At 35.0% G+C, this 123,322-nt stretch overlaps 3 protein-coding genes across 23 annotated transcripts in view; 2 read left to right on the top strand and 1 right to left on the bottom strand.

Moving 5' to 3' along the window:
* The window catches only part of LOC128227845 (C-Jun-amino-terminal kinase-interacting protein 4-like), a 95,677-nt gene extending 76,570 nt beyond the window's left edge, over positions 1-19,107 (top strand). For 13 of the 15 annotated variants that reach the window (XM_052938736.1, XM_052938741.1, XM_052938738.1 and 10 more), the window contains 3 exons: positions 10,925-11,056; positions 12,109-12,147; positions 14,033-19,107. In XM_052938736.1, coding sequence (XP_052794696.1) covers positions 10,925-11,056; positions 12,109-12,147; positions 14,033-14,154 — 293 coding nt within the window. In that variant the 3' untranslated portion in view covers positions 14,155-19,107. The remainder of the gene's footprint in view (positions 1-10,924; positions 11,057-12,108; positions 12,148-14,032) is intronic. The other 2 variants (XM_052938742.1, XM_052938732.1) reach the window with 1 other exon arrangement.
* Positions 19,108-42,701: 23,594 nt separating this feature from the next.
* Positions 42,702-111,336, top strand: LOC128227031 (adenylate cyclase type 9-like). 7 transcript variants are annotated; one of them, XM_052937202.1, is made up of 7 exons: positions 42,702-42,848; positions 52,665-54,486; positions 94,977-95,060; positions 96,246-96,406; positions 97,567-97,654; positions 101,985-102,059; positions 104,226-111,336. In XM_052937202.1, exons 2-7 carry the CDS (start codon positions 53,001-53,003, stop codon positions 105,914-105,916), a joined length of 3,585 nt encoding a protein of 1,194 aa, XP_052793162.1. In that variant the 5' UTR covers positions 42,702-42,848; positions 52,665-53,000; the 3' UTR covers positions 105,917-111,336. The 7 variants fall into 7 exon arrangements, 6 of the variants coding, with proteins under 6 accessions (XP_052793162.1, XP_052793163.1, XP_052793164.1 ...); XM_052937203.1 differs by lacking the exon at positions 42,702-42,848 and adding an exon at positions 52,306-52,338; XM_052937204.1 differs by lacking the exon at positions 42,702-42,848 and adding an exon at positions 52,375-52,395.
* A 4,786-nt stretch (positions 111,337-116,122) lies between these two features.
* On the bottom strand, positions 116,123-122,711 carry LOC128225756 (heat shock 70 kDa protein 12A-like). Its single transcript, XM_052935658.1, has 6 exons — positions 122,630-122,711; positions 120,705-120,848; positions 120,242-120,445; positions 119,190-119,411; positions 118,683-118,839; positions 116,123-118,295 (listed from the first exon to the last, which is right to left on the bottom strand). The coding sequence occupies exons 1-6, from the start codon at positions 122,660-122,662 to the stop codon at positions 117,340-117,342; spliced, it is 1,716 nt and encodes a 571-aa protein (XP_052791618.1). The 5' UTR covers positions 122,663-122,711; the 3' UTR covers positions 116,123-117,339.
* Between the last annotated feature and the right edge of the window lie 611 nt (positions 122,712-123,322).

Here is a 123,322-nt window from a genome sequence, read left to right as displayed (position 1 = left end):
ATGTCCTTATTGACCAGCTGCGATTAATGCCACTTCAACACAAGCGTTAGATTGACTTAAACCAGCCACGATTTATGTATCAGGTCTAGCGAACTGTAACATTGGCAATAGATTTACTTTGAAGTTGACTGATTTCTATCTTGTATAATTTTCCATGTAAATTAGAATATATCCCCGAGATGATTGCAATTGGTTAGAACGTATAGTATAAATTTTTGAGTGGTCATTATTTTTGCGAATTTTATATTCGACTCAGAAAGAAAAACAACAAATTTATGACAATAAAAGAAAAACGGAATGACTTCGACAGATGACTGTCTATTTTGGGATTAACATTGACTTATGGATGAGTAACCTTGGCATTCACCAATATGTCAGTCCTCCCAAATAAAAAAGAAAGTGTATAACTAAAACACGGAGAATCCACATTTGTTCATTATTCATATCTGTCTGGCCATCTTGCTCGGTCAATTCTGTTACAATCACGTATATTCTCAGAGGAAATCACATTTGCCATATTAATTTATTTATGGAATAAAAAAGCCTTTTTCATGCAAGAATCTTTCTCGTCATACTATGATGAAGTGTAAATTTGCTTGAGAATAAAAGAGATAGAAATATATCGTTGAAGACCTATAATAAAGTTAAAACAGGAAGTGGAAGTAGGAAGTTTGTCTTCCATTTTGAAATTTACAGAAATATATCACTCAATGTTAAAGAATGAGAAGATCTGAATTTTATGTATTATTTCCTGGTATTGATATGACTCTCTTATCACAATATTATCTCCATTGTTGCTATTGATTGCAATATTGATATTTGTATTAAACAAAATTTGAGAGCGTTTCCTTAAATTAATTGTTTCCAGCTATTAAATCAACTCCCATTTCGAAAGGTTAATATTATGTAGGCGGAGATTAAAAGTTAAAAAGCTAGCATGCAGATAAATTACAATGCTTTTCACCTGTACTGCCCTAGTTTTGAATGTCACTTTTGCCCACATGGTAAAAAACAGTCAATATCTTTTGTTGTGGGCAAAATAACTTTTACTTAGTAGTGTCTTGTTCGCAATTCATGCAAATATGGTCATTCATGCATGACTGTTTTTGCACACCAAAAAAAGTCATATTTTTGTCATGAACTTTATTTGGATGCATCTGCTTTCTGATTTAATAAAACTATACTCCACAGAAATACATAAAGCCATATAATCATGCAACAACAGCATATTTTCATCTGACGATTCTGTTAAACAAACAAACAAACATTTATTTACATTGTATTATAATTGTTTACAATAACCATTGCCATTTTCACGATCCATAAAAAAATCTGCACTGTAAACAAACAACGTGGCTTTCTGTTTTGACAATTTTCACTGCGTCCTATCTATGGTATTAGAGGTTTAAGTTGTTTTTTTTCCTTGATTGTTCACATATCTTTTGCTGGCTTCCTTGAAATGGACATTTATGTTGATAGAGTTGCAAGGCAACAAACATGACATGAATTTGACCCTTATTTGCTCCGCTCTGATTGGTCTTTAAAATTTGTCCTGGTTAACTGAATGGTTTAATAAATGACAGACAACCAACATTCTTTTGATTCTGAATATTTCTGAAAAACAATTGTAGGTGCCAAAATGTGATCTGAAATACACTTCCGTCTGGTATCGAGCCATTTCATTTTAAGTTCCTGGTACACATTGTATACGGAAAACGTAAATCAGAATTACTTATTTCGCGTGGGAACAATCCATAATGAAGTCTCTGTTCTAAAGTGGTCTGGTCAAAATATAATAAAGCATCGTTTCCCCTTTTAGAGCTCACAGAAGGAAATATAAAACAAAGAAAATAAGCCCAACAGCATTCTTCCGATGCAATTGTCCAAAATTCATTGCCCTCACTGTCTGGCCATTAAAGAAAACTGAATTATTTCATTTCAGAGATTGATCAAATCTGTCCGGAGATGGCTATAAGTAATTGGTGATGGACGCTATACATGATACACACTTTGCAGATAATGGGATCATGAGAAAATAAAATGGCCTTTTATGTCTTTATTGGCACTATATATGTCCTTTTTAATGCTCAAGTCTTCTTGAGAACCGTGCATACTTAAAAAGAACCATTTTTCCCCATTCAACAAGTATTTTAAAATCCGTTTAATTAGTGTTAAAACATGAAATAACGCATTCGGAACTCCTCGGCCATTTTTATCAAAAACAACCTCAGATGTATATTGAAGGTTTACAAAGTCAGAAATCTCTACACTTAGACTAAGCTGCAAGTAGATCGCGTAATATTTCCAATTTAGCAGTTATTTAACTTAAGGACTTGACTCTTGCGGAATCTTAATAATGTTTTCAATAATGCACTTCACTGGCAATCGATTTAAACTTGGATCTACAAATACAAGCTAAAACACTATATTTAATTAATAATATAATTTAAATTTTTACAAACTACTTTACTGATGTACCGGCACACATCCGAGGTTGTTTTCGATAAAAATGATCGATGAGCTCTGAATGGAAATAAAGATCAGTATCGGCTGCATCATCAGCAGTAAACATATCAATGGTCCATTGTATACATGGCTTTAATATATCACTACACAACTTCCTGCAATTTAATTGCGTCTGTCATTATGTACACCTAAGGGTATGGTTTTTCTGTGTATGCATGAAGTCAGCAAATGCCCGCAATAATGGTGGGTGTAGGAATTTATCGCTTTTTTTTGGAGCTTAATGTTAAGGGAAACATTATTCATGGCACAGATTCGGAAAAAAGACCCACACAAAGACCATGAGTGAGTCTATTAGGGTGTTCAGTTTTAATAGGACATATACAGTATTGCCCTGTAGATGTGCATGAATATTATTTCTAAACAATCCTCAACCTCACCTATAACCTGAAAGAGTTTTATTGACAACAAGGCATTAAGTATTATGCATGTGACAATTTTTTGGTAATGTGGTGTTGGTCACCATTTTGATAACAGAGCACCTGCTGCCAACATTAATATATAGCTTTTCCTTTGTGTAGAAGGTTACACAACACTATTTTCAACAAGTTATTTAAGGCGAGAATTCTCAGGTATTAAAATAAGTCTCTCCAAAAGCATTTTAATGACATTAATATGGAATGCACTTTTCCATAAACATGATAATGAGATAACAAAATAGCTCCTTTCTCTAAGAGTGCTGTGCAATTTAAAAAAAAAATGAGAGTCTGAAGAATTTAGTATATGACAGGAGCAGGAGCAGACATTGTACTTTAGATGTTTTTCCAGTTAGAGAAATATGATCCTTCGATTCACATCCAGGCCTGGCGGCAGCCCAGCCAACTCTGTTTCCCTATGCCTTATTATTTTTTTATATGACAAAATTCGACCCAAGCAAGAACGTTTTCAGACATCCAGGAATCTGAGTGCCAAATATTTATATATATATTTCAATCAGTCTCTCACATTGATGCTGTTTAATTTAAAAAAATAAAATCTGCCCATCCAAACCGTATTGAATTTTTATGCTCCCGGAAGAGAACAGCATTTCGTTGCTGGTTTGTCTGTCTGTCTGTCTTTCTGTATGCTCTTGCAGTACACAAGAACCATAACCCTGCCCTGCATTCATTTTTAAAAAATCTCCCCTTTACCTTCTGTAACCTGATATTTGTTTATAATGGCGCCTGTCTGTAGGTTCTAAATGGATTGAATTGAAACTTAAAAATGTAGTTAGATAGCATTAAGAAAAGGTGAATTACCCAAGAGTCATAATTCTATCCTGCATATTTATTTAGTTATCTCCCCTTTACCTGATAGTTTTCCATAATGGGTGCTTAAAAAAAGGTCTGGACCATATCTTGGAATGTTATAAATGGATACAAATGAAATTTGATGTATAGATAGATGGCAATGACAATGTTTGAAGATCCATATTGACATGCTATCACCCAATGTTTCTACTGATATTTGTGAATTTCAATTGCTGCTTTTTTTCTTTATTGCTTGAAGTTTACTTTACAATTTATTTCTCAAACGTGCCCATATCTTTGCTTATTATGATTTTTTTCAACTTGGTAAATTAATGCTGCATTTAACCATTTACACCTTCCTCCAGCACATTGTATTACAGCTTCTGTATTTTAAAACAAAATGGGCGTTATGGGAGCATCCATTGCTTCTAGCAATAGTCTTGTATTCTTAGTTCAAATTTGAATGAGAATTTAAGAATTATTTTTCTATTGCTTAATTGCACCGCATTAAAAGCAGCAAATTCGACTAAAATATGCAAAAAGGTCTGTAACATTTATATGGTTCATTTCACAGCAGAATGGACAATGAGGCTGGGAATCAACAATTCACATCCTGCAATATAAGAGCAAATTACCCATGATACCCCGTGGATCTTGTTCGTTCCTTCCACTTCCTTTTACAGGTCTTGTAGATTGACGATAACCCGCCGATCTTGTTCGTTTCTCGGAGTTCCTTTTAGAGACTTGGTTGATGAACAAGATATAGCAAACAATCACAACAATTCTCCATTAGGAACTCTGTGTATTCCTTTGCTGTGGTTTTGAATCACTGATGTTATGGTCATTACGGGGAAGAGCCAACATTATCCTCCATAATTGAGCCTGCGGTGTATGAGATAACAGTTATCAGAGATAAATTCCCTCAATTTCATTACATGAAAAAAAATCATCGACCATAGCGATATTGACGGATAGAACAAAAAATGTTCTATCTTCTTCTTTATTTACATCTCATAGAGCGTTATTGAATCTTCCGACGAAACTCTAACTCGTTATGTGACAGACCAGTCCTTTGATTGCCAAAATGATGGAATGATTCCTTGACTGTATTGGGCTTTTTGCTTCAGACTTCGCAAGATTTGTTTGAACAGAAATTACATTATTCCTTTGGGAAAACAAGTTACTTCAATATATAATGTTCAGATAGATAACGAGTCTTGATGTCAGCTGACTTTATCATCCAGAGGCATTTTAAGATGTTTTGCAGGAATGTTTCCACTGTAAATACATAAAGACACAACATTACAAAAATCAATTGAGAGATAAAACTTAATGTTTGCATTCATGACTTTATTTAGAAAAAAGTGATCACCAAAATGTTTTGTTTATTTCAGATTTAATTTGCTAGGCTGTTTTTCGCCTTTAATATTATTGTCATAGACTGGCATGTGTAGTGTCGTCAACTGTTGCTGCATTTATGCTGTCAGCTTAAGCATTTTCGTGGTGCAAAAATATTAAAAAATCTTTAAAGATATTCAAATGAAACTTGGTACACATTTTGCCTAAGAGCCAATACAAGCATGCATAACAAAGCCTATAATTGTTTTGTAACTGAAAAAATTAGACTACACTTTGCTGTTCACTCTGCGATTCTGCTGTTGAGTTTCGCAGATTGGGCATGCTCTTAATTGTATAGAGACTTAATTTGGAACCAACTCTGTGAACATACATATTCATTTTGGCATCACTTTACTATCGGCACTACTAGTTGGCAGCCAGGTTGTTTCCAGCTAATTACAACTTAACAGTTTAGTTAAGCAAATATAAATGCGAACTACTCCTTAGCGCTGTTTTTTTAATAATTGTTAATAAGAATTTCCATTCAAGAATTCTCTGGTATGTCTTTATTAAGACCATTTTATAGATCCCATTGGGACCAATCTGTCTTCCTAGCATTTTCACAAGTTATTTTACATTGTGTGGAATTTCTCATGATTACTTCAATAAATGGCCAATTTTTAGTTTTTTTAACTACATGTTGTACAAGATTGTTGTACACAGTTTCAAAGGTTGTTTCTTGTTTGTTTTATGAAGGCTGTTCTTTGTTTGTTTTATGAAGGCTGTTCTTTGTTTGTTTTATGAAGGCAGAGTGTGCCTTGTTTGTTTTATGAAGGTTATTTCTTGTTTGTTTTATGAAGGCTGTGCCTTGATTGTTTTTTGAAGGCTGTGCCTTGTTTATTTGTTTGTTTTATGAAGTCTGTTCCTTGTTTGTTTTATGAAGGCTGTTTTTTGTTTGTTTTATGAAGGACGTTCCTGGTTTGCACTTTTTACACCTTCTTTGAATGGCCCTCGTACATGCACATAGCTGTCTTTCTTGCAATTTTGCCCAGAAATCCAATGAAAGATGTCATTCGTCTAACAAAGTGTCTAGAGACAATAATAACTGACAAGGGCATTTCAGTGAATCTGAGAGTCAAACCAGTTTGTGAGGGGCCTGAAAGAAAATATATGCAAATTACTACCCAAATAGATGTTCCTAAAATGACACAGAATATCCTTTGGCTGTATTTTACTGTAATGAAATAAAATGGTTGAACTTAACTTCCCATATTGACGTACCCTCAAGTCATATTAATGATTCAATGAAAAATGTGGAGCGTTTGCATAGTGTTTCTTGACATTCACCTCACTATTTACAATGGTATGTACATTAAGGCCTGTTAACGCTTTTAGCCATAAAACTTAAATTTTATAAAAGAAATAAATTGCTATTATCCAGACATTTGCACAAAACAAAAAAGTTTTCAATTCTGTCAATCTGTGAGAGTGCAGCTTTAAAGTTATAGTGCTCTTGTCTAAATTCTTTGTAAACAATTACTGATTTAATTGAGCAATTCTAAGCCATTAGTTGAGAAATTGTACTGAACATTTTAAGTGGACATTGAGCAATTTTGCCTTTAATTAATTGAATACAGAACCAAAGTAGGCTGCAAATCATTTTCTATTTTTAATTGAATTTTGATATAGAAACTGCATGCTTTATTTAAAGGCTTTTTCGTTATTTGTTATATCCTTAATATCAATAATAAATCGAGATGGAACAAAGACAAAACATAATCTTGCAATTTACCGAGAAAATCCTTGACATTCAAAGCAAAATAACATGAATAAATCTGCTCATTTAAATAAACAAACCCCATTTATTTAAGCCAACAATTCTATTTGCTGATTTTCTGTAGATGTCAGACAAATGACCGCTAACTTAATATAGAACTGAAGGAACAAATAGCGTGACTTAATAATATAACTTTGGTAATTTTGTTCTTTAAATAGAATCTGTCATCTCTGGGTAAACATTATAAGTGTCCTAAAAAATCTTGCAAAGAGAAACATGCCAGCAGTGATCCTGTTGTCATATTAAGTGCAGCTGGGTCTGTTTTTAAGAAAAAACACTCCTTTCAAGCTATTTTGTCATCTTCAGGTTTTGTCATTTCATCTATAATCTTGGCAAGTACAATTGTGTTGGCAGCTGCGCTTGTCAATTTATATTATCTATATGAAGTTAAAGCTGCAACCATACCCATCAAATAAATATATTAGGGATGGCAATGAGTAGTAAAATTGGTACTCGAGTACTCGGATAATCTTCCGATCGAGTACTACATCAGAAAGATTAATAAAAAGAAAACAAAATGTTTCATTCTTTTAATTTGTGGTTTGTCCTTTATATTTCATTTACATACACAAATATATCTCACTACAAATACAGTGCATGCGAAATAATAAACATGTAAAAAATTATCACATCATGAAATCAGCATATTGTGCAACACTCAATGATAGTAAACTGAGCAAAACTTGACAGAAGCTTCCAATTTTAAAAATCTTTACTAGGGGCTACCTGGGCTGCTTTTTTGGAGTTGGTTGGAGATGGTTCTGCATGCTTGTAATGCCAATGTTGTAAATAAACTCTACACCACACTGCGGACATTTACACAGCTTACTGTCGGCTGCCCGTTTAAAGAAAAGTGATGACTTGACTTTATGAAATACCATTTGTAAATGAAATTTCTTCAAACTGTAATACTTTTTTTTACCTCATTGATATGGCGATTCTTAATTAAAGACATCCACCAATCAATAGTGATGATCAATGCAAAACTTTGCCCATGCATTAGCCAATCAAATTTCATAATTTGCGCGTCAACGTGTATTATTTGATGAAAAGTCTCTAATCTGTAAGAACAGAATCATGCTGAGGAAGTACCGCTATCAAAACTTTGCTAAATGACATTAGTGCAAAATGCAAATTGGGGCCCTTAGTTGACAGTTTGTATGACCTCACAACGATGTTAAATCCTTCATGATTATATTAGGATAAGAAGAATCTCGTATTGAACATCTATCATTTTAGACTACTGTTACTTCTATTCCAAATGGTCATTTCTCATCAGAAAAATAACAGTCCTTTTTCAGGATTTATGGAACTACTCTGATGAGCAGATCTGAAAGACATTGAAGTCTTTGAAAAACATTATCAAAGAATTGTACTCATCTTATTTCTTATTAATTATCACTACAAAGTCTTCAACATCTAAGACTGAATATTGACAATTATAGGCAAAAGCTGATTATTTATAAGACTTGTCTTAAGAAAGCAATATTTGTCCTTTAATAAGAAAGAAGCAACATAAATCCTTTTTTGCCGTCATCTCTGTGAAAAATTAAGTAACAGATTAGTGGGCAGCTCAGACAGAATAAGGATGCTGCTTCTTTATAATACTTCATTAACTGGAGCTATCAAAGAAACAACATTGGAAAAAATTGCTTCTTTTATGTTTTTAGCTCACCTGTCACTTTGTGACAAGGTGAGCTTTTGTGATCACCTTTTGTCCGTCGTGCGGCGTCCGTCAACAATTTACTTAAAAGACATCTCCTCCTTAACCGCTGGGCCAATATTAATAAAACTTCATAGGGATGTTCCTTGGGTGGTCTTCTATCAAAGTTGTTCAAAGAATTCAATTCCATGCAGAACTCTGGTTGCCATGGCAACCAAAAGGAAAAACTTTAAAAATCTTCTTCTCCCAAACCACAAGGCTTAGGCCGTTGATATATGGTAGGTAGGATCACCAAATGGTCCTCTACCAAGATTGTTCAAATTATGGCCCTTGGGTCAAAATTGGCCCCGCCCCGGGGGGTCATGGGTTTTCTCTATATGTTTATAGTGAAAACTTAAAAAATCTTTTCCTCTGGACTTACTTGGCCTAGAGCTTAGATATTTGGCATGATTCATCGTCTAGTGGACCTCTACAAAGATTGTTCAAATTATGGCCTTGGGGTCAAAATTGGCCCCACCCCGGGGGGTCATGGGTATACTTGATATGTTTATAGGTAAAACTTCAAAAATCTTCTCTTAACTTACCTGGACTGGAGCTTAGATATTTAGCATGATTCATCGTCTAGTGGACCTTTACAAAGATTGTTCAAATTATGGCCTTGGGGTCAAAATTAGCCCCGCCCCGGGGGGGTCATGGGTTTTCTCTATATGTTTATAGTAAAAAAAATCAAAAATCTCCTCTGAACTTACGAGGCTTAGAGCTTAGATATTTGGCATGATTCATCGTCTAGTGGACCTCTACAAAGATTGTTCAAATTATGGCCTTGGGGTCAAAATTGGCCCCGCCCCGGGGGGTTAGGGTATTCTCTATATGTTTATAGTTAAAACTTCAAAAATCTTCTCCTCTGAACTTACTTGGACTAGAGCTTAGATATTTGGCATGATTCTTCGTCTAGTGGACCTCTACAAAGATTGTTCAAATTATGGCCTTGGGGTCAAAATTGGCCCCGCCCCCTTGGGGGTCATGGGTTTTCTCTATATGTTTATAGTGAAAACTTCAAAAATCATCTCCTCTGAACTTACGTGGCTTAGAGCTTAGATATTTGGCATGATTCATCGTCTAGTGGACCTCTACAAAGTTTGTTCAAATTATGGCCCTGGGGTCAAAATTGGCCACACCCCGGGGCTGATGGGTTTTCTCTATATGTGTTATAGTGAAAACTTAAAAAAATCTTCTCCGCACTCACAAAGACAAGTAACGTCTTAATTTAAACTGGATAACATATTTAGTACACATACCAATTTTCAATATGGGCCACATACAACAATTAATAACAAATATACATATATAGATACACACGTAGAATCAAGTAGTGACAAGAGCTTAGATATTTGGCATGATATATCATCTAGTTGACTTGTACCAATATTGTTCAATCTTTGGCCCTGGGGTCAAAAAATGGCCCCACCCGGGCGGTCATGGGTTTCCTTATATATGTATATGATGAAAACTTAAAAAATCTTCTCCGAAACCAAAAGGCGAAGGCCTTAGATATTTGGTATGAAGCATTGTTTATCGGACCACTATTAAGATTGGTCAAACTTTAGCCCTTGGGTCAAAATTGGCCACGCCCCGTGTTCATAGGCTTAGGTTTTCAATATTTGTATATAATGGAAGAATGTGCAATATATGACAGGTGAGCGATTCAGGGCCATTTGGCCCTCTTGTTTACCCTTGTTTTTTGGATGAAAGAAGTTGAATAAAATGTTGTTTAGTTTTATAAAAGCTCTTAGAAATAGGATTCAGATTTTCATTTTGGTTTCATCTGAACTAGGCAGCTTTCTTTCCGGAAAAAGTTATTTTGACTATATTGAAAAAGTTATTTTAATTTCATTGCTCATCTAAGTCCATTAGTTTTATCATAATATCATGTTCTTAGTTAATTGATAAAATATTGTAGGCGGAGCTAGTGCCAAACATCTTGATTTCCTTATTAAAACTATGAATGATCAATGCAAGGGTGAGATTGGTCTAGTGGTATAGGTGTCTGCCTCTCACCCAGGTGGTTGTCGGTTCGAACCCCACCAGGGGTACTTTCTCATGGCCTCTCAAAAAGGACACGGTACCGGTTTCTGCCCAGGAAACAACTCAAAAGTAATCTTATAAGCTATCAGCTTTCAACACAATCAAGCTAAAATAAATTGGTATAAACAAATGATCAAGGGGTTGTACTAATATCAAAGACTAGTTTTCATTGTCTAGTGTACAGACGTAGGTTTAATATATTGCCAAAAAACAAACATGTTTAAATGTCACCTTTTATTTTATTTTCAGGCAAGAAGAGAAAGGGTCTGAGTCAAGCGTCATACAACGTGGACAGGCAGGCGGAGGAGATGGAGAGCCCTACCGACGATGGTTCCCGTCTGGTACTGTCCGGAGGCGAGGGATATGTAGACTTTAGAATAGGTATATGATCACTCTACTGTATAGTATATAAGTAGTTTTGAATTTTAACACTGGTTAGTTGGGATCTCTATGTGGTGTGTGGTTTAAAAATTGATTTGTGTGCAATTATATTGTATGTATATATCGTCTGTGGGGTTTTCGAAGAAAAAAAGTCAAGGTATTATCATGGGGTTGGTGTCCATGTCTGCTTCAGTGGCTGCCGTGTTGTCTTGGCCTCTGGGGTGATTCGACTTTTTCTCAGTTCACGATATTAACATGAAACTTGGCACATGTATTCACCATGACCACGAGCACATGTAAGGGGAGTAACTCTGGTTAACATATATGTTGAGTGATGCCCCAGCAGTAGATTGACCGAGAAAGAATGGAGGAGCATTGACATTTTATAATAGTTTTTTATAAAAGTGTGCCAAACTGCAAGCAAACAAAGTGTCATTTTGAAAATGATGTCGTTGAAAATATACGTATCCCAGCCCTGTGCTGATGTTTGATATGGACGTGAGATTTGGGTTAAATTTCAAAACAGTGAAAATATATTGATATTCTTACTGTTTGAAGCAGTGATAATATATCATTTGTTTGGAAATCGGCATGAAAGTCAGCTTAATAAAATAATCCTGCATTTGTCTAAATTGTGTGTGGAAAGTGAGGACAATAAGGCAATTTCTATTTATGGGGTAATCACTGGAATGAATGGACTTTGATTACAAAAATTAGTTAGGGTTTCAATTCTGCAAAATGAAAGCATTTTAAGTTTGTCATAATGCTGTTCACAGGTTTTAGATTGTGTCCTTGATATTATTTTTTAATGTTTATTTACCATGAGTCTTTTAAATTCGCTAAGATTAAAGTTTTAATTTAATTTTACTTTTAGTTCTGCCATCTTCCTTAAAGTACACAATATAACCCTGTTTTGTTGCGTAAACAAAACAGCAAAAACACCTAGAAATAGAAAAAATATGTTTGTTCTAGGAAAAGTCAAATTTGAAATCTTTCTATTTTGCAAATATGTTGTCGTCTCAAAATGGTCTCATAACGATACAATTTTGCAGTTTTCAATTTGCGGATTCCTAAAGCGAGACGGATATTAGGTATTTTATTCTGTGGAATATTCCCAGTCTGTTGAATAATAAATTTATCCATTATAGCAATTCCTTGCATAAAATAAAGACTATGAAGAATGCGGCTTGTGACTTTTGCATCAAAATGCCATACTTCATAGGAACTTCTGTCTTAATATAAATTGCAATGCATTTGAACATTCTCATTTATGAGAATTCTTCTCTTTTTTATTCCTTTTTTTTTTTGCTTTTTTAAGGGGAAATTTGAAACTGATTCAACTTAATGTATCCCCGTATGAATAAATAATTGATGTTAAAGCTTTTTTTTAAGAACAAGATCTGCATTGGAAATGACTTGAATGTTGGAGGAATAAATTATGTAAAACATCTGCAATTTGATCCAAGGTTGCATACATGTGTTTTCACTAGTGACCGCTTTTTCAAATATCTTCTTATAAGTGCTATCTCACGGTTTGACAGCTTTGACATTGTTTTTTTCTGTCTCAGAATCAGCTGAATTTGGTATCAATTCAATCATATAAGATAACTCACAATAGAACAAATTTCAAATATTTAGATGACTGCCGAAAAACTTACTTTAGTTAAAAACGCTTTTAGCCACAAAATAGCAATTTTTGAACGTAAATATGAATAACTCATTCCAAGACAAAAAATAAAAATGTTGTCAAACGGTCAATCTGAGAGTGCAGCTTTAAATAAAAAGTATACAGGGAATGAACAAAATTTTCAAAACTTCTTAAAAAAAGATAGTATTTTGTTATTAATTTAAAAAACACAACACAATTTCATTTAGGAACTCTGTTGCTTCAAATGCCGCATTTCAGTTTGTTTTATTTTATCCCAAGAAAAGTGATCATAACTACATATTTATTAATTAAGTGTACCATTAAATAAAGATTGTTGGTATCTTAAAGGTAATATTTGGGCTTGACATATTTACGCGTCAATGTTATTACATGATAAATGAGCATGTTTGTGTCAGAAACCCATAATATATTTCCAAGAACTCTCTTAGCCTCAAGTCATAAATACATAGGCAATTCTGAAACTGTCCATTTCAATGTAGTATGCAGATGGGTATGAGATCGCCAGTGACAACGGCCTGATGTTCCCTGGTCATATTTTTTCCGATCTCATGCATAATTCAGCCTTCTCAGTCTCCATTGTCTGCGAGCTTTCCTGTTCTGGAAACGGTCCTGTTTACGGGCTATGATGTATGCTGATGTCTAACCCTCATGTAATGAAGTGTTTCACTCTTTTCTCTGACATAACTTTCATTCTTCTCTTGCATAAGCTGTTATGGAAAATGGAATGAATGTATGAATATTGACATCCTATTGTTATACATTATTGTTCTTCTATAACAAGGGTTTTACGGTCAATTGCTTTTGAGCCAAGTTTGTCTATTGGCAATTTGGAGAATTGATATATCATAAATTATAGTATTTTCTTTCATATTTCTGTCCATAATAATTACATTTTGGAGTAAATTTTAAAAATAGCTATCATTATAAGACTTTATAAAGAATTAATAATTTCAACATAAAAGTGCAAAAAAAATTATCTCAATTTTATATTGTACATAAGATGTTCTGCAAAATAACCAAAACAATGAATAAAAAATTCATTGTTTTGGTTATTTTGCAGAACATCTTATTATTTCTGTCACCTCGACAAAAAGACATCATATTTAACTATGTCAATTATATGGTCTATAAATAGTGGTTAAGGTGTCCGCCTCTCAAATAAGAGGTTATGGGTTAAAGTACCTTTCTCTGGCACTTCCTAATGGCCTCTCAAAAATTATATAAGTACTTGTTTCTACCAAGGGGACAGACTTGAGAGTAAAGTTTATTTTCCCAGGAAAGGGACTAATGTGTCATTCTATTTTCAGGGGATGGAGATGATGATGCCATTCTTGGTGGTGATACAGGGGAGGAGAAGGAGGAGAAAACCTCGCTGAGCAAGGGGGAGCGAAGCCACTTGATAGTGTGGGAGGTGGGCTCTCCGGAGTGATAACAGGGGCCAAAGGGAGGCAACCCAGCACAGCCCATGGGAGGCTACTGTGTATAAAATGATGTCATAAAGGCTACCACATTCACTTGGGAATTGGTTTAGAGGGGTGGCAAGCATCTATATGCCCCCACTTTTTGGTTAGATCCATTCAGCCAGCAATCCATGTAGTAAAAGTTGAAGTAACTTATCATAAGTTTTGCTTTATTTTATTTTGTCTTTGTGAATAGGAAGAATTAGCAAGTTAGGGGTAGATACTTGATATTCATACAAACCTTGCTAAAAAGTCTCAAAGAGATTTAATAATGTTTTAATCGCATTTGAATAAGTGTTGTTTGCTATAATGGCATGTGTAATAAGCGCAACACCAAGGAACTTTTTTTTAGAAATCAGCTTTTCGTTCAGTATCGCATTTAGCGCTAATGGCAACAGTTGATGACATACATTTATGAAAATTGATATTATGGAGATCAACTATGATCATGATAATCTGAGGAATGGTTTTTAACTAGCCAGTTTTTCCTGCGTAGCATGACTAGTACATGGAGATTACTTTGTTGGTCGTCATCATCAGTCACTGTGTCATCGATGACGTCACACTTAACAATTCCGATCAATAGCTGTCAAACAACTTCAAAGTTGGTTTTCTTATTGGACAAGGTCAGTGGATGACCCCTTTTGATTTGTGGGTCAATAGGTTGATGGTCAAGGTCAGGGTGACCGTTACCACAGATTAGCCCAAATTGCGGAATTCTAGTTTGGGATACAATATACAATGTAACCTAGTCAAAATAGAGTTGTATATTGATACTCCGTTATTTTTCCCCATTTTTGTTGTAATTTCTGTAAAAGAACTCTAGTCTAAAGAGCTTGTTTTGAACATTGTAAATAGGCTTTCTGTAGATTTCAATGTCCATTTACTGAATCTCGCTTGAAAGTCCATTACAGTTTAAAGTTACTGCTATCATTTCATGCTGTTGATGATCAATATTTTTTCATCACATTTTTGGTATCAAATGCAAAAAAAGGCAACACATAAAAAAACAGTGAGGTAAACTAGGTGAAGTCATTATAGTAGCTGTCTTAATATCTATTTGACAAATAGTTTTTTGCCACGAATATTACATAAAATCTCTAAAATAACTTTTTTCATTAGATTTTATGGCATTTAATGTGGAATGGTGGGCTGATTCTGTGTCTGAACTGTAATTAAGATCTGAGATTGACAATAAATTATTGTGTGTGTCACATCTTTTAAAATAAGCACGACATTTTTGCCCACTTAGTTTTATTCTTATATGAGTTTGTTTGGAAAACGATTATGTAAATGTTTATGGTTTAAGGAAAACTTAGGTTAGTTTCCATTTCTGGAATAGTTCTGTACTTTTAGTCAAGAAATATACTATAATTCAATAAACGGCAACATGTTACATTTTTTTCAACCAAGAAGACGAAATAACTTTTATGCCATACTTATGAAAAATATTATAACCTCTTTGAATGGAAGATGCTTTCTTTGGGTTACTGTTCATGCTGTTAAATTTTTATTGTTGTATTCCATTACAATCTAACCTTGTTTAGAATAATGCATTTTTATTGCTGTATTCATTACAACCTAACCTCGATGTTTAGAATAATGCATCTGATTGCTGAACAGCCTTGCTTTCGTCGTGAACATTTGTGTGAACCTTCATGTGAACATTTATGTGCGAGGTTACATTGTCCTATGTTTTGTGTACTGTGTTTGAATGATTCAAAGAGCATTTTCATGTCCTAAAGCCATGCCGAGATGAACATATGAGGTCTCACAACAAAACTGACTTAACTTCATTTTAAAATAGACAAAGTAACAGCTGTCTTGCACTGACCTTGATAAATGAACTTCTTGTATGTGAGACGTTCTAAGAGTGCTGTATTAACTTTTAATGACCATACTTTAGTGATCAAGATGGGTTTCTATGAGTGTTTTACTATTGGTTCTATTTTAGTTCATGCTCTACAAAGCCTTGATTTGAGTTTATTGAGAAAATTTGCTGAGATGAAATAAATTTGTTATTGTCAACTGCAATTTTACGGAAACAGAGGTATTTTGTTCCTTCTTCAGGAAATGTAAGAAATTTGAATTGGGGCATATTTTTTTCAATTTTACCTATTTAACAAGAAAAGACAAGAAAATATCCCCCATTCCTTCTAAACTTGTCCCTGTTCAATTAATGTCTAGCTTGATACCTGAAAGAAATGCTTACTTACATGAAAAAATTATAAAAATTGTAGATAAATTATTTTATACTGAGCTAAATTTATTTTAAATGTTCAATACAAATGAAGCCAGTTTATTCCAGTATCAGAAATTTGTTATGTACTGGGATTATTTTTGTTTTCATAATTGTTTTAAATGGCTTTGATTACGTGCAATAATATAATTTCCGTTTATTTTTTGTACGGTCTATGTATATTCTTTTTTCAAATTTCTTTTGTCTGATGAAATTTAATATTAATTAATTTTGTAGACCATATGTAAACTTGAAACTGTTCTATTATTTATTGGTGTTTTCTCATTTTATATTAATTGTCACTCTGTCGAGTTGTATTATTTTTTTATTTATTTGTATTTTATCAACGACCCACCTTTTTATTAGCACTAAGCATTTGCACTACTGATATTAATATTCAACAGATACAAGGGCCATCCGTTCTGGAAGTTTGAGGAATTTAAACATAAAAAATATATGGTTGAATTGTTTGAAAATCATGTTAAAAGCAATCTACAAATAGCTTGGTATACTTGACACATCGATCAAAACTATCAAAAAGGAATAATGTAAATGGTATGATTACATCAATATAAATTGATTGGTTAATTTGGGGCTAAAATATGTGACACAAGTGTTACGTCTTGACGTCCTTTCAAATTTGTGTAAATATTCAATATGTTAATATCCTGTGAACTTTCTGAACAACCCTTGTATATGTTATGAATTTTTAATTGATAATTTTGCAGAAATTATATATTTTTTTCTTCTGAAATATCAAAAAGAAAAGAAGAAAAAATCTCTTTTACTTACCTGTCAATCACTTTGATGGAGCTGCATGTTTTAAATATATTTGATTTGAAGTAATTTTAAAACCTGATAAATGACTGTTTGAGTGTTGATGCAGAGAACAAATTTTGATTGGTCTGAGTTTGTATGTAAATTGCTTTAAATGTTATGTTAATCCTTGTGTAAAACTGTTTTACATGTCTGACAAGTTTGTAATACATGCATAGTGTACTTGTACAAGAAATAACTTATTTGTAAGCAGATTACTTAGAAATAAACATGTGCATACCATATGGTATCAAAGTCACAGAGTATGACATTTCCACATCATATTTCCGTTACATTGCAGATGTCAGTTATGGAAATTAGATTTTTATAATTCATCGAAAGGCCAGGCAAAACATATTTTTAGATTTTCATCTGAATGCAGATGGCTGATAGTTTTTCATAAATAAAAAAGACATGAGTTATATTTAAATTTTGGCACTGCTCCCTGAGTTCTGCATAACATAACATCGACATAGCATCAAAGCCAAATGTTTGTCTAATAAAAAATGTATTGATAAGAGGCTTAAGATTTTGGATAAGCGATAATGCAGCCATTATATGGTGCGGGCAGACTCAAAAATGAAAAAAGAAGGCTTTAAAGACGGGTTGGGTTGGGGATGAGATTCTGAAACAGATATTTTCTCTGGTCTGAAAATAGCTTTTTCATTGTATGAAATCAAATAGAGACATATTTCTGTATTTCCTGTGTTATATTGTATTGTTAAGAGATATTTCCAGCTTAATTGAAAAGAAAGGAAATGAAAATAATTGCTTTTTGGTATTGGTTGTCAACTGAACATTGGTGAAGATAATTAAATTGTCATGGAAGATATTACAAAAAAAAGTACAGCGTTTTCAAGTTTTAAGTAGTTCTAGAAAAACATGGATTATTTTTTTGTTATGCAGGGTAAAAAAGATAGCTTAATCTGCATAGATAATTTAAAGGAAAATAATAGCGCTAAGAAATGTTACGAAGATATTTGTTTCGGTATGTTTGTATGAAAGTTTTGCAGTGTTGCATAATATGTTACAAATGTTGTAGAAGTTGCTAGTTATGTTATATATCATAGTTGGCAGACTGTCATAGAAATACATTGACTTTCATGACTTTTAAAAAGTTCTTAGAATATATCCTGATTATTGTTCACCATCTCTTACTGAAACTGCCACCTTTGCCTGCTAGTGTATGATAAAAACCCTTATATTATGTTAAAGAGGGCAATAGTCTATAGAGTTCACCATAAATAAAGTTAGTTAGGCCCTTCCCAACCGATCCTTGGGAATAATGTAAGTAAAAAAACAACAAAAACAACCTACCTTATTTAAAGTGACACTCGTATTATAAATCAATACATATACATGTATAACGAATATAAATTTGGAGTGGTAAACCTTGGTTTTACTTACTTAATAATGCATTTATGGAAAATATTAATGACTGATAACAAGATTGTAATTGTGTATTTAATAGCTGAAAATGCACAAATATTAAATGACTGGTGGGTCCTAAAAGATTTGCAGTGATCAACTATCTTCTCATAAGGTAGGTATTTAAAACAATTGTATTAATTGTGGTACATCTTTTTGGGGAGTATGTGTGCATTTTTAAAAAAAATATGGGTAGGGAAATTCCAAACAAATAATATTTTTATTAGGTCCCTACTGAAACCTTTTGTGAGAGCTTTCTTTGTTTAGTGTATTCAAGATAATTTCCTTTAGGCATTTGTTTTACGCGAATGTTGTGAGTAAATGTCTGCATCCATGTTATTTATCAGTAAATGCCTATCATGTATTGTAAATATTGCTATATATATGTATATGCTGTTACAGTATGATATAACACAAATAAAGAAATGAAATCATTCAATTTTCTTGTTTTCAATTTATTTATGTTTTTTTACAAAATTGCATTTTAATAATGATTCAACTCAAATCTTGTCAATTGCAAATCTTTCTCTTACAAATATAATACTTTTAAAGATAGAAGCCCAAAACTTCAACATGAAAAAAACAATTGACATTTCAGGGACAAGCCCAGTGGCTATATGTTTAATGAAGACCCCTTTAGAAGCACAATGTTTAGACCTAATAGACATTTAACAGAGAGGGAGAGACACCCACATATCTCAAAACCAAAAGGACAAACTACACATACTTCAATGATGAAAGCATGGTGTCACTGAGGACATTTTCAATAAAACAGTATGCCCCTCAGCGCTACTTTGTCAGACCCAGATGATAGATGGAATTAAGGTAACCTCAAAAGAAAATCATTGGCAGTGGCTGACCCTGTCCTCGGACAAATTGACCCTCAAAACAAAGCCGGTTCTTTGTCCTTTTACAAATCATGTTTGAGTCTGTAATAACTTAAGATCCTGTTTTAATCAATTCTGACCATGACCTACTGACTCCAAAAGCAATAGGATTCATCTACTGGTTGCCATGCATAGCATTGAATTATAAGTTGTAAAATCAACTCCTCCTAAATACTTGTTCATACGAAGGTAATAACATAGCTTACCTTAACCTTTGACCCGAAAAGCAATAGGAGTAATCCACTGGTCAAGGGCATCCTACCACTAACGTGTCATGATCCAAACTGTACTCGAGACAATGTGTGGAAAAGATTTTCAAATCAGCATTAACTGTGACCACTGACCATGGAAACAATAGGGGTCATTTAGTAATCAAGTAAAACCTTCCACTGCAATTTTATTGTCCTGTGTCCTAATGTTTTTGAGTAATAGTGCAAACAGTTAGTTATAAACTATTTTCTGTGACCTTGACCTCTTAAGAGCCATCTATTGGCCTAAGTCGAAATTCCACCAGCTGCCGACTATAAAGTTAAGCGGGAATTTTTAACATTGACTAACGTTATTCTGGAAGTTTGAGGACTTCAAACATTTTAACAAAACAAAAAATGTTGAATTGATAAATTAAAAAGGCACAGGAAGTCCCACGTGCACTCTTCGTGTCGTGCATGGGCCAGTGGGCCGACAAAGGTACCTTGATTTATGAACCACAAATCAATTGGTGTCGTCTACAGGTCTAGTACACCTTCCATTGAAATTTCATTTTCCTGTTTAAACCGTTCTCCAGTTAAAAAAGATAACAAAATTTCTCGCGACAAAGCGCACGAACAACAGTACTTACCTAAACACCGAGAAGGGCCATGTAGGTACTAATAAAATATAACCTGAAACTGAAGTTGGATTATCATTCTCGAGATCTTGCGCTGATAGTGTGTTCCAAACAACATTGACAGTGAACGTGATCTTTGGCATCCTGATACGTAAACAACAGGGATTGTTTTCTGATTAGATACATGTACACCCAACCACTGACGTTTCAATTTCCGCATTCGAAGCATTCAACAGAAAGTGTATGAAAGTGTATGAACAAAGTTTATCTAAACACATAAAAGGCATATTAAGCACTATTTAAACAAATAACTTGACATTTGATTTTTGGTTGTCCTAACTAGAATAGAAGTCACCTCCTGGTCATGTGAAACCCACTAGTGAAGCTCCATAGTCCTAGATCAAACCGACCGAGCAAGATCGACGAACAGATCAGGGGATAACATAACAAATCAATGAAGAGACAGACCTGAGCATTAATAATACACTGAAAACTATAGGGACAAGCCCAATAGTGAAAACAGCAAATATAAATCCTGTTTAAAGGCACAATCAGGGCAGAATATCAATACCGATAAGTGATTGGATTGCCGCCTTGGAGCGGTGATGGGATTATCGCCTTTATCCTTTTTTCACGTTCGGTCTATTCACATTAGGTAACAAAAGTCTTAAATATGTGGTTGGCAATCAAATGCGAACAAGTAGAGAAGCTTGGTCACATATACCCGCACATGGGAATAGATAGAAAGGGTCTAAACTAGGTGGCAACACGTGATATGTCAAGCGCTTAGACAGGGCCTTTGAAACAAACGTAGTATTCTTCCATGCAGTTGCAACACAGCAGCACATAGAGTTGAATAGACAGCAGACACCGTAATCATGATGTCAATATGACATACCAACTGGTTACAATATATATTAAATGTTTTATATAAAAGAACTGCACCTGTATGTAATTTAGACATGCAACTCTTTTCTAATTATGAGTTGCACCACTATCTAATTGATATGCGTAGGTCTGAATATTGAGGTGCACCTTCAAGCAAAAAACAATAAAGTAAAATTTCAAAATATCAACCTTCAACTTTTGTGACCTTTAACTTTCAGGTACAGACCTCGGTCTTGAATGTGACACACAAACACATAATTGTTACCATGTGTGCTTAGTTACTTCACAATCAAGTAATACATGGTTAAGGTGTGGCCCGCATAAGTTACTGGCCTATGGAAACAGCTAATTTTGACCTGAAAGTGTGACCCTGACCTTTGAAATATAGGTCTGTGTCCGTTCCCAACACACTGCCTCACTATGGAGAAGATATGTATGATGCATGGCTAAGATGAAGATCGGACAAGGTACAGTCCTATTTATAGTACTTTGACATGAGTGGCATTGACCTTTCATGTAAAGAACTGGACTTTATGCGTGACATGACGGAGAAAGTACAGTCGTATCGACAACAGTTCATTTCAACATTTGCCTTCGTAGCGTGACCTTGACATTTGAGGTACAGACCTTGGTCTTGTGCGCGACGAGACACCTCATTATGGTGAGCATTCGTGGCAAATTTCTCGAACATCCTATAATGCATGGAAAAATCAGGTTTTACTCCGGACCCGAGTCCTATGAACAGTTCTTCTTTTGACATTTAGCTTCTTAATGTGACCATAACCCTTGAGGTAGAGGCATGGGACTTGTACGCGACACGCGGCCTTATATTGATTGAGCGTTCATGTCGAAATTCAAGGAAATTCTATAATTACTGGTTAAGAGGTGGCCCGGACTAGGTACAGTCCTATCAATAATAATCATTTCAACCTTCGACCTCTAATCGTGAGCTTGACCTTTAAAATACAGACCTACATGTGTTGTATTGTGTGCGACACGCCACTGCATCATGTTGAATCATCATGGCAAGGTTCTTTTGAAAATCCTACAAAATAGGCTACCATACATGGTCAAGATACAGTCTGTACAAGGATCAGTTCAACCTTTGACATTTAAGCGTGACCTTGAGATTTGATATACATACCTGGGTATTGTGCGCGACATACCACCTCATCATGCACATTCGTGGCATTTTTTTTCAAATCTTATAATGCATAATCAAGATTTAGACCGGACAATTTTCAATACGGACCAACGGATGCACGCATGCACATACACGGAACCGCCATTGAGAAACTTTATCTCGCTCACCGCACACGGGCTTAACAAAAATTATATAATGGTATGAATCCTGCCACTGAAGCTTGATATCCAATTACCATACGGTCATAGTACTTTCATTATATATGGTATAGTTAGTCCTGAAGACTAGACTTGCATGACCATTGCTATTAGTCTTATGTACAATAACTTAACTTGGATGATGCGGTATTGTAATAGTGTACGTCTTTGGTGTGTGTCTATTATGCCTAAAACAAGGTCATGATTACTTATTTATATAGTGAGCTGTCCCTTTATGTCAAATTGTATTTTAAACATAGAGACCAAGTTATTCAATAAGATTCAACCACAGCGGCATACAGTTTAGAGATTTCGTTAAAAAAGAACAAAGTTTCAGCCTAGTCGTTGATACTTTCGATGTTGTTTGGTAATCGATTGACCTCATCCGGACCAACCTTATTTGCAGCGAATTGACCCGGAAAGACCTTTATAGACTTTCGATGACACATCCACTCTTCTGCTAAAGTTGAAGAGGTTCAGCATTTAAATTGGCACTTATGTTGCAGTAAAGAGTGTCAGAGCTTATACAGATATATCTGGCAACTATGGTAAAGTAAAAACGCCGGTAGATATAGGCCTTGCCATTTGCGTTCGATCATGACCACTAAAGAAATAGACTGGTAGTTTGCGGTGTCGTTTAAAAAGAATTAGTGAATAAATAAAGCTTAAAAATCTACAAAAAATATCCAACGATGTTGGTAATGACCCGTAGCTATTTCCATTCCATAGAATAGTTAAAGGGTTAAACATGTAGACATAACCATTGATACTTGGAACCATTCCTTTGATGATTTAAAGATTGAGCATGAAGACCTAGCCATTGACACTTCCATTAGAGTGATTAGTTTAACCGTTTGCCATGCAGACCAAGTCATTGGTAGCCATTGACACTTCCATTTGAGTGAATAGTTTAACGGTTTTCCATGCAGACCAAGCCATTGGTAGTTCCATTCCACGGAATAGTTTAAAGGTTTATCATGAAGAACTAGCTGTTGATACTTCATTTCATGGACAAGTGTAAAGGTTTATCATGAAGAACTAGCTGTTTGTAGTACATTTCATGGACAAGTGTAAAGGTTTATCATGAAGAACTAGCTGTTTGTAGTACATTTCATGGACAAGTGTAAAGGTTTATCATGAAGAACAAGCTGTTGGTACTTCATTTCATGGACAAGTGTAAAGGTTTATCATGAAGAACTAGCTGTTTGTGCTTCATTTCATGGACAAGTGTAAAGGTTTATCATGAAGAACAAGCTGTTGGTAGTTCATTTCATGGACAAGTGTAAAGGTTTATCATGAAGAACAAGCTGTTGGTACTTCATTTCATGGACAAGTGTAAAGGTTTATCATGAAGAACTAGCTGTTGGTACTACATTTCACGGACAAGTGTAAAGGTTTATCACGAAGAACTAGCTGTTGGTACTACATTTCATGGACAAGTGTAAAGGTTTATCATGAACAACTAGCTGTTTGTACTACATTTCATGGACAAGTGTAAAGGTTCATCATGAAGAATTAGCTGTTTGTAGTACATTTCATGGACAAGTGTAAAGGTTTATCATGAAGAACAAGCTGTTGGTACTACATTTCATGGACAAGTGTAAAGGATTATCATGAAGAACAAGCTGTTGGTACTACATTTCATGGACAAGTGTAAAGGTTTATCATGAAGAACTAGCTGTTGGTACTACATTTCATGGACAAGTGTAAAGGTTTATCATGAAGAACTAGCTGTTTGTAGTACATTTCATGGACAAGTGTAAAGGTTTATCATGAAGAACTAGCTGTTGGTACTACATTTCATGGACAAGTGTAAAGGTTTATCATGAAGAACAAGCTGTTGGTACTACATTTCATGGACAAGTGTAAAGGTTTATCATGAAGAACTAGCTGTTGGTACTACATTTCATGGACAAGTGTAAAGGTTTATCATGAAGAACAAGCTGTTGGTACTACATTTCATGGACAAGTGTAAAGGTTTATCATGAAGAACTAGCTGTTGGTACTACATTTCATGGACAAGTGTAAAGGTTTATCATGAAGAACAAGCTGTTGGTACTACATTTCATGGACAAGTGTAAAGGTTTATCATGAAGAACAAGCTGTTGGTACTTCATTTCATGGACAAGTGTAAAAGTTTATCATGAAGAACTAGCTGTTTGTAGTACATTTCATGGACAAGTGTAAAGTGTTTATCATGAAGAACTAGCTGTTGGTACTTCATTTCATGGACAAGTGTAAAAGTTTATCATGAAGAACTAGCTGTTTGTAGTACATTTCATGGACAAGTGTAAAGGTTTATCATGAAGAACAAGCTGTTGGTACTTCATTTCATGGACAAGTGTAAAGGTTTATCATGAAGAACTAGCTGTTTGTAGTACATTTCATGGACAAGTGTAAAGGTTTATCATGAAGAACAAGCTGTTGGTACTTCATTTCATGGACAAGTGTAAAGGTTTATCATGAAGAACTAGCTGTTTGTAGTACATTTCATGGACAAGTGTAAAAGTTTATCATGAAGAACAAGCTGTTTGTAGTACATTTCATGGACAAGTGTAAAGGTTTATCATGAAGAACAAGCTGTTGGTACTTCATTTCATGGACAAGTGTAAAGGTTTATCATGAAGAACAAGCTGTTGGTACTACATTTCATGGACAAGTGTAAAGGTTTATCATGAAGAACTAGCTGTTGGTACTTCATTTCATGAACAAGTGTAAAGGTTTATCATGAAAAACAAGCTGTTGGTACTTCATTTCATGGACAAGTGTAAAGGTTTATCATGAAGAACAAGCTGTTGGTACTACATTTCATGGACAAGTGTAAAGGTTTATCATGAAGAACTAGCTGTTTGTAGTACATTTCATGGACAAGTGTAAAGATTTATCATGAAGAACTAGCTGTTGGTACTTCATTTCATGGACAAGTGTAAAGGTTTATCATGAAAAACTAACTGTTGGTACTTCACTTCATGGACAAGTGTAAAGGTTTATCATGAAGAACAAGCTGTTGGTACTACATTTCATGGACAAGTGTAAAGGTTTATCATGAAGAACTAGCTGTTGGTACTTCATTTCATGAACAAGTGTAAAGGTTTATCATGAAGAACAAGCTGTTGGTACTACATTTCATGGACAAGTGTAAAGGTTTATCATGAAGAACAAGCTGTTGGTACTTCATTTCATGGACAAGTGTAAAGGTTTATCATGAAGAACTAGCTGTTTGTAGTACATTTCATGGACAAGTGTAAAAGTTTATCATGAAGAACAAGCTGTTTGTAGTACATTTCATGGACAAGTGTAAAGGTTTATCATGAAGAACAAGCTGTTGGTACTTCATTTCATGGACAAGTGTAAAGGTTTATCATGAAGAACAAGCTGTTGGTACTACATTTCATGGACAAGTGTAAAGGTTTATCATGAAGAACTAGCTGTTGGTACTTCATTTCATGAACAAGTGTAAAGGTTTATCATGAAGAACAAGCTGTTGGTACTACATTTCATGGACAAGTGTAAAGGTTTATCATGAAGAACAAGCTGTTGGTACTTCATTTCATGGACAAGTGTAAAGGTTTATCATGAAGAACAAGCTGTTGGTACTACATTTCATGGACAAGTGTAAAGGTTTATCATGAAGAACAAGCTGTTGGTACTTCATTTCATGGACAAGTGTAAAGGTTTATCATGAAGAACAAGCTGTTGGTACTACATTTCATGGACAAGTGTAAAGGTTTATCATGAAGAACAAGCTGTTGGTACTACATTTCATGAACAAGTGTAAAGGTTTATCATGAAGAACAAGCTGTTGGTACTTCATTTCATGGACAAGTGTAAAGGTTTATCATGAAGAACTAACTGTTGGTACTTCATTTCATGGACAAGTGTAAAGGTTTATCATGAAGAACAAGCTGTTGGTACTACATTTCATGGACAAGTGTAAAGGTTTATCATGAAGAACAAGCTGTTGGTAGTTCATTTCATGGACAAGTGTAAAGGTTTATCATGAAGAACAAGCTGTTGGTACTTCATTTCATGGACAAGTGTAAAGGTTTATCATGAAGAACTAGCTGTTGGTACTACATTTCACGGACAAGTGTAAAGGTTTATCATGAAGAACTAGCTGTTGGTACTACATTTCATGGACAAGTGTAAAGGTTTATCATGAACAACTAGCTGTTTGTTCTACATTTCATGGACAAGTGTAAAGGTTCATCATGAAGAATTAGCTGTTTGTAGTACATTTCATGGACAAGTGTAAAGGTTTATCATGAAGAACAAGCTGTTGGTACTACATTTCATGGACAAGTGTAAAGGATTATCATGAAGAACAAGCTGTTGGTACTACATTTCATGGACAAGTGTAAAGGTTTATCATGAAGAACTAACTGTTGGTACTACATTTCATGGACAAGTGTAAAGGTTTATCATGAAGAACTAGCTGTTTGTAGTACATTTCATGGACAAGTGTAAAGGTTTATCATGAAGAACTAGCTGTTGGTACTACATTTCATGGACAAGTGTAAAGGTTTATCATGAAGAACAAGCTGTTGGTACTACATTTCATGGACAAGTGTAAAGGTTTATCATGAAGAACTAGCTGTTGGTACTACATTTCATGGACAAGTGTAAAGGTTTATCATGAAGAACAAGCTGTTGGTACTACATTTCATGGACAAGTGTAAAGGTTTATCATGAAGAACTAGCTGTTGGTACTACATTTCATGGACAAGTGTAAAGGTTTATCATGAAGAACAAGCTGTTGGTACTACATTTCATGGACAAGTGTAAAGGTTTATCATGAAGAACAAGCTGTTGGTACTTCATTTCATGGACAAGTGTAAAAGTTTATCATGAAGAACTAGCTGTTTGTAGTACATTTCATGGACAAGTGTAAAGTGTTTATCATGAAGAACTAGCTGTTGGTACTTCATTTCATGGACAAGTGTAAAAGTTTATCATGAAGAACTAGCTGTTTGTAGTACATTTCATGGACAAGTGTAAAGGTTTATCATGAAGAACAAGCTGTTGGTACTTCATTTCATGGACAAGTGTAAAGGTTTATCATGAAGAACAAGCTGTTGGTACTACATTTCATGGACAAGTGTAAAGGTTTATCATGAAGAACAAGCTGTTGGTACTACATTTCATGAACAAGTGTAAAGGTTTATCATGAAGAACAAGCTGTTGGTACTTCATTTCATGGACAAGTGTAAAGGTTTATCATGAAGAACTAACTGTTGGTACTTCATTTCATGGACAAGTGTAAAGGTTTATCATGAAGAACAAGCTGTTGGTACTACATTTCATGGACAAGTGTAAAGGTTTATCATGAAGAACAAGCTGTTGGTAGTTCATTTCATGGACAAGTGTAAAGGTTTATCATGAAGAACAAGCTGTTGGTACTTCATTTCATGGACAAGTGTAAAGTGTTTATCATGAAGTACTAGCTGTTGGTACTACATTTCATGGACAAGTGTAAAGGTTTATCATGAAGAACTAGCTGTTGGTACTACATTTCATGGACAAGTGTAAAGGTTTATCATGAACAACTAGCTGTTTGTACTACATTTCATGGACAAGTGTAAAGGTTCATCATGAAGAATTAGCTGTTTGTAGTACATTTCATGGACAAGTGTAAAGGTTTATCATGAAGAACAAGCTGTTGGTACTACATTTCATGGACAAGTGTAAAGGTTTATCATGAAGAACAAGCTGTTGGTACTACATTTCATGGACAAGTGTAAAGGTTTATCATGAAGAACTAGCTGTTGGTACTTCATTTCATGGACAAGTGTAAAGGTTTATCATGAAGAACTAGCTGTTTGTAGTACATTTCATGGACAAGTGTAAAGGTTTATCATGAAGAACTAGCTGTTGGTACTACATTTCATGGACAAGTGTAAAGGTTTATCATGAAGAACAAGCTGTTGGTACTACATTTCATGGACAAGTGTAAAGGTTTATCATGAAGAACTAGCTGTTGGTACTACATTTCATGGACAAGTGTAAAGGTTTATCATGAAGAACAAGCTGTTGGTACTACATTTCATGGACAAGTGTAAAGGTTTATCATGAAGAACTAGCTGTTGGTACTACATTTCATGGACAAGTGTAAAGGTTTATCATGAAGAACTAACTGTTGGTACTTCATTTCATGGACAAGTGTAAAGGTTTATCATGAAGAACAAGCTGTTGGTGCTTCATTTCATGGACAAGTGTAAAAGTTTATCATGAAGAACTAGCTGTTTGTAGTACATTTCATGGACAAGTGTAAAGTGTTTATCATGAAGAACTAGCTGTTGGTACTTCATTTCATGGACAAGTGTAAAAGTTTATCATGAAGAACTAGCTGTTTGTAGTACATTTCATGGACAAGTGTAAAGGTTTATCATGAAGAACAAGCTGTTGGTACTTCATTTCATGGACAAGTGTAAAGGTTTATCATGAAGAACTAGCTGTTTGTAGTACATTTCATGGACAAGTGTAAAGGTTTATCATGAAGAACTAGCTGTTGGTACTTCATTTCATGGACAAGTGTAAAGGTTTATCATGAAGAACTAGCTGTTTGTAGTACATTTCATGGACAAGTGTAAAAGTTTATCATGAAGAACAAGCTGTTTGTAGTACATTTCATGGACAAGTGTAAAGGTTTATCATGAAGAACTAGCTGTTGGTACTTCATTTCATGGACAAGTGTAAAGGTTTATCATGAAGAACAAGCTGTTGGTACTACATTTCATGGACAAGTGTAAAGGTTTATCATGAAGAACTAGCTGTTGGTACTTCATTTCATGAACAAGTGTAAAGGTTTATCATGAAAAACAAGCTGTTGGTACTTCATTTCATGGACAAGTGTAAAGGTTTATCATGAAGAACAAGCTGTTGGTACTACATTTCATGGACAAGTGTAAAGGTTTATCATGAAGAACTAGCTGTTTGTAGTACATTTCATGGACAAGTGTAAAGATTTATCATGAAGAACTAGCTGTTGGTACTTCATTTCATGGACAAGTGTAAAGGTTTATCATGAAAAACTAACTGTTGGTACTTCACTTCATGGACAAGTGTAAAGGTTTATCATGAAGAACAAGCTGTTGGTACTACATTTCATGGACAAGTGTAAAGGTTTATCATGAAGAACTAGCTGTTGGTACTTCATTTCATGAACAAGTGTAAAGGTTTATCATGAAGAACAAGCTGTTGGTACTACATTTCATGGACAAGTGTAAAGGTTTATCATGAAGAACAAGCTGTTGGTACTTCATTTCATGGACAAGTGTAAAGGTTTATCATGAAGAACAAGCTGTTTGTAGTACATTTCATGGACAAGTGTAAAAGTTTATCATGAAGAACAAGCTGTTTGTAGTACATTTCATGGACAAGTGTAAAGGTTTATCATGAAGAACAAGCTGTTGGTACTTCATTTCATGGACAAGTGTAAAGGTTTATCATGAAGAACTAGCTGTTGGTACTACATTTCATGGACAAGTGTAAAGGTTTATCATGAAGAACTAGCTGTTGGTACTTCATTTCATGAACAAGTGTAAAGGTTTATCATGAAGAACAAGCTGTTGGTACTACATTTCATGGACAAGTGTAAAGGTTTATCATGAAGAACAAGCTGTTGGTACTTCATTTCATGGACAAGTGTAAAGGTTTATCATGAAGAACAAGCTGTTGGTACTACATTTCATGGACAAGTGTAAAGGTTTATCATGAAGAACAAGCTGTTGGTACTTCATTTCATGGACAAGTGTAAAGGTTTATCATGAAGAACAAGCTGTTGGTACTACATTTCATGGACAAGTGTAAAGGTTTATCATGAAGAACAAGCTGTTGGTACTACATTTCATGGACAAGTGTAAAGGTTTATCATGAAGAACAAGCTGTTGGTACTACATTTCATGGACAAGTGTAAAGGTTTATCATGAAGAACTAACTGTTGGTACTTCATTTCATGGACAAGTGTAAAGGTTTATCATGAAGAACAAGCTGTTGGTACTTCATTTCATGGACAAGTGTAAAGGTTTATCATGAAGAACAAGCTGTTGGTACTTCATTTCATGGACAAGTGTAAAGGTTTATCATGAAGAACAAGCTGTTGGTACTTCATTTCATGGACAAGTGTAAAGGTTTATCATGAAGAACTAACTGTTGGTACTTCATTTCATGGACAAGTGTAAAGGTTTATCATGAAGAACTAACTGTTGGTACTACATTTCATGGACAAGTGTAAAGGTTTATCATGAAGAACTAGCTGTTGGTACTACATTTCATGGACAAGTGTAAAGGTTTATCATGAAGAACTAGCTGTTGGTACTACATTTCATGAACAAGTGTAAAGGTTTATCATGAAGAACAAGCTGTTGGTACTTCATTTCATGGACAAGTGTAAAGGTTTAGCATGAAGAACAAGCTGTTGGTACTACATTTCATGGACAAGTGTAAAGGTTTATCATGAAGAACTAGCTGTTGGTACTTCATTTCATGGACAAGTGTAAAGGTTTATCATGAAGAACTAGCTGTTGGTACTTCATTCCATGGACAAGTGTAAAGGTTTATCATGAAGAACTAGCTGTTGGTACTTCATTTCATGGACAAGTGTAAAGGTTTATCATGAAGAACAAGCTGTTGGTACTTCATTTCATGGACAAGTGTAAAGGTTTATCATGAAGTACTAGCTGTTGGTACTTCATTTCATGGACAAGTGTAAAGGTTTATCATGAAGAACAAGCTGTTGGTACTTCATTTCATGGACAAGTGTAAAAGTTTATCATGAAGAACAAGCTGTTGGTACTTCATTTCATGGACAAGTGTAAAAGTTTATCATGAAGAACAAGCTGTTGGTACTTCATTTCATGGACAAGTGTAAAAGTTTATCATGAAGAACAAGCTGTTGGTACTACATTTCATGGACAAGTGTAAAGGTTTATCATGAAGTACTAGCTGTTGGTACTTCATTTCATGGACAAGTGTAAAGGTTTATCATGAAGAACTAGCTGTTGGTACTTCATTTCATGGACAAGTGTAAAGGTTTATCATGAAGAACAAGCTGTTGGTACTTCATTTCATGGACAAGTGTAAAGGTTTATCATGAAGTACTAGCTGTTGGTACTTCATTTCATGGACAAGTGTAAAGGTTTATCATGAAGAACAAGCTGTTGGTACTTCATTTCATGGACAAGTGTAAAGGTTTATCATGAAGAACAAGCTGTTGGTACTTCATTTCATGGACAAGTGTAAAAGTTTATCATGAAGAACAAGCTGTTGGTACTTCATTTCATGGACAAGTGTAAAAGTTTATCATGAAGAACAAGCTGTTGGTACTTCATTTCATGGACAAGTGTAAAGGTTTATCATGAAGAACTAGCTGTTTGTAGTACATTTCATGGACAAGTGTAAAGGTTTATCATGAAGAACTAGCTGTTTGTAGTACATTTCATGGACAAGTGTAAAGGTTTATCATGAAGAACAAGCTGTTGGTACTTCATTTCATGGACAAGTGTAAAGGTTTATCATGAAGAACTAGCTGTTGGTACTTCATTTCATGGACAAGTGTAAAGTGTTTATCATGAAGTACTAGCTGTTGGTACTTCATTTCATGGACAAGTGTAAAGGTTTATCATGAAGAACTAGCTGTTTGTAGTACATTTCATGGACAAGTGTAAAGGTTTATCATGAAGAACTAGCTGTTTGTAGTACATTTCATGGACAAGTGTAAAGGTTTATCATGAAGAACTAGCTGTTTGTAGTACATTTCATGGACAAGTGTAAAGGTTTATCATGAAGAACTAGCTGTTGGTACTTCATTTCATGGACAAGTGTAAAGGTTTATCATGAAGAACAAGCTGTTAATACTACATTTCATGGACAAGTGTAAAGGTTTATCATGAAGAACAAGCTGTTGGTACTTCATTTCATGGACAAGTGTAAAGGTTTATCATGAAGAACTAGCTGTTGGTACTTCATTTTATGGACAAGTGTAAAGGTTTATCATGAAGAACTAGCTGTTGGTAGTACATTTCATGGACAAGTGTAAAGGTTTATCATGAAGAACTAGCTGTTGGTACTACATTTCATGGACAAATGTAAAGTGTTTATCATGAAGAACTAGCTGTTGGTACTACATTTCATGGACAAGTGTAAAGGTTTATCATGAAGGACTAGCTGTCGGTACTACATTTCACGGACAAGTGTAAAAGTTTATCATGAAGAACTAGCTGTTGGTACTACATTTCATGGACAAGTGTAAAGGTTTATCATGAAGAACAAGCTGTTGGTACTACATTTCATGGACAAGTGTAAAGGTTTATCATGAAGAACTAGCTGTTGGTACTACATTTCATGGAAAAGTGTAAAGGTTTATCATGAAGAACAAGCTGTTGGTACTACATTTCATGGAAAAGTGTAAAGGTTTATCATAAAGAACTAGCTGTTGAAGAACTAGCTGTTGGTACTTCATTTCATGGAAAAGTGTAAAGGTTTATCATGAAGAACAAGCTGTTGGTACTACATTTCACGGACAAGTGTAAAGGTTTATCATGAAGAACTAGCTATTGGTACTTCATTTCATGGACAAGTGTAAAGGTTTAGCATGAAGAACTAGCTGTTGGTACTACATTTCATGGACAAGTGTAAAGGTTTAGCATGAAGAACTAGCTGTTGGTACTACATTTCATGGACAAGTGTAAAGGTTTATCATGAAGAACTAGCTGTTGGTACTTCATTTCATGGACAAGTGTAAAGGTTTATCATGAAGAACTAACTGTTGGTACTACATTTCATGGACAAGTGTAAAGGTTTATCATGAAGAACTAACTGTTGGTACTACATTTCATGGACAAGTGTAAAGGTTTATCATGAAGAACTAGCTGTTGGTACTTCATTTCATGGACAAGTGTAAAGGTTTATCATGAAGAACAAGCTGTTTGTAGTACATTTCATGGACAAGTGTAAAGGTTTATCATGAAGAACTAGCTGTTGGTACTTCATTTCATGGACAAGTGTAAAGGTTTATCATGAAGAACAAGCTGTTGGTACTACATTTCATGGACAAGTGTAAAGGTTTATCATGAAGAACTAGCTGTTGGTACTTCATTTCATGGACAAGTGTAAAGGTTTATCATGAAGAACTAGCTGTTGGTACTACATTTCATGGACAAGTGTAAAGGTTTATCATGAAGAACAAGCTGTTGGTACTACATTTCACGGACAAGTGTAAAGGTTTATCATGAAGAACTAACTGTTGGTACTACATTTCATGGACAAGTGTAAAGGTTTATCATGAAGAACAAGCTGTTGGTACTACATTTCATGGACAAGTGTAAAGGTTTATCATGAAGAACAAGCTGTTGGTACTACATTTCATGGACAAGTGTAAAGGTTTATCATGAAGAACAAGCTGTTGGTACTACATTTCACGGACAAGTGTAAAGGTTTATCATGAAGAACAAGCTGTTGGTACTACATTTCATGGACAAGTGTAAAGGTTTATCATGAAGAACAAGCTGTTGGTACTACATTTCATGGACAAGTGTAAAGGTTTATCATGAAGAACTAGCTGTTGGTACTTCATTTCATGGACAAGTGTAAAGGTTTATCATGAAGAACTAGCTGTTGGTACTACATTTCATGGACAAGTGTAAAGGTTTATCATGAAGAACTAGCTGTTGGTACTTCATTTCATGGACAAGTGTAAAGGTTTATTATGAAGAACAAGCTGTTGGTACTACATTTCATGGAAAAGTGTAAAGGTTTATCATGAAGAACTAGCTGTTGGTACTACATTTCATGGAAAAGTGTAAAGGTTTATCATGAAGAACAAGCTGTTGGTACTACATTTCATGGAACAGTGTAAAGGTTTATCATGAAGAACTAGCTGTTGAAGAACTAGCTGTTGGTACTACATTTCATGGAAAAGTGTAAAGGTTTATTATGAAGAACAAGCTGTTGGTACTACATTTCACGGACAAGTGTAAAGGTTTATCACGAAGAACTAGCTGTTGGTACTACATTTCATGGACAAGTGTAAAGGTTTAGCATGAAGAACAAGCTGTTGGTACTACATTTCATGGACAAGTGTAAAGGTTTATCATGAAGAACTAGCTGTTGGTACTACATTTCATGGACAAGTGTGAAGGTTTATCATGAAGAACTAGCTGTTGGTACTACATTTCATGGACAAGTGTAAAGGTTTATCATGAAGAACTAGCTGTTGGTACTACATTTCATGGACAAGTGTAAAGGTTTATCATGAAGAACTAGCTGTTGGTACTTCATTTCATGGACAAGTGTAAAGTGTTTATCATGAAGAACTAGCTGTTGGTACTACATTTCATGGACAAGTGTAAAGGTTTATCATGAAGAACAAGCTGTTGGTACTACATTTCATGGACAAGTGTAAAGGTTTAGCATGTAGAACTAGCTGTTGGTACTACATTTCATGGACAAGTGTAAAGGTTTATCATGAAGAACAAGCTGTTGGTACTACATTTCATGGACAAGTGTAAAGGTTTATCATGAAGAACTAACTGTTGGTACTTCACTTCATGGACAAGTGTAAATGTTTAGCATGTAGATCTAGCCATTGCCTCTTCGATTCCATGGAATAGTTTAAAAGTTTAACATGTAGATCTAGCCATTGCCTCTTTGATACCATGGACAGTTTAATGGTGTATCATGTATACAATTGGCATGTCCATTTCATAGACCATTTTAAAGGTTTGGCATGTAGACCTAGCCATCGGCACTTCCATTCCATGAAATAGTTTAAAGATTTTACATAAAGACCTAGTTATTCTATTTGAGCACATAGCGTGTCCAACCGATGGTTATATTTCGCCAAAAGAGAGCAAGCATGTGCTAAGTATCCAAGTATCCAAAATTGTTTGGAAAAGGTAGTCGAAGATGATCTCTACTTAATTAAACACACCCGCGTGTCGTTTATTATATCCCAGATATGTCCATTTTCTCGAATATTCAAGCAAACGATGTTTGTTTATATGAGCGTGTAAACAATTATAGTGTACACAAGTATGTATTTAATTAATTAACACATTCGTCTGGAAAGTCCTTAATTTTAGACCAGTGGTTTATATGTGTCTTAAACTACCAATAATCAAAAAATAAGATGCATTATTACGGATTGTTAAACATGAAAACAATATAGTAAAACATGTTAACATATATGGTTTGCTTAAATGATATAAGAAATGGAAAAGTGTGGATTACAAAAAACAAACAAACGCGGATGTGGTTAGTTAAAAGGAGATAAACCTCAACAACCTTATAATTGCAAAAAATAAATAAATATGTTTTAACATTTTTTCAAACAGTTTAAGTAATTTACTTACCGACCGAAAGTTACCACATATTTGACCTCTGTAGGCGTAGCATAACCATCGTATTTATGTAACACTAAACTTGTAGAGAGTGTAACTTTCGTTTTATGTAGACCTTGCCATGTCCACTGTCATTCAACGGGACATTTCTAATGTATTACATGCAGACCTTGCCACTTCCGCTTTCATTCATGGGAACGTTTCAAATGTATGACATGCAGACCTTGCCACTGGCGCGTTCATTCAAGGAAATGTTTCAAATGTATTACATGCAGACCATGCCACTGGCGCTTCCATTCAAGAAAATGTTTCAAATGTATTACATGCAGACCATGCCACTGGCGCGTTCATTCAAGGAAATGTTTCAAATGTATTACATGCAGACCTTGCCACTGGCGCGTTCATTCAAGGGAACGTTTCAAATGTATTACATGCAGACCATGCCACTGGCGCTTCCATTCAAGGGAACGTTTCAAATGTATTACATGCAGACCATGCCACTGGCGCTTCCATTCAAGAAAATGTTTCAAATGTATTACATGCAGACCATGCCACTGGCGCTTCCATTCAAGAAAATGTTTCAAATGTATTACATGCAGACCATGCCACTGGCGCTTCCATTCAAGAAAATGTTTCAAATGTATTACATGCAGACCATGCCACTGGCGCTTCCATTCAAGGGAACATTTCAAATGTATTACATGCAGACCTTGCCACTGGCGATTTCATTCAAGAAAATATTTCAAATGTATTACATGCAGACCATGCCACTGGCGCTTTCATTCAAGGGAACATTTCAAATGTATTACATGCAGACCTTGCCACTGGCGCTTTCATTCAAGGGAACGTTTCAAATGTATTACATGCAGACCTTGCCGCTGGCGCTTTCATTCAAGGGAACGTTTCAAATGTATTACATGCAGACCTTGCCACTGGCGCTTTCATTCAAGGGAACGTTTCAAATGTATTACATGCAGACCTTGCCACTGGCGCTTTCATTCAAGGGAACGTTTCAAATGTATTACATGCAGACCTTGCCACTGGCGATTTCATTCAAGAAAATATTTCAAATGTATTACATGCAGACCATGCCACTGGCGCTTCCATTCAAGAAAATGTTTCTAATGTATTACATGCAGACCATGCCACTGGCGCTTTCATTCAAGGGAACATTTCAAATGTATTACATGCAGACCTTGCCACTGGCGATTTCATTCAAGAAAATATTTCAAATGTATTACATGCAGACCATGCCACTGGCGCTTCCATTCAAGAAAATGTTTCAAATGTATTACATGCAGACCATGCCACTGGCGCTTCCATTCAAGGGAACGTTTCTAATGTATTACATGCAGACCTTGTCCCTAGCGCTTTCATTCAAGGGAACATTTCAAATGTATTACATGCAGACCTTGCCACTGGCGATTTCATTCAAGAAAATATTTCAAATGTATTACATGCAGACCATGCCACTGGCGCTTCCATTCAAGAAAATGTTTCTAATGTATTACACGCAGACCTTGCCACTGGCGCTTTCATTCATGGGAACGTTTCTAATGTATTACATTCAGACCTTGCCACTGGCGCTTTCATTCATGGGAACGTTTCTAATGTATTACATTCAGACCTTGCCACTGGCGCTTTCATTCATGGGAACGTTTCTAATGTATTACATGCAGACCTTGCCACTGGCGCTTCCATTCAAGAAAATGTTTCTAATGTATTACACGCAGACCTTGCCACTGGAGCTTTCATTCAAGGGAACGTTTCAAATGTATTACATGCAGACCTTGCCACTGGCGTTTCATTCAAGGAACGTTTCTAATGTATTACATGCAGACCTTGCCACTTTCATTCAAGGGAACGTTTCTAATGTCTTACATGCATACCTTGCCACTGGTGATTTCATTCAAGGGAACGTTTCAAATATATTACATGCAGACCTTGCCGCTGGCGTTTCATTCAAGGAACGTTTCTAATGTATTACATGCAGACCTTGCCACTGGCACTTTCATTCAAGGGAACGTTTCAAATGTATTACATGCAGACCATGCCACTGGCGCTTTCATTCAAGTGAACGTTTCTAATGTATTACATGCAGACCTTGTCCCTAGCGCTTTCATTCATGGGAACGTTTCTAATGTATTACATGCAGACCTCGCCACTGTTGCTTTCATTCAAGTGAACGTTTCTAATGTATTACATGCAGACCTTGTCCCTAGCGCTTTCATTCAAGGGAACGTTTCTAATGTATTACATGCAGACCTCGCCACTGGCGTTTTCATTCAAGGGAACGTTTCTAATGTATTACATGCAGACCTCGCCACTGGCACTTTCATTCAGAGGAACGTTTCTAATGTATTACATGCAGACCATGCCACTGGCGCTTCCATTCAAGAAAATGTTTCAAATGTATTACATGCAGACCATGCCACTGGCGCTTCCATTCAAGGGAACATTTCAAATGTATTACATGCAGACCTTGCCACTGGCGATTTCATTCAAGAAAATATTTCAAATGTATTACATGCAGACCATGCCACTGGCGCTTCCATTCAAGGGAACATTTCAAATGTATTACATGCAGACCTTGCCGCTGGCGCTTCCATTCAAGGGAACGTTTCAAATGTATTACATGCAGACCTTGCCACTGGCGATTTCATTCAAGAAAATATTTCAAATGTATTACATGCAGACCTTGCCGCTGGCGCTTCCATTCAAGGGAACATTTCAAATGTATTACATGCAGACCTTGCCACTGGCGATTTCATTCAAGAAAATGTTTCAAATGTATTACATGCAGACCTTGCCGCTGGCGCTTTCATTCAAGAAAATATTTCAAATGTATTACATGCAGACCTTGCCACTGGCGATTTCATTCAAGAAAATATTTCAAATGTATTACATGCAGACCTCGCCACTGGCGCTTTCATTCAAGGGAACATTTCTAATGTATTACATGCAGACCTTGCCACTGGCGCTTCCATTCAAGTGAACGTTTCAAATGTATTACATGCAGACCTTGCCACTGGCGATTTCATTCAAGAAAATATTTCAAATGTATTACATGCAGACCATGCCACTGGCGCTTCCATTCAAGAAAATGTTTCAAATGTATTACATGCAGACCATGCCACTGGCGCTTTCATTCAAGGGAACGTTACTAATGTATTACATGCAGACTATGCCACTGGCGTTTTCATTCAAGAAAATATTTCAAATGTATTACATGCAGACCATGCCACTGGCGCTTCCATTCAAGAAAATGTTTCAAATGTATTACATGCAGACCATGCCACTGGCGCTTCCATTCAAGGGAACGTTTCTAATGTATTACATGCAGACCTTGTCCCTAGCGCTTTCATTCAAGGGAACATTTCAAATGTATTACATGCAGACCTTGCCACTGGCGATTTCATTCAAGAAAATATTTCAAATGTATTACATGCAGACCATGCCACTGGCGCTTCCATTCAAGAAAATGTTTCAAATGTATTACATGCAGACCTAGCCGCTGGCGTTTTCATTCATGGGAACGTTTCTAATGTATTACATGCAGACCTTGCCACTGGCGCTTTCATTCATGGGAACGTTTCTAATGTATTACATGCAGACCTTGCCACTGGCGCTTTCATTCAAGTGAACGTTTCTAATGTATTACATGCAGACCTTGCCACTGGCGCTTTCATTCAAGTGAACGTTTCTAATGTATTACATGCAGACCTTGCCACTTCCATTCAAGGGAACGTTTCTAATGTATTACATGCAGACCTTGCCACTGGCGCTTTCATTCAAGGGAACGTTTCAAATGTATTACATGCAGACCTTGCCACTGGCGCTTTCATTCAAGGGAACGTTTCAAATGTATTACATGCAGACCTTGCCACTGGCGCTTTCATTCAAGCGAACGTTTCTAATGTATTACATGCAGACCTTGCCACTGGCGCTTTCATTCAAGGGAACGTTTCTAATGTATTACATGCAGACCTTGCCACTGGCGCTTTCATTCAAGGGAACGTTTCAAATGTATTACATGCAGACCTTGCCGCTGGCGCTTTCATTCAAGTGAACGTTTCAAATGTATTACATGCAGACCTTGCCACTGGCGCTTTCATTCATGGGAACGTTTCTAATGTATTACATGCAGACCTTGCCACTGGCGTTTTCATTCAAGTGAACGTTTCTAATGTATTACATGCAGACCTTGCCACTGGCGCTTTCATTCATGGGAACGTTTCTAATGTATTACATGCAGACCTTGTCCCTAGCGCTTTCATTCATGGGAACGTTTCTAATGTATTACATGCAGACCTTGCCACTGGCGCTTTCATTCATGGGAACGTTTCTAATGTATTACATGCAGACCTTGCCACTGGCGCTTTCATTCAAGGAACGTTTCTAATGTATTACATGCAGACCTTGCCACTGGCGCTTTCATTCAAGGGAACGTTTCAAATGTATTACATGCAGACCTTGCCACTGGCGCTTTCATTCAAGTGAACGTTTCTAATGTATTACATGCAGACCTTGTCCCTAGCGCTTTCATTCATGGGAACGTTTCTAATGTATTACATGCAGACCTCGCCACTGGCGCTTTCATTCAAGTGAACGTTTCTAATGTATTACATGCAGACCTTGCCACTGGCGCTTTCATTCAAGGGAACGTTTCTAATGTATTACATGCAGACCTTGCCACTGGCGTTTTCATTCAAGGGAACGTTTCTAATGTATTACATGCAGACCTCGCCACTGGCGCTTTCATTTAAGGAACGTTTCTAATGTATTACATGCAGACCTTGCCACTGGCGCTTTCATTCAAGGGAACGTTTCTAATGTATTACATGCAGACCTCGCCACTGGCGCTTTCATTCAAGGGAACGTTTCTAATGTATTACATGCAGATCTCGCCACTGGCGCTTTCATTCAAGGGAACGTTTCTAATGTATTACATGCAGACCTTGCCACTGGCGCTTTCATTCAAGGGAACGTTTCTAATGTATTACATGCAGACCTTGCCGCTGGTGCTTTCATTCAAGGGAACGTTTCTTTTTAACAAAGCATTATCATACAAACCTAGTCATTTGTGCTTTCGTTCTAGTGAATATGTTAATGATTTAATATTTAGGCCAAGTTATAGACACGTTCATGTAAGAACATGTTTCAAATGTTTTACATGTATACTCATTGGCAAGGGATGTTTCAAATATTTCAAATGTAGACCACTGGCACATTCTTTTTAAACGAATAGTTTTAAAGTGTCATCATATAGACCGAATCGTTAGCTTTTCCGTCCTGGTGAATGTTTTTTTTAAAAAAAATACACATAGACCTTGCCATTGGCACTTTCTTCTTAAACGAATATTTCAAATTGCTATCATAAAGATCAATCATTGGCTCTTCATGCCATAGTCATTGGAACTGTATATAGTGCTGGGGCTTGTTTGATTACCGCATTTTTCCTTTTAGCTTCTTTGGCAGCTGATTGGTTTACGAATGATTTGAAAATGATTAAAACATGCATAATAACCTTTGTTCAATTAATGTTTAATCAGAAAAAAATGGAAGATTTTAAGCTTTTATATTCAATTATACCTGTTCTTTTGATTTCCCTATGGACGGCAACATCATTTTCTCTGTTTTCTCTTGCCCCCACCCCCCTCCCCCTTTAAGGACCTTCAGAGCTCCACGTGATGGAAAGGCATTTGGAATTTATTTCCTTGGGCTTCTTCAATATAAGCCTGATATAGTTTGGACCAATCTCTAAGATAGACACGTTGGTAAAAAATAGAATTCATCATTTATGATTGCCGCTAGGACAAGCGGTGTTTAAATCCTTTTGGAGATACCAACATTATTACCCTAAAAAGAATGGAATGTGACCCGAACCAGTGGAGTAGCTAGACGTATTTGTATTTAATCTCAGACATTTTTTATGGATCCAGGCTCTCATGTTAACTATTTGTTACCTTGTTGCTTCTGGTGGTCAAGGATAACCCGTGAAAGTGCAAGCACTTATTTCCAACGGGCCCTTTGTTTTTGCTGAAGGGATAGCACGCCGAAGAGACAGTGGTGGGATACAAGGAAGTCCGGCTCTTTTCGGAGATATCCCTTGGTTCTTTTACGTACTTAGCATTAAGCACCGATACAAGGGGCACAGCTTTTATGCGCACAGGGATTGAACTCACGACCTCCCGCTCCGTAGGCGGACGCCTTAACCATTAGGCCACGGAGACGGTTCAAACGTTATCCATGATCACATAGTTAATTTTCAGTAATCGACCATTCACTTAATAACAACCATGTTGCTAGAAGAACAATTGTTTGTTTCAATGTAATATCGTGATATATGAAGTCAGCGGATGAGTACCGAAAGTAAAGCAAAGGAAAGGTAATCTTTAGCATGTTTCTCACATTTCTAGATAATATACCTTGCTAGAGCGCGATTTTCTTCAGTTCACTTACTATTACCTATATGTTATTGTTGGGGCCAAAAAAATTAAATATTGATCAACTGTCATTCATTTCTTCCTAAGAAATTAAACAACATTTTAAAGTGTATATACTAAGTTAAAATATATGCAATGCCTGTTTAATAAATACATTTATCATCGAATCCAGATAAATTATAATAGCAGCAATATACTTTGATAAGCCCTAAGGGTTTGGCTAAAAAAAACTACCGTATAATATGCAGTACCGGAGAAACCTCACATTTGTTGGCCTCAATGTAGGCATATGACTGCACTTGTCTTGAAGGACCTAGATGCACTAACATGTGTAATCACTGGATGCAATAATTTGTTTGTATAAACATGACCACGGACATATGGGATAAAAAGTTTAAAACGTTAAACACTGTGTTCGTGTGTTTGTGCTTCCGAGTTCTTCAAAGGAAGTGTAGGTATGTGTTTATTGGTTCTGTTTTATTACCTTAAAAAAATCAGATTTATTGGGCAAGGGATGGAAACAGTCTTGGATACATTCTTATCATGTTTATGATGATATCTATTTTCAACATTCCTGACAGATAGTACCACATATGCTTCGGTATGCTACAGTCTACTTAAGATTCGAATCTTCTTTCATTCATATACACTTTTCGCACATTTCATAGAAATAGCCAAACGCCATTCAGCAAAGAATTACCATTATGGTAATCATAGATGTATTTAAAAAATTATAAACAATAATATCAGTGGACAGAAGCGAAAAACGGAAGACAGAATAATAAAATAATTCTCGAATAAATGTCAATCAAGACACTGTTGATGAGTTATAATTTGAGAACGAACATCTAACACTTAGGTTTTGTTTTGTCCCTTCATGCATTTATACAATTTATTATTTTTACGAAAAGTGTTATATATAACTGTCATTTAAACCTGGCGATGATATATTTTCTATCTGGCTCTCACAGTCACTGCTCATGCGTGTAAGTGTGCATGGTACGAGATCTGTCATCTTTTTTGTCCATCCCCTGGCTCTTACAACCCACCCTTCTCACCTCTCTATCCACCCTCCTAGTTCTACTCCACACTTTTCATTCATCTCTTCTCTAGCTTCTCTCTCCCAATCCTCTTCCTAATCTTTCTGATCCCTCTTCTCATCCTCCATCCATTTCTGCACTTAATTGCAGACGAGATAGGAAATATTATAAAATGTGGACCACAAAGATAAAGAAGGATTCCTAAAAATTGCGGACGATCAAAACATACATGTAGTAGAATACTCTGTAAAAAGATACTTATTTGTATTGTGCTCGTTATTATGATTGAACAAGTACTTGAAACAGGTTCGTCGTCGTCAGCTAAGTCGTCCTAAACTGAAGCCTTTAGGTTTGGATATGTCTCAAAAAGATATAACCGTTATAGAATAGATTGACATGAAAGTTAGAACACACTATCAGGCTTTTAAAGCCCATCTATATGCGCATGTGTAGCAAACCCATAACTTAATTTTGTCATATTTTGTCCTAAGAAGCCGTTATAAATAAATGTATTGCTGACCAGTGTAGTTAGCCAATCACATGGAAATCTCTTCCCATGGTAATTCCAACGGTAGCTTATATGAGTAATAATTATTCCAATCCTAACAACATAAAAAACAACAACTTTTATATTTGTTCCACATATAAGCTATCTCATACTTCAACAGACGAAATGCAATAACAGAATATGTTCACTGTGCAATACAGACAAAAGACAATGGATGTATATTCAACATGCATTCAACATTAACATAAATAATTAAAAATAAAAAAATAACTTTCTATATGTTATTTTTACATGCCTTAAGGTTCATTATTAAAAAATAACCTTTCAAACAACAACAAAATAAATAAAAGCAATATATACAAAGTGTTTTTAATAAATGTTTTGCAATACTTACCATCTATAAGCATTGCAATATAGTAATGCACAGAACTATCATAAATATATTATGCCACGTATGAAAAATGCTTTCTTACAGAGAACAAAACTGGCATATCACTTATAGTTTGGCATGTTCATTTTTTTGTTTCTAATTTCATAAGGCAGACCAACCTTAAAAAATCATTAACTGCCAGAATTCACAGACTTCGAAAATAGTTGTATGTTTACTTCACATGTTCGTTTTAATTATTGCTACATTTTGCACTTTCTGCCATCTTGTATTTATATCAATTTACATTGCTAACACAGGGCCGACGTCGGCGGTGCTGCATGCACCTAAATAGCTGATTTAAGTCAAAATTATAAGTTTAGTATATTATTGCCCTTGTAACAAAACCTCTCGGCACGTACTGCATCATTCGGAACTCCTCGGCCATTTTTATCGAAAACAACATCGAATGTATTTGGACGGTTTGCATACTCAAAAAGCGATACGTCCGCTGCAAGTAGATCGCGTAGTAATTTTATTTAGCAGTTAATCTTTAGGACTTAACTCTTGGAAATCTTAATTTTGTTTGCATTTAAACACTTCACTGGCAATCAATTCAATCTTAGATCAATAAATACAACTCTAAAACACTACATTTAATTAACGATATAATTCAAAAATTGAAGAACTACTTCAACTTATGTATTGGCATACATCCAAGGTTATTTCGATAAAAAGGCCGAGGCGAACGGTACTGCATTCATCTGACTTAAATGTTCATAACGGAGACTCAGAAATAGAAATCGCATCAAATTATTGAATCTAGAATGGAATGTAAAAAACAACAACAATAACTGACCAGGCATATAAGGCATTTTAAATAAGGAACAGTATATGAGAAAACTCAACCAGAGTATTTGCCAATTTTAAAATGCAGGTCTATCATACGCTTATTACAATATTAAGGATCAAGTAGCACTAACTTTATGGCTTTCATATCGAGATGTGAAGATGGGCAAGCATACCAAGAGAATAACGTTTATGTACAGCATGTAATACGTTAGAAGATAAATATCACTTTTTATTTGAATGACCCTTGTATGAAAACATACGATTTAAATATATAAAGAAATACAGAGACGGACCAAGCATGTACAAACCTGTTGATTTGTTAAAATCTGACATGCAAACATGTTAGAAAGGTCTACATATATCCAATATATTTTAAATAAGAAAGACTCATACTCAATTTTAGATAAAAAATAAATGAAAAAGTTGTGTTTGTTGCGATAATATCCATTTAACCTTGAACATGCATACTCAGTATTGTTTATAGTTGTATGGTTACCATAGTTACCATAAGTGTGTTGGGTGGGTTGTGTAAGCTTATTTATACTCGCACTCGGGCCTTGCCCATTCGGCGAGTGCTCCTTTAAGATTGTTAGTCATTTTAGGTTTTTGGAGCATAGAGCACAGACAGAATGTAACCCTGGTTAGAGCTACCCTGGTTCTTTAACGTGCACCAGTGTATAGCACTGTCACACGGGACCCCCATTTAACGTTCCTCCCGGAAGCCGATTAGTTGTTTTTAGTGATGCGACGGGGATCTAACCTGCGACCCCTGGATTGATAGTCAAGTGTGTTACCTCAAGACCACGGATCCGCCACATAAGTGTGTTATACGTTAGTTATACTTTTATTCCGTACACGTCATAAGTACCCACATATTCGTTTTATGGCCCCTATCAGTGTTGACTATAAATAACAAATGTTACTGCGTGTAAAACGGTCTATTTTAGGGCTAATTAATTCTCATTCATCAGAGGTTTGATACGCAAAGCATCATCACTCTGGTGATCGAGAATTGGGGTAATTATTTTGGACCAAGATCATAAAAATCTCAACCAATATTATCTATGCATGTTTTGGTATAATTTAATAAAAATTTAAAGTATGTGCTGAGTTTTGTATTTGATTTGAACACATTCTAAATAAAACGATGTCTGTTTTAAATACTACCACAGAGACTTCCTTTACTAATAATGTATATACCATTGTAATATATTGATACTTATTCATTGTTAATGATTACAAAATCCAATTAAGTAGTGTTAAAAGATAATATGATAAATTAGTTCAATGCAGTGATTCAATGATTGAACGAATTGATACATTTATGAATGAATTATTGTTTTACCAAAAAAATAACAGAAATGAGATTTGATGAAAAAGTCACATTTATTGTTCCTTACAAAACTCGACGACATCCATTGATTCACAGATAGTTTAGTTAAGATTTGTTTATTAGTTTTAATTTTTTAAATCAATCATAAAGTTTAATCACTAAAAAATTATCACACACCTCCATTTTATATCGTGTGCTTAGTATTAGCATTTTGTTAGTAAAACAATCGTCAGTATACCAAAAAGTCAAATGTTTTCATGCTAAACACGTGTCTTTTGTTGCAGATTGTTGATATATGTCAATCAATTCTAAAATAAATAAAAACAAAAAAACGTTCTGAATTATTTTAATATAAGAATATAATAGAAATACCACTTCCTTGGTTCTGAAAATAGTTTTCCTAAAATGTGGTCTTTGAAGTCTGAAATATACCCGGAAACGCACCTAGGCGCTTATTCAAATTAAAATTGTCCCCGACCACCCTAAAGCGACGGACCTTTACATGTACTTTGGCTACAATACATACTGGTATATCATGTCCTTGATGTAATACATCCATGTTTTTATTGTCACTATGCAATGTACATTTTGTACACTGTGAAACGTTCCTAAATGCGCCTGACACGGTCCCGAAACTGACACCAGATGGTCACACGATAAAGGAAATATTACGTTTCGGCTCTGTGTAAAACCATCGGTACAATCGTGATGGTGTCTGAAGTAATGACATGACTGCCGTTGGAGTATGTCAAGCTCCGGCAGCAACTTCGTGAGCGGTTGCTAGATTTTTGCATGCCAAAAAATTGCCGTACTTTGCGAAGTTTTTTTTCGTGTTTAATGATTCGTGTTCGATGTCCATTTTGCCCTTCGTAATGCCATCGTGAGGGCATGTTGTCAATTCGTGTCTTCTTCATCTTTACTTCATGTCATGAACGGTGTCATCAGGCATTTTCTCCTCATAAACTCAATTCTATAAAAACAAGAAGCGGTCCGATTGTCTTAGGAAGGCAACCCAACTATCTGAAGCCCCTGCAATGCAGTCGTGTGGCCATCATGTAGCCATCGTATTATAGAACGATGACATCCAGATGTGACCATGGTGTCGGCAAAAACAACCGAATTTGAGTTAGTCAAGCGTTTCCCATTTGTCATGTAACTTGGATATATAAAAGGCCAGCCTAAGATCATATACCTCAGTGTCCGCTCGGTTAGCACAATCGGTAGAGCGTTGGACTGTGAATCGGACAACCCGGGTTCGGTTCCTGGGCGGACCAGGTCACTTCTGTTGTGATTGGTTATGAAATTCTTCCTACGACCATTCGCACTATACCACTGCCACTGACATGTTCAGATGTTGTCAGTTCCTTGCAGAGGTGAAGGCACCTAGTAGTGGTTAACCGCCTGATAGTCTGCCCAGGATAGGTGTGCGGTAGTTAAACTGTCACTCTGGGACCCTTCAATGTCCTCACGCCGGGACCCGGAGTATAAACTACTAACACCACCATTTAGCTCAGACCATTTAACCAAATTACATTAAACCAAGCTACTTGTAGCTCCCTTACCAGCGTTCGGCATTAAAAGGGTTGTACTGTGAAAAACGGTGTACTCAGTACTGGTGCAGCCCATGAAACTTGTATCCCGTGTATCGGTGCTTTACACAACACGTTAAACAAACCAAGATGTCTTTTCACAAAGAGCTATGGGAATTGCACACATGTCTTTTGAATCTATCGCTCTGTTTCTCCGAGTCTTACCTTGTTTGGCTTTCACTGCGAATTGCAGTCACTTCTACCTTATGTCACCTATGGCATTTAAAACACATATCAAGTCGTGATGCGTCACAGTGGGATTTAGCCACAATGCAGCCAATATGTTGGGGCAGACCTTAATCTCCTTTATCGGCCCTGAGCAACTCTACAGAGCAGAGACGTGTTTAACTCCCAAAGCCTCAATCACAATTAACCACAATTTACTTCTCGCAGAATGACACACTTCGATGACGAGACAACTAGGAAAAAGAAGGCAGGGTTGCCTTTTTGACGCACCTAAGAGAACATCATAAGCAACTCTTACAGGTAAAATTATCTTATTTCACTTTGTCAGTTCTTGCTATTAGCCTTTCTCGCATTCGACAAATGTACTTTTCTTGTTTTGCTTTTTACTTTCCATGGTAGGGGCAAACAGAGGCGAAAGAGTAAACCAATGTATATGTGGGTCAGGAAAATGTTGTCTGACCAAAGAAGAGAATGCTATGGCCAGTACAGCACTCTACTAAATGAGCTGGAGACAGAATATGAGAAAGCCTTCTACACATACACAATACTTCCCACGGGCCTTTTACGTTGAGGTCATGCGAAGAGTAGAAGGCAGAAGAGAGAAAAATGACGCATGGTATAGAAAGACTATCCCTCCTAGTCTCAGGCTGTCCATCAGTCTACGACACCTGGCCTGCGGTGTCAACTATCCAAGGCTGTCCTACAACTTTGGAAATGCTCTGAACACTATCTCCCACATTTATAAACGAAGTATGCGATGCCGCCAAAGCCAAGTTCGGTGCTGAGGTGATCCAGTGCCCTATCACAACTGAGCAGTTTGAGCAGAGATGGTGTAACTTTTGGCTCCACACTTCCGCTCTAGATATATGGCAAGCATGTGGCGGTCACTTGTACTGTACTATACTAGACTACGGTCAACCTTAAATGCAACAGAAATTGTGTACTTGGAAACTTAGCTCTAAGTATAGAAAAAAACAAGGGCTTCTACTCCATTGTCCGCTTGGCCCTGGTCGAAGTTAACTAACATTTCTCAGGATTGATTTCGGCTTTGATGGTACAAGCAACGATGCCAGTATCTAAACTAGGTCAGAACTGAAGGAAGGTCTGGAGAGTCCGAACAGCAATCTCCCCGAAAAGGAGTCTCTACCTGGTGATAAAGTTCTTTTCCCATACTTCATAGTATAGGAAAATGCTTTTTGGACGAATGATTTATAAATCGGGAGGTCACGGGATGCCTCCGTGACCAAGTTCGAACGTATCGTACTTTAAATACGACGTCGTGTAGCCATCGTGTGGCCTTCGTGTGTCGTACTTCATAAAAAGTCGTGTGGTCTTCGTGTGTTGTTCGGGTGTCACCGTTTGACCTTTTGTATGTAGTGTACTTGCTTGACTGATGATTGGCTGTCGGAAAAGTTCGGGGCTAATTTCAAAATTCCAATTCAGGGTGCCCATTTCGGGGCATTGTGACACCTGCATCAACAAAATCAACTGGTTCCAAGTGTCTTTGTTGTCGGTTTACGCAGATTGGTTTGCAATTCATAATAAAGATAACGGTCTAAATGCTATTTAACAAGGAGAATGTCGTTACATTTAGGTCTTGTCTATAGACAAGTTGCACCGTACGTGCAAGCAAGCTTCCCTTTTTATATTTCACATGCATCAATATAGTACTTTAATGTCGGCATGTATTTGAAATTTTCTCACAGAGGGCAGGATGAGTACCCGGATACCCGCGGGTCGGGTACATTTTCGCGGGTAATGTTTTGTACTTCGTATACATTGTTACTGTCGTCTGCTGGGTGTCTCTTCTACATGTTTTTTTTTCAAAGATCACCCCCATTCCATGTGAGAGAGTTCTCATTTGATCGGAAATATTCCAAATTGTACTTGTTTGTTTGTTTGTTGACTTGCTTCAAGTCTTCCAATGTCTGGATTTGACAGCGAATTGCTGTCACCTCTATCTCAAGTTTGTTTCAAACAAAGTGGTTACCTCTCCTCTGATTTTAAAAAGGTATTTATACCCTTTTAAGTAGCAGTACTTTTGAAAGGAATTATTAAAAAATCCCTCCTTTCTTTTTTAAGGGAGGATAAATTTAACTGCAATGGTAAATTAACTAAATTTACCAAGACTAATCAATATTAATTTGCATGGCGAGACTAGAAGAGCTATGTTTTCTGTTTTTAAGCTCAAGAAAGTTATTTAGGCATTGATCTTCAATTACAGTTATTTGATAGTATGATCGCACGATGGGCCTGAAGCTTTGGGTTGTGAGGACAATCATAGTCTCTGGTGAATCAGTTTCATTTAAAATTCTGTAAGTTGGTATTGAAATGTAAGCAAATTACATCGTCAGTAATGGTACATGTTGAAATTGGGCACTTTCCAATGGACTTGAAAGTATTTTCCAGAATGCTTTATTCCTTGTGTTAATTAGTAAATTGTAAAAATGATAAGAGTGCCTCTATCTTGCTTCTATAGGCTTTCATACAAGCTGCATGCAGATGGTCATTCGGAAAACCTCGACCAGTATCAAATAGAATTGACGATCCTATCACGAAGCTTGCTGGAGATGGCCGAGAATGCATGTACACGTGTAAATTAAAAATACCTAAAAAAATATCAAAAAGCGTCGACATTTTGGAATTGATCGACACCAACGTTTTCTACGAAATTGTTGATAAAATTCATCATTTGTTTCAATGTTCATAATTTGATATTGATTGTATATATTCCTCCACATTTTAACAGGTATCCTTTTGTGTATACATTTGAGGGATCATTCTCAACTTCAGATAAAAATGTTCTTACAAAAGTTATCTTTGTTTTAAAAATGTCATGCTTGGATTTTATATAGTTATATAAACGGGTCAACTTTATCTATTTTATTATTTTTATATATTTTCAAAATTTAAAATCAATCATGTTCTACGAGTATAGCTGTGTACTTATCTGCATAACAGCTGAAGCGTCATAAACTTACTTTAATTATGTTTGTTTCCGATGCTTTGTCGGTAATATTATCATCATGGTATTTATTTTCATTGTGTTTCAGGCTTTCTCTATTTTTTTTACCGTTCAAATGTTAAATGTACTGTTTTGATTGTTTTTAGTCAATAACTTTTCGCCCCTCTTAAATATTTCATACGTATTAAAGGTTTAAAAGTCGGAGGTTAATTTATTTACCAAATTATGTTATATGTTTATTGTCTCTGTCTGACATGTAATTCTCATATTGGTTCCAATGTGTAATGAGTGCATTACAGAGTATAAAATAACAAAATGCTTTAAATACTTTCGATTGAATTAGAGTATAATACTGCATCATTGTTAACACATTCTCGTACCCCAGAGTGGTGATGCTATGCATACCGCGTACTTTATCATTATCAACCCTCTGACGAATGATCGAGATTGTCTTAACATAGATGCGGTTGAAATTCTGAACTACAGTCTGCTTTTTCTATTCATCTTTTTGTATATACCTTGCATTTGTTTTGTTTTTTGTTTTTTTCACTTTGTATTGTTTTATGACAACTCAAATGTTCAATTATGGGCCTTGGGAGTAGTTGAATTTCTGTGTCAGGCTCATTCTACAGCATGAACTGTGTATACGGGTATTTGACGATCGGCTGGGAACCCGGGTCCAACATTTCCACCCGTCATAACTAAATATCGCTTTCAATTTCCAACCTAGTATGTTCATACCCTACAACTACTTCTACAGTAACTGCCATTACTGCTACTGCCACTTCCACTTCCACTGCCACTGCCACTGCCCACTGCCACTGCCACTGCCCACTGCCACCACAACCACTACCACTGATTTTTTTAGATGGCTTGACTAGTTACAGTTCACCAATGGTTATTTAGATCCCGAAATAGTGGTAGTAATTTGGGGATTAGGGTCTGGTTTTAGGGGTGTGGCATAATCATGCATTCTGCCCATTTGGAGCTACATAGGGCCCCGCACAAGCTACGCACCTGCTTGAACTGTTGAGTGTTGCTTTGCGAACATTACAACAGCAAAATATGTTCAGTTACACCGTAAAATGTGCAGTCGATGTGAAAGGTTAGATTTCTAAATTTATCTTGTTTACTTATTTTTAGAGTAAAAATCTGTGCTATAGTTAAGTTCATTTTTGCTTTATACTTTAACTAGGTTACGTATTTTGCCCCGTTCACTCGACCATTGCATTAACTGCAATGTTTATGTTAATGAATACAGGTCATAAATTCTACGATAATTTTCGTATGCAAACTACTAGACAATTAATAGTTATTGATACAGTTTATGGATGTTTGTATTGGATTTATCCGTCAGGTTTGATAGCAAATAGGTAAACACATGAAAAAACGATTGTGGTGCAGATATTTATTGGTAAAATCTACTTTCAGGAGGAATTCTGGCCAAGATATGAGCCCAACAGAATCAAAATAACACAGAGGCTCTGTGTTCCAATATTGGTATACAGTGTTGGTATTGGTAATGGAGGCATATAGATTTCTCACTGGATCATTTCTTTAGTTCTATTCAAGGCCCTGGTGTGTGTAGTTCACTGAATAGGACAAAAATATTTAAATTTATTGACAACTCTGGACAAGTCATGAAACTTCTAAGAGCAACTTTGGAGAAATATGCATGGATTTTACTATTGTGTTAATTCTTTTATCAATGCATACACATAGATCAGCATTTATCATTTAGTTGTGACCATTTATCGCTCATCCAAGATGGCAAAAGAAAATAATGGCACTGGATCTAAAGAACATAGTGTCCATTACAAAGTTGACGATCAGGAAGTCATTCGGATGGATTCAATTTCCTCTAACTCTCCATGTCGACAGCAACAGCAGTCAGGGTGGCTCAACTTGCCAAGGCTATTTGAGCGGTCTGGAAGTTGGTGGCCAAGTCCAACATTTGATTCTAGTATTCTTGAAAAAGCCCAGTGGAACACATACTTTCCTCAAACACGTAGGAGGTTCCAGTATGCTTTGTTTTACATCTTTGCTGCTTGTGTTGTTTGGACAATATATTTCGGATTTACGAAGGAATATTCAGATCACTGGCCCAACTTTTTGATTGGAACAGTTGTTCTTTTATGCTTGATCGGAGTTGTAATAGGTTTTACATACACAAAATATTATCAGAGGTTCTACCTTGCAACATCAGTCATAGTTTCCATCATAATATATGCTGGTATAATTCTTTCTATGGTGGTTTATACCAAATCAGACCTTTCAACCATAGGATCATTTACAGCAACTATTGAAATTTTACTTATGATGTACAGTGTGATTCCAATGCCCCTCTTCTTGACTATTGCAATGGGTGGTTGCTATTCCATTGTTCTTGAAGTGTTGACTGCAAGGCAGAATATGTATATGCAAGCCCCAGTATTTATTGCAGGGAAAATACTCCTTCATTTTTGCATACATCTCATGGGTGTGCACATCTTTATCATGAGACAAGTTCGCCAAAGAAGCACATTCTGGAAAATTGGACAGTCTGCAATTGCAAGGCAAGACCTTGAAGTTGAGCGAGAAATCAGGGAAAAGATGATCCATTCACTCATGCCTCCATCAGTAGCTTCTGAAGTGATAAAAACCAGGGCAGATGGCGCAGATAAAGATGATGAACCCAACGAGGTTCCTACTAAAAAACGAGGATCCAAGGGAAAAGTTCCAACCAAAGGCCAGATGATATTCAGGACATTCAACATGAACAAAATGGACAATGTTAGCATACTGTTTGCGGATATTGTAGGTTTCACCAAAATGAGCTCAAACAAAACTGCGGAAGTTCTTGTAGGTCAGCTGAATGACTTGTTCGGAAGATTTGATGATCTCTGTACAAGATCAGGGTGTGAAAAAATCAGTACTTTGGGAGACTGCTATTACTGTGTATCCGGTTGTCCTGAGCCTAAGGTAGATCATGCAAAATGCTGCGTGGAAATGGGACTCGGAATGATCGCAGCAATCATTAAATTTGATGAAGACAATAATGAGCAGGTGAACATGAGGGTAGGAGTGCACACGGGAACAGTTCTCTGCGGTATAGTAGGGACACGGAGGTTCAAATTTGATGTGTGGTCGAATGACGTAACCCTCGCGAATGAGATGGAGTCATCCGGTAAGCCTGGCTGCGTTCACATCTCCGAACACACCCTTGGGTTTCTGGACGATGAGTATGAAGTAGAGGCAGGAGAGGAAGTGGAAGGTTGGTACAATTATTTTTTTTCATTGTGATATTACATGTAGTAATATAGTCACAGTGTTTTTCCTTAGACTCCGAAAGAGAAACTTAATTATTGAAACAAAATCATCCACATGTATCTGCAATCCTGACTCCTTCAGAAATTCAATCCATTCTACTGACTTGCATATTATATAATAATTATTATTTTTTGTTTTAATGACATTCAGGAAAATCTTTGAAGACTTGGAGAAAGAAAAATCTTATAATGTAGAAGTAATTACAGTTTAACAATGCATACTGTTTTGTGTGTAAATTATAAAAACATTTATGCATTATTGATGAATATTATTGGTAAAATCAATTAGATAGATATTGCTATATTGATTCCCTCATTAGATGTGTATATTCATTTACCAGCAAAAATATAAACTTATCGCCACACTTTTAATAAAATAATTTTTGTAACAAATATGGGTTTGAAAAGCAGCTATTGTTTGTTCTTTTATTCTGGCCCCAATTTCTCGAAACATCTTAAGCTTAACAGGCTTAAGTCGCTTATTTCAATTACCTTAAATACATACTTATAATGGTTTTTGATAGATAAAAAATGGTTTCTTCTAATTAGCATACAGATTTTTCTTATATATTTTCTAAAACCACTTAAAGCTGTAAATATAACACATATTATAGAACAGCAAAAATAGTAAGTTTAGCTTAATCCTGTTATAAGGGACTTAAGAAGTTTCGAGAAATCCGGGCCAGGTGTTCATTAAAAAGGATGTTTATGCTGCTGCTGTTTTTCAACAAAAGTTTAAAGATCATACTAAGATGCATTCTAACAAACATATCCTAAAGAATGTATTCTTTTATAGCTATATAATCGCCGGTATATAGCTATAAGTTTTCTTATGATTTACTTCAATCTTATTACTCTTATATCCCAGTCTTTGGTATCAGAGTAAATCATAAGAAACTGATAAATAAAGTTTTAGTGACTTTGACTTATATATATCAGTTAATCTTTACTTGAAAGCCAGATTTTCTTCATGAATAAGCTATTTTCAAGGGGTTTAAATTATTAATCTTTGCCTTATTTTATTTCAGCTAATATGTTTCCATTTGGAGCCTTTTATCTTTTAAGTGAAAAATACCGATTGCAAAGATATTTAAAGATAAAGTGCTACATTTTATTCAGTTTACTAAATATGAATGTTGACAGTTATCCAAACAGATGATCATTTTTCAAAATTGTACGTTTAACAAAAGGAAGTATTCATGATACAAAACGCCTTAAAGTAATAGGGAAAGTAACTGAAACTTACGAGATATTTAACTAGACAATTTTGTTGGAACAGTGGATAAATAGCTAGTGCTGGTGAACTGGCTGTTTAAATATATTGTAATTAAGCATCCATTGTATCTTTCATTAAATCTTGGGGAATTAATTGTACATTTACGTATAAGGCCTAAAAAAAATACATTTGGTTCGGGTTACCCGACCCTACCTACGGAATAGGCGCAGACCCTACCGTTTTTATAGTCAGTTTGAAAAAAAATAATTTTTTTTTTGCTTTTTATTTTTTTGTCTTTCAATATATAGAAGATAACTTTAACACCATTCTCCAATGATGGAAATGACATTCTTATATAAAGCCTAATACAAAAAAAAATAAAAAAAAATAAAAAGCCTACCTACCCTACCTATTTTTGAAAAGGATGTAACCCTAACCAAACAATTTTTTTTTAGGCCTAAGTAATTGTATTAGTTGACCATCCTGGTATTGTTGTCCTGGTTTTCTATCTTATTAACAATCATGCTTTAATAGTTTTCAGTGGTCAAAATTAGTCTGCAATCCTTGCAAAATATAATTGGTAAAATGTTTTTCTGGATGGCCCATAATTTGGATTTCATATATCAGGGCTTATTAGTGATTACAGTAATAGTGATGAAAAAGTCTGAGATGTTCATCCAAAGTTCTAATCTCAATAACTGAGTTATTGCTTCATTTAAGTTTCGGACTTAAACACCCAATATTGGCTGTAAATTTTCCACAGAAGTAATCTCTTGGGTTGGCCATTTTTTCCAAGGGTTAATTTAAAATAAAAAGTTTGACTTAAAATTCCTGAGTGACTGGCCAGCTCGTATCTCCTTAGTGACTGGCCACCTCGTATTAAACCCTTTATTATTTCCCTTCTTTGAAACTCTAGTAAGAAGTATTTTGCAGTAATTTAAGATGGCTGTAGGAACTGTACAAGAATTCTTGGTAATGTTGTAAATAGGGCACTTACGCATTTCCTTGTCTCCAAAATGAAGTTTAATTCTAAGCTTGTATCATCAAAAAACTCTTTAGCTTGTATGTTTTTCAAAGAAAGTTACGGTTACATAATTGTTACATCATCGGAGCCAAAACAAAACTTCATTAATAAGTCATTACATTCAAATGAAACTTGGTACACATGTTGCTGGTGGCAATATGCATACATGTTCTGTAAAACATTTAGGCCTATAACTGAGGGTTTAATAAAAGCTGAATTAAATTGCCTCTTTTTGACAACTAAAACTTCCACTTGGCCATAGTTAAAACAGAATTTGAAATATTCAAATGAAACATGGTACACCTATTGTCAGATACAATAAGCACTGTGATCTATAGCAAGGCCCATAACTCTGACTTTAATCATCAGGGCTTCCATTAATTATTATAATTGTCCAGTTATGCCCATGTTTGCAATAACAACAACAATAGAAGAGGGTTTGGCCTGCGCTCTGAAGCACTCTTGTTTTATACCATTCAGGATTGCATTTCAGGAGTCAATATATACATACAGTGTAGGTCTGCACTCGTATGATAATGATATAACATCGAGATATCATAAATTAATATACATGTGGCAAATCTAAATATTCTTCTTGTTCATCACAATGTCCTATAAAACGTTGAGGGTTTATAATCATTCAAGCCTTATGTTTCATGGTTCGCATTTGTCACTCTTGTCACATTTAACCTTAAAATGGTGAAAACAAGCAATGTTTCAGATATCAGGTAAGATAAACAACACTTCCAACAAAGAATTAATCACATTACTTTCACACATGTTCTCACCATACATGCTCATATATTTTTACATTGCACATGTTTTGTCGTAAATTATATCATACAAAAAAATCTATAACAGTACTATTAACAATCCTATTTCATATCAATGCATCGGCATACAGGGGCAGTCCAGGATTTGACGTAAGAGGGGGCGCAAATTGTGGGGGTGTAATTTGGGGGACTCAAAACGGGTGGTCAGCTGAAAGTGCACCCTCTCTCATGAAAAGACAGAAAAATCATTGAAATAGATAAGGCAGTAATAATGATGATGTGGGCGGTTATGGGGCCTCTCCTCAAAAACAAATTGACAAATATCAGCCTAAATCTTAAATGGCATATGTTGGTGTATTTATGCTCATCTTTTTCTGTCATTAAAAGGATATGCTTCTATATCTGTTACTCCATAATCTTTTAAATGTCTCTTTCTGCACTTAATATGGTTCGCCATAAAATAATAGCAGGCCTGTTTAACCCACTATGTTGTTGATATATTTCAAAGCTCTATTGAGACTCATAAATATTTCCTGAAAAATATGCAGAGGACATATTCAATTCAGAAATGATAATGGTTTAAAAATGTAAATGTTTATAACTATTTATGTAATAAATTTAAATAAACCATTTTGTTCTTGATTCCATATGGATCAGCTAGTGTCTATATCGTTTTTAGTGGTTTCATTGATTGATTGAAATTGTTATGAATGAGTTTATACTGAAGATCTTCTTTCATTTGATTATAATAGGATTGGAAATGTACTGGAAACTCCTTCCTGTCAGCATTCACTTAGGCCAAAAAAAATACATTTGGTTTGGGTTACCCGACCTTACCTATGGAAAAGGCGCCAACCCTACCATTTTTATAGCCAGTTTGAAAAAAAAATGAAAAACTAAAAAAACAAAACAACCTTAAATGCTTACTCAGAAGATTACTTTAACACCATTCCGCAATGATGAAAAAGAAATTCTTATATAAACCTAATAAAAAAACCTACCTATTTTTGAAAAGGATGTAACCCTAACCAAACAAATTTTTTAGGCCTTAGAGTACATATTATATGGGCCCATCCAAAGTCTCAAAAAGAGTGTTTTTTCTTAAAAATTGGAATCCTATTATATAAATTTCCACTCTTAGCAAGTCAACTAGTATATAATTTAATGTTTAAATGGTGTCTTATTCTCTTAATTTATTTTAAAGGCAGGATCTGAAAGGCATTAATAAAGTTTGCTTTGTTTCAAATATACCAGTGTGTTTTTTTTCACTTTTCAGGGAATGTTTGGCTACATAGAAGTCAAATAATTTTGCAAGCCCAGCAGATTATGAGATATTTAACTGTGCAAAGCTTAAACTTTAAAAGTTTGACCATTGGAATTATTTCCAAACTGGCCATTATAGTTAAAATAACTTTTCATTACTTTCTGTATTAAACTATTAGGTGATGAACTTTTACCCTTTGACTGCATGGTCAAGACCATCTTTCATTGAGGTTTGAATGAATAATGGAATTTGCTTGTTTGTTATGTAATACTGAGTATAGTTTATCTGTTTTTATGATGGCTACTTTCAAAGAATGAATTCTGTATTATTTCCTCAAGAGTTAGGCCTAAAAAAAAAATATGTCTGTTTCCTGTAACATGCTGAAAAAAAGATGGGTCGGTAGGTAGGGATTTTTTTTTTTTTTTTTTTAAATGTCAGAATGATCCAATATTCAAGTTTATTTCAGGTGATTTATTTTAATAAGAATTCAGTGTGATATATAAATTCAATCTTTCTGCCACTTATAAGCTAAAACTGCTAGCTTGACAGCCATCAAAGCATAAAATACATCATCATTGTAATAAATCAAGACTAAGTGATTTTTTCACATCTATATATAGGTGAAGCTTGACAAAGAAACAGCATTGTTTATCAGTTATTTTTAGCCATGGTACATGTATTTCAGTTGTAGAATGCATCCTGTTGAAGGGCAAGCCATGGGTTCGACTCCCAGCGGTGGCAACATTATGTGCAATTTTGAGCATTGTCAGTATGTTCACCAGGGAAGCAGTTCATCTTTAGACTTTGCAAATATAACCCAGTGAAAGAGTGAATCAAAGAACATTTAGACAATTTATTTTTGGCAAATGTTTTAAACAAAACTTTCAAAATGCATACATTTTCTAATAATAAAACATGATATTATTGCACAGACTATTTTAAGATAGACTGTGTAATAATATCAAGTTGTATTACAATTAAATGTACATGCCAACTATTATAAAATAAAATGTTACAACAAGAACAGGCAAGAATCTCCACAAAACATTATTTTATATAAATCAATACTTCGATTGATAAATGACTAGAATCAATGACTAAACCATTTAACTCTTAGAGGCTGTCAGAATTGTACAGATCTTTGGGACCAGTGTAGACCCATGGTCTACGCTGTTCACTGCTTGGACACTTAAACCTTACCTGCTGACTCGACAGCGAACAGTGTAAAATAACAGATTGGACTGGAATATGTTTAAATAGACTAGAATCAGTATTAAAAAGCTTGGACTGACTAATAAAAAGTAATACCATTTTCTTTTTTAAACAGTAAAACAGCAAAACTAGTACACGTACAGTACCTTAAATAGTTTCCACAACTTATTTTTTTTAACAATTTTCAGTGTTTTAAAAAGATCTGCTGTATTAGATCCACTAGTACTAGCTGTTCATTCTGTAAAAATCTCAAGCACGATAATCAATGTAACTTTCAATAGAATATCTTTTTGTTTTTTCCTTTTCTGGACTTGACTGGACTACGGGGGTTAAAACATTCCCAGAGTCAAAACTTGGTAAAATATGTTCTGACTCTGACGAACATATTATTTAGTTAATGCATCTTCGTTATGTAATCCAGTGCATCCTTGTCAAATTCCAATATGCACCAGCGATTGTTTAGTTGCAACGACATCTTTCTTACTTTAACTTTCACTTTCAGGTTTATCTTTTTTTCCGGAAGTAAACAAAAACATTTAACGTTCCTATTGCCAGTATTGCAACATCGTATTTTTCATAAATGGCAAAACCATAACAGTTTTGTTATAGAACCACGGACCTATAAACCAGGTCCGTGATAGAACTAAACTATAACACTGACAACGATCTACGTAGTTCTCCTTTCACTTTCATTAAAATTGACAGGAAGTAAGCGTGCACCTGTTTTCCGTGATTTTTAGATCATGTGGTATGAAAAATGTTTATTTTTCTGTTAACTCATTAAAAACTTATAAGAATTTTTTTTAATTAACTGGAGATATAATAAAAATAACTTAAAATAAATGAACAAAATATATCCTAGCATTGTTGTTTTTCAAAACCATTGCACTTAGCGAAAAAGCGGAAGGTATCCGTTAATTTGCATAATGGGCGGAGTTAATATTACGTCATTGAGTTTGAGTGCTGCTAATTGACAAGGTTACCGATCAGATTCCAGATCGATAATCACTTGTCACTTCGGGTGTAAATTGCTCTTGCGGGTTAAACAAACATTCAGATCATGCATTGAGGCTCCTTTCAGATGATACCGACTCTCACACCGAAATATCCCGTGTCAAAACTGATGCATATTACAAATGGATGATGCGTTGATTTCGGGTCATTTACGATTCCCGTGCGTCAAAACCCGGGAGCTCGGGTCAATTGAAAGCCCTGCAGTTTAATGTCACAGCCATTAAGGTTTTTGCCATTGTTTCAACTTGCCAAACCGGAAACGTTTGTAACTATGCAACGATTCGGACACTACCAAAATATTTAAATTATCGTTGTCATCATAGGCCAGAGATCGCTAAAAATCTGACTTTTCGAATTTTGGAGCATAAAAAAATTGCGGTCGGCGGTAAAAAATTACGGTCGGTCGGGTTACAGGAAACAGACATATTTTTTTTTTAGGCCTAATTATTAAGTACTTAATTAACATAATAGCAAGATAGTGTCATGTTATTACAGCCGTTGTCAAAATTAGCACATTTAACCCACTTTATTTAAATAGCAAAATAGTATTGTGTAATTACAGTGGCGGTTAAAATTAGCATAAACCCACAGACCTTGCGCTGGTAAAACATGGGCCATGGGCGATAAATTAATGTTAAAGGACAAAATATAATGTTGACCACTAAACTATTTCAAATGGTTGTTCATTGACATTGGACACATCATTTTAATTGTACTGGATTGAAAAGAAAAAACAACAACATAGGTTACCTAAGACTTATATAAATGAAATGTTTTAAATTTTAGGCTTTTTCAATTTTTTTGAAGATTTATTACTTTATTTCAGCTAGAAATTTCTTATAAAAAATTTCTCTCATGATTTTAAGAATGAAATAACGAAACTGTGCTATTGTTTATATAATTATTGGAAGACTGTTCTGAACATTATACATGCATTTTCAGAGAAATATTTTATTATCTGATTTAGTCTTTATTACATACAATGTGGAACTTGTAAGGTGTTACCTTTCCAATCAAGTAAACTGTCAGACAGTGAAACTGTAAACCATTGTCTTTCAAAACATATGTAATCTGGAACCATCAATCATGTTGGAGCAAAAAAGAGCTAATTATAGTGTTTTGTAAATGATGAAGCTGAGTGAATGATTGAATAGCTGTAGGTGTTGTTGGGAATGGAAAAGAGCTTTTGTGAGAGTTTTGACCCCATTCCCATGCTTAAACATATACTTTATTCGCCAAAATAAAATTTGAATGCCTTCTTTCTATTTTGAGAAAAGAAACAATTTGAGACAAAATGCTTCTTTTTTGAGAAAAATATGAGCATAACCATTGTGATTTGGTATAAAAGAATCGGTACATTCTTGAAAAAACTAGCTTATAACAGTATTTTTTCTTTTCTGTCTGTTTTATAAATCATTCTTTTCATGTCTTGCCAAGGTGAGAATTCTCAATTTTAGACAATATGGTCCATTCTTCCCTATCCGAAAGGCATGGCCCCCTTGAAGGTTTCCCAATGTGATCGAATAAAACACTGCTAACATACTAGCAGATTTTTTGTGAACCCCCCTAAAAATGTCTAAGTGAGTTTTTCATGATTCTTATTGCAGCAAATATATATGCCTAAATTTCACAGAAATGCACCATTTGAGACTGCGCGCGGAAACACATAGTCAAATCCTGGATATTGAACTTGCCATAAAGTAGAATTTCATTGACAGTCATATTTGACTTGCCAAAGAACAGAATTTCATTGACAGTTGAATGAACTTGCCATAAAGTAGAACAGAATTTCATTGACAGTCATATTGGACTTGCCATTGAGTGGAATTTCATTGGCAGTCATATTGGACTTGCCATAGAGTGGAATTTCATTGGCAGTCATATTGGACTTGCCATAGAGTGGAATTTCATTGGCAGTCATATTGGACTTGCCATAGAGTGGAATTTCATTGACAGTCATATTGGACTTGCCATAGAGTGGAATTTCATTGACAGTCATATTGGACTTGCCATAGAGTAGAATTTCATTGACAGTCATATTGGACTTGCTTAGATTCAAGGCTGTTCAAACTTGTACATCTGTGGTGGTTTTGTGGTCGTTTGGGTGTCTCTCAGAGTGAACGGAGTGAATGTCCGCTTATCTATAGTATCAATGACATGTTGCATCACTGAATGTACTTTTCAGGGCTCTCACTAGGCTGAAATTTTTGGGAGAAGTGACTTCTCCCTTCAGTCAATTTAGGGAGAAGTGGGGAGACTTTAGGGAGAAGTGATACTTTTCGTAACACTTGATACAAAAACTATGCCATAACACACACCTAAGTTTATATTCACATTCAAATTAATTGCTATAACTATCTAAAATGTTCACAAATAATGTATAATTTTTGGCTCAGCAAAAGTGTATTTGTCAATGTCACATAGTTTATCTCCAAATAGCATCTAAAATGAATCAAAATCCAAGACAGCTAAGGATTTGAAACAATCAAAATGACCTTATAAATGAACTGTCAATATAGTAGGGGGACGAATCTTATTTTGGTACGTTCGGGATGGGTACGAATGTCACATTCAGCTATGCTGTTATATATTTGTCTCTGGCTAAATTATATTCAATATGCTGACATTTAAGAATCAAATGACATTTAAATCACTGTTCTTGATGAAAATTTCACCAATACATAATGGGAGGTTGAGAAATTAACTCGGAAAATTGTTGTGACAAAATGGCGATCTCGCCGATTTTTTAAAGTCATAAACAGGAGAAAAATACTGTAAGTAAACACTAACATAAATAAAAAGAAGAAGATATTTTTGTGTTTACAAATCATTTTTTATCATTTCATTTTAACATGTCACTAAAACCAATCAAATATTCGTCGATACGTCATGTTATTGATTTTCTTAGCGCCACCTTGCCGATGGCCCGAGATGGCTATGACCGTCTGCTTCAAAAGCAACAATGTTTAAAATGTCTTGCATTGTTTGTTCAATACATATATCAATTACTTTTTAACTTCTTTAATGCTTGACAAGATTTTTCATAATTATGTCGCCTTTTCAATCTGATTAAAACGAACTTATATCATTTGATCAGGGACTTCTCAATGTACATTCTGATTGGTTGACCATCAATAGCTCCGCCTACTGGCGATGTTTTGGTAATTGGATGACAAGGCACAATTATCGGATTAGGAGATTATCTAATTTTATGAATGGCTAACTGCGGTGTTTTGACTAATGTGACAGTGGCCAAATACTCGCTGATTGACAGATTTACAATGTGCTATTTTTTTCGGCGAAGTCAATGTCGCTTTGATGATACAAATGAGCGAAGTCTGGGAATTTTAGGCGACCACTTCGCCCAAGTCGCCCCCTCGCGAGAGCCCTGCTTTTCTGAGCTGAGGAACTGAACCATTAAACAGAAGGCAAGGTATAAACCTCTGTAGTGGTGGAGGAAATGGCCGATATATATAAAGGTTATTAAAGCCATTGAAAATATAGGGCAACATACTTTACTAGATTGTCTGCATTTAATTTGTTCCAGCAATGATGAATGAGCTGTATTGTACAACTGTCTTGAGGGATACTAAAAAAAGAATTATGTTACTATTTTTAGATGTTTTATTGTAACAACCGCCTGTGTGTGGCTATTTATTTTAGATTTATGTATGTGCTTTCAGAGATAATACACTGGCCTCTGGGTTTAAGTAATCTAACAGTGGCTTAAAATTGAAGGAAACAAACACATACATTAATTTTATAAAAGGAAGAAAAATGTTCATGAATACAATTTTTTCGCTAAGATGAACTGATGTATTTTGCTTATTTATCTTTTATACATCAAGTTAATTTTCCTTGTGTAAATAGTAAAATTTATGTAGGAGGATTTAAGTAGGTCTAAATATACATCTTAAATAGCAAAATAGGCATTTCTCAGGCACAATTGGTTTAAAGATGATATATGTGCCTAATATGGTATGGTAATGGGTATAATTAATATAAGTCAGATATTTTAATGAGTCATCAAATATTAATATCTCTGCAAAACTGATGTAATGATTAAAAGAGGGTGCCCTATTTGGGATTCACATTTGTTTGCACCTTTCAGGAAAAAATCACTATAACTTTAGTTAATCCTGCAGGCCACACTTAAGTTGACTATTGTGTTATGCACTAGTTTTTTTTTAACCACACCCTTCCCACCCAGGTCCGGGGTATAGCTGGAACTTTGACCTTCGGTCCAGCCAAGCCCGGGTAAAATCTTCGCCCTGCAGGGATGAACTGCTGGTAAAATCCCCACCAAATGCCCCCGCACCCAGGGGCCCTAGGTAAAGTCCATTACCCGCTATTTTTGGCCTAATGACAAAACCACCTCATTCACCCGGCACTGCGGGGCCACCTGGAAGGTAAAAACATGGCCCATTTCCCCGGCTACCCCCAGTATACCCCCGGACCTGGTTACATTTGACTGGTGCATTAGAATGTGGGTTTTTTTTACTGAGGGGGCAAACCTGGAACCCATTCAATATTGAGACGGCCTTTACCTTAGTGTTACGGCCTTTACCTTAGTGTTACGGCCTTTACCTTAGTGTTACGGCCTTTACCTTAGTGTTACGGCCTTTACCTTAGTGTAACGGCCTTTACCTTAGTGTTACGGCCTTTACCTTAGTGTTACGGCCTTTACCTTAGTGTAACGGCCTTTACCTTAGTGTTACGGCCTTTACCTTAGTGTTACGGCCTTTACCTTAGTGTAACGGCCTTTACCTTAGTGTTACGTGCCATTTATAATGTTTCTGAGGATCAGGCTGACTGTTTATATAATTTTGAAATGTTTCATGAAAAATTGATGAAAAAACACCAAAAAAAAATCCCCCAAACTCATAATTTGAATAACATGTTTCATTTCACTCTGCAAGAAGAGATTCATGAATGTGATAAGATATATTTTAGGCCCAATTTTTTCGAAAGATTTACGTCCAATTTAACGTATTAAATGAAAGAGAAAATATTTGAAACTACATGTTCCTGTTTTATTGCACGTAATGATGTGATAAATGGCAGGTTTCACATCACATAAAAAAATGAATACACCTTATTACAGTTAATGTATTGAAGTGACAGTCTTCTTAAGTGTTTTTTGAGCTATTAAAATGTAATTAAATATTTATCCTGCTTGCTTAAATTCGGAATTTTATATAAGCAGGAACTCACAGTTGTTTTTATTGTTATGCTAAGAAATACTTATAGTGTAATAAGGATTCTGGTTAGTTCATACAAAAGTCTTATTTTGATAGATGATAATTTATAGGAAATGTTTTGAAGGAACAAGTACTGTGTAACTCTCCCTCTCTGATTGGTATCATACCTCATGAGCAGTGTAAATTACGCCATTTCAAAGAAGGTGTGAATGTATTGCCAAAGTTTTAATGGAATGGAAATTTTTTTTGGCTTTCTGCCTCTAAGCTGAAGACGGAGATTCATTAATTATCACCACGATGGCATAAAGTCTGCAACTCCATTCAAATATGAAAATAATGATTTTATAATTACAAGAATGTGTTGCCTTAGATCATGATCATATACTCTTAAAACATCATTCAAATTAATCATATTTTATGATATATAGTGAATATAGTTATATATATAGTGAAATTTTTTGTTAACGGCAGCCATCGAAATAAGATTGACTTTTCGATAAACTTCAAAGTCCAGTTCTTATACTTTAAATTCTGCTTGGCATTTAAAGTGTTCATGAGGCCAAGAGAGTGCTAATAAATTCCAGAAATTGATCAAGCTCAGAGAAAGGTTACTCTACACGTTTGCAGGCTTAATAGGGTCCCCTCTAATAACAAATCCAGGAGCCACCTCTGAATTTATACATTAGAGTTTTAGTTTCCACAATCATACAAAAAATGATCAGACTTGTTTACTTTGGTGTCTCGTTATTTAATTAATCTATTTTCCTGTTGTTACTTTGAAATTAATTCAGGGCTATTCATATATATTTTTCAAAATTTCATTCCAGTATCATAATATGAACAAAACCATCATCAGGGATTTAATTCCAATTATTTTCTAAAAAAGTGATTGTTCATAAAATTGGAAAGATAGATAAGTTTGACTACAATAAAATTTTGAAAATGAAAATGAAATTAAACATAAGGTATATATTATAGTTAATTATTTTACAAATCTACCATATTTTTGTAAACATAACATTTTGTTGCATTGTTGTTCCAACAGTAATATTTTGCTTATCAGGAAAGCCTGTCAGACTCGACATAAAGTAGATATTGCAAACATGAAGGATTTGGCTAGAATGCCAAAATATAGATCTTAGGGGCTATTTTTAGAGCGCAATCAAAACAACCTACAGATGATAGCCACCTTGATTGAATGTGTGTGAAAAAACAGGAAAGAAAATTACATTTATTGAGATGAGTTTCTAATGCATACCTTCCCTTGGTGATAATAGATATGTGGTGTAATTTACAAAGATTTATAGAGTGTTTCTCAAAGAAGGCTACCTCAGTGCTGCTATACAATATTTCAAAACCCTTTCAAGCTTTTGAGTTATGTCTTATTTCAATTACAGGCTATGAACTGATATAAATATTGGCAGTCTCACAGATGCATCTGCAAATCACCTCAAATTTCATTTGAATTTATTGCGCACCCGTGTCGAACATTGCTGCCTGTACAACTTTTTTTTAGTTTAATGAAAATGCAGATAAATATGCAGACAGAAATAAAGACAAACAGTATGTAGACAGGCAGACGTTTAGAAAGACAAACATTTAGACATTTAGACAATTAAAACAGATATACAGAGATACAGAAAAAGAGACAGACAGACATGTAGAGACAAAGACATGCAGGCAGACGAACGCACGAAAAAGCAGACAAACACACAGACAGAAAGACAGACATTACAACATACACACAGGCCAATGAACATACAGACACAAGTGCATTATATACAATACAGACAAACATCCTCACAAAAAGAGAGACGGACAAACATGCAGACAGACAAACTATATAGACATGCATACATACATACAAGCATTCAGATATACATTAGCATGCAGATGAACATGTAGATAAACACCTGAACATACATGCAGACGTGCAGACAGACTGAAACAAATAGACAGGCATAAAGAAATGGACAGACACTGCCAGAAAGAAACAGATGCTTATTAAGATTTCCACTTATGGGCAGGGTGAATATTGTTTCCTCAGCAATTTACCATATTGAGTCACAAGTAGTTACAGAATCATAAGTGCAGATGTTTTGGATTGAAATAGCGATTTAAATGATATATTTAAACTTGCATATGTGACAAACTCTATTCATGTTTTGCAACTTCATAGCGTGCAATTTAAATAGTGTAAATGCAGCTTCAATTGTCTTGTCCCTGCAGTTTAAGAAGTGTGAATGCAGCTTCATTTGTATTGTCCTTGCACAGCTTAAATATTGCGTTTGAAGCAACAGGTGTCTTGTCCCTGCACAGCTTTACCAAACTGCGTGTATGCAGCATCAGCTGTCTTGTTTTTGCACAGCTTATATTTTGTGTATGAAGCAATAGCCTGTCTTGTCCCAGCTCAGCTTAAATCGATAGCATGTATGCAGCATCAGCTGTCTTGTTTTTGCACAGCTTATATTTTGTGTATGAAGCAATAGCCTGTCTTGTCCAAACTGTCCTGGCCTTGCACAGCCTAAATAGCGTGTTTGCAGCATCACTGTCCTGGCCTTGCAAAGCCTAAATAGCGTGTATGCAGCATCAGCAGTCTTGTCCTTGCACAGCCTAAATAGCGTGTTTGCAGCATCAGCTGTCTTGTCCTTGCACAGCGTAGATAGCGTGTATGCAGCATCAGCTGTCTTGTCCTTGCACAGCCTAAATAGCGTGTTTGCAGCATCAGCTGTCTTGTCCTTGCACAGCCTAAATAGCGTGTATGCAGCATCAGCTGTCTTGTCCTTGCACAGCCTAAATAGCGTGTATGCAGCATCAGCTGTCCTGTCCTTGCACAGCCTAAATAGCGTGTATGCAGCATCAGCTGTCTTGTCCTTGCACAGCCTAAATAGCGTGTATGCAGCATCAGCTGTCTTGTCCTTGCACAGCCTAAATAGCGTGTATGCAGCATCAGCTGTCTTGTCCTTGCACAGCCTAAATAGCGTGTATGCAGCATCAGCTGTCTTGTCCTTGCACAGCTCAAATAGCGTGTATGCAGCATCAGCTGCCTTGTCCTTGCACAGCTTAAATAGCGAGTTTGCAGCATCAGCTGTCTTGTCCTTGCACAGCTTAAATAGCTTTTATGCAGCAAGAGCTGTTTTTCAAAGAAATTTTGTGGAAGGCATAATTATGTATCAGTAATAGCTCTAGTTTATAGATTCCTTTCATTTTCTTAAATTCCTCCTGCACATCAGTAAATCCAGGCTAGCTGTCTAATTACTGTATTTCTTGTGGTCATAAACACTAGTTGGGAAGAAAATTTGGATGGCAATTGCCTTGATTTGGAAATGATCTGTTTGAGGGAGAATCGAATACATTCAGGGGCTTTAAAATTGACTTAAGATATGGAAAGTATGGTTGATCAGATGGATAAGAGGTTACCACACAATCTATTTGAAAATTTATAGCCTGAATATTGAACAACATAGTAACAGTTAAGCATGAACTTTGTTTTAAACTTGAATAACTTTTACAAGAGAGACATAATTGTTTAAATGAGCATATAGTTATATTTAATTACATGAATACGCTTCCATTTTGGAAGTGATTCCTTCTTTATAGATATGTGTGATGTAATCAAAAAGTTGATATTTTGGATATGGAGTAGAAGGGATATGTTTAATACAAATTGGCAGAAGATTGATTATTTAACCAAGATTTCTCTGAAAACCAGGTTATAAGAACGGGGATATTCGGTGGGCGGACAGCGGGCAGGCGTCTGCAAACATAGGTTTCCGCCCAATAACTAAAACTAGCATTGATGAATAGTAAAGAAAGATGGTGTGTGGATAGTTTATGTAAAGAGCTAGCTTGGGATTGCTTTTGAGGGGTCAGGGTCAAGGTCAAGGTCACTGTTGAATTGATCAGTAGTAATGAAAGTTAGTGTGTAAGTTAAGCTTATGTGAAGAGCTAGCTGAAGATTGCTTATGAGGGGTCAGGGTCAGTGTCATGAGGGGTCAAGGTCACTGTTATTGAAAAAAGGTTTCCGCCCAAAAACTTAAGTTAGCATTAATGAATTGTAATGAAAGTTGGTGTGTATGCAGCTTAAGTGAAGAGCTTGCAAAAGTTAGCTTTTGAAAAGGTGGGGTCAAGGATAAGGTCACGGTAACTAATAATAGAAAATTGTTTCCGCCTTATGAAATAAAAATTGATGGCAAGTGATGGAAGTTGGTGTGGCAGTAGCCTATATGAAGAGCTTGCTTGAGATTTCTTTGAGGTGTTTGTGTCAAGGTCACTGTTACTTCAAATAGAGAAAAGGTTTCTGCCCAATAATTGTAGTTAGATTTAATGGCAAACTAAACACATATAAAGATACCTATATATAACTACGGTAATTTTCACTTATGTCTCTGTATGATTAAAGTTAATTCTTCTCAATTTTATACTCTATGTAAAAACGTTTTTGTTATCATTGGAGAATGGTGTTTAAATTATCTTCCATATAAGGCTTTAAAGGTTTTTAACTACATATTATATTAAACACACACAGTTAAAATATAAATGTATACTTTTTATATTTTTTACATTTTACCAACTGACAACTTGCAGCTGACACAATAAAGATCTCAAGATGGTGCAGTTGGGGATCTTTGGCATAATGATGAGGGGTGGGGCTGGGGGTGGAGGGTTAAGGGTCATGCATTTACAGAACGATGGATTGTCTTATTTTGTGTTGATTTTTTTTTAATTCTGTTTGAAAATAAACATTTTAAGTATTTGATGCATTGAATGATGGTGGCCTTTAAAGCCCCCAAAATGAGACAAGTGAAATAAAATCAAGTGCAACAGCCATAGCCCATTGATCCATTTCCCAGATCAAAGAAAACTGACTGCATCATCAGCCATTTGGCATATACTTCAATGTATCACTTTGATGTATCACCATGAACTTAAAGTACTACAGACTCATACCCCCTGCAAAGCATCCAAACATTTACAATTTTTATTTTTTTTGGTTTTAAATCAACTGACAATTTAGTCTAGCAAACAAATAACTTTGAAGTGCCGAAAGCTGGTAAAAACTGCTTTTGGGGCTGTACAAATTGACTGTCTTTGCAATATGACATTGTGAACATGATTTTGTTAAGATTGATGAGCTAAGGGGTTGATATTTCAAAAACAGACAAAAAGGTATTTTCATACTGATGACTGGGGTTTTTATTCCTGTGATTTTAATTCCTGTGATTTGGGTTAAATGTCAATAAAACTTACTGCGCCATACTTTGCCATACTTTTTCCCTGGATTTGCCATTCGACATCAGGAGAAAAAAATGCATAAATAAATATTTATGCATCATTATAACATGATATCACAATAAATTATGTGATACTCTGAATACAGTTTTTGTAAGAGTCGAAAAAGATATTAATCCTTGGGCTTATAATGCCAGAAGGGATCGAACCTTTTGCCATTAACCCCACACACTAAATTATCATGATCGCTATTGAAATAATTTTTTCAGTTAATTGAATATTTTCATTATGAGAATTATGATAAATTTAATTTCTTTTGAAAGATGTATGTGAAAATCGATGAATGCGGTGTAAAATGAGGTGCCTGTTTTAGATGTTTTCACAGTTTCATAAAATTAGTTCTCCTTGGCAATGGATGAAACCGAAGGTCATTGACATGTCTGCAATTCATCAGCTAGGAGTTCAGGAAAAGTTGCATGGCATCATGTATAAGGAAAAAAATCTGATCATGACAGAGTGTGGAAAATCAAAATTGATTCTTGGAGAAATGTATCATCTAATGGTCAGTGCTGAGAAATGTCTCTTGAGTGATGTCCAAGTTTTCCCTATATAGTGATGGTTATAATCCTTATTGAAGAAAAACACAGGAGGTCATTATTCCGGAACATGGCCCAAAGTCATTGAGCAGGAATATCCGAGAGGCTATAGATGTAGTTACCAGATAATGAGCCGGTCTTAATGGAGTCGACTGTCATTCTTTTTACAAATATATTTGTGGGACTATGATATATGTATATAGTATACACAAGGGGCTATCTTTGGATGTATTAATGAGGTGATGATATATGTATGGTTTACACAAGGGGTCAACTACTAATGTATTAATGGGGGGTTACTGGGTGATATGAAGATGGATTACACATTGGGCCATCTACCAATAATTTAATAGGGTTATGGTTTAAATGTGGTTTTCAGAGGAGGCCATTACCTGCATATGTGCATTTAAATGGATTCTCAGCCGATATTAGTATGGTATACACAAGGGGCCATAACCAATGTATTATTTGGGTCACAGATGAGATATCAGTGTGGTATACACAAGGGACCATAACCAATGTAAATGGGGTCACAGATGATATAAGTATGGTAAACACAAGGGGCCATTACCAATGTATTATTGGGGTCACATGATATATCAGTATGGTATACACAAGGGGCCATAACCAATGTATTTATGGGGTCACAGATGATACAAGTATGGTATACACATGTGGCCAATATAACCAATGTATTAATGGGGTCACAGATGATATAAGTATGGTATACACATGGGGCCATAACCAATGTATTTATGGGGTCACAGCTGATATAAGTATGGTATACACATGGGGCCATTACCAATGTATTTATGGGGTCAAAGCTGATATAAGTATGGTATACACATGGGGCCATTACCAATGTATTTATGGGGTCACAGCTGATAAAAGTATGGTATACACATGGGGCCATTACCAATGCATTAATGGGACAATATACCATACAAGTATGGTATACAAAAAGGGCTATAACCAATGTATTAATGGGGTCACAGATCATACAAGTATGGTATACACATGGGGCCATAACCAATGTTTTAATTGGTTCACAGTATACTGGCCATGGTATTCACAAGGGGCCATCTAGTGGTGTATACATAGGGTGATGGCATTCTATAAATATGGTAAACACAACATGCCATCTACTAATCTATCAATGGGCTGGATTTAATCAACCTTGGATAACGGTACCAAGTATTCGATGCAATTATGCACCAATCAATTGTAACCACCGCCCCTCCCAGGTCCGGGGAAATGGGCCGTGTTTTAACCTTCCAGGTGGCACCGCAGTGCCAGGTGTTTTTGGTGGTTTTGTCTTCCTGCCAAATATAGCGGGAAATGAGCCTTACTTAGAGTCCCTTGGGTGCGGGGGCATTTGGCGGGGTATTCACGAGCAGTTCGTCCCCTCAGGGTGGGGACTTTGCCTGGGCTTGGCTGGACCGAAAGGCAAAGTCCCCCCCTATTCCCCGGACCTGGGGTTGCCGTGGTAACAGTTGACTAGTGCTTAACTTGCATGCAGATTAACAACAATATTCACTTATAGGTTTGCTAGTTATTATAATGGTTGTCCTTAACATCAAGGTACAAAACAGTTCCCCACTGACCAACTGTTTCATGTAGATCTAAATCATCAGCTGTGCAGAGAGAGTAATGATTTCTTGTAGTGTCTGATTGCACATGTACAGTAACATGTGTGCTATTGTCTGTACCGACCTGCTTGTATTACCATGGACTAGCTGGACATGGGTTTTAGTTAAAAGATTTTAGAAGGTACGTATTGCACCATGTCATTTTTGGTAGCACCCTTCTAGATTAGCCCTCACAGAAACAAGCTTGTGCACCTGTCTGAATGCTTTATATAAGATGATCAAACATCTCTTTTCTTTTGATTAAAACCTTATTAAGTTGTCCCTTTTCTGTGCTTCCTTGCCCTTTTCTTCTGCACCCTGCCCCTAAGTGCAGCACCCTGTCCCTTGTCTGCAGCCCCCTAACCCTTTTCTGCAGCACCCTGTCCCTTTTCTGCTGCACCCTTTCTTTTTTGAAAACGGGCTAAAAAACTCTTAAGTCTGGATTACCAAACAAACTGCAAGTCTATAGCTGTTAGTCTGTGAGAAACATGACTGTAAACAGTTTGTTACATGTTTATGTATGTCTGTACAGCAAGCCTGCATCATGTTGTACCATAGCAAGATGCCAATGTTCTGGGTGGATTTCCAAGTGGCTGTCAAAATAACATTGCTCACAAAAATACAAACAGATATTTATTGGTGCTGATTTGTATTGTTTAATCCTCTACCAGTCCCATTTCATTGAATACACAAGACAAAACTATTGAATCTTTCAATGTTTAATAGTAATGCACCAGTCAACCCCCTGTAAAATCCCCGCCCTGCAGAGACTAATTGTTGATAAAATCCCGGCCAAAAGCCCCCGCACCCGAGGGTTCTAAGTTAAGCCTATTTCCCGCTATTTTCGGCGCGAAAACAAAAACCACCTCACTCACTCAGCACTGCGGGTCCTCCTGGAAGGTAAAAACACAGCCCATTTCCCCCGCTATCCCCACTATACCCCCGGACCTAAGGACCGTGGATACAATTGACTGGTGCATAAATTCAATCACATTTAAATCAGATCCCCAATATTTCATATATCTTAATTATATATTGACTGACCACTGGTCAGCTGAAGGCTAAACTAAGTTTGTAATGACCAATGAAATTTAATATCATTCAGAGGAAATTATTTCCGCCTAATGCATTATATTTGAATATTGGAAAAAACATTTTCATTGCCTTGCAATCAAACTGTTTGTTTACTTTGAATTAAGCTCAGTTTTCATGCCAATGCATTAGGCTGTCATATTGAAGAAATAAAAACTTCTATTTGTCAATGGTGTTTTTGATTTGCATGTAACGTTCTAGAAATTAAGAAACTGAATGTCTTTGAAACCTTGGGTGAATAAATTTTCTCTCAACATGTCAATTGAAATTGATCTTTAGCTATATTTGAAGTGTAGCATTCGAATGAACATTGGTTTGTGAATATTAAATAGTATTAGTCAGGAATACAAAAAAATAGTGAGACCTAGCTAAAGTAATTATGAAAGTATAGGAAAGTACCTATATTGACAATACGGATCAAATGTATAGTCTTGTTTGCTTTTCATTACAGCTGAGACTCTCATATTGTGTAATCATGATTTTGTGTTTGATTTGAGGAGAGTTGTTCCCCCTTAAATTCTAAAAAGTCAATATTGAACTATTTTATTTTGTTTATTCCTTTTTATGCTTTCACAAAAGACATACACATATTAAATAGTTATATTGAATGAAGTTTTTGAATCCAGCAATTCTTTTTGGAATTTCACACAGTTTAAATTCTTATTCTTTGTCAGTCTATTGACTTAACGATCTGTAAATTATAGTTTATGTCTACATGATTGACTTCATAATAATTTTGCTAGAAGTCAGAAAAGCATGATGAGAATTAGTGCAAGATATTTTTTTGACTTTTAAGGCCATTGAATTTGAATTTGTTCAGCTTTACCTGACCCACAATTTGAGGTATGGTCACTTTGATGTGTAGGTTTTCGTGCTCAGGTGAGCTATTGTGATCGCCCTGTGTCCGTCGTCCATCGTCGTCCGTCGTCTGTCGTCAACAATTTGACTGTTAACACTCTAGAGGTCACAATTTGGGCACTATCTTAATGAAACTTGGTCAGAATGTTACCCTCAATAAAATCTTGGGTGAGTTCGATATTGGGTCATCTGGTCAAATTAAAGAAAAACCTTGTTAACACTATAGAGGTCTCATTTATGACTGTATCTTCATGAAAGTTGGTCAGAATGTTAATATTAATACTCTCTAGGTCAAGTTGATTCTGGGTCATGTGCGGTCAAAAACTAGGGTCACCAGGTCAAATTGAAGGAAAATCTTGTTAGCACTCTAGAGGTCACATTTATGACTGTATGTTCATGAAACTTAGTCAGAATGTTTATATTAATTAGCTCTAGGCCAAGTTCGAAACAGGGTCATGTGCGGTCTAAAACTAGGTCACCAGGTCAAATTAAAGGAAAAGCTTGTTAACACTCTATAGAGGTCACATTTATAAAGGTTTTTTTATGAAAGTTGGTCAGAATGTTAACATTAATTATCTCTAAGTCAAGTTTAAAACTGGGTCATGTGCGGTAAAAAACTAGGTCATAAGGTCAATTCATAGGAAAAGCTATTTAGCACTATAGAGGTGACATTTATGACTGTATCAACGGGAATCTTGGTCAGAATGTTCATATTGATTACTTCTATGCCAAGTTCGAATCTGGGTCATGTGCAGTCAAAAACTAGGTCACCAGGTCAAATTTAAGGAAAAGCTTGTTAACACTCTAGAGGTCACATTTTTAAATGTTTCTTTATTAAAGTTGGTCAGAATGTTTATATTAATAATCTCTAAGTCAAGTTTAAATCTGGGTCATGTGCGGTCAAAATCTAGGTCATTAGGTCAAATCATAGGAAAAGCTTGTAAGCACTCTAGAGGTCACATTTATGACTGTATGTCCATGAAACTAAGTCAGAATGTTATATTAATTAGCTCTAGGCCAAGTTTGAATCTGGGTCATGTGTGGTCAAAAACTAGGTCACCAGGTCAAATAATAGGAAAAGTATTTTAACACTCTAGAGGCCACATTTATGACCATATGCTCATGGAACTTGATCAGAATGTTATTATTGATGATCTTTATTGGATCAGGTGAGCGATTCAGGGCCTTCAGGGCCCTCTTGTTTCTTCTTATAACGCTTATCTAAATTAGTACCTCTTATTATCTGTAACAAAAACACAGGGAAAAAATTGTTACAACTGGAGAGGCTAGTTGTTTTTTTCTAGTTGCAGGTATACTTATTTTGTGAGAAAATCGGGTTAAAATAAGTTAAGGACAAACAAACTATTTATTAATTGTGGTCTAGGAAGTTTTTTGCTCCCAGACCAGTCATCTAATAATCATTATACCCCCCAAAACAAAGTTTGGGGGGGTATACTGGAATCGGGTTGTCCGTCTGTCTGTCCGTCCGTTTTTTTTTTTGTCCGGGATTCATCTTTGTCGTTATTGAACAAATCTTTTTCAAACTTTCAAATATTAATGACCATGATGTAAACCTGTGCCTCCGTGGATTTGGTCAGAGTCGCATGATCCTGAGTGGAGTTGTGGCCCCTTAATGAGTTAAATTGGGCAAAATTAGCTTTGTCCAGGATTCTTCTTTGAAGCTATTGAGCAAATCTTTTTCAAACTTTCAAATATTAATGGCCATGATGTAAACCTTTGCCTCCATGAATTTGGTGGGAGTCACATGATCCTGAGTGGAGTTGTGGCCCCTTAATGAGTTAAATTGGGTAAAATTAGTTTTGTTCGTCCTACTCCTTCGTCATTTTTGAATGAATCTTTTTCAAACTTTTAGCCATGGTGAGAACATTTGCCCCTGTGATTGTGGTTGGAATCACATGATCATGTCTCCAATTATGGCCCCTGAATAAGTTAAAATAGGCAAAAATTATACAGCTTTGTCTAGCCTAATCCTTGGTCATTTTTTCTCATTTTTTCTATAAATCTTTTTCAAACTTTCAGATGTCAATGACCATGATATGAACTGTTGAATATGTGATTTGGTGCACCTGTATTAATCAGAATGTTTGCATGGCCTTAAAAAGACCTTTAATTGATTTTGTCCTTAAAAAGACCATCAAAAGTCCTGAAGTTAGGTGCATACAGGCCTTAAATTTGTTACAATATTCGCTTTGGTGGCCTAACTCCTTTGTCATTTTTCAATATATTTTTCTCAAACTTTCAGCTATCCATGACCATGATGTGAACCTTTGTATATGTGATTTTGTGCACCTGTATTATTTCCTTGGTACTCATGTGTGGGGGGGAGGTGGTGGGTAAACAGAAATTGGGTTGGCAGACTGTCAAATTCACCCTCATCTCTGCTGCAGTGCCATGGCAGTCCCTGATTCAGTAATAGGTATTCTAAATAAACTAAATAAATGTATTGCCTTGTGCTTTCTAATGATACCATAACTAAGGCCAGGGCAAACAACCTAGACAGGGAAGGGTTGGGGGGTATTCGTTAGCCTTTGGCTTACAGTTCTAGTTTCATTCTGCATTTTGATTCGTCACTTTACGATTTGCTTGAAATCCCCTGAGTGTACATGGTATTTCACTGGAATACCAGTGTATTTATGTTTACCACTGGAATGTAATGGTATTCCACTGGTATTTCAATGACATTTTCCCTGGGGTACTAATATCATTCCTGTGATAGGTTTAGTTTCATACCCTGTTTTAAAAGGTTTCAAAATGTTTCAGAAAAAATGGCAAATTTTATTGCAATTTCCATAATGCCAGTGCTCCCTTCCAAGTGCAAACAGATAATGCAGATATGGCAAAAAAAAACAAAAAAACGTAAGTTATTATCATTCTGAAATGAACAAGATTTGACAGGCACGCTGACAACTTCTTCAGATTTCTGTTTTAGCTGGCAAAGCTTAAGATTTTTGTTGTTGTTTTTTCTCCTGATAGTAAAACAAGTAGTTCGGGACATTTTTTTTTGCAGAAAAGAATATCTCTCTCTCCCTCCCTCCCACCCTTAAAAACCATTAATTCCATTTAATAAGATGCTTGTTTTATAATTCTATTGGGCATGACTCTACTCTATTGAATTTTGTCTATAAATCTATGCCAGTATAAAACCACATGCCTATAAATCAATGTTGTCCTTTCATGACCTGTCCCTTATGAAAGACAGTCCACTTCTGTATACCCCCAGTCTTTTATTTATTCCATGTCCTGGGATTATTAAATCATCGGTCCACATTGCTTGTTTAATAAGCTGCTTCAATATGAAATTGCAATCTAGAAAAAGAGATTTTCTACAAGCGCATAATCAATTGGTTGTGGGTTTTTTCTGGCAAAATTGGGGCATTGGAAACTCCAATGCTAAAACATTTTATTTTTTTTTCAAAATACGAAAATTAAAATTTCAAACTTTGGTTTTGATTTTGTTTTTAATTATTTTATAAATTGATTAATATTTCATAAAAGAAATGGACCCCTAAATCTCTTCCGTATGAAAGAGTTAGCGTTTTTTTTCATATTAACAAACTGAGTCATATTCTTTAACTTTCCTGACTATTAGTTTTAAAGAATTCATGTTCATTAATCTAAGCAAAATATTGTCTAAATGGCACCTATTACCCTCTCAGAATGGCCCTGACCCCAGTGTTTTATGCAATTGGGGAAAAAACACCTAAGAAAATTTTGCATGCTTTAAGAATATTATAGGCCCTTAAGATTGTAACTGCGCATGCAGGCACTTGTAACAGATACTTAAACTAGAAATTCGATGTAACATTCCGATCACTCAGCTGAACCTTTAAAGGTCATTAATGCCACATCTCAAGGATCTTCTGCTCTTCAATACCACAACCACCACCACCAACAACAACAAAACAACACCACCACCAACAACAACAACACCAACAACACCACCAACAACACCAACAACATCACCACCACCACCACCATCAACAACAACAACAACAACAATGCCACCAACAACAACAATAACAACAACAACAATAACAACAACACCACCACCACCAACAATAAGAATGATAACACTAATATGTTCCCCTCATTTGACTTAGAATGAGATTATGAATAATTTTCTTAGGAACAAATTGAGTAATAAAGATGTCTTCAGTTAGTGATTGGCATCAATAGTTTATTATGTCAAGACATCTGCACAGACTGCTCAGAAAGTTACCATCAACAACTTTACCATGAAACCAATTTGTTTTGGTTGTAAAGGCATTTAAAGCATTGAAATATTGTTAGAACTGTAAGTGACAGCTTGTTAAAGAAGAAAATCAATTGTAGTTAAGAAAATGGGTGCCTAATTTGTTGGAATTCATGTTAGCTGATTCTTGGAGATTATCTAGAGTTAAAAATCAACGAAGTTCTCCCTTCAGTAAACATTCAGTTGAAAGCACTGAGCCATCTTGAAAAGACCTTGGGACAAGTCAGGGATTATTAATCTACTGTAATCATTATGGTGAAATGTTTCTAAGGCTTATATAGATACAATTTAGTGCTTTATATTGGCTCTGAATGATGGAGGTACAATTCTTACAAATTACAGACATACAACAGTATTAATACTTTACTCGTTCAAGCTTTTGTCTTTCACAAACAACATCAACAACAACAATTATAGCAACAGCAACAGCATGTTGGCACCATTTTCCTAATTTTCTACCTCCCAACTGCAGCAAGGATGAAATGTGATCAAATTGAGATCTCAATATTTGTTCTTAAATAACATTTTGCAAGAGTTTAATGCTTTTGGGGACATTAAACATGCAGGTTGTAAAATACTTTTATGTTCTATATACCCTCACACAGACTCTGAGCTCTCCATCGGTTCTATAAAAACAAATCACCAGCAACATGCAATTAAACTGAGTTTTTTATTGACAATAAAACTAATTTGTTTTGATTGTAAAACCCCTTTTAAATGTTGGAATATTGCTGGAACATTTAAAGTTACCAAAGAAAATCAATCATATTTTTGAAAATTAGTGCCTTTAAATTTGCTATGACAGTTAAAAACTGGAGGTTATTGTCTTATCGACATTAATTTGAAATAGAAATTTAGAGGAATTTTGGTTTTTCACGTGGGTTAATTTTGTAAGGATAAGTTGCATGGTTTCTAGGACTGATCATTGCTTTTAACAATATTTATTTCTGTCCAATTAACATTTTTCCAGGAATGCAAACTTTGAGAATAATAATTATTTTAGCATATATCTCTTGTGACAATAACCATGGAAACCCGATGGCCTAATATTGCTTGGCTCAATTTCCTCATTGGCTTGAACTTGATGTAAAGCACCGATTTGGTTTTACTCTTTGTAAGCATTCTGGCTTGGCTCGATAATCGCTTAAGGCTCGGAAGTAATTTGACCTGGGATATTGAGCCAATGGATTCCAACTGTATAAACATTGAAATTATAAATAAAGTGATATATATATGCACAAGACAAAATATTGACAACTGAATAGGGAAGAAAACTTTGAAGCTTATATGATGTCTCGCTTCTTAGATAATTGCATTTTGTATTAGGTAAATGGCATGAAGTAACATTTAAATGATTAAGAATTGGCGGAGTGAGTGTAGCAAACAAGCACTTCTATATCATTAAAAAATGACTTCATGTTATCTATATATATATAAACTGTCTTAGAATACTACCTCATTGGCTAACACAAGGTCAACGCAAAATATGACGCAGGGAATTTTTTTGTATCAGATGAGTGGCAGTAGGTGGACCTTATTAAACAGCTGCAAAGTTCAAATGCTAAATGATTATAAGTCTATCATATTCCATTAAAAGACTGTTGGTTATCCAGTGGAATACCACCAAAATTTACATCTGGTATACCACTTTATGATAATTGGTATAACACCGGCATACCACTGAAATTTTTACTAGGGAGGATTTGATGATTGCCTATCTGCAATTTCATTGGCCGAAAATGTAGGTTATTTTCTAAATATTATATACATTTTATATTTTCACTCTTTTTAGAAAAGTTTGATACCTTTCTCCTTTTCACATATTGATTAGCTCAGGTTTTCTTTAATAGTGTTGTGACATTGACCTTTTGAGTAATTTTTCAATGATATGTTTTATGATAGATATCAATGCAAAGCTTGAAGATTAGTGGAAAATTAATAACCCATATACAAATCTTTGTAAGCTCAAATCACCGTTCTGAAACCATCTTGGTGCCTTAAGATAGACGTACATTTATACAGTTTGAAAGAAAAAGATGTCATAAAGCTGAATATAATCAGGCTAGGTAAATAGTTACCTATATAAAGGAATGGTGAATAAACATCAATCAATAAGTATAAGAACTGTTTTTAATGCTGTTCATAATCAATTCATGGCTTCTTTAGAGTGTGTTTTGTATGTTTAATGATAAATTTTGATATTAAAAGGTGAAAATTAAATTGACATAATTTATAGTGATAAGGTTTTAAAGTTCAAAAGCTCATGAAATCAAATACCAATTCTACACTTAATTGAACATATTACGTTTAACTAATATAAACAATTTTGAGACCTCAACAGACTCTCCGGCGATCCTAGTTTTCCTAGTTTTTCCTAGTTTTCCTAGTTTGTCCTACTTTTTAGCTCACCTGAGCACAAAATGCTCAAGGTGAGCTTTTGTGATCGGTCTATGTCCGGCGTCCGGCTTCAACAATTGGTTATAATCATCTTCTTCTCCTAAACCACTTGGACAATTTTGATGAAACTTAATAGGAATGATCCTTGGTTGGTGCTTTTTAAAAAATGTTCAAAGAAATGAATTCCATGCAGAACTCTGGTTGCCATGGCAACCTAAAGGAAAATGTCAACAATAGGTATAATCATATTCTCCTAAACCGCTTGGGAAATTTTGATGAAACTTAATAGGAATGATCCTTGGTTGGTGTTTTTTCAAAATTGTTCAAAGAAATGAATTCCATGCAGAACTCTGGTTGCCATGGCAACCTAAAGGAAAACATCAACAATTGATTATAATCATCATCTTCTCCTAAACCCAAAGAAATGAATTCCATCCAAAAAAATGTCAACAATTAGTTTTAATCATCATCGTCTCCTAATCCCCTTGGACAATTTTAATGAAACTTCATAGGAACGATCCTTGGTTAGTGTTTCTTCAAAATTGTTCAAAGAAATTAATTCCATGCAGAACTCTGGTTGCCATGGCAACCTAAAGGAAAATGTCAACAATTTGGTTATAATCATCATCTTCTCCTAAACCCCTTGGACAATTTTAATGAAACTTCATAGGAATGATCCTTGGTTGGTGCTTTTTCAAAATTGTTAAAAGAATTGAATTCCGTTCAAATTATGCCCCTGAAGAAAATTGGCCTCACCCAGTGGGTTACAAGTTCATTATAAATACATTTTGTTAAAATTTGATAGTTAAGTTAAGTTTACCCTTGAAACAAGGGCAGCAAGTCTTGCTATATGGTCTCCCTTTTTGTTGGAGATTTCACTACTTTCTATTTTTAGTATCAAGGGAAAATTTTTAAATTTTATTAAGTCTTCAACATAGTCACTTCTAAGGTAATTATTGTTCTTTTTTGGATCATAGATTAAAATAATTATTATACACTTGATTCTTAAGAAGAAATTTCATTTTTACTTAATGATAAATTTAAGAACTTCATGTATATTATTGTGAACTTCATGTAGAATATTCTAAGCTACAAATCTTATCTTCTGTGTTGATAGTGAATAAGCCTTACACAGATTTTTTTTATTATCACAAGAAGGATAGTGATGTTGTCCTAGATGGAAGCAGTAAAAATAGAGTATGATTGTGCACTGCTCTTTGATGTTTAAAGTTAAAGGCAGATAATTGATTTTATTGGCTGGTGCACTGTTTGTTGTTTATGTATCTATACTAAAAGTTATTTAAGTGTGCAAGCAATATAACATAGTTTTGTCATTGTGCAGCCAATTGAACGAAGTCCTGTCAGTTGTTTGTGTATCTATGCTAAAAGTTCTTTCAGTGTGCAAGCAATTTAAGATAGTTTTGTCAGTGTGCAGGCAATTGAACGAAGTCCTGTCAGTGTGCAGGCAGTCTAACAAAGTCCTGTCAGTGTGCAGGCAACTGAAAAAAGTCCTGTCAGTGTGCAGTTATCTGTACCAATTAAGTGCTCGACAAGTCCTGTCAGTGTGCAGGAAACTGTTACAAGTCCTGTCAGTGTGCAGGCAACTGTGACAAGTCCTTTCAGTGATTATCCAGGCAACATGTTTGACCAGTATGTTTTTCAATATTCTTTGAGAGCAAATATCAAGCTATATTGATTACAAAGGTTAAACTCTTTTACTCGGGTGAGCGATTTAGGGCCATCATGGCCCTCTTGTTTTTAAAGTGGTCCTAGTTTTTCTAAAATGCTCCTTGCATTCCTAGTTTTTCATTTGCAGCATTTTAATGTCTAAAAGTTTCAATTTTGTGTTTTCATTGTGTTTCGAAGATTTTCTTGCAAAAACAATGTAGAGATTGTCAGCTGACTTGCCTATGCTACTGGGAGTAGTGGTTTCGTGTTGTCACTGATACATGGTTTGGCCTTCACCCATGATGATTAATAAGGTGAAGTCAGACGCCAAACAGAAGCAAATTTACAGCCAGCTGAACACTTAAATGTAAGGTAACTGGACAGTAAAGCAGTAGTAAGGTATTACTTTATCTCAGATAATACCTCCTAGTTTTTGTCTCAGTTTTCCTAGTTTTTTTCCTCATTTCCTGCTTGAATAATTTCTAGTTTTCTCTTAGTTTTTTCAGATGTATTGCCCCTTTTACATGCCCAATAATACAGACCATGGGGCCATCCCCATTTTCCATTCAGTGTGCATGTAAATTATCATGGTACAAAATACCAGTTTTAACAAAAAATGTTTGGTTATTTTAAGCAATTTATATATCCATAAGGAGTACAGTCACAGGGGACATCTTTGAGGGCAATTTTCAGCGTTAACTTTGCTGTGTTTATTGATTCCACTGTTTTATTACCTCAAAGAAAAGTTGATTTCACCGACTTTTTCTCATGTAAACAATTATGACACTTAGTTACTATTAGAGCTATAATCATTAAAGGATGCCATTGTTTATCTGCAAAAGTTTTTTAAGTTCTTTTAAATTCCAAATTAATTTTGTTGTATTTGGGCCCTTACTATCGGATATTACCAACATTCACACTTGATTAAATGCAGAGACTAAATGCCTAGTGTGGCGGCCGCTTACAGCAATAATATTATGAACAATTGTTGTCCCCTTTTGTCGAAAATGGCGAAAATGGTGATTGCCAGTGGATTAACCCTGAGTCATGTACATTACCTTTACAGTGTTAGACCCACTTTTTCATTTCTCTCGTAAGCGACCAAAACAATGAAATTTAATCATTTGTCAGCTTTCCACGGGTATGTGTGGGCGGCCAAAGAATTACAATCGAGGTGTTCCTAATGTAGGAAACGCCATAGAAACTGGATAAGAATCTCGTTTCAAATTTTTATTGTAAAATTACGTCGAAATTCATTATGTTGACTCTCAAGCACCCCGTACAAATTGCATCGCAAAATATCATTGACAGAATTCACTCGAAAATGTGTGAAAGAATTCATCGATCATTTCTAAAATTTGCTCTTAGGAAAATAGTGTCATTTTTCATCAGATTCTTGTAAATGTTCAATGATATACCTATGCGCATTGTGAACACAAAGTTCTCTGTAAAGTTGTCTTACTTCTCCCTAAAGTTCAGCTGAGGGAGAAGTCACTTCTCTCTAAATTTTGGCCCTTAGAGACTGAAACATATTTTCATGTATATACATACAGATTCAACAAGAAATTGTCAGACCTGTTTGACCTACAAATCAAGTCAAGTTGAGGTTTAAGATTTGACAAACTCACAATAAAAAAAAGAAAAAAATATTGAAAAGAGTTTTCAGTCTGGTATTTATTAGAGACTGATTGGCGTGATGTCTGTTCAACCAGCAAGTAACGTTGACCCTTAATTTCTTTTATATCATGAAGATTTGGTAAATGATTAAAGACTCATAGATTTCCCATCGGAGAATTTTACTTTCTATATATGGGCATTCAGGCATGCTGATAATTGTCAAGTTTACTTTGGAACAGAAAATGTATACAGTTATTTTTTCTTAAGCTGACAGTCTCGGTAACGATGTTTGACATAGATTCGTCTTAGAATGTGGCAAAATACCAGAAAATTGTCTCACACAATTGTCCTTGAGCTGGGAGGCAATAAATCATATTTGTCACAAGCCAAAGATATCGATTTAATTTTTAGCGGAATAAGAAAGAACAGAAGTTGTCATTATTGATACATTGTGCTGTCTTGCAATGTTTTCTCAGCAAATATATTCGATTTAGTTTGCATTAATAACCTTCTACAATTGAAGTTATAAGAAACGGAACAAAATCTATATCACCAGCTTGCAGGGTCTGAAATAACAAACCGTCGCTAGACACAAATATGATATTGGGATAAAATGTATTATGAAACCAATTTTCTCGTTATAAATTAATTCTGAAGCTGTTGGGTTATGTTTTTGTTTAATTAACCACTTAATTAGATATTTTCGTATCATATCATAGAAATGATTGATATAGCAGCCATAATGGAAACCCTGGTCTTGAAGGCTGGCTCAACTCCGCCTAACTGATCATTTGACAAGCTGTTACAGATATAAAAGATTGTAACAGAAAAGATATGCCAACACAGAGTCAAGTGGATTGTCAGGTTGTTTAAGACTTTCATCATCATCGTTGTCATGCAGCCGCTGTTAAGCGTTGTTGTTATGGCCTTTGCTTAGATGTTGCATTGTGTAGAGTGAAAAAGTTATGGATGGCCATAAATGGGTATCGAATAATATTAGTTAGGCTTGACAAATAGTTACCAAACTTAGTAGATAGGAATAGTTTATAGAAACCTTTCATGGGATAATTAAGTGTGTTTGGGGCTCCTTAGGAAAGGTTTCTATAAACTATTCCTATCTACTAAGTTTGGTAACTATTAGTCAAGCCTAACTAATATTATTCGATACCCATTTATGGCCATCCATAACTTTTTCACTCTACACAATGCAACATCTAAGCAAAGGCCACAAAAACAACGCTTAACATAAGGGTCATTGTCTGAAGATTACCTAAGCTATAGCTGTTACTAAAATACAGATAACCATTTGGTACTCAATAACTTTAGTAAATGTTGACATGATGGTGACCAAACTTTGTATGTAATAAGGAAGAGTTATGGAGGACTTCCATGGAATTGCATTTGGGGTCCCTAGGGTCAAGGTCAGGGTCACTGTTGCTAAAAATTGAAAAAAAAAACAGTTGAAACTGAATCTTACAAAGAAGCTAGGCTAAAGGTCCTCTATCATTTATTGAAAACCTGGTTTCGTTGTATTGCGGCAATTATTGTTTATGTTTTAATGACAGCTTTTGTTTTATTTTTTGTCTGATTGAATTGAGAGCAATGATTAATATTTACGTCATGTTATAAATTGAAATCTATGTTGTATAATCTTAGAATAATTACTCCATTTTTCAAAAAAGATATTAATATGAGATATATTAGTTGAAAACAACCATATCAAATTTCATTGTTATGAATTTATTCTCAGAATTGGTTTTTCAAACGATGCGCTAAAAGATGAAAGAGAACAGATTAATATTGTATATAATTACATTGGCATCTTAGTGGTTGTTTTAACAAAATGAGTGGGTGGTCCTTTTGAAAGACAAGTACCCTTAAATTAATTAAGGAAGCATTTCAATTTTATAGCTGATCAAATTTTGGGAAATAGAGGTTCTGGTTACCATGTTTTTTATTTAATCTTCTGGGGAAAAGTTCTGGTAATGTCTAACATTAGGAGCTAATAGATTCTGAGAACCTTCTTGGTTATCAGACTGATTAGCATGCATGTTTTAATTAAGGTAAATTACTGTTTACATAGTGTTATCTAGTTAAAAAACCCACTTTGGTATAATTTCCAATAAATGTTTTCCCTTTAAGTCCTGGACCAATATATATTTGTATAGGTTTTTTTTTTTAATTTGACTCAATTTTAACAATTATAGACGAGGGATCAGACAAAGTTTACACACCTGCAAAATAGATAATATACATACAGGCCTCTTTATTTGCATCCATTGAGTCAGATAATATTTGCATAATTTCCTTTAAATCATGCAGAATTTCTCTACTTGACCAGCAATTAATTCCTGAAATATTTACTCGCAATTCATTTTTTTTTTAAATTTCCCTGTTTCCAAAAATGCTTAAAAAAGACCTGTCATGAATAATCAGCAAGGCATCAACAGCAATTTAGCTTGAAGATCTGTTGTTCAATATTTAAGGACAATAGTTATACCACGGTTGTTATTCCAGGTGCGAGTAACAGGCTTGGTGGCTTTTAAAGTCATAGTAGTTGTTAACCTTCACTTTACTTAACCATTTGGTATATTGCTCTCTACTAAGCCAGCGGGCATGTGTGAACCACTTAATAACCAATTTCTAAAACCAATAAATGATTTAATGGTAATTTGGAGGTTGTTTTCATCAGAGGCTTTCTAAGTGACAAACCAGAATCTCTCAAGCAATCCCATTGGCAGAGGCATTAGCATAAACACTAAGCTGGACAACTTGGTTTTCGTGGGAATACGCTAGTTTCCCACACAAAACAAGACCCCACTCTGGTGTAACATCCTGCTTAAGTAAAAAGTGATTGATATAATTATATGTTGTAATAACTGCAATTGTGAAGAATTAAATATGTTTTCAACCAAAGGAAAAAGAAATAATCTGAAAGAAATCTGCTTACGGGTCTGCTATCATAATCATGCAGTAACTATATGTAAATGTTTCATAAACGGTGTAACTGCGTACTGTTAACTGAGTTATCGTTCCTGAAACTGAGTTAGTGTTCCATAAACTGAGTTTGACTGCTCGGGGAACTGAGTTACTGTTCCGCAAACTGAGTTATTGATCCGGAAAGTGAGTTACTGTTCTGGAAACTCTGTTCCGGAAACTGAGTTACAGTTCTGGAACTGAGTTACTGTTCCGGAAACTGAGTTATTGATCCGGAAAGTGAGTTACTGTTCTGGAAACTCTGTTCCGGAAACTGAGTTACAGTTCCGGAAACTGAGTTACTGTTCGAGAAACTGATTTATTTTTCAGAAAAATGCGTTACTATTTCGTAAACCCTCTTGGGTGGTTTTCTGAATATAAATGCCCCCTAGGCAGAGAAGGAAATTACTACAAATATGTTTTATTGTCATATTGGGATGAGGTCTTTGGACTGTAGATATATGATTATTGTTTTGTGCACATAGAAATAGGAACAGGAACATAGGTAGGCTGTAGAAAGTGTAAAACAAATGTGTTACAGCTGAATTTTAGTTTAGTTTTATGAAGTCATTATGGTTTCTTTTTTGCATTGAGAGAATAATCTTGCCATGTTTTGTTTGTTCTTTGTTCTAAGCTTAGGTGAATCAAAGCCAGGAGTATAGGTTAATATGCTGTGACTACTAATAGGCCAAGTTTTAAGGAGGTTGGGAATTTCAGGAGGGTTTGGGTCATGCCCCCCCCCCCCCCCCAAAAAAAAAAAAAATAAATATATAAAATCAGTTACTTAAGATTGTTTGAGGGTGAGTTTGGTATATATAAATACGGATTGTAGTCCTTGGTTTACTGAGCCGATTTTAGCAGGCTTTGACTCTGTAAGCACAAAATATAGATTGTTTATTAAGCAGCAAACACCAAACAGCATATTTTATGACCACCATCAGTGAGAAAATAACATGCAACCGATATTTGCTGTAAGGCCTTTTCTGTGACAAAGATTCTAATTTATTTCCATGCTAATAATACTACATGTTTGTACCATCGCTCCTATTGTTGACATAAATCTGTGGATTGTCCACGAGTACAGTATAGATTTTTACGTATTTGTCCGCCCACTTGAGATTCCTGGTTGCCTTAAATGGATTCCATGTAACATAGGTTTCTCTGTCGTTGTTTATTTAGTGCCTTCAATATAAAGTTTAATTCACTTATCCAAAGAGTATATTTATCCCCCTTTGTCTGTGAGATTATCTGTAAAGGAAACAGCATAAAAAATTCTCCCTTCTGAGACATGTTTCTGCCTGTGCCCCCTGTTTATGCTGTTTGTTTCAGTTTGCTAGAAATGTTTTACCAGCATTTAGTGCATGAATGTTAAAAGTCCTTTTATTATTCACTTTCCTTTGATCTATCAATTTCAGTTTTATGGTGTTTCTTTGAAGGTTTTTTAATTTGAACCTTTTTTTCTGCTTGAACTAAAATATCTTCAAAGTATTTATTTCCAATTATCGTGGTCATAAATTTGTTCTGAAAATGTCATTGTAATAAAAAGGAAACAATGTTCCCGATAATGGTTACCCAGTTCTCTCCTGCTTATGTCATATATCAATGGTGACAGACATTCCTTGCTACCCCTGTGGCCGGAAATGTGTGGACAAACCCTCATAGTTGAGCTATCAACATCATAGTGGGATCTCTCAATGGCATATACTTTAATGTGCAATTAAAGTTCCTTCATCAAAACCTGGAACAATATCAAACTGAAACTTGGGGCATAATTTACATCAAAGTGAAATGCTGCACACATTACATCTAAGTAAAATGCTGCATGTGTTACATCAACGTAAAATGCTGCACACATTATATCAAAGTGAAATGATGCATGTGTTACATCGACATAAAATGCTGCACACATTATATCAAAGTAAAATGCTGCATGTGTTACATCAACGTAATAAAACGCTGCACACATTACATTAAAGTAAAACACTACATCCGTTACCATCAAAGTAAAACCCTTCATGCGTTACATCAAAGTAAAACACTACATGCATTACATCTGTGTAAAACGGTACATGCATTTCATCAAAGTAAAACACTTCATGCATTACATCAAAGTAAAACACTACATGCGTTACATCTGTGTAAAATGCTACATGCATTTCATCAAAGTAAAACACTTCATGTATTACATCAAAGTAAAACACTACATGCATTACATCAAAGTAAAATACTACATGCGTTACATCAAAGTAAAACACTACATGCGTTACATCAAAGTAAAACACTTCATGCATTAAATAAAAGTAAAACGCTTCATGCATTACATTAAAGTAAAACATTTCATGCATTACATCAAAGTAAAACACTTCATGCATTACATCAAAGTAAAACACTACATGCATTACATCAAAGTAAAACACTACATGCGTTACATCAAAGTAAAACACTTCATGCATTAAATAAAAGTAAAACGCTTCATGCATTACATTAAAGTAAAACACTTTATGCGTTACATCAAAGTAAAACACTTCATGCATTACATCAAAGTAAAACACTACATGCATTACATCAAAACGCTTCATGCATTACTTCAAAGTAAAACACTACATGCATTACATCAAAGTAAAACGCTTCATGCATTACATCAAAGTAAAACACTACATGCATTACATCAAAGTAAAACACTACATGCATTACATCAAAGTAAAATACTACATGCATTACATCAAAGTAAAACACTACATGCATTACATCAAAGTAAAACACTTCATGCATTACATCAAAGGAGAATGATGCACATGTTACATGAACATAGAATACTGCACATGATCCGTCAAGGTAAACTCTGTATTTTTTATGACACTTTGGGGTTGTCCACAGATAGATGGCCATTGGTGTATAAATATAAATGTTGAAGAAGTTGGGATCGAAGGACAATACTGTCTCAATTGCAGAGGAAAATTCTTCTTGATGGTTTCAAGACATCACAATAAAGAATAATGGTCTTTCTTCAGGGAAACTGGGTATACCAGATTAAATAAAAAAGTATTGACACTGATTGTATCTGATGACGATCAATGTATAAGGTCTGAAGGATTTCAGTCTACTTGTATCAATATCAGCTGTTGTTTGCTGATCATGAAACTCCATGTAAGGTCTGAAGGATTTCAGACGATTTGTATCAAAATCAGCTGTTGTGAGCTGATCATGAATCTCCATGTAAGGTCTGAAGGATTTCGGTCTATTTGTATCAAAATCAGCTGTTGTGAGCTGATCATGAATTTAATTGAAGATTGAAAATCTGAATATTTAAAAAGAATGTAATTAACCTGTTTCTCTGGCATCACACACCTTAGATTGAGATAAATGTTCAAGTGTTTGCAATACACATGTATACATCACCTACAAAAGTCAAATCCAATCAGCGGGGTGGGGGGGGGACACTCTGGTATCTAACATAACCCTTTCAAGTGTTTCAGTGTTAAATTGTTCACATCCCATTATTTTAAGTTTTTCTCTAATGCTTTTTCATATCACTGAACAAAATACCTGTTAGATTTCATGGCTAATTTTCTTGGCTCTATATTTGAAAATCCGATCTGAATGATTAGCGAAAAAAACAACAGTTTTAACTGCTGTTTTCTGGGATGTAATTATCATTACAGATATTTGGAACGGAAAAGGCGAAATGTTTTAATTTTTATGTTTGGCTATAATAAGATTGAGGTGCACTAGACAACATATAAAAGTAGCACCGATTGTGATGTGTGGTAGAGGGGGAATGGGAGGTACATTTATATAACACCACTGGGAAATTCATCCAGGGAGGGGGGGGGGAGTACATCTATATTACACCACTGGGAAATTCATCCAATTCATGGTGTATAAATTAATAAATACTTTATGTTTTATATCAACAAAAATGGTCAGCAACAACTAAAAATCTGAAAATTGAGATATTTTTTTCATGGGTTGAAAAATGCTCTTAGGGCGAGGGCTTTTGCTCTGGGTAGAGTTTGGTTGCCCTAAACACAGGTATTTCTTTAAGCCTTGCAATCTGTCTATGCACTTATTACGCCCCACAACCTGACAAGAGCGAAGTCTCCTATTGGGGACATTTAGCCCATGGATTAGTCGGTGGCATTGTAGAATAAACGGATATATCTCCCAATTATGTTGTAACAACATTATCCTAATCCAGTCTAAATAATTAGATTAGTTTTTTTGATTCTACTAATCCCTGGTAATCCTGTAAAGATTCCCAGCTTAGCCGTATCAGACTTGTATATTGTTTTATCCCAATGAACATTTCTTTGGACTATTATCCCAATCCAGTCATTGAAACCATGTTGTGAACAATTTATTTGTACCAAGACAAAACCAACTATAAAATGTCCAGCTAGGCAGCCACCAACAAAGCATAAATGACACATTTTCCTCCTGGCCTGGCCACCCAACCTTTTGGAAGTGAGTTTACGTGCCAGACAAATTGTCTGATTAATGGACATTTGCCATTTCTATAATCTTGGGCAGTCCAGTCACTTTCTGTCAGCTTGGCAGGGGCGGATCCAGGATTCAACGTTAAAGGGGGATATCTTAAGGACGTAACCCTTTGACTTTTGTCCGTACCAGAATTTATTGGGTTTATTAAAGGGAGATTTTTTTTACAATTTCTAGTCTGAAATGGAGCATTTTTGCATCTCCCCTGGATTCAATAGTGCTTTGGGTCAGCTTTGACCTGTGCCTTGACCAAACAATAGATGGTTTATAAATGAGATATAAAGAAGGCAAGAACATGGTCTCATCTAAATTCTTTTGTTCAACTAAACAAATTAGGACTGGATGATATTGATAGACAGACATTCAGATCATGATTACCTCTGAATTATATGGACTGAACAACACATTAGAGTTATCAAATCAAATCTCGGGGAAAATGGTGTGTTCTGTTATTTTATTTTTTTGCCAATTTTTGCCAATTTCTAAGAGATTTGACAGCTAATTGTTCATCGTTCAATATTATTGCATTTGCTTACATTTCAGGAAGGTGAATTATAACTCGTCTGTATGATTATAGATTAGAATGTTTAGTAAGGCTCCTTGGAATTCTCAGGTCTGAGTTTAAAACAGATGTGCTGAAGATTTTTTTCCAGGAATCAACAGGATCTCATCTGAGATTTTGAAACTCAATCTGTTTAGAATTTGAGGAAATAATGCAGTATTGTATTTTTTTTGGATGAATTCTGTCTGTTTTTAATGAACACTCAAGAGAACACATTTATTTTGAATTTCCAGTTCTCCTAAAGGTCACTGCTCTCTAATATTATAGAGTGTTTGTCATTTGACTTTGATATCAATCCCAAATGCACAACAATTCAATCTATTCCGTATAGCCTGATCTAATGGAATTCTTTTTTTATTCCTGTATATATCATTCAGAACAGCTGAGAGTTACGTGTAGCTTTAAGTACAGGTCTGATTTATGGACAGTTGTCACAGTAATAAAATTATATTCAAGACAAATTAATTCTTACATACGTTTAATTTAGAGGGTTATTAAAATTAAACAGTTGCGCAATTGCATTTATGAAAAAATATTATTTACTGATAACAAGATTGTAACCTCGTGTACTTAATAGCTGAAAATGCAAAAAATATTAAATGATTGGTGAGTGCTTAAAGATTTACTGTGATCTACTATCGTTTCATAAGATAGAAATACCATGTTTTCTGCACCTTTTTTTCAAATTAAACTTGGTATCCTTCATAAGAATCATTTTTATCGATATTTATTCATCCTTTTTGGTATATTAAAACAATTTTAATAATTGTGGTAAATCTTATTTGGGAGTAAGGGTGCATGTTTAAGTAGTCGGGCAATTGCTCGCTGGCTTTAAATATTATCAATAAGCACCTGAATACTAAAGTTTATTCTTGGTTTAATAAAAAATTAAATCGGCAGAGCCCAGCTGTTGCACCCCGCTATAATGCTGATTTAATGTCTAAGTTAAACAAAAATAAACAAAAACTTTTACTTAGGTTCTGTTAAAGATTTCAATAATGCTGAGGTTCTTTTCTCCAAAAAAAATCCTTTATTCTGAATAGACAGTATAAATAACGAACCAATCAAACATCTGAAAACTTTTTGCATAGTCGATTATACGTCTGAGCATATTTGCTTTTGTCTTTATTTCAGAATTTGGCCTTGATCTTTTGCCAATATAGCTCGGAGATTGCTAAGGCTTGCTGTGACTATTATTATGACAGTGTGGAATTTCCTGCAGCCCTCATCAAATAAATCCACACAAATATGCATGAGATTTGTTTTCTTTTTCTAAGTTGATGGAGTTTAATTTTTCCCAGTTATTAAAGATGTGTTATTATTCTGTATTTTCAGATAATCGATCGGAGAAGAAGATTGTAGAAGCTTATGACAAGATGACGTCGCGGTACGCTGTCAAACATGCAACCTGGGATAAGAGTAAGATTTAAATGGAGTTTTAGCTTGTCTGTTTGTGAAATCCTTAGTGTCTCACCATTACGCAAAATATTTCAAGACAGATGGACGGACGGACGTGACGGGACAGACAGACAAACAGATGTGTTTATTGTCATATACATTTATAAAACTTTCCTGATTTTTGGTCAACAAGGGCTGTAACTCTGGTTTTAATAATAGTTGAGTTATGCCCCTTGTTCAACTGAAAAACAACAACAGAGGAGTATTGACATTCGCTCTGTAGCACTCTAGTTTTTTATAGTTTCATTTTCAAGAAGAAATTTGGACTTTGTAGAATAATTTTCTTTTTCATTATAAAGAGTAAGTTTGAGTGAAACCTAACAGTTATGTCGATCAGTTGAATACGAATTTTAAGGATTTTGTGTACTGATTTACTGATGTTTAATCACAATCACTTCTAACGTTAATTTGTATACATTGAAAAAAGTAGGTTTTTTTCAACTTCATTGAACTGCATTGATGTGAACATTTTTTGTTGCTAATAACACTTGGTTGCCGAGACCCAAGCAATCTTTGAGACTAATTGATGAAGATTGGTGTCATTTCACTGTCTCAACTTGTGATCTGTTTAAATTGCTGACTGGTACATAATGTTTATTCGATGTTAGCAGGTCAACATGAGGCAGGTCTGAGAGCCGAGAGCGCTGGTTTGTCTGTTATTTAAGCCAGTATCATTGAACTGATGTGAATAGTTTCGAAAATGCTTCTTTAAAAACAGGATTTTTTCTTTTGGTTAACTCTCCATAGAAATATATAGCAGCTTTTCCTTAAATTATGAAAGTCAGAGATATTATGAGGTTAAGAGGTTGTGAATGAATCCACTCTTTAATGCCAACATCAAGGTTCACCAGTAGTGGTCAAAAATTAGCATTAGCCAGTGCAAACCCTGCTCTGGTTAAATTCTTACAGGGATATTCAAACTCTAAATCTATATAGCAAGGCTTCTTACATTTTTTTTTATGCCAAATAGAACTGTTTGAATTTGGGCTTGTTCATCTGAAAAATCTTATTTCATTTACTGCATAAGTTGTTAAATTATTGTATAACTCATTTGAACATATCGGCAAGAATTAACAACAATGTGTGTTATGCTAAATGTCTACAACAAAGAAAATGAGAAACAACATTAAATGAATCCTTCTCCAGAGATCAAGACATTCTTCATTGTGGCAAGGAGGGACAAGCGAGCGCCTATGGTTTCTGCGGATGCAACAAGACCAGCAGATACGATTGTGAATGTGGACGGAGAGCTTGGGGCTAACTCCACAGAGTCAGAGTCCCTGATGAAGGATAACACCGCCATGGAGGTATGAAGCCTGGTACTTGTAAGGTGTAAAGTTTATGACATTTTTGCCTTTGCGGTTTTGTTTACACTAATTTCTTTTAGCTTGTGACAAAAGCTGATAGCTTTTAGAATCACTCAAGAGTTTTATGGATAGAAACTAGTACTGGTTCCATTTTGTTTGGCCATGAGAAAGTACCTCTGGTGGGAATCAACCCACAACCATTTGTGGGAGAAGGGGACACCTGTGTCACTATACCTTTCTCACCAAGGTCAGGAGCGAACCCACTCTGCTGCGGTTAGTGGAGGACACCTTTACCACTTTTATAGTGGTTGGGTGCAAACCTACAACCTCTTGGGTAGAGGTGTAGAACTCTACCACAAGACCATTCTTAGCCTGGTGGGGATCGAACCCCTCAATCTATTGGGTGAGAGGCAGACACCTACTCCACTAGACCATTCCTGCCCTGGTGGGGATTGAACCCACAAGCTCTTGTGTGAGAGGTGGACCCCTTTGTCACTAGACCATTCTTGCCCTGGTGGGGATTGAACCCACAAGCTCTTGTGTGAGAGGTGGACCCCTATATCACTAGACCATTCTTGCCCTGGTGGGGATTGAACCCAGAACATCCTGTATGAGAGGTGGACAACAATGCCATTCAAGCTCTGCTTTTGTAGATGAGTCTGTCATACCTGTGGTCGAATTAAGCACAAGTCCTCAAGCCCTCAAGCCCTGCATTGGTCAAGAGCTTTACCATCATGCTCAACTTTTTATCTTGTAATAAGATTCTGCCAGTAGCTTAACGGGTGTACCTGGGCACTCTTAAGAAGTGTTAGGTGTACAACTAATATATCTCACTTAAAAGGGCACCAGTTCCCATAGTTCTTTCAACAGGCACATCTTGGGAGTTCATGATGAAAGGGAAGTAACCCTTATAAAACTCTTCATCTATACATGGCGCTGTTGTCTCATTGAGGGACAAATTTTAAATGATTATGTGTGATTGAAAATACACAAGTTTAATCTATTTTACTATTAAACACTACAAAAGGCTGGTTTGAAATGATTTACAAAAAATACTTGTACAATTTAGTGCCACAACATGTTTCGAAGTACACATGTTTCACTATGAAAATATATCACATTTCACTTAAACATTCAATCAATTGTTAAACATTTTGCAGACAGCAGATGCTAATGGCGTAGCTACAACGGCGATGCTGGTCAAGAGCCATCTGAACAACTCGCTGAACCAACTAAACAGTCCACATGGTGGGTATACCATTACACCCCCCCTCTTGTATATTTGGGGGTGGGGATGGGTCAAAGGGGGTAGGGTGGGAGATGAAAATGTATGCTTGGTCTTGGGTCCAATAAACTTACATCTGTATCACATTACAGCGTATCTTATACAATCTGGAGGTTAATAAATGAGGTTGGCACACACAGTTGTTTTTTATTATGAAAATGGGGCTGATTTGGAACAAAACTGGAGATATGATCAAAAGCAATTTCAAGCTCTGAAAACGCTTCAAACCCAAGACCTTTAAAGGACCCCTCTAAGGGGCTGATTAAATTTACAGTTTAAGGGATTTAGTCACTTTTCTCTCAACTCTTAATGACCATGGGGCTGTATTCAATAAAAAAAAGCTTCAATCAAACTTGAATTTAAGACCAAAATCTGTGTGTTTTGATTGGCCTGTTAGATTTATTTGCCAATAAAATGAATCAAATCACTCAGGCATGGCTAAAGATAAGAATAAGAATGATATTGAATACAGCTGTTGGTCCCATTTACAAAATGGTAGGGAAAATCATTGGCAAGTACCAGGCAAAACCAAATTGGTTTCTAGTCGGCACAAAATACTTTTGGAGATGTTAAAATTAAAGAATAACAAAGTTTTTTTTTTTCCCTCTTCTTTTGTGGGGGGTGGGGTGGGTGGGGGGGTCTGTTCAAATAGATGCTCATTCTTTTCTATGGTGGGGCTTAGCACCTCTTCGAGTCAAGAGGTTAGTAAACAATGATCTCATATTCACGGTAGTAACACACTTTCTTTTTCAGCTTCTTATTTGGCATCTGCAGGGGTTGCAAGCTGACCCAGAAGCTCAGTTAATGAATAAGGCAATTGATGTTGGCCCCACCCACTACTTTTATTTGCTGCCCCTTTGAAACCTTATGTGGGAGGTCCTGCCTACTTTCATCAATTAGTCCATAGGCGACTTTAAATTAATTGCTTGATTTTCATCCCCACCCACGCCCTCTTTTTTACGCCTCCCCTTTTAATTTTATTGACTCAAATAAACATGTTGAAGTAGGGTCTGTACTTGTGTATCAGGCCCCAATTTCTCAATACTTTTTTTAGCTTAACAGGCTTAAGTCGCTTATTTCAATTAGCCAAAATACATACTGAAAATGGATTTTGATAAATGAAAAATGGTTTATTCTGATAATCATACAGATTATTCCTAGATAATTTCTTAAAAATCTTGAAGAAGTAAATCTAACACATTTTATAGAAGAACAAAAAAAGTGAGATTAGTTTAATCCTGTTATAAGGGACTTAAGAAGTTTTGAGAAATTGGGGCCTGTATGGTATGGTCTTGAAATGGCGATTATTCATAACATTCACATGAAAAAAAAAAAGAGAAATGTTACGATCATGTTTATGGTTCGTCTAGAAACGCATGTTTATGATCCCTTAAGCAATATGAAAGAGCATGTACATATATTCCAGGGTGAAACAATTATCTAAGAAAAATAAAAGATAAAATGTCACCCCGCCCCCATTTTTTTTTTTTGGAAAATCTTGCAATTAATTTATATTCGCCTTACTTTAAACACATTGAAACCCCTGCAGCTGAATATTTTTATATTATAAATTATATTTTTTGTACACATGATTTTTTATTTTAGTTATATATCTTTGTTATTATTTTCTCCTGAGTATATATTAAAAAAGTAAAATAAAATGGAATATTTATTTTCAAATTGTGGTAAAACATTAACAGATTCAGGTAGTATTTCGCTTTTCCCTGGAAATCTGTATTTGACATTTAAATTTAACAAGAATCCTTTTTCATGTACTAATATTCTAATATTTTAACATTTTTTGTTATTGTCACACCAAATTAATATTTTACTTGTCAAATTTCTGCATCTTTTTTTTTCGAAATTGCAAAGTTACCACTGAATAATTCAACAAACATTAAATTTTAAATGCCAAAATTGCTTACTCATGAAGCAATGTTGCATCCAAAAAGACACACAAAATTGTTGTCAATTTCAGAAAGACTGAAACATTTATATAAATTATTACTTCGGAGGGATATTACACATAAAAGGGAATAGCGTCATTATTGTCATTTAAATTGGTGTGGCCTAATTTGTGTTTTAATTTTTAACTGTATTGTTACGTGGCATTGATTTGTTTGGCAGCAATGTTGCAGCAGTGTTGTGTCGTGCTATTTAATGGCTTTAATTTTATTAATATTCTCAAAAAATACATTTCAATGTGAAAGTTTGCTATTGTATTGTATTGAAATTCAAATTCTCCTCTAGGAAATGTCAAAAACTGGTGACGTCCTCATAAAGCGTCTAGAGTCATTTCTTAATTTAAGTCAAATTCCTAAAACCTTGAAAGTCGAATTAAAAGAAAAGTACAGGTGTTTTTACCATAAAAGTATGTATATTTCAATTCAATCAACGGAAAGGAAATATTTCAGATATTGTTGAGTTATTATATCATATAACCAGTTTAGTGAGATACTTAACTTAAGGAATGGACTTAAGTTAGGAAATGACTTTAGATGTTTTCTTATTGCTTTGCCCAAACTATAAGGTAGAACTTCTCTAGCCTCAATTTGGTCAAATTGTAGATTTGGGAGATATGACTGATAAAAAGATTTGGTAAATTCAGTCCATAGATTAGTATAAGTTAGATCCCTATTGCATTAAACCCCTAATACATAATGCGGTCATGTCTTTGTAATTTCCTTTTATTTTAAATAGGCTAATGACAAAATGTAACCTAGTTGAACTATGGTCTCGTTGTCTTAGAAATTTAAAAATGTCGTCCTCCAAGTATCAATTTTGGAATAGCTGTTGAACTATTGTAGTTCATGTTTCAAGCACCTCTTACATTTTTTTCTCCTTCGATGAAAGAAACCAGACTATATATAGTCAAAATAGACTTAATTTTGTTATCATTGTTACAATAGTCCGCAATCCAACATCACTCTCAATTTTATGTTTTGTTCTGTTTTCTGTCTGACAGTGGAACCTGCTGAGCAATCTCATACAAAGGTTCCTCATAGTGTGAGCCAGCCCCAGTTTACCAGAAACATTTCCCTTAGGGCTTCCCCCTCCCTTGAACAACAACAGCACAAAAAGTCTGCACGCATACTGCACAATTTGCCCTCAAATAAGATAGCAAATTCAGCACCAAATTCTCCAAACTTACACTTCAAAAGGCAGTTTTTTCGACCCTCAATGTCCTTTGATGACTTTAAGATTGTAAGAACAGCCTCCCGCAGGAAACACATTTCTATTCACACACACTCGGTCCTCATAACCCCAAGGCCTTTTATAATCTCCCCCAACACATCCCCTGTTCAACTTCATGCCCGGATGATGCGACAAATGACGGCTTTCACGTCAATGGAAAAGCACGGGGGAAGCCAAGAAAACATAGAAGGTTCCTAAACTGTTGTGTTGAAATGCTTCCAAAAATTGTGTCCAGATAAATCTGTTATTTTTGTTCAAGTTTATATACTAATACATTGTGATGGCATTGCTGAACTGACTGTGTATAGAAGTTTACCTCTGAATCCGTAAGAAAGAATTTTTCTATTTTTCATATTTTAATATAGTGTTTATGTATTTAATTATAATGTTTGCGGTTTTAACATGTAATGCTATTTTTTGTCCAATTTTTCATTGCCATGATAATTTAATTTACAAAAAAACCAACCTGGACACAATTTTAAAGCTATGATTCCATTTGTGATGTTCTCAAATATTTCCCATGAGGTGAACCGTCTCTCTTCAAATATTCCATTGTCAGAGCTGTGGTGGATGTCTTCGTTTTGTGATCTCTCTTCTATCTTTACGGTGTCCAAATTATTGTTGATGTTCAATCTTATTGTTCATGTGGTAATGTATGTTGTTATTGACCCGTTTCTTCTGCATTTGTCGCTTATGTATTAAATATAAGCTTTTGCGACTTTCTAAGAAAAAGGCTAAGGTATCGATCGAAGATAGCTTTGGTTTTGTCAGCGTCGTACAAACAAATTAACCTTGGTCATGATTCATTAGCCTTTTAGAGTATTCAAATGAAACTTGGTACACATGTTGCCATAGTCAAAATGCACATTTGTAGCAAGGTCCATGACTCTAGTTTAAATAATTTGTCAAGTTATGCCCTTCGATGACAAGCATTGACAATCTCTCCACAGTGCTATAATTTCTTTGATGTATTATGTATATATCTTGGGACAAAAATAAAGAAGGTCTTGGTAATTTCTTGCATTAACCTCATAAATAATGATATGTCCAATAATCAATGCTATAATATGTTATGCATAATAAATGTCATCATTTTAGAATCAAAAGTGAATCAAACTCACACTGTTGCTAAGGAAACAAAAGCAAGTGATATACATGTAACACTACGGAAAGGTAACGAAAATGTTTTGGCTACATTATAAGGCCCACTGCGGCTATTCTCTAGCTTGCTAGATGCTTGATTATTTCTCACTATAGTTTTGCCCAATATTACAGGAAATCTAATTGGCATATGGTTAATGTTCTTATAGATGCCCTGGCCTATTAGCCACACAGGGAGTCGTTGTTAATATTTTCCCTGATTTTCAGCTATTTGCTTTTCAGCGTAAAATTTAGAGGCATAATATGATAGCTTTTGTGTCGTCAGCAGCCATTTTAGCTTCTTCAAAGTGGAGAAACCTTGACCATAACTAAAAATCAAGTCAAGTTATTCAAATGGAGGTTGTTACACATGCTGCCTGAGACAATACACACTTATAGCTAAGCCCATAACTCTTGTTTTAATAATTTAAGGAGTTATGCCCCTTAATGACTAAAAAACAACAACTTGATGCGTGTTTGCGCTCGACATGCAGCGTTCTTATCATTTATTGAACCTGAATGATGCTTACCTAGACATTACTTCAAAGAGAAAAATACTGCTTATTTCACAATATAAGATTGTTTTGGTTACCCTTCGTTTATATTTAGCCTACTTAATTAAAATGACTTGCCAGGGGCATCTATTTGGACATAACAGTTGTTATATGAAATACGACAAACAATGAAATTTGTTCTTCTGTGTGTAATGAATAATTTTAATTAACGTTAAACTTGTATATTGAAATTACATACATAATTTGAAAAATCCAGATGATAATAATAATAATAATAATAATAATAATAATAATAATAATAATGATAATAATTATAATTATAATAATAAGAGTATTATTTTCTAGATTCATTTGTATTTCACTTATGATAAATGGATAAGTGATTCTGTTCTATTTTCTACTAAGGCTGTACTTAAATTATTGTTTATTTAAAAGGCCTGATTGACTCTCCAAAAATGCCCTGACTCAATTTTCAATAAAGCAAAAAACATTTTTTAAAGCACCATTTTCCTTTGTTTAATGTTCGGTCAGAAATTATTAACAGACCTGACCAAAGATTGGGCTGAGCCACTGTAAACAAACAATTTTTAAGGACGGCCTTGTATGTGTATGCCAAATAATGATGTAACTTTTCTAAAAGATCTTTCTTTATTGTCTTAACCTGATCAAATTCTACTACACACTGCATGCCAGCTTTTTGAATACTGAAATGTTTGTTTATAATATATACACTGCAGCCTTGCTATAATGTGATGCCTGGATCCATAGGCCATGATTGATTGTTTTGCATAATTTGGGGTAGTTACTAGTGTTATAAAATAGCATAGCTATTTTTTTTATAAAACTTGAATCAGATGTCCACAGGTTATCTTTTGGTTAGTTCTCCGATTTAAATGATTTGATTGGTTAAAAATAATTATTGGATAAATATTGACCAATCAATAAACGTTGTCTTTTTGAAAGTGTATATTGATTACAGCATGAAGGAAAACAACAGTATTATGTTGATAAGGTGACAATATAAACACCAGAGCTGAGCACATGCTGAATATGTTCACGGCTGGTGAAAAAAACATTATTTTGGAAAACACTAACATATATATATGATGTATCTAGACTATGATAGATTTTTAATGGGTGTCAAAACCTTACATATTTCATGCTCTGAGGTCATATACTAGATCAAATAAATCTTAACATTCACTGCTCATGAACAGGGCATGATTTTATGGTGAAGCTGGTAAAATGAAGGGGGTCATTGCGTTATAATGGATATCAAAGGGATTGCGAATAAGCGGAGCTGCAGTGTAGAAGGGCAAAACTGCATGGTGCTAAAACCAAGCTTTTTGTCCAGTGGTTGTGTGTTTTAGAAATGTAATTCTTTGCATTGAATCTATGAATCATACTCAAACTTTTCGCAGATTTATTGCATGGTTGGATAAGTCGGTTAATGTTTTGTAGAAAGTTAGAATGAAAATAGATGCTAAACAGTAGCTAGAATTGTATCAAATACTTGTTTTTCACAAATTATGAGGATTTGTTTGCCTTTGTAGATTATTGTCAAGTATAAATGTAAAAAAACATGTCCTGATCACTAGGTTACAAAATTGGGGCTCAAAAATGATCTATGTCATAACAATGAGAGAAAGCTTTTCACATACAAATATTTTTTGTGTATTTTCAGATACAACAGACCTGGACAATGAACCAATTAATGAAACATGGACAAAGATTCGCAACATCAACTACCACTCTGACAAGCAGCTTGTGCGCATTCTGGACGGAATTAAGGAGAAGGAATACTTCTTTAAACCGCCGATCAACCGATTTATGCTCTCATTCCAAGATTCCAATCTTGAGGATAATTATCGAGACCACTTTATGGAGGACCAACACAATGAGCGAACAATCTCGGCACCAAAGTACCACTCGTTTCTGGAAATTTTCGTCTCGTTCGTTGTTTTCATTATCGTCTCAATTTTCTGTTTCCTGGTATTTGACCGCAATTTGCCTTGGATCATTTTCTTCGCTGTGACAATGATTATTGAGATTCTGAACATTATACGAGGAGCCTTGACAATCGAGTTCGCGGAAAACAAAGATGGTGGAGCGTGGCTTAAGATGATCAGTTTCACCTCTGGCTGGTATTGTAGAAACATCCTCGGGGTGTTCGCAGCGAGTATCCCCTTGCTTGCAGTTTTCACCAACTTCTCGTGCATTCTTATGAATGTTGGACTATGGACGGACAGGTTCTTCTGTTTCTGCATAGTCGTCTGTCTTCTCCATTATACAAACTTCACGACTCTCAGTTCCTGGCTGAAAACGGTGCTGGCGTTCTTGGCAGGGGGCGTTCTCATCGTGCTTATCACTGTTGTGAAATGTCTGGACACTGAAAACAGCAATCTCAACACGACCACATCATCTCCCCTAGGTGCAACCACTATGATGTACATCAACACCACACTAGGAAACATCACAGAAGTTGATGGCCCCGACAGCACTTCTTCACCTCTGAAGATTAACCTCCCGTTGTTCGGAGGATTTTCGATTCTTCACATAGAAATCATCTTGGACATGTTGCTCCTTATCTTACTGATAGGTTTTCTCAATTACGAGTCAGAGACGAGCTACAGGCATAACTACCACGGGGACGCCCAAGCGTGGGAGTACAAACAAATCATGCAGGAACACAAGGACCAGGCAGATTGGCTTTTACATAACATTCTTCCTCCCCATGTTTCCGATATCGTTCGTCAGACGTCTAAATACTCCAAGAACCACAAGGATGTTGGTGTTATTTTCGCTGCCATCGTCAATTTTAATGATATTTACGATGAGTCATTCGAAGGTGGTCGAGAGTTCTTAAGAGTGTTGAACGAACTTGTCAGCGATTACGAGGACTTGCTTGATCGCGACGAGTTTCAAGATGTTGAAAAGATTAAGACAATCAGCAGTACATTCATGGCAGCATCAGGTTTGAACGAGGTCCAACGTGCAAAGAATAAACATCAATACGCACATTTGTACTCTCTCATTATGTTTTGTGTAGAGTTGCACCATTCAATACAGAGGTTCAACGACAGTATTTTCAATTTCGACTTCATATTGAATATAGGTTACAACTATGGGGAGGTAACTGCTGGGGTTATCGGAACAACAAAGCTACTGTACGATATCTGGGGCGATACCGTGAACATCTCGAGTCGAATGTACTCAACAGGCGTGGCTGGGAGAATTCAAGTGCCTGAGAGGACGGCAAACTTGCTCGGAGACAAAATGAACTTTGACTATCGAGGGGAGATAAGCGTGAAAGGCAAGGGTGTGATGAAGACTTATCTCTTTGTGGATATGAAGCCGGGCGCCAGTTGGGAATAATGAAAGTTTTAGGTTTAGGATAATTATAAGCCCTGATAATCTTATCAATGATTTTATGATAAATTATCGTATTAATCATAATATTTTATGATAATTAATTTCAAGTTTGTTTTTTAATCTTTATTTTCTTAGAAAATATGCTTATTTCAATTTATTTTACTGATATAATTAAAATACGGTATACACATTGTTGGCATTTGAAATCTTTCTTTATTGTTTAAATGCTAGAAACTTTTAGGAATTTAGTAAATAAATTTTGTATGTGATTTTTTTCTACATGTATTATTATAAGCAATTAGTAATGTGAGAAAAAAAAATGAAAATTAAAAAACAAAATCTATAAGTGTCCTTTTCATCACAGCACAGGAAGTCAAAGAGCTTTTGTCTATTCAAAGTTCCAAAGAGTCGTCAAAGAGTCTTTGTCTCTTTAAAGCTCCACAGAGCTAAATTTTGTATAATATGTGTCTTGCCAATTTAAAAAACAACTAAGCAGGTATTTGTTATGACCTCTCTGTGTGTTAAGATCCAATTAATTTCAATGTTGCTTATGGAAAATCAGAACTATTTAACATGGATAAAAGATAAATCAAGAAAACAAAATTATTTTAGAAACATTTTTCGAAGATTTTTCTATTTATTTTTGTGTAAAATGTAATCAAAAATTTACATTTTAAAATAAGAATCTGGGGACTCTTTCAAAAGAGATCCAAGTCAATTTTAGTCATAAACTGAAAAAAAATCTTGGTGTCATATTTTTGTTATTTTGCTATATATTTGTGAAAATTGAACTTGAGCCAGTATTAAAAAAGTGAGGAATAATATTTTTTGAATGTGTTGCCATTTGTAACGTTTATACAGATTTAAGATATTTGAAGTTTATAACGACTAAATTCCTTCACTACTGGGTGAGTACCTAAATCGGAACAGTACCTAAATATGGAACACCCATTATAACAGTGTTTTTCCGATCGAGATCAGTTTATTTACGATTTTAATCAATAAAGACGCTTGCTTTAGATACAAGTTCCAAAGAACACGATTCTCCGGTAAGTATTTCAAATACTGCTACCATTTAAAGTTTTTTATGTTCAAATGTTAATACATGGCACACGGAGTCACAATCACAGCATACTGGTACAGCCTGTATTTTAGTGAAATCATATACAAAAAAAATACAAGCTGGAAATAACATAAATTATTAATTTACTTAAACAAATCATGGAGCAATAATTTTAAAAGAATACATAAAAATAAATAACAAATTAAAACTGTTCCATATTTAGGTACCCCAAGGACAAAAATGGCAGTCCTTAATTGTGCGGTTAATAAAGACCTTTTCATGCAGATTGGTTGTAATTTGAAAAATGCCATTTATATCAACAAATTGGCCTTGAATCCTAGTATGCTGATGGAAAATTGTGTAGTTGTGGTTCAAATCTAACTAAAATTATTTCAAAAATAGTGCCTAAAGTGTTCCGATTTAAGTACTCATCCAGTGAAGTTTATTGAAATGGCGTCCAGGAAATATATTTTGTTGAATATAACAGTATCAGGCATAATGTCCCTGACATGGTTATCTTTTTTGATTGGATGCAAAGATTTGCTATTTAACTGAAAACACTTCACTGGTTTTATACTGAAAACAATAATTGATACATTTAATTTTTAAGAGTTTACTGGCAGTTACGGATAATAGACTATGTCAAAGACTGACTGAGTTCTCGTTTTGAGAATGAAAAGAGTCAATATCATTTAGTGTTAGTTTTAATCAAACCATTATTTTTCTCCATTTTAGATATTAATTATACAAAGTAAGGGAAGGCCTTAACATTTTTGAAGATGTTAATATATTAATTTTTACCATTATTTAAAAAACATGGCTATCAAGATATTGATTAAAAAAACCCTCATTTTATGACATTTACACAAAAATCTCTTTAAACATTACGGAGAATATTATATTTATTTTTGTACGAAAAGTTAATGAAAATATACTTTCAACATTTTTTTTATTTTTAGTGTGTATTTATCATAATTATGTTATTGTAGTATATAGCACAGGTCTTTTATCGCACAAACTTTTCTCTTGATTGTTGCATTTTATCGCATTTACTTCTCAGTCTTGTACATAATGGGGTCCCCTTGTCAACGAATATATGGGACAAATTAATGTAAAAACACATCACATATTCAATAGGGGTTCTTAAGTTTATGATTAATTCTGTTATCAGACTATTGTACAGTTGTAAAGATTTTTTTGCTCTGATATTTTCATCAAAAACTGTAGTAAGAACCTTGAAATGAATATAAATGACTTCAAAAGGGGTTTAGCCCCTTATCCCTACTTTGGGCATGAAACCCTCATGCTTAAACAGACTCCCGGCTATCCTTCAGGATGACAATTATCAAATGTTAAAACCCCTGATTTTATTTAAATATGAAGTACCTGTTGCCGTCTATATCAAACACTTTCAAACTCAAACAGAGAGTTACTGTAACCTATTAAATAATTTGTTAAATTTATATTGCTATCTGGGATCAAATGTTTTTTTTAGAAATTGCGATGATCCAATATATTCGTTGATAAGGCTGGGCCTATGTTACTGTGATAGATTTATTTGTTGTTATTTTAATACTTTCACAATATACGTAATTATCTCACTTTATATCAGCATTTGTTTTGTAGTTTTTTTCACTGTGATTAACTTTCATGTAATAGAAAGAAATTGTGTAGTGGTATAGGTGTCTGCCTCTTGTCATAGAGGTTGACGGTTTGATCCCCACCAGTAGCACGTTCTCTTGGCCCCTCACCAAGGACACTAGAACAGTCACTGGTTTATGCCAAGAAAAAGGACTCAAGCATGGTAAGAAAATGGTATATAAATTAATATATTTAAAAATAGTCTGGATCATGTATTGTGTATAGAATTAATTTATGGATCTGGAAAAAAAATGATTAAAAATTGGATATCCAAGCAATTAATTAGATGATTGCCATTGATAATGAGTCAAACATTTTTGGCTTGAACTTCCAGAGACTGGTGAGAAAAGTTCAAGATTTTAGCCATGTGGGAATGCTTACATTAACTATTAAGACATTGGTCCTTAACATCCAGTTTGAGCCAAAGAGGAATTCGAGCCAAGAGAGTTCTAGCAAATGAGGTACGACTGTACCAAATTTTTTCAGCAAAATAATATATTGAATTCAAGTAAATGGGCATTTGTATGTACAGGGTTATCATGTGACTAGTAAATCTCGCTATTGGTTTAACAGTTGTGAATATTTATATAATGGTGGTTTGGTGTCTTGTCAGTTTTTATTAAAGGTTTTTGATATTGCAGAAGTATCTTGAATATATGAATTTCTAGCCCACCGGATAGGCATTTCCGGTGACGTCATCCGTGCTGGAAAATCCCATCTGGCATCCCCCCATGCCAGATGAGTCACGCGCTGTGACGTTATACTTTTTATTTCTTTTATTATATACTTTAAGTAACCATAATTATGAGATGTCAATAGATGAGTTTCATAAACATTAACTTTGCAAAAATATATCTTCACAACAAATCGAAATAACCCTTCAAAAAATGAGCATTTTTATGCAGTTTCTCACAAAAAAAAATAATTAAGGTATGCTAGAAAAAATATCTATCATGCGTATCCGTTCCGGATAGAAAAATCCGACCCTCGTGCACGCTGCGTAGCCGGTAACTCGGCAAGCCTCGTTACCAGGCAACGCAGGTGCCCTCGGGCTGGATTTTTCTATCCGGAACAGGAACACATGACAGATATTATTAATCTGTCTGAACACCATTGTGGTTTCTGTCTTGTCTCATGTAATCAAGTAAGAATATCGCTCGAAACTAAAGAGAATTCATGTATATATACATTTTGCATTTTATATAAATACATTTATATTATACAAATATTTATTTCATTTTGAAGTGTTAAAATTTCTAGCTTTGATTATGAATGTAAATGGTATTATAATGTAAATACTAGTTAACACATCAAGTCTAGAATGTAATGACTTTACTTGATTCATATTTTTTTTAGTTGTGAAATTTTTATTTGTGCTTATTTTTGGTTTGCTCAATCATAGCTTGTTTTAAGTTTAGTGTTCGAAGTTATTGTTTAAATTTTAGGTGACTTTAAATTAATTGCAAGATTTTTATCCCCGCCAGTCCCCTCTTTTTTCCGCTGCCCCTTAAAATGTATTGACTCGACTAAAAATGTTTAACTAAGATCTGTATTTGCGTATCTGTTCGGTACTCTCCGGAAACAGCGTTTATTTATACCTACATACACATGTAAAAAGGGGGAATTGTTACGATCTTTTTCGTGGTTCGCCTGAAAAAACATCATGTTTATGATCCTTAATGCAAAAACACATATTAAACGGTGAAACAGTCATCTATGAAGAAAAAAAGTGTCACTTCCGCCATTTAAAAATAAAATGGATAAAAATCTAGCATTTAATTCATACTGTCACTTAATCTTATGTAAGTGACTATCATATTTATGCCTATTTTGATTTTGTTTGGAGCACAATTGTTGTTTTGTTCTTTCCATGTCTGGTAAGATAACAGTTTTTTTCAAATCTGAGGTACTATTAATTAAGTAAATGATCAGTCAACCCTTATTGATTTAATTTCGGTGAATCGGTACGAGGCAGGGAGAGTAGACAAAATATAACCTAAACCACTAGCCTGCGACACACCAGGGCCAATTATTTTTATTCTACCATTAACGTTTAAATATTACATACATTTTCATTGTTTTTACCCCACAGCACATGCTAAAATTACAGGAGAAAAGACTTGATGAGTTGTGAACAAAGTCTGTTGTCAGATATTACTGAACATAATTTTATATAATGATTTGATTCTGCATTGTGACTTGGTTGCTCAATCTTGTTTCAAAGAAGTCATATAGTCAAGAAATGAATAAATAATGTTATATATAAACGTGAGTTTGATAAATTACTTTAAATTTGTTGCTAATAATAATGCATCACTTCAAAGAGTCTACAAAATGGAGTATGAATTTAACTAAATGTTTTAACTCTGAGACTGGTTTCTTTTTATTTAATTTTTGTCTCCTTTTATATTCTTTATATCATAACGCATTCTTATATTATTTATGCATCTTATGTTTATCTGTTTCATAGATACAAACATTATTATTATAATATATCTGTATTCTTACCTGTATTCATAGCCACATTGCTGCATGTATTTTTATCAAGAGGTTTTACAGTTCACATAACATTTTAGTGTTTTAAATTCATAGGAGGCATTTAGTAAATTTTGTCGTTATATTGATGTATTATTTTACTGGTTAACTTTACTCATGGTTCTGTAGTGTTACTGATCACTGTTTTGGTGAGCTTGAAGTATTCTAATAAATATAAAAAATTGTTGTTGTTTTAGATTTTATGAATGTTGGCCTTCTCCCATTGGCTGCATTAGTAATTCCTTTACCCCCAGGGTCACTGTGTTCCATAATGGTTCAAAGGGACTCTTTCTTAGATTGGCAAACAAAGACTTTTTAGAAAATCATGTTCTTGGTCCTGATGCTAGTATTGCAAGGCATTATGTCACCATTACGGCATAGCTACTTCAATTGTGGTCTGATTGAAATATGACTTATATTAAAATTGGCTGTTAAATCATGCTCTCAACTCGCATAATAGTCAAGGGCTCCAGCACTGAGTATAAGAAAACAGAGTTAATATTAAAGACATCATGGGAATAATCTGTCTCAGCTGTTACTTTGTTTTTATTAACCAATGGCTGTAAAGGTGATGCGTCCTTCAAGTCACGTCCTATCCTGTATCCTTAGCTGCAAAAGTATTGCGTCAACAGGTATCTTTAATTTGTTTGACATTTTACTTTGTCAATCATGATGACTTGCCTTGACTTAGTAATGATGGTTAAAGTTTAATTTCATGTAGCTCTGAAGGTATTTCACCTGAACTCATGGAGCATCATCAGAATGTTAGTCATGCAATTTGTGTTACATTTCATTTAGTCAAAGAAGAGTTATTGCACTTTATTGAGTTAAACATGGTCCAAAAAATATTGTATTACATGTAGCTCTAAAAGTACTGTACATGAAACTTCACAGGAATGCTGGTCAGTTTTATTACACATATTCTTGTTTTTAATTCCAATAAAACATTATACAGTTTTATGTCCAGGAGGTGTAAATGATAACCCAAATAGAATTGTAATGCAGTTTAAGAAAGTTTGTTTCATATAACAATCATGCTCTCACCTCAAAGGTCAAGGTCACACTTAAGTGACCAATAAAGCCAGATAGGGATTTAATAATAGCCAATTGTGTCTCAGCAAAAACTGACTGATAATCAGGTTTCAATCATATTTCAAGAATTGTAGAGCAACATGAAAAGGTGTGTAAGCATAACACTTGTGATCTTATCTCAAAGGTCATAGTCACTTTAAGTGTTCAGTGAAACCAAGGGATGTCAAAGCAATGGTCCAAGCTGTTATTTTCTTCACTTTAATTAGATTTTAGTCAAACTTCTAGTGTCACATGTACCTCTAAATGTACTGTACATACAAATATGGATCATCATATATTAATTTGTTTTTTAATTCCAAAACATGACATTAAACCAGTCTCAGTTGACACTTTTTTAACGACATGTATCTAGAATTGAAAAGCAGCACAAGAATGTATGTCACATATATCAAGTATGCTCTCACTTTAAAAGGTCAAGGCCAGACTAAGTGATCAATTATGTCTGATAGGGATTTCAAAGTAATCATTTGTGTCTCAGCTAAAACTTTGAATTGATAATTAGGTTTCAACCAAATTTCAAAGAAGTTGAGAGTAACATGAGAAGGTGTGTCGCTCATGACATTTTTGTTTCATTTATATCACAAGTCAAGGTAAATTTTAGTTCTCAATGGAGCCCATTGGTTTCAAAGTTATAATTTGTGTCCCAGCTTTCACTTCGTCCCCATTAATAAGAATCAACCTTCACATATTAATAGAGCCACATGGGAAGGTGTATCGTGTAAAGCATTAGGCTCTTACCTTCAAGGGTTCAAGCTTCTTAAAGGCCTTATTAAAGCCTTGTATAAGTGCCCAGTATGTACCTTCTTAATGACCACCGCCGAACTTAAACAATCATGCCATCACTATAAAAACATACGCTACTTTAACTTAGCTACAGTACTGTTAAGATCAAACTTTACACTCTTGTGCACTTCTAGTAAATAAATCAACAGCAACTTGTAACTATCAGATTTTAAAACTGATAATTATAATCTAGATAAGGCTCATCAATAACTTAGATCATTAAGTAATATCAGCGTAATGCGGATCTAAGCAGTAGAAAACAAAAGTTGAAAGTGGGAGTTCTAAAAATAAAAATTATATCATATCATTAAGAATGTAGGACAAAACATTTCATGGTCAAAACATGCCATGCCATTTTTGACAGGGTGGACAAAACCTTCAATCAACTTCACCACACCGTTGAGACAACCATGCATTAAAACGCGGTGACAACGTTTTATAAAGGTTGTGTATTGGCTGACAAAGTTACGTTGTCACAACGTTAAGCAAACCTCCAAACTAATAACGTTGTGACAACGTTTTGGTATAACGTTAAGACAACGTAAGCAGTACCGCTGCTCAAACGTTGTCTGTCACAACGTTATGTGTAAAGCAAAAGTTGTTGCCATTTTTATATCCTAAGTTAATGATTCGACACATGTGTAATGAGAAATTTTCGAAATGTGTTTCTGAATCCTGCACTTCGTATTGGTCGAATAAAAATGTGCAATGAACCTAAGTAGAATAAACTTAATAATAGCAAATAAATATCAGTGACCTGCGCAACGCAGATTAATCAAACAATGTAATTCATTGTACTGCGTCTGTCAAAAAGACCAGGACAACGTTCTCATAACGTTAGAGTTACATTTTTTCCCAATCGCCGACCGTCCGTCGTCCATCCGTCGTCCTTCAACACTTGCTACAAGCGACAGCACCTTCTAAACCGACTGGCCAACTTAGATGAAACTTCACTGCGATGTGTCTTGGATGGTACCCTTTCAAAATTGTTAAAGAGAAGAATTCCATGCAGAACTTTGGTTGCCAGGGCAACAGACGAAACCTTATGCCGCCTAGAGCTCAGGTATTTGTTGTGTTCCATTGTCTAGTGGTCCTCTACCAAGTTTGTTTATATTATGCCCCTGGGGTCAAAACTGTACCCGCATCGGGGGTCACAAGTTTCCTATAGACTTATATAGAGAAATATTTGAGGCCCAGAGCCTTGATTTTTTGTATGAAGCATAATATAGAAGTTCTCTATCAATTTTGTTAAAATCGTGCTCAAAACTGGCACCGCCCTCGGTTCACAAATTTTAAAAAACTTCTTGTTTGAAACCGCTAGGCCCAGACCCTTGATGTTTTGTATGTAGCATCATACACTGATCCTTTTAGAGACATATTTTTACAAACATGTTAAAAAAAGGAACAACATTTGCTTTGACAATCAATATTCAAAATAAAGAAAATGAAAAAGGGGACATAAATACTTGAGCCGTTGGAAGCTTAGCGATCGGATGTTTTTAAATATCTTAAATAACACGCCGGGTAATCATTGGAGCCATAACATTTTGTTATGTGTTGAAAATGCTCCAACCCGTCTTCTGTTATAGTGCCAATGAGTGGAATATGGATGTAAACAGTGAGTATGGTTTCTTATTTTTCATTTTTAGAGGTTTATACGAGTAAATTAAAAGAATGTTGATATGTGCTGAAATTGTGTACAAAAGGCTAAACATTAATATCCCTCATCTTTTGTATGAGTCCTTGTGGGCAAGCGGTTTTTGAGTTTTCTATTTCTTTAGACTGTACCGGCGTGGATTCGCACCCAACTACGACCAGGTTTTGTTAATACGATAATTGTACTTTTTTCTCCAGTTTCAGGATGAAAGAATAATATAGTAATAGTGTTTTCAGAGGCATTATCGTGAAAATTGGTCCAAAAACATGAGCTAGTCCCATTTATACGAATGTCTGGGAAAGAAGTTTTTAGGTTGTTTTGGCTCTTCAATACTTTACTTAGGGTATACACGCATAACATTATGAAGCAACATGTGGTCATCCATTTGAATCAAAATATTGATTGAAAAAATAAGCATGTATACCAATAATTGAATTTCCATCCATTTTTCTTTTGTAAGTTTATTTGTGTTTTCTTTCCACATTAGATTCGGTGTATCTTTTCTCGTGTACTGTTTAAGTTTTCATGCAGTTAATAAATAGCCAAATTATCAATTAAGGCAGTAAAACACTGTCAAGTGTCCTTGGTTTCGCTGGCCAGTGACACATTGGCTAATTGTTTGCTGCTGTTGTGAAATGACGCGCGACAATTATGAAATCCATGTAAGAAATGCCACTTCTGTTTGCGATATACTACATGTATCAGCAAAGAATCACTAATTTGATTTTTTTTTATTTCTTCACACAATGTTTCTATATGGCAATAGAGAACTTCCTGTTATGATATGGTATTGTTTTATATTGCATCAGTCGTTGCATATTGTTTGGGCTGTATCGTGGTCCAGCATGGGCTGATTTAAATTTGGCACAGATGGTCACCTTGGTTGTACAGAATGGTATAGCAAATGTCTATTGGTCGTAGATCAAGGTCACAAAAGGGGTCAATATTGTCAATATTCCTGATATTTCCGGACAAAACGTGGGTAAAGTCATACCAGAGGTTATCAGTCAAAAGTATATTGCATTGGTTTTCTTTTTCTTTTTGATTAGCTTTTAAAATATGTTTATATTGATAAATAGTAGCACGCAAGATTCTGTTATATACTGTCAATCGTCAATATCTCACTTGAGGATAATCACTTACACAAAATTACTTACATCCAAGCTTGTCCAAATTGTAATTTGGTCATATCGTTGATTTTAAAATAACTTACACATATGTTCAGCGTGCTGCGACGGCTACTAAAACGCCCTGCTATAAGCAATACATCGTATTATCGCATTACATCTTGTAATAAAATGTTAAAACAATCGGATGATACCTTTTATAAATAGTTTCATAAGAATTGCTTAAGAGCTTGATATAAAAATGAAATATCTCAAACATTAGGATTGGTAAGTTGTATGATTGTTTTCTATTGATGCATTCAACGAAACAATACTATTGCTATTTTTTATTGTCAAACTATGGACATAAGCGTAGAGAAATGACACACATAAAACAATTTTGTAGAAATATATGTACAAAAATAACACAACATTTCATATAAAGTCATAGCAACAACCATCTTTTTGATAAATCACCTTGACATAATAACAGACGAATAAGATAGATACAGACCAAGACGACTCTTGTTTCCAGCAAAAGTCACATAAGTTCTTAGTCTCTTTTGGTAATTATATAAAAAAGAGTTGTAATAGTAGTCATTATAAAAATACTAGTTATAATAACTAACGTTATCATTGGATGTGATTAGTATTCTCACCACTCTTCTTGTAATAAGAAGTATCACTGGGGTGATTGATGTATGTTTCTTGAATGCCCTATACCAGTGAGGAAGCATCATTTAAGATAAAGATCCTAATGTTTCTTTTGTACAGTTAAGTCAAAACCTCAAGTAAGTATACTCATATCAAAGGGCAGTGACTCTTAAAATTCCATACACAATAATAATGTTTTGTTTTGCACAGCACTTCTTCTCAACACAGTCAATATGTGTATTAAGTTTGAGAAAAGTAGATAAGTCCTAGTATATGTGCCCCAGTGGTGGGGGTATAATGTAACATAATTTGGAAGCAAAAGGTCTGTGGTATTAACAAAGCAGTCATTGAATTGAGTGAGACAGTTCGTTGACCACATTGGTTGGTTTGGCTCATCTTAAATATGAAAGGCAGCTTCGTTTTGAATAAATAATGTTCATTTGCAGCAAATTGTTAGTGCAACATTTTTCAACCATTTGTTAGACAATATAGTTATCACTTTTGCAGATACAATAGAATAATATTGGTAAAACTGTGCTAAAAAGTAGTTCAATTATTTTGAGCATATATCACAATTCATCTTGAATGTTAAATATAAACTTCAGTGGAAATCTTCTTAGATTCTGTGTGTGTTCACAATGTAGTAGTTTACTTCAATTCTTTGATTAATGAAGAAAGACATTTAATATGATGATTTTAGATATTTTGGAATACAAATGAATTTAAAGCAAAAATGTTATTAAAATTATGAAATGTCTATAAAACAGATTTAGGTGTTTTTGTAGATTACTTCAAAAATTCAAAACGAGCATCTTTTATCTTTTGCCCGTTGTCTTTATCCCAGGCTACCACTTTCAATTCCGTGTCTCCAAACACAAACTGGACTTTTACTGACCTAACGACTCACGGGAACTCGCATTTCTCCGATTTTCCTGCTGTCTTCGTCGTCGATATACCTTGGGTGACGGTGTGGCGTAGTGTATACATCGATCTGAAGTTCAGTTGCATCTTTTCCATCTGCGACGTACTCGTTTTCGCCGACCATCTCATCGACCTGGAACTCTTGCCCGGCTCTAGCATGGACGCTGAAGGAATCTTTACAGAGCACAATTTTGCCACGGATAGCCCGCTTTTCTGGTGGATCTAACGCAGGCTCGAACTGCTTGTAGGCTCCTATTCCGTAAGTGAACTTGCTCACTCGAGCTGTGATCATGGACGGGTTATGGCCATACAACACTGCGCCTTTCAGAACGCACAAGCCTGCTTCTTCTGGGATGATCAGGCGCTTAGAGGGGAATGTCGAACGGACCTTGTCCTGTAACATCCTTGATTCGCTGAATCCACCAACCATCAGAATCGTTCCAATGTTGTATTCCCGTATCTGGTCAAAATACTCTCTTGCTAAAGCACAAATTTGATCGACTGTCTCGGTAAAAAGACCTTTTAAAATTTCTGGATCAAATCGCATTTTGTTTTTGGAGAAGGTTATCTTTCCGTTGTACTTTCTCCTAATGCGTCTTTCATTTTCGAGCTCGACATTATTCAGTTCTTTGTATGTCTGGACGAATGAAAGTGGAACGGTCATTATTTCCCGTGAGTCCATATCTGGGGCCACCTTACGCTTTTTAATTTCAAAGATTTCCATGAAATCCATAAAATCTTCTCTGTATCGGGTTTGAAGAACTTCCATCACATCAGGCCCAATGATGTCCTGAAGGAGGTCTGTGAAAGCTTCATCAACTTTAAGCCCTCCCCAATCTCCACCGTTGGCTTTGAACATTTCTCTTAATGTTATATCTTCAGTCTCCTCATTTCTCTGTACTTCATGGATTGTAATGTCTACGGTTCCACCTGCAATTAAGACATATTAAATCATAGCCGAGTGTCTACTTCTAATATATCAGTGTATTGGCTGTATAGCCTGTACATATATAAATATTGCGCCTGGAAGTATTGAGTTATTTGAAAAAAAAACACTATATATAAAGCGTTTACTTCTTTAACGATAAGCAAATATAGGGATAAAGTAGTCGATGGTCTTAACACATTTCATTGATAATTTAATTACAATATTTTAAATTGAAAACTTGTATCAAAGTTGTTTTGGCAAACTGAAGTTTGAAACCACGATTTGAACCTTTTTTTAACTAAACAAATATCAATACACCTTTTCGCTCAAACTCGACCTAAAGCCAAAACTCACATAATTCAAAATCATCTCTATCAGGTAGGTCTTACCCCCGACGTCAAGAATCATGTATCGGTCGCCGACTCCCACTGTAACAAGACTTGCACTCTTCTCGTTTGTTTCCCTGGCAAACGGTAAGTACCGGCAAAACAGCGAAGCGGCTTCTGGCTCTAGACATAGTAACAAGTTATCCGTGTGAATTTCTGCCTGTTAATAGGAAAAAGAAAGAAAGAGTACAATCTATTCACACTGAAACATGAAATACTTCTTTCTGCTCTAAGAAATACAAAATAAAACGTTAACTACTTCGAAAATCAACTTTTCCGTGTTGAATATCTTCGTGTTAATATAAAGAAGTAAAACATGGATACTGCATATAAACACGAACATGTATTTAAACTAAAACCAAGCCTGCTTGTAAACCATTAAATAAACATTAATGCTAAGACATAAAGACAAACGCAAATACTCTTACATTTCTAAAATTTGAAGTAGCCACTTCGACTTTATGTGGATGAATCTAGTATTAGTGTATGCATTTCACTGATTGTACTTACATTGATAGCCGCTTCCCTCATGAATTGTTTGGCGCTGTCACCCCATATTGCTGGGACTGTCAAGACCCAGTGAATTTCAGACTCTTTCAACATGGCATTCTTGGATTTTATCACATTTACTAAGTGGTTCTTCAGGTATCTTATGCTTTCTTGAATAACCACAATTGCTGGCATCTCTTTACCAGTAGTCTCTGACTTTAACTTCATCTCGCGAGTAAGATTCTGAAAAGTGGATTGATTCAATTTATTAAGTTAGAAATAGAGAGAAGTTTTCTGATTAGTGTTGACTGCTGTCATTTCGCGACGGTTTTAGTTTTTCGCTGGGCTGGAATTTAAAATATTTTTCAGAGGATTAAATGGGTAACATAAATGCTTACACAGAATCAAATATATATGTACAACATGGATACTTTTACGAGCAAACAATAGAAAAACATATGATTTGTGTACAATTTTAATAATATTAGCCTTTATAAATGGGGTTTTCAGTTAATAGCTATGTGGTCACAAATTTCCCTGTTCAAAAAGCGCTGAAATATCTGTACACTAATCATATGATTTTATTATTGTTTTGATCATTTAAATCAAATGAGTCAAACATAATAATGCATAAAAATTAAATAACCTATAGTGTGACCCTTTAAGTATTGACGTCGCGAATATTAAACCACGCGAAGTTAGCCAAAGCCAACCAATCGCGAAAAAGGGATCTTGGGAAAGTAAGGCAATCTACAGAATATTTAATACATGTAATATTTAGATGACATGAAGTTCGCTACGCTCACTCCGCACATTCTTAATCATTAAAATATTACTTCAGGTCATCTTACTGTCTTAGAATACAACCTCATTGGCAACGCAAAAACTGACGCAGAGATTGTGTATCGGATGAGTGGCAGTAGGCGGACCTTTACACTCGCGAAAGTTGAAATTCTTTATGATAGAGCCTAGTACTTAATGACTGCATATCTGCATTTTCATTGGCTGTAAATGTAGGCTGGATTCTAATAATAGTTAGAAAAGATGCAATTCATTATGCTTAAAAAACCTACCTCAGACTTGTAAAGTGCCATTTTGAATCTTTTAAAGAAAAACCAGTCCCAGTGTTGTCCCTCCGCAGCGAGATTATTATATTGTTGATCTGCTTCGTGGCCAAACGAATGAAATTGTTGGTTTTTATCAAACAGTATTGACGAAGTCGTCTTGAGTGATATTCCAATGTTCGAACCAGTCCTCGCCCAATTTGCGGCGTCAATCTGAAAAAAATATGCGAATATATGCTTGCATTTTCCCGTTTCTTTTATGCTTTTTGGTGAAATATGTTATTTCCACTGCTGCTATTTTCACTTCATTTTGATAATTATACTGCTTTGGCTCAATAATATGATGTGTACAATGTTGAGTTGAATTGTTTATTTAAATGGCGTCATAAGACGACGTAACGATTTTATGTTTCGCGTTAAGTTTGATAAACGCCAATTCAATTTTAATTGAATTACTTTTGGAAATAATTACCTTCATCGGATTTTCTTCAAAGGTTGCCCTGGTCTGGAAGGCGTATCCCGAGTATGTGGTGCCAAAGTCTATGGCCGCCACAATGGGCTTTCTCTGCATTGCGCCTGCGCGGACTGGCATCGCGGTCAGATGACGGGCCATTATCTGCAGTGTTTTAATTATCAGACACAGGTAATAAAAGTGCAATTTCAAAACCGACAGAGCTTTATTGAAGGGTCTCACAACAACACTTTCTGATCTAGTCAATATATTTATTTTAATTTATATATTTATTTTAATTTTATCTTTAAATAAAAAGTATATAGCAGTTGAACGATGCCTATGAGAAAGCTTCTTATTACACAACTTCCTGAAACAAAACTATAAATAAATGCTATTCGCTATATTCAATATTTTATACTTTTTATTGCATTAAACCTAATGATTATAGCAAATACATAATACAAATACATTTGCATGAAGGCTTGAATTTAGATATATAATGAATTCTTGTCTCAGCAAAAACGATAACAATAAACATTCCAATGTAGACAACTTCTGCTTCAATATTGACAAATTCTACTAAACTCTATAATTTTTGTTTATACGTTACATAAATCACAGAGTAAGGATTGATCATGGCGCATCATATATGGTCCCCTAATTCATACAGAGTACCAGTGTTTTAATTCTGCCTGCTGCCGGTGCAGATTTTTTTCTTTTCGTTTATCCTAATATCCTAATAAGATAAAACTTATATGATCATAGCGATTGCGAAACAAGTTCAAATAACATCATATAATGGGGGGGGGGGCGATTTCCCGGAGGAAGCCCTCTTGTCCGGCTTGGTGACCACAAACCAAACTCGCTACGCCTAGGTCGCCTACGTGAGAAGCGAGTAGGCTAACAACTGGGCTAACCAGACAGCCATCCTTTATAATAATAACATAACATATAAGTATAATTTTATGTCTAATCTAATCAAACCAAAATTTTCAGAAATATTGTACATTTTCATTGTACCTGGCTACTAAAATAAAGAAAGATGAATGATTTTGCAAGTTACAGAAATAGTAAAGCTAAGGCCAGTCTCTAATTATAATACAGCTATATCAAACATTTATACATCAGTTGAAACTTTTTTTAAGAAAGTTATATTAACTTATGTTATTAAGTTACTGTCGTTGGTAAATATTAATATTACATGAACATTTATTTCATTTAATTAGGTGGATTTATATGTTATTAAGTTACTGTCATTGTTAAATATTAATATTACATAAACATTTATTTCATTTAATTAGGTGGATTTATATGTTATTAAGGTACTGCCGTTGTTAAATATTAATATTACATAAACAATTATTTCATTTAATTAGGTGAATGTACATGCCATATCGAACTGTTATATTAAATATAGCTGGATGTTATCAGACACGTACATATCTACATCTAAAGTGTGTTAAGTGTACTGTAAGCAAATAAACCGATCTTTATTATGTACCTGTAAATATAAACACTTCAAGCAAATGTTTTTAACGTTTTACCTTTTTCACATTAAACAAAAATAACCTTTCTTTTTATAATTTTTAATGAATACTAAGACCTCATCATTAATTTGACAATATTTGGACTATTGGACCTTATATTCAAGACTCGTAAATCGAAAGCACCGCAAATTCCAATTTTGGTTCTAACAAAAAGAAAACTTTATAGTATAAAGGTTATAAAAGAGAACATTAACTAGAGTAAATGAAGGTCATGCATCAATAACTCTATTTATGGTAATATAATATTTATATACATACATACAACTACAGCAGCGTAACGTCCTTTTATGTTATTTTTATAATTTTAAAATACCCCCAAAATACCCACCCTAGATAAAACGGAGACACGATAAGGTTTTATTTGATTTATTTTAATCTATAAGTTTAACTATTTACCTTCCGCCCATCAATGACATCTGTTAATGCCATTTTGTATTTTAATTTACCTTTCTTCTGAACGATCGTGAGGACAACTGTATAGTCGATGCTTGATTTAACCCCTCTTTCGATTTCCTTTTATATTTATGGTCGATCAAAAGTAGACTGATTTATGTTTCTGAAATATAAGCTTATCGTTGTAAATAAAGTACTTACGTCAAGATATTCACTTTTATATAAATTATAAACTTGTTCCTGTATTTGTCAGTGTATTATTATGGAAAAACACGCCATTGGTCAATGAATGTCCATTCCATTCATAAGCTTAAACTCCTCAATCTTGCTATCGAATTATTCATGTGGTATTCATATTTACAGATAACGCCTTTACAAAATGCAGACGTTTTTTTAAACACGGTATGTCTGAGGGAAATTGATACTTTATTACTATAATTTAGAAGACTTGTTCACATATGCTTTAAGTAAATGCTCAACATATTTTAGTCTTATGATATTTATCTTTCCGAAAAAGTTTCGCGAATATTAACTAGATAGCTAGATAATATTCGCGAAAATTAAGTGGTTAACACGAAACGATTCGCGAACGTTAACGGGTTATCCTGTGACAGTTATATGCCACTATAATTTTGGGAGCCGAATGTAAAATAACAATAACAATAACTTACTCCCCCCGCAGGCATGTCACTATAA

This window comes from Mya arenaria, chromosome 3 (assembly GCF_026914265.1).
Source record: "Mya arenaria isolate MELC-2E11 chromosome 3, ASM2691426v1".
Classification (NCBI taxonomy): domain Eukaryota; kingdom Metazoa; phylum Mollusca; class Bivalvia; order Myida; family Myidae; genus Mya; species Mya arenaria.
This window is presented reverse-complemented; position numbering and strand designations above follow the sequence as displayed.

Bases quoted from the DNA above. Each gene is read 5' to 3' on its own strand.
- LOC128227031 (XM_052937202.1), top strand. From the start codon at position 53,001: ATGGCAAAAGAAAATAATGGCACTGGATCTAAAGAACATAGTGTCCAT. The intron at 96,407-97,566 runs GTATGAAGCCTG...AACATTTTGCAG, and splicing joins AGGATAACACCGCCATGGAG to ACAGCAGATGCTAATGGCGT. The intron at 102,060-104,225 runs GTAACGAAAATG...GTGTATTTTCAG, and splicing joins ACATGTAACACTACGGAAAG to ATACAACAGACCTGGACAAT.
- LOC128225756 (XM_052935658.1), bottom strand. From the start codon at position 122,662: ATGGCATTAACAGATGTCATTGATGGGCGGAAG. The intron at 119,412-120,241 runs GTAGGTTTTTTA...TCCACTTTTCAG, and splicing joins TGGCACTTTACAAGTCTGAG to AATCTTACTCGCGAGATGAA. The intron at 118,840-119,189 runs GTAAGTACAATC...TCCTATTAACAG, and splicing joins TGAGGGAAGCGGCTATCAAT to GCAGAAATTCACACGGATAA.